Source organism: Epinephelus lanceolatus, chromosome 10 (assembly GCF_041903045.1).
Source record: "Epinephelus lanceolatus isolate andai-2023 chromosome 10, ASM4190304v1, whole genome shotgun sequence".
NCBI classification, from domain to species: Eukaryota; Metazoa; Chordata; class Actinopteri; order Perciformes; family Serranidae; genus Epinephelus; species Epinephelus lanceolatus.
Window position 1 is genome coordinate 43,337,785 of NC_135743.1, and position 106,342 is coordinate 43,444,126.

General features: G+C 41.2%; 1 protein-coding gene and 1 pseudogene across 1 annotated transcript; both read left to right on the forward strand.

Moving 5' to 3' along the window:
• The first annotated feature begins 6,591 nt into the window (after nt 1-6,591).
• Nucleotides 6,592-104,559, forward strand: snrka (SNF related kinase a). Its single transcript, XM_033638261.2, has 8 exons — nt 6,592-6,807; nt 7,737-8,450; nt 39,043-39,184; nt 58,409-58,621; nt 84,596-84,730; nt 98,567-98,768; nt 101,805-101,911; nt 102,996-104,559. Exons 2-8 carry the CDS (start codon nt 7,862-7,864, stop codon nt 104,149-104,151), a joined length of 2,544 nt encoding a protein of 847 aa, XP_033494152.1. The 5' UTR covers nt 6,592-6,807; nt 7,737-7,861; the 3' UTR covers nt 104,152-104,559.
• On the forward strand, nt 98,102-98,256 carry LOC117265128 (U1 spliceosomal RNA; annotated as a pseudogene).
• Nucleotides 104,560-106,342: the final 1,783 nt, after the last annotated feature.

Here is a 106,342-nt window from a genome sequence, read left to right on the forward strand (position 1 = left end):
GCGAGTTTATGTGAATTGGTCATGCATAGTGGGTATACTCTGAAAGCAAATTTGCATCTTCACATTGCGTAGAGTTCGACTTTTATGAATTTTGACTGGAGAGGTCGCAGCCTTTATCATTGCAAAGAAATATGTACCTGCGCTTGTATTTTTAATCTTCTGACTACTCAAAGCACTTTGACACTGCGTGTCACATTCACCCATTCACACACACACATTGATACACTGGTGACCGAGGCTACCACCTTCTCCTCATTTCAACATTCACACACACACCAATGGCACAGCTACCAGGAGCAATTTGGGTTCAGTGTTTTGCCCAAGGACGGGAGGAGCTGGGGATCAAACCACTCACCACTCAGGGAACGACTCGCTACCCCCTAAGCCACAGCTGCCCCAAGAAAGTACATGTGGAGGAGACAGAGATTGTTGCCGTGAACCAGGTCTTCAGTGAAATAATGTTGTTAACATTTCACAGTGACTTTTTGTTTTTCATTCATTCATTCATCTTCTAACCGCTTCATCCTCTTGAGGGTCGCGGGGAGGCTGGAGCTTATCCCAGCTGACATCGGGCGAGAGGCAGGGTACACCCTGGACAGGTCGCCAGACTATCGCAGGGCTGACACATAGAGACAAACAACAATTCACGTTCACATATACACCTATGGACACCTTAGAGTTATCAATTAACCTAGTCCCCAATCTGCATGTCTTTGGACTGTGGGAGGAAGCCGGAGTGCCCGGAGAGAACCCACGCTGACACGGGGAGAACATGCAAACTCCGCACAGAAGGGCTCCCACGCCCGGGATTGAACCGGCAACCCTCTTGCTGTGAGGCAACAGAGCTAACCACCACACCACCGTGCTGCCCCGACTTTTTGTTTTTGAACAAGTGAAGTCAATACAGACATGGATGATCTTCACTAATGCAATAAAGTGTGTGTGTGTGTGTGTGTGTGTGTTCACTTGCTATTTTAATAATATATTCAAAAGGTCACTACAGACAGAGCGTGTTTGCAATGTGCAAAATCAAATGAAAGGAGAAAATGACAGCACATGTATATCCATGATACAACATCATAGTTATAATCAAACATATACCATGACATACAGTACAGGCCAAAAGTTTGGACACACCTTCTCATTCAATGCGTTTTCTTTATTTTCATGACTATTAACATTGTAGATTCTCACTGAAGGCATCAAAACTATGAATGAACACATGTGGAGTTATGTACTTAACAAAAAAAGGTGAAATAACTGAAAACATGTTTTATATTCTAGTTTCTTCAAAATAGCCACCCTTTGCTCTGATTACTGCTTTGCACACTCTTGGCATTCTCTCCATGAGCTTCAAGAGGTAGTCACCTGAAATGGTTTCCACTTCACAGGTGTGCCTTATCAGGGTTAATTAGTGGAATTTCTTGCTTTATCAATGGGGTTGGGACCATCAGTTGTGTTGTGCAGAAGTCAGGTTAATACACAGCCGACAGCCCTATTGGACAACTGTTAAAATTCATATTATGGCAAAAACCAATCAGCTAACTAAAGAAAAACCAGTGGCCATCATTACTTTAAGAAATGAAGGTCAGTCAGTCCGGAAAATTGCAAAAACTTTAAATGTGTCCCCAAGTGGAGTCGCAAAAACCATCAAGCGCTACAACGAAACTGGCACACATGAGGACCGACCCAGGAAAGGAAGACCAAGAGTCACCTCTGCTTCTGAGGATAAGTTCATCCGAGTCACCAGCCTCAGAAATCGCAAGTTAACAGCAGCTCAGATCAGAGACCAGATGAATGCCACACAGAGTTCTAGCAGCAGACCCATCTCTAGAACAACTGTTAAGAGGAGACTGCGCCAATCAGGCCTTCATGGTCAAATAGCTGCTAGGAAACCACTGCTAAGGAGAGGCAACAAGCAGAAGAGATTTGTTTGGGCCAAGAAACACAAGGAATGGACATTAGATCAGTGGAAATCTGTGCTTTGGTCTGATGAGTCCAAATTTGAGATCTTTGGTTCCAACCGCCGTGTCTTTGTGAGACGCAGAAAAGGTGAACGGATGGATTCCACATGCCTGGTTCCCACTGTGAAGCATGGAGGAGGAGGTGTGATGGTGTGGGGGTGTTTTGCTGGTGACACTGTTGGGGATTTATTCAAAATTGAAGGCACACTGAACCAGCATGGCTACCACAGCATCCTGCAGCGACATGCCATCCCATCCGGTTTGCGTTTAGTTGGACGATCATTTATTTTTCAACAGGACAATGACCCCAAACACACCTCCAGGCTGTGTAAGGGCTATTTGACCAAGAAGGAGAGTGATGAAGTGCTGCGGCAGATGACCTGGCCTCCACAGTCACCGGACCTGAACCCAATCGAGATGGTTTGGGGTGAGCTGGACCGCAGAGTGAAGACAAAGGGGCCAACAAGTGCTAAACACCTCTGGGAACTCCTTCAAGACTGTTGGAAAACCATTTCAGGTGACTACCTCTTGAAGCTCATGGAGAGAATGCCAAGAGTGTGCAAAGCAGTAATCAGAGCAAAGGGTGGCTATTTTGAAGAAACTAGAATATAAAACATGTTTTCAGTTATTTCACCTTTTTTTGTTAAGTACATAACTCCACATGTGTTCATTCATAGTTTTGATGCCTTCAGTGAGAATCTACAATGTAAATAGTCATGAAAATAAAGAAAACGCATTGAATGAGAAGGTGTGTCCAAACTTTTGGCCTGTACTGTAGGTTTGTTATGATAGCTTTAAGAGTTAAGACTCTTTTTAGGGTCTGATTTGCCTGTTCAAAGTTCTTACTGCATTAATTGAAGGAAAAGATATAAAATAAGTGTATTAGGTCCAGAGTAATTGAATGGGCTGTGCTGCAATGTGATCAAGAGGTGATGAGCTCATAATTTATGGAAAAAAAATAAAATAAATCAACACACTTTAGATTTCCCTCATCAAACTCACTCCTGTGAATTACCAGAGACGCAAACTGTAATAGCAATTGTGAGAACAACAATGCAACACTCCCATCTTGAGTTGGGAGAAAGAAAAGCAACACTGCAAGCATTGTTTTTATTGCTCTAAGTATGACATCATCATTTAAAATCTCAGTTTGCATGAATATTAAAGGCATGGCCTATAGACTGAAAGCTCAGGTCACTCCATCCTTGTCTTTCACACTGCGGTTAAAAAGCCCAAATACCTACAGATGGATAACGAATTGAAGGATAACAACAATATCAAGTATGTTAACAAGGCATTAATCCTATGATTAGTCCACAACAAGCTGCCACACTGCTTGTTCTCACCTCTCCACGTCTCTGAACTCTACTGAAGGGATGAACCCTACTTCTGGGTAGTGGCATATGGAAGTTAGGATGGGCCCTAGTGCAAATTATCATGACCTGCCAGAGGCCTATACTTTGAAGAAGGATTTGGAGCGTGGTGACTTCAGGGTTAACTCTGGGTTTTCAGTACTACAGATGGTGGTTTTCTTTTTACCGGGATAAAATTACAGTGGTAACTTGCGCTGAACACCAGTCTGCTCCAGAGCAGGGTCTGTTCAGAGCATAGGATCAGTCTGTCAACACCCCAACCTCCAACCAATCAGATCACTGAAGACAAAAGTATCCATGGACAAAAGTCTGGAGTCTTGGGTAAAAAAAAAGAACCTATATATTGTTACAGGTCAGTAGAATCATTTCATTGCTCCAGGGCTGTATTTCCACTAGTTTTAAAACAGAGCTTCTAACAAGCATAGAGATTGTTTACACACTAAATGTGATTTCAGCAGCATTTTAACTTGTGCAGTGATTGCTGACAGTGTTGCTATTTTTATACTCTGATTCCATCACTGCAGCTTAGAATAACATGAGACACATGTCTGAGAAGAACTGGGGAAAAATATTGTATTTTACTATGACAATAATCCATACACTGTTAATTGGCTCCTGTTAGGATAAATGCATCATATAGGGTTTTTTTGGGGGGAGTTTTTCCTTATCCGCTGCGAAGGTCCAAAGGACAGAGGGATGTTGTAGGCTGTAAAGCCATCTGAGGCAAATTGTGATTTGTGATATTGGGCTTTATAAATAAAATTGATTGATTGATTGACTGTCTATATTTACACCCCTGCTTCTGGAAGATATTCCCAGAAGAGACCACACCATATGTTAAATTACATCTTGTATCCTTGTTGTTTTGCACCATACTTTACTGACACCCTCTTAATTATAGGTTTTAGCTCATGTTCACCATTGTAAATAGAGTAGGCTATAGAACTTTAAGGACAAAGTTCAAAGACTCAAAGGTTTTTAATCTGATCATGTGCAAAGGGAGACTGAGCACTGTTGTGAGGAAACACAGTACTTTTGTGTGAGAGTGAAACAAAAACACAAATACACTGTGGGAGAACATGTCCTATTAGTAAGGAAGCAGGGGAACAATTCTCAGTCTGACTAAGATCTGAACAGTGTTATTAGATAATTATCTTTCTTTTAAGCCACACATCAAACTACTTGTGAAAAGGCTGAAGCTGAAACTGGGCTTTTATTTTAGAAACAGGAACTGCTTCTCTTTCTTGACCAAAAAAAAAAACTGGTCCCTGCCACATTCTTGACTGTGCTTGATTTTGGGGGTGTATTATATATAAATGCGCCTTCCCAGTGTTTGCATGCTCTGGACTCTGTGTATCACGGTGCATTAAGATTCATTACCAACTGTAAGCCTCTAACTCATCACTGTATGCTGTATGCTCAGGTTAAGCATCTCTCTTTAAAATTTTGTAGATTTTTTCATTGCCATTATCTTGTTTACAAAGCTATTCTTGGCCTACTTCCAGCTTATTTATGTGTGTACATTAAGCGAAAAACTGAAAACGGCTCTGCTCTCCAGTTACATGTTTTTATTGTCTGTACTGAGGGTACGTATGGAGTTTGGCAAACAAACATTTATGTCCGCATCTCCTTATATGTGGAATCTTATGCAGAAGGACTTCAAGTTGCACTCACTGGTTCCTCTCGGCTGTCTCAAAGCACTGTTGCAGGATTTTTGTACACAGCCAATGCCACGGTGTAGCTTAGCTGGTCTATGTTATCATGTGTAGTTGACCTTGTTTTATGTTTTTATGGTTCACTTATAGCATATACTTTTTTTGATTTTCTTTTTAGTAATTTCATTTTGTTTTTTATAATGCTTGTTTTAGAGCTGCATTTGTTTTCATTTTTCGTTTTATTTTGTTCTATGTTTAGTTAAGTGTATTTATTTGCACAAACATGTATAGAAAAGATGGGGAAAAAAAGAGATTAAAAGTTAAAACATTGTGCAGGAGAGGGTTAGAAGCCAAAAATGGCTTATGAAGATACTTTGCTTGTCAGATAACAACAGTCATACATGAAAAGAAAGATAAAAGCAAAGATTGCATAATTGAACAAGAGTTCCAGATTAAGAAGTAATACAAAATTGTAGGAGATATATAGTTTACATAAAAAAGCTGAAATGCATTACAAATTAGTCAGTGAAGTTAAAGAGTCTTTGCAAATAAGACTCCTTTCAGATGTTTTTTGAATAACAATAATATAGATGATGATTTTAGAGATATTGTCTGTCTGTAACTTACATTGCTGCCTGTCTCAGCCAAGGCACTCTTGAAAAAGAGATTTTTAATCTCAAGAGTTTTTCTCTGGTTAGATAAAGCTTAGATGAGAATAAGAATAACAATAATAATAACAATAATACTAATAATAATAAACAGAGAAGGTACACAAACTCAGGAGAGTCAGGTAGGCTACGGGCCAGAACATGTCACTAGATGTCACTGCGCGCCCTTTATGGGGAAGACAAAGCAACACGGACAGGCAATGGATCTATCTCACAGAAACATGCGCTAAGTACCGCTAAACCTTTTACCATCAGACACAAACACTTAGCAGTGATTAATAAATCAGGTGTCGTGGGACGTTGTCACCTTGCATTAAATGAGATATCATTTCAAAACTCAAAACAATGTAAAACTCTCCCTCTCAGTAAGGTCATACTGACACATACCTTTATCAATTACATATCAATTAGATACCTCATATTATTTATTGTTGTGTAAACAGAATAATCTTTCAGCAGCATTTCCCCAATCAAAAGACTTTGACGTCAGAGTGGAATGCGGTTGCCGATGCTGTTATGCTGCTTTCAGTGGTCCTCGTAAGGAACTGACTGTGGCCTCCAAAATAGTAAATATAAACAGCTTGTCCCGCAGGACAATAATCCAACAATAATAAGAACATATTCAAATTAAAAAGTATCCTACCTTTTTTCCGCTGTTGTTGTTGTTGTTGTTGTTTTCTTAAAAAAGAATAGCCCACCTTATGACAGATTTCATGGTAACGTTGTGGCTTTGTATGTTATGTTTTCATTCATCTGTTAAACATTTGTGATGTAGATCCCATGAACAGAAAAAAAAATCATTTCTGAACACATTTTAGATAAACTATAACACTGACGAGAGTCTCTCGGATTAAAAATCTCGACACTTTTTTCAGCACTTGAAGGCAGCACCCAGCTCACCGCCTCACAGGGAGGAAACAACGTTCCGACCAGAGCAGCCGCTGCCAACGATGCAATGCCTCGTTTTACACATGAACCCTGGGCATAGGCACCTCCTGAGTGCCACGGTCACCTCGAAGAGACAGTGCCATCCTCGTTTACGCTGATCATTTGCGATAAGCTTCAGTAGGGAGTATACGAAAGGACCTAAGGTAGCCGGTAGAGACCGGAGTCGGGGCTTTATGTTTGCCGGAACGAAGCTGGAGAGGTGAGCTGAGCGAGCCCTGCTTACTTTAGCTTGCTACATGCTAACTACGGCTAGCTGTGTGATATGGAAAGCAGCACCTGTCTACCTGTGTGGACAGCGTTTTGTCACACAGCTAAATGTGTTTGCGTACAGATCATTATTCGGTGCATTTGTGAGTTAGCGGTCGACCCTCGGATATTAAAGAACGAAAGCAGTCAGCATCAGTCAGTCAGTAACGTTATGCTATGTTAACGCCGATCAATCAATGAACAGCAAGCTAGCTACTGGTTACATTAGGCTAATGTTAGCATCGTTGGGCCCGTAATGCAGCGGACTTCTCGGCTGGTCTGTCAAACTCCACCGTGGTAGCAAAACGCCTGCCTGAACATGCGACCGTAGGAATGCTTTCATTACAGTAGAGGGAAGTTTGACTTGGGTTAGTGAATAAACGAGCTATGGTTAGCGCAGCAGCCATCCTGTCAATAGTCAGCAAGGATCAAGTATTTATGCGCTAACGTACACACACAGAATGACATATCCAGGCTAGAGATGCAGTAATAAACCGGTTTCAAGGTATAAAAAAATGCGCTGGATGTTGAATCTCCCCTTCAGTTGAGTTATATTCTAAGCGGAGACTTTTTACGCATATTTCTATCAACACAATGGTTTCAAGTTGCAGTTGTATTAATAAAACATTAGTTCAACCAAAAATAACTCCTCTGCTTTCTTTATTTTAAGGATCATACTGACTGATAGTAATATAAATCCTGTAATGCTGTGATACCTCAATATTTTCTGAGACAGTTGTACTGTAAGAATGACATAATAATAGGGTGAACATGGGGATTTTTAGAAAATTTATTTGGTCCCTCACTCAGTTTAATGGTTGGCTTGGTAATGTAATCAGTGTTAAATGAATCTGTAGTGACTGTGTGTTTCATATCATTTAGGAAGCTGAAGCAATGGGTTTCTCCTTCAGCCTTCGATGAACTGAATTAAGCTGGACCCACACGACTCAGCTATCCTGCCCCTGCCTACAGTGGGGGCTCCCTTCTCCCTCTCGCCTTCTCCAGCTATGGCAGGCTTCAAGCGGGGCTATGATGGCAAAATTGCTGGCCTGTACGACCTGGACAAGACACTGGGCCGTGGTCACTTTGCTGTGGTCAAGCTGGCACGCCACGTCTTCACTGGGGAGAAGGTGGCGGTGAAAGTGATTGACAAGACTAAGCTAGACACCGTGGCTACAGGCCACCTTTTCCAGGAAGTCCGCTGCATGAAGCTGGTCCAGCACCCCAACATTGTGCGCCTATATGAAGTGATAGATACTCAGACCAAGCTTTACCTCATCTTGGAGCTAGGCGATGGAGGGGATATGTTTGACTACATCATGAAACATGAGGAGGGTCTGAATGAAGAGCTTGCTAAGAAATATTTTGCCCAGATTGTTCATGCTATCTCCTACTGCCATCGGCTACATGTGGTGCACAGGGACCTCAAGCCAGAGAATGTGGTGTTCTTCGAGAAACAAGGGCTGGTCAAGCTCACAGACTTTGGATTCAGTAACAAGTTTCAGCCGGGAAAAAAGCTGACCACCAGTTGTGGATCTCTGGCATACTCTGCACCGGAAATACTGCTGGGTGATGAGTATGATGCTCCAGCTGTAGGTATGCAAAACATATAGGCCTATGAATAATGTCAACATAATGAAATGAGTCACACTGTTCATTAGAAAATGGCAGAGAGCTACAGTGCAGTGCAACCAAACAAGATTTGAGCCAGATCTTTGACTCAGCCCTTTTCTGAGAGTGTGGTGCTTTTACACACACGCACACACACACACACACACACGGTTATTTTATCTTTTGTGATCCATCGATGGATGGACCAGGCTTGTTGCCTATGGCATGAACTCACTGTCCAGTCTACCTGTTAAATTCCTCACCTCCCAGAAAGCATGTACCTGTGTCAGAACACACAGGCTTTTGGCATCAAACTACACAGGACATCTTTAGCACATTGGTTTTTAAACCTAGCTTTAGCACAGTAATGTAATAAGGTTCACTATGTGGCTAGCACCTGTTTCACACATTTTTGTCACACCTTGCTGCAACACTGGCTGTTAGTTTGCTTACAGAGCCTGAACACGTGGCTGGTTTTGTGATTAGATTGCCTCAGTCCAGAACAGCCATCATTCATATGCCAGGGCCCTGTACTTATTTGAAACATCAAACTGTGGGTTCCAGGAGCACAATGCTGCTTACAGTAGCCTACTTGACACTGAACATCTTGCAGGCAGCTATGGGCAATGTGCTACAAGGTCAGCTCTACTAGCACTGATGTCAGTGGGTGTCCCATTGCACAAAATTAACTGGCTCATTGATTTTCTATGAGGGCTGACAGAGTGCAGACAAACAGATTGTGTGTCTCTCCATCACTGATATATCTAACACATCAGGTAGCTTAAATGATGGCAAAACATGGGACTAAGTCCAGCCCTTGAATTGGATGATGAGATGTTTTAAACTTGTTTTTCAGCCAGTGTAGTTGTTCATGTGGCACTAATCCTAATGAAGTCTGAAATCCATCTCATTATTGTTTATGCATGAAGGAAATGCTTTCAGAGAGGTAGTCAACTAGGTATTATTTGCAGAAAAAATAGGGAGTGTTGCACTGGGTCAAGGCACCAGGTTTTGGTGACGGTAAAATATCAGGTGCTCTTTAAGGATAGGTAAAGTAGTGACATTAGAATAAAAAAAGTGACTGTCCAGCTTAGGGCTGTGCGGTATACTGGTTTGTACTGAAAACCGGTATTTATTTTCGTTATGAATTAAATTTTTCTTATACCGCATGTTGCTGAAGAAGAACACAATGACCCAGAAGAACTCATACCAAAAAGAGCAGTGTTTACCCTATATGCAACTAGCAGCGGCGCATCGCCATTCACAATTCTCCTCTGCTCTCTGTATTGCACACGATGGAGTTTCCCCCCTGATGTGCGCGCGCACACACACACACACACACAGACAGGTGCGCACACACACACACAGACACACGCAGGTGAACACACTAGAGCCCGGCTCGGTCTGCATTTTCCTGACCGAAGCCGACCGACAAGTCCGAGACTAACCGAGCACTGCACTAATGGAGCAGAGCCTGTGTTGCATTCAGGTGTTGTCATGTAAAAAACAAATGGCAGCACTTCAATAGGCTATAGCACAACACAGCAGCATGTCAAGTAGGCGGGACCTGAGCAAAATATGGTCAAATACCGTGAAACCGATATGATTTAAAAAAATGTGATATGAAAATTTTGTCATACCGCCCAGCCCTAGTCCAGCTTACTTAATGTAGCAGTCCATGGTTGGCAATCTGAAAAGCATCCAAGGCACTCTGATTGTAAGTAAAAATTCTTAATTAACACATTTATGACCAAAGTGTTTCGATTTAACAGTCTTTATCAGGGAAGGGGTGGCTGATATATTAAATATGATGGATGTATGCAATGACAATATCTCAGACATCGAGTAAATGGTCATGTTGTTTGATTAAGCCACCAGCATGAGACTCGCTTTGGCGTTTCAGTTCTCTTGCTCTCTTCTAGGGCTGGGCGATATGGACAAAAATTCATATCCCGGTATTTTCAGGCTGAGTGTCGATACACAATATATATCCCGGTATTTTCTACGAAGTGGGCTACATGTTCTGTTGCCAGCTGATCCACGGCTGATTTTAAGGGGAGAAACGGGCAGGTTGGGTGTTGGCTGCGGTTGGTGAGACGCCACCGCTGCCCGTCTGAGTGCGGGCGGCCCGGACCTACTCCGGAGGAGGAGCAAGTACACAGCTCGGTGTGGCACCTTGTGTCTAAACTGATAACAGAAACACAATCAGCGCTTGACTGGACATGGCTAAAAGTTACAGAGGAAAAGGCCCACAGTATTGTACGTGTGCCACTGCCGTAACTTCATTCATCTCACAGACTGATTTTGCGTAGCTCGTGCAATAAATAGACCGCTGTTGCACCGTAGACTAATTAACAGATTAAACAGAGGAGCAGCTCTGTGTCTCTCTGAATGTTTATGGAGAAACTGTGAGTGAGTGGGCCAGAGCTGTGCGGAGACTGTGAGAGAGGAGAGATGCACACTATATAAATATAAACGGTATTGTCTAAAATTTTCTATATCTTACTTAAAAATATATCGATATATTGTAAAAAATCGATGTATCACCTAGCCCTACTCTCTCCTATGGCTTTCTCCCTCTCACAGACACACACACACATAAAGAAAGACTCACATACTGTCACACACACCCCTCCGCCCATCCAGACCACTTTCTCCTGAGCAACAGTAAGCAAGCAGCTCAAAGTGTCTTTCTCATCTGCAGGGCTCCAGACCTCTAACTTTGCTTTTTAATAGGGCTGTGCCCAACTTGAAGCAATCTCAACTAAGAGGTGTCCGACTGACAATTCAAATATCCGACTTTCAAGGGGCAGCCATAATATTTAGTCTGATTTTGTGACTTGCAGATATTATTAATATATTATCGACTGGAGAGCTGTGAGTTTGTTTCCAGCTTATAGTGAATAAATCATCACGTTTGATGCCACCGCGGTAACAGATTGACTTAATGGGATTAAGCGTGAGCAGAGGAAGCGTGGGTTTTTGTACCTGTAGGATATGACTGTGACTGTTAATTCACATTTTGTGAGCATGGAGCACCAGTGGGACTTGCAAATGCTTTTAATATTTACAGTGGAGAGCTGGTGTGTTTCCAGCTCACAGTGAATAATCCTCCTGCTTAAAGGCGCAGCAGCAACAGTTTAACTTAATGCTAACTGCTAACATCTGACTGCTTCAGGTTTACAGCAAAAACATCAGCACTAGTCGCCTAAGACAAGACAGTTCTTTTGTTAACTTTATTATAACAGTATTTTATTAAACTTAATTATAACATATTTTACTTATCTTTTTTTGGGCTGTTTTGCCTTTAATGGACGGGACAGAGTGAAGATTGTGAAGTGGGGAGAGATAGAGAGTGGGGGGACGACATGCAGCAAAGGGTTGCAAGCCGGAGTTGAACTCACGACCGCTGCAGCGAGGCATCACCTCTCTACATGGGGTGCCGGCACTATCCACTAAGCTACCGACGCCCCATATTTTACTTATCTTAAACTATTTTCTTTATGGCATGCACACACAGTTTTTCCTGCAAACATTCAAGGACGCCTTTATAACTTAGTAATTTATACTACTCTGACATTAACACTTAGGATGTTTGTCCACATGGAGTTTTTCTTGTGTGTAGAAGCAGTGGCTTGGCGCTGCCATTTTTTCTTCATATAATAAAGGGTCGCCGCTCTTTTTTTAATGATATGCTGTATGTGAGTTTTGTTTCTACAACAACATGTTGACATTAACACATACACGTAATTTATAGTTTTGCGTTGAATCGACGCGTAGGTTACGGCGTAGGATCCACGTCGATTTGGAGCCTACGCCGTAGCCTAACGTGCACCTCCCCAGAATTGTAACTATGCGTCGCAGTGATGCAGACCTCCGGTCTGTCGTTATATACGGACACCATTTCCCTCAGTGGAAATGGAGCTTGTATTTACTTTTAGTTCACAGATAAGAAACAATAAATTGTGAGGACAGTAAGGCCTCCATTAAAATAGCATTTTAAGTCTTGCGTGTGATATATCCTTTAGGGATTTATACTTCGAGATTTATCCAGGTTTCATATGAGAAGAGGGAAAGATCGCCGGCTGCTAGGCTAATCAATACAATGTAAAATGCCATAGGTTTGTGCTAATAACGTTAGCATATTGTATTTGTTTGAAAAACGTGTTTAGTGTGACAGTTGTTTTGTCGGTTAATCTTGGGAGTTGTAATGGAGCCAAATTGAGTGCCCTTACGTTTGCTAAATCATGCTGTTGTCCCTGGGAAAGATTGCTAGGTGCTAGGCTAATGTATACAATGTAAAATGCCATATGCTGGTGCTAATAACGTAGCATGTTGTATTTGCTTGGAAAATGTGTTTAGTACATGACAGTTGTTTTGTCAGTGAGCTTTGTGAGTTGTTATGGAGCCAAACTGTGTGCTGTTACCTTTGTTAAATGTTGCTGTTGTCCCTGGTATTATATGAGAAGAGGAAAAGATCGCTAGGCGCTAGGCTAATTTATACAGTGTAAAATGCCATAGACTTGTGGTAATAATGTTAGCATGTTGTAGTTGTGGGGAAATTTGTCCAGTCTGTCAATTCTGCGATTTATAGTGAAGCCAATTTATGTACTTTTGTTTGAAATTGTCTCCATTAAGCCATATTTAATGTGTGTTTTGAATCAACTAAACTTTACAGCACTTAACGGAGTCCTCTACCGCCGACTAGTGTTTTGGAGGTGTAACTGCATAGTGACACAGACACACCACCGCAGAAGTAAAAATAACGTGCAGATTTTTTTTCCCCACGACTAATCGATCAGTTGAAGATTATGTACGACTTTAGTCGACCAAGATTTTCTTTGGTTGACTGCAGCCCTAGAGAATAGGGGGGCGCAGGGGGTTAGAGGGTGAGGGAGATGTTAGGAGAGTAAAGGGCTATGGTGTACTTCTCTGGGTCTCAAATTCAAGGGTTTTTGGCCGCAAATTCAAGTTTTTTTTTGCCATGAGTTCCTGGAGGGACTGCCTAATCAACATCACTGCACATCATTTCTCTAAATTCAGTGTGCATAGGCTATTTATTTTCTGGGGTCTGTGTTAGCAGCATGAACCTAAAGGAGAAAGACACTAAACTGTATACTTTTAATATTGGTTTATTTATCTAGTGTCACATTGTCATCACAATATTCAACAACATTATCACATATATCACATGTTTTCTTGATATGCTGCTCTGGCAGTGAATCCCTCTGAACAGGTTTCCAGAGCATCTAATCCAAAGTGTACCCCATGGGCTGTGTTCAGCTGTTATGTCGCTGTATGATGTGCCTTTTTCACTCAATGAATTTGCAGTGTACCACCATCTGCACTGTTGTGCTAAGAGGCTATTTGCCACCCTGCATTCAGTATTATTGATAGTCAGTCTGTTTGCAGCCCACTATACGTAATTGTGCTGAGCAAGGCTGTTTAGTGGGCCTAACAACCTGCGCTCTGTGCCAGGTGTGTGTGTGTGTGTGTGTGTGTGTGTGTGTGTGTGTGTGTGTGTGTGTGTGTGTGTGTGTGATGTACTGAGGCATTAGTAGTAATTATAAAGTACTACTTTTGGCTGTGCCCTTTCAGTTGTTCGGTTGAGATTTCTTTGAGCTATTGATGGCCACTCAGATACTGTGTTGTCTCTCTTCTGAACATCACCATGCATTTTAGTGATGTGTTGCAGTGGCTGCTGTGGTCAGAGCCATTAGTCTTATGTGTTGTGTCTTGTTGCTCTAAAAATGAATGTAATGAGGTGAAAGTGCTCATTGTTTGCACATGTGCAGGCTGGGCCACAGAAAGGGTGTCTAGTGGCCATCTGTGGGGAGCGAAGCCTTTTTTTATCTGATGGGCTTACTTTGGTTTTTTAGGTATGTTTGGGAGATTTACAATGAAGATTATCTGTATGACCTAATCAAGAACCAAATTCCTTGTCTTTGAATTTCTAATTTGTATAAACATATGCATCTGTACTGAATCTTCACCTGGCTCAAGCAAACATATCTTTTAGGAGTTCTAATAGTTGAATGACAGAAAGAAAGAAAGTGATGATTATACCATTTATGCCTGGTTCAGATAACGCAACATCTTTGTTTGTTCTAACAGTCACTGTGTCAGATTAGATTATAAAATCATAAAATCTTACGGTGACTTGGCCAACAGACAACAGACTACATGTTGGTTCACAATCAATCCTCCCTGGTCATCTTTCACGCTGTGGGTGATGTCATCGGAATATTCTTGTCCTACATTTGTTATTATTGCTATTATTTCAGTCACTGTGGCTGTTCATGTCCCAGCTAAGCTGTTATTGTAGTAACATAAACCCACTGCCAAATCAAACTGGATACGATTAATCTGAGCCAAGTCTTCAACAAGGGAGCGTCTCAAGCCCGTCGTAGACAGGAGGTTCCAGATGTAAAAGCTGATTCATACTAACTCTTTTTAATAGAGAATGCACCTCACGAAACATGTTTTTGGCTGTAACTCAAGAATTCATGTGCTAATTATGACCAAACTTCATACAAATATCTAACAGGATAAAATAATGAAATTCTGGCATTTTATATCCAAAAGGTCAAAGGTCAACTTCACTGTGGCATCATTATGTTCTGCATAAAACACTTTTATTTAACGTCGTATCTCAGGAACTGAGATAGTATTTGGTGATACTGAACTGGTGACACTAATCTTGGGCGTCCACCTTGAAACTGTGCTTGTATAGATCTTCTGTGCTGCTGGGGGGAAGTTGGGTGTGAAGCATCCATGTTTTCACAGACATGAATGTAAACTGTAAGAGATACTTGATGGGTTCACAGAGGCAAATAAACGCAAGGCAGTAGTTCTTTCTTTGGTGTGTGTATGTATTTGCGTATATGTATATATGTAAGCATACTTGTCGGTGTATGTTTACATATGTTTCAATAATATTGCTTTTGTTTAGTATTTCCTTAACCTTTGAAAGCACTTTGTGCTTGTGGCTTGAAAAATGCTCCACAAATAAAGGTATTACTATTATTATTGTTTGTTCTTACTGCACTTAAGTAGCAGGTAACATGACCTAGTTAAGCTATTTCTCAGACTGAGAACAAATACTTATATGCTGAATATCTTTGATTCTGCTAGCAAAATACTACTTAAACAAATGTAGACCATTTCCCTGTTATTGTCGCATTTAAAATAGGGATGCACCGAAATGAAAATTTGTCGCCAAAGTCGAATAATATTAAACGCTTAGCCGAATACCGAGTACCGAATACCGAATATTGTTGTTTAGTTTTTCATTAGTTTTTGCAGATGAACCCCCTCCAGATTAGTGTTGTCACTGTACCAAAATTGGGACCCACTGTACGATACCAATGAAAATATCATGGTTCTGAGTAGTATCACGATATCACAGCAAAAATGAGGCAGATGTGCCTTTTGTCATTTATAAAAAGATAAATCACTTTTCTATAATACATAAATGATATTTCAATGGAATAAATTACTTAATGACTTATTCATACTTCAAAAACAGCATCAATGATTGATGAACATGGGGGGGATCAAAATAAAATAAATAAATAAAATAAGAATCAACCAGCCACCCTCCTCCCCTGAGTAAAGAACAGTCCCTTCATAAGTAAAGAACAGTCCCCAGGCCTGGACTGGCCCACGGGAGAACCGGGGAGTTCCCCAGTGGCCTGGCCTGCAAGTGGTCTGCTCTGGCCTGCCTGTCTTGTTTTTTTTTTTTTTTTTTTTTTTTAAGGCATGCTCTGCAGCGCAGGTGGCAGTGCCAGCTGGCAGAGAGCCCGCCCGCTGTCAGAAATGATAGGTCCCTGTCAGCATTTGTCACAACGATTGGTCAAAAAGTTTTTTTTTTTTTTTTTTTTTTTTTTTTTTTTGTAGATTCAAGACGTGATTAGTTTGTTTCGCTTTCCGCCGGCGCCCGCCCGCAAATCAGCGCGCCTGTAAACTGAAAGCAGCTTGGTTGTGGAGAGTCAGGTGGGGCAGAGAGCAGAGGGTGTGTACAGACTGTGCAGTAGGAGCTCTGCAGCTCAGCAGCGCCGTTACAATGGACCGCAAAAAGAGGAAAGGTGGAGCTGAACGGGAGAGAGATAAAAAAAAAAAAGGCTATTGAGGAAGAGGTGGCCAAATGTCATAAACCTACAGATATGTTCAGAGCCCCCCCAGCCCCCAGCAGCAGCGTGACGTCGTCAAATGATGATGCTGCAACAAGTAAGTTAACAGAGAAAGTAAGAAAACTGGTTATTCTCAACATGAGGTCCGGGGAGGATGGGGACCGACCCAAGGCCAGATAAATGACTGATGATAAGCTATAAGAGCCAAATTAACCCGTAAGGGTCCATTTGGTTCCATTTTGTAGAGAGCAGCGCAGGCTGAAACAGTTTGGGGACCCCTCTTAAGGATAGGCTCTTATCTGTATAAGTTCAAAAGTTTTCAATATCTATGTTACTGAAATAAGATCAGATAAGTTGAAGTTGCTGCTGACTTATATTTTTGTTTTACTGTTGCATTGAATATGGTATTATGATAAGCTGACATCAAAATGATTTGCTAACAAAATAATACAATCATGTTTAGTTCAGCATAATACCCATTCATATAGGAGTCCTGGTTTATTGAGGGGCACATTTGGTGAGGGTAGGGAAGAGAAAAGCACTGGACTGGAGGACTATGAGTAGGGTTGCTGTTAAAGTTGTGTTTAATAGAGTTGTTGTGTGACTGCTTTGGTGATTACTTAGCCCATATGTGTGTCCGTGTGCACGTGCATGTGTGTGAGCATGTAATGTGTGGATTGGGTGGCCTGGGTGGATGTAGTATGACTCCCGGCCTGAATTTTTATCTCAGTCCGGCCCTGACAGTCCCTAAAGTGTGGTGAGGTTTGTGGGCCATGAATGGCTCGTTTCTCCTCTGACACGTCACTTACGTGTTCGGCTGGCTCGGCTGTTCAAGTACTTCTGGGCAGTCCACACGCCAAGAAGAGGATATTATTGGAGCTGACTTCTCCTCGCCGGTAAGCCGATGGCTGCCGTATTTGACAGGAATACACATACATACTGTCTGTGTCTGTGACCCCCGTTCAACCCACAATCGGTGGGATTCGCCTTTCGTTTCTGCTGCTGGTTGAAATCTGTAGGCTGCTCGCACAGCGTGCTGAATGATTTGACGCCAGGGCCACACTGCCTGCGAAGCGCAGCGCACCGAAATTCTCGCGCGAGCCGGAGCACCTCCGTTCACATCAGACGCGCATTTCTCCACGCCGGTCGTCAAGGGATTCTGCTCCCAGCTGTTGTTTTTCCATCATGGGTAACTGCCCGGCTTGACACATTCGCTCGCGGCTTGCGCAGAAAATAGACCGGACGCCGAATTGATCGCTGCAGGGCCAGCGGCGGAGCTGCGCGGTGCGGCCGGTGTGGATGACACACTGTCACAACTGTTTAAGTGCACATGGCAGACAAATGTTTATGCAATTAAAGCAATAATAATGTTGAATTTTCAAAAAAGGAAACAAATTTGTTGCCCATTTCTCACATTTCAGATTTTCTCTTTTATATATTACTCTTGCCCTTAAATAAAGTATAAGTAATTTAGTGAAAACACCCAGTATTTCTTATCCAATTATTTGATTAATTGCCAGAATAAAAGATGGAATACTCGATTACTAAAAGAATCGATAGCTGAGCAACACTACCGGGTACCTCAGCGATAATGTAGCTGGTAACACTCTTGCTGTGTTGTCGTAGTGTGAATGCAGCATGGTCATTATATCCACACTACTGATGATTCTTTGCAAATCTCTTATTGTGTAAATATTTTCTGAAAGCACCAACAGTCAAGCCTACAATATTGTTGCATTATTGATATTGATCAAATAATATTGTGATATTTGACTTTTTCCATATCACCTGCCCCCAGTATGGCTGTACTACACACTACTTTTTCAGTTCAGTTCTGTATGCAATTTTTACGTTTCCACAGTGAAAAGTTGTGGATGGTACCAATGGAACAGTTCCTTACCAAATAGACATTTACAAGCAAAATTATTTAATGAATTTGTATACAAAATGTACAGAAAGGTAAAATCATCAAGTTTTGAAAAAATATTGCAATTTAATTTTGTCTTTAATGTGATCTTATATATATGTTATCTTTGCAATATGATTATCTTATAGCCTATAATGTTCAGTGTTTCCTCATCCCTCAATTGGGACCCATGGTGCAATACCAGTGAAAGTATCATGGTTCTGAGGCAGATGTGCCTTTTGTCATTTATAAAAAGATAAATCACTTTTCTATAATACATCACTGATATTTCAATGGAATAAATTACTTATTGACTTATTCATACTTCAAAAAATCAATAAGTGATTAACATGGGGGGGGGGGGGGGGGGGGGGTACAAATAAAATAAATAAATGAAATAAAAATCAACCAGCCACCCTCCTCCCCTGACAAGTCCCTTCATAAGTAAAGAACAGTCCCTAAAGTTTCTCCTCTGATACGCCATATACTGTGTGCCGCCATGGCTCAGCTGTTCAGGTACTTTTGGGCAGTCATGACAACAAGTTACTCACCTGGAGCCGGACTTCTTCGCCGGTAAGCCTATAGTGCACCGCCGTATTTGACAGGAATACGTATTCCTGTCCGTGTCTGTGACCCCCGTTCAACCCACAACCGGCGGGATTCGCCGTTATTGTTCATCGCCACACTGCCGACATTTTACTCCGTCCGTCCCCGTACGCTGTTTGATTGCGTTATCAAAACACACCGCTATTATTCGGCCTTGCTTTTCACTTATTCCACCGAATACCGAATGTGTGTTTTTTTTGCAATATTCGGCTGAATATATTCGGTGCATCCCTAAATAGGAGCCTTCCCCCACTCCCCACTCCCCTCACCGCTGCTCTCCTCACTATACTGGCTGCTGCGCTGTGCAAGTGCACAGATGTCTCAGAGTGGTGGTGCATTTGCAAAAATGTTTTGAAGGAGCAGCAGCGACGGCAATAATTTAGCAGCGGCGACACGCGAAACTCTGCAGGACTTATTTCCATCCTGCCCAGCAGCGGTACCGTGGCGAACGGTCCCTAACTGCGGGGAGAACGGAGCAGGCCTCCCCGGAGGTCTGCCGCTTTTCCTGGTCCGTCTCCTCCACACTTTGACTTATTTCCACGCTGCCGACAGTGGGACTATAGGCCTATTCACTGTGCCGACAGTGGCTTGGAAAACCGGCCATAACGCCAGGGCCTGCCCTGCCTGCGAAGCGCACCGAAATTCTCCCGCGAGCCAGAGCACTTCCGTTCACATCAGACGCGCATTTCTCCACGCTGGTCGACAAGCGGTTTTGCTCCCAGCTGTTGTCTCCATCACATTTGGGGCTGTTTTTCCATCATGGGTAACTACGCAGCTTGACACATTAGCTCGCGGCTCGCGCAGAAAATAGACCAGACACCGAAATGATCGCTGCAGGGCCGGCGGCGGAGCCGCGCGGTGCGCCGGTGTGGATGACACAATCGGTTAACATGGGCGCCGAAAGGAAACTGGCTTCACTTCTCAGCGCTTCGAGGCTATTCGCGGCACTTCCGCGGGCGGTGTGGTTCTTAACCGTGTCACACGGGGAAGAGGGAAGGCGGCTGGAGTTCCTCCAACATTTGCAGTTAGATTATCATATTTTTTTATTGACAAAAATACAGGCTGCTTCGGTTGATTTTTTTATGCGCGCACGTGCCCCTAAATATTTTTTTACAGTTCGCACACACCTATTTTTAGTCGCAAACGCGAGTGAAACGCTCGCACTGTCGAGCCCTGAGAGATATGCATATATTCAGCAGTAAACCTGATGGAGATGGAAAGCAGCACAGCAGTCTCCTACATGTGGAGCTGCAGCAGGTCTGTCTGTGACAAATGTCCCCCAGAGTGCTCTGTCTGCCTGCCAATGACGCTGTGAGGAGAGCTTGTGCGTGAGTGCTCTTCTGGTTGACAGCTCCGTATATGTCAGTGACAGCTTCCAGAGTTGCTGTTCATTAGTGTGACTACAATGTCTGTGCATATGCCTGTTTTACATGTCTTCTAATCACACAGCTCCATATTGCATATGAAGATTGCTTGACGACGGTTGTCTGATGTGAAGCTCAGGAACTTTTTGCATACTTTAACTTATTGATTTTGTGTTCCCAGTTTTGTGTGCTGTCTCTACTTTACAAAAAGTAAAATTCATCCTTTGTATTTAAACTAAATGTCAGTGAAGTTCAGAGAATATAAATAGTTGTCAGCAGAAAGTACAAATCACTTTGCTGGTTAAATTCTAGGTTCCAAAGAGAAGGCCCACTGTGGGGTGTAAAACTATGAATGTTGCTGCCTTTCTTTTGAGTTTAGCTTGGTGGGTAATAGGGTTGGGTACCGAAACTCTGTACTTTTTGTACTTGGTACCGATTCACTTCGGTACTACCGAGTACCGATTCACTTAAAATGAATTGGTGCCAAATTTCGGTACCTGAGGTGGAAGCGGAGCGAGAGCACATGACTCTCACCTCAGACTCAGCAACAATGGCGACAAAAAAAATGTGCAGACAAAAGTTAATGTGCAGCACTGTTCCTAAATGTTCTCAATAAAATGTTGAAACTGAGAAGTTTAGACTACGGGCCCGAACGACGCATAGTGCGTCCAAATTCACACCTGTTCTTCTCTTCTCTTGTAGTCCGGCTTTCAAGATGCAAATATCTCCATATTGTCCAGCTGACACTCCATCAAACTTTGTATGACAAGACAAGCGCACTTCACCTTTGTGCACCCAGACAACTGCAGCCTAATTATGCATGCTGACAGGGCCGTAGTCACCATATACATTGAGGGGAAGTGACAGAATGTCCCACCATCATGGTTCTTATATCGCCAGATTCCAGAGAGTCTCCCCTCTTCATACATGGCAGAATATGTCAACTTCCAACTTGCTATGGTGAGATACATGTAAGAATTTAGGCACACGGATTTGTTTTTTTCATTGATATAAAAATTAATATAAAATACAGGCACATAGAAGGACATGAAATGATGGCAAATCTGGTTAGCCCAGATTGTCCTGAAAAAAAAAAACAAGATATAGCATGTGTATGTAGCCTTTATAATGACTGTGATATAAGCTTAAAAGTAAAGGCAGTAAAAATACCCCAAAAACGCCTAGGGCCCATAGGGTTAAAAAGTACCGAAATAAGGTACCGCTTGGTACCGGTACCGAATTCCAGATACTGGTACTGTATCGGTTCAATTATGAACGGTACCCAACCCTAGTGGGTAACAGGGTTTCTGTTACAAAGAAAAAAATTGTGCTGGTCCAGATGTTCCTCAAGATTGTAGTGTCCTGGACAAAGGGGAGAAATTCTGGTCAAATAGTATCCAGGGTTTTCCCTGCCTATCTAAGACAAAGGCGGGCCGCCCGGGTGATTTTGGCCGCCGCCTTGGTTAAAGAGTGTGTTTGTACATGGGCGGCATTCAGATGTAGCTTCTTTTGTGCACACAAACCCATTACTTTCAATGTGTGCGCTCACAACCCAAAGCAATGCCGTAACAACGCGCATTCGGTGCGATGCACTTCTTTTTCTGTCCGGCACACAGCTCCACGGACCTGCTTCTCCCTCCAGTGTTGTGTCAATTCCTGGTGCCCCCTTGGGCTGTGTCTCTCCTATTGTTTCCTCATGGAGCTCTGCCCCGTTTGAAAGGCGAAGGAAGCCCGTATGTGGAAAGGCGTCGTCTCCGAGATGTAGAATGTGTATGATAGAAGAGAAACACAAATTTCAGAACCGCTGACTTGTATCATCAGAACAGACATGTCCTGTGATTTTTAGTCTCCTTTCATATTTAATAGAGGGGGGACAATACCTGACAGTAATATTCTCAGCTGTTAGGATGTGCCTGCTGTAAAGGGTAAATATAATAGAAGGCTGAAAATCACAGGACATGTCTGTTCTGATTATACAAGTTAGCAGTGTAAAGCTCGAGCATGTGGGGGCCTCCTTTCATATTTAATTCGGGGGGGAGATTGTATCTAAAAGTACAGCTGTCAAGATGCCCCCCGCCACAGGCCTTTGCCACCTTGGTCTCGAAAAAACCCAGGGAAAACCCTGGTATCTGTGTTTATTGCTCCTAAAAACGATTGATAGTACTGTTATGTCATGTAAACAAAGCACGTAGCCATCAGCTGTGCGCTCGAGATCAGACTGGAGACATAGCCACTTAAAAGATGGTTTAGTAGCTATTTGCTATTTTCCTAGGTTTGTACTTTCAAAACAGAAAACATGCATTTTATTTTGTGATGTTTATGTGAAATTATATACAGTATAGCCAACAGCAGGTAGGTTGTAATTAGTGGTGGTCATTTACCAGAAACTTTCAGCTCCCTGGTGATCCTTGTCCAGCCAGCTGCCACCTTTTTTAGGTTTTTGTAGTTGAGGAGCATTTGTGTCGATAACTCCTCATTTTAACTTCATACGTCAGCCATCCTTTCAACTTGAGCAACAGTAATAAACAGAAACAGGGCATCCACAAAAGTTGCAAGTTGTGTGTCGCACTGCACAGCATATTGGACATTCCTGTAGAAAACAAAGCAATCAAACTGATTTTGCCACTGAGCTGCCAGTCACTTAGGACCTGGTGGGAATTATTTTCAAGGGACATGATGAATGGAGAGACTTAAATATGTCAAAGTGGTAATAAGCAGATAACAGAAATCCTGTTTATTAAAACTAGGAAGTCTATGCAGTAGAAAGACGCAAATACTTTTGAAATAGGTGCTAAAGAAAAAAAGACACTTTTGCTCAAGAGGGAGAAACCTACAACTACCAGAATGCACTGTGCTGCATCAGACCAAGAGACGCTCCAGCTGATGGGTGATGTAATGTGAACTCGTCTGTTTAAAACAACGGCGGCCAGCTGGTTGGTAATAAACAATCTTGTATTACAGTTAAACATGTACATGTGTGTACAACATGTTCCTGAAAATATCTGAGGTGAGAAATAGGCAACTCAGTAACATAATCTTGGTTTATATTTGGTCAGCGCTTATTAGTTTTACAGTTTGGTCTCACTTTATTCGAACTTGTTTTCACTGTGCAGGACACAGTTTTGCGCCCACTTCCTGTTTACAAACTCTTGCTATTACTGTTCGTCATAGCACTGAAATATTTTTATGAAAACATTTTACATAAGAAATAGGCAATACAGTAACATAATCTTGCTAGCCGATCAACACTGCCTAGTTTTACCATACCATAATGGGATTTTGGTCTGCTCTTTGTGTCCATGGTGGTTGCATGGGTGGCTAGCAATGCAAAAATGCACAAATACAGCCTGTAGTTGGAGCAACAGCTCAAAACTCTGCCAAATGACGTGTATTGCATCAATTTGCGTCATTCCGTGGAGTTTCGCTGGGAGGGGAGGAGGGATATATATCGATATCTAGGCACTGGTAAGATGGAGGGAAGGTAACCACAGTTCATTTACAGATACTACCCACATTGTTTTGGCTTATCGGCTAAGTATTGCTTAAATACGGAGGTATCCACTTCTCAGATTAAAAGTTGTTTCTCAACAGTGTGATTCAACAATAGGTGCGGGAGATGGGGAAATCCTCATGCAAAATCTTTATAGACAAAATAAAGTTAAGTTAAATAAAGTTACTTTGGGGCGGCAGTAGCTCAGTCCATAGGGACTTGGGTTGGGACCCCATCTGGACCAAATATGGAGCGTGGACTGGTGGCTGGAGAGGTGCTAGTTCACCTCCTGGGCACTGCCGAGTAGTGCTGCACGATTAATCTAATCCATTTTCCATTTCCAATCTATTTTATTTATAAAGCCCAATATCACAAATCACAATTTGCCTCACAGGGCTTTACAGCATACGACATCCCTCTGTCCTTTGGACCCTCACAGCGGATAAGGAAAAACTCCCCAAAAAAAACCCTTTAACGGGGAAAAAAAACGGTAGAAACCTCAGGAAGAGCAACTGAGGAGGGATCCCTCTTCCAGGACGGACAGACGTGCAATAGATGTCGTACAGAACAGATCAACATGATAAATTAACAGTAATCCGTATGACACAATGAGACAGAAAGAGAGACAGAGACGGAGAGAAATGCAGGACAGACAGTAGACAGTAGCTTACAACAACATTAATTAAAGTAATGATATTGTAATTCTGATTACGGCTGTTGTGGTACAATATGTTGAAAGTATATATTAATATCTGATAGTATACATATGTAACAATCATATGTGTATAATAACAGTAGAAGTATGACTAATGATAACAGCAGCAGGAGGCGTCAGGCAGGACCACGGCAGCAGCACAACCACACGTCACACTATCCAGGCACCACTGCGATATAAGTTAACCTGCGAGACAGTGGAGATCAAAGGCTCCAGAGAAGAAGCCGAGTGTTAGCAAAGGAGAGAGTGAGATCGAGGGGGAGAGAGCGAGATCGAGAGATCGAGAGAGAGAGAGAGAGAGAGAGCGCTCGGGCTATAATAGGAGGTCCCCCGGCAGACTAGGCCTAAGTCAGCCTAACTAGGGGCTGTACAAGGCAAGCCTGAGCCAGCCCTAACTATAAGCTTTATCAAAAAGGAAAGTCTTAAGTCTAGTCTTAAATGTGGAGACGGTGTCTGCCTCCTGGACCGCAACAGGAAGATGATTCCACAGGAGAGGAGCCTGATAGCTGAAGGCTCTGGCTCCTGATCTACTTTTGGAGACTTTAGGGACCACGAGTAACCCTGCGTTCTCAGAGCGCAGTGTTCTGGTGGGATAATATGGCACTATGAGCTCTCTAAGATATGACAGAGCCTGACCATTTAAAGCTTTGTAAGTTCAGTGTAGGATTTTAAATTCAATTCTGGATTTTACAGGGAGCCAGTGCAGAGAAGCTAAAACAGGAGAAATATGATCTTGTTTCTTAGTTCCTGTTAGTACATGTGCTGCTGCATTCTGAATTAGCTGGAGAGTTTTTAAAGACTTAGTAGAGCGACCTGATAATAGGGAATTACAGTAATCCACCCTAGAGACAACAAAAGCGTGGACCAATTTTTCTGCATCTTTTCGGGTCAGGATAGACCTAATTTTCGCAATATTACGTAGATGAAAAGTCAGTCCGTGAAATTTGTTTTAAATGCGAATTAAAAGACAAATCTTGGTCAAATATTACTCCTAGGTTTCTTACGGCAGTGCTAGAGACCAGTGCAATGGCATCTAGAGAAACTATATCATCAGATAAAGAGTCTCTGAGTTGTTTGGGGCCAAGGACAATAACAGTTTTGTCTGAATTTAACACCAGGAAATCGGTGCTCATCCAGGTTTTTATGTCTTTAAGGCATTTTTGAAGTTTAGATAATTGATCGGTTTATTCTGGCTTTATTGATAAATACAACTGTGTATCATCCACATAACAATGGAAGTTTACAGAGTGATTTCTAATGATGTTACCTAAGGGAATATAGAGTGAATAGGATTGGTCCGAGCACAGAACCTTGCGGAAATCCAAAACAAACTTTAGTACGTAGAGATGATTCATCATTAACATGAACAAACTGAAAACGATCAGATAAATAAGATTTAAACCAGCTTAGTGCAGAACTTTTAAGGCCAATTAAATGTGGCAGTCTCTGTAGCAGAATTTGATGGTCAATTGTGTCAAATGCGGCACTAAGATCTAATAAAACAAGTACAGAGACGAGTCCTTTGTCTGAAGCAATCAGAAGGTCATTTGTAATTTTAACTAGTGCTGTCTCAGTGCTATGATGCACTCTAAATCCTGACTGAAATTCCTCAAATAAATTATTATCATGGAGAAAATCACATAGCTGGTCTGCGACTACTTTCTCAAGGATCTTTGAAAAAAAGGGAAGATTAGATATTGGTCTATAGTTGATCATGTCTAATATGTGAGTGTTAACTAACTTCCTTAAGTAGCCTAGTTGGGATGGGGTCTAAGAGACACGTTGATGATTTAGATGAAAGAAAACATTGCGGCCAAATGTTGAAGAGAAATTGGGGAGAAGCAATCTAAATATATATTAAGTCTTACAGCTGTGTTTGAGGGCAGATTGGTTCCGCTTGAGGACAGGAGGTCATGAATTTTCCCTCTAATAGTTAGAATTTTGTCATTAAAGAAGCTCATAAAATCATTACTGCCAAGGGCTAAAGGAATACAAGGCTCAATAGAGCTGTGACTCTCAGTCAGCCTGGCTACAGTGCTGAAAAGAAACCTGGGGTTGTTCTTGTTTTCTTCTATTAATGCTGAGTAATAGTTTGCTCTGGCATTGCGCAGGCCCCTCTTATACGTTTTGAAAGTTTCTTCCCAGACTAAACGAGATTCTTCCAGTTTGGTTAAGCGCCAATTCCTTTCAAATTTTCACAATATTTGTGTTAATTTTTGGGTTTGAGAGTTATACCAAGGAGCGAACTTTCTTTACTTTGTTAACTTCTTTTTAAGAGGAGCTACGGAGTCGAGTGTTGTTTGCAGCGAGCCTGCAACGCTATCAACAAGATGATCAATTCGGGAGAGTTTAAAGTCGGTATGGGAAACCTCTGTTACAGAAGGACATGGTATTAAATTCAATGTCGATGGAATCTTTGCCTTAAATTTTGCAACAGCACTATCTGATAAACATCTAGTATAGTAACTGTTGCTGAGTGGCGTGTAATCGGGTAAAAATAAATCAAAAGTTATTAAATAATGATCTGATAGAGAGGGATTCTGTGGAAAGACTGTTAGGTTATCAATTTCAATTCCATACGTCAGAACTAGATCGAGGGTATGGTTAAAACAGTGAGTGGGTTCATGTACACCCTGACTGAAGCCAATGGAGTCTAATAATGAGATAAACGCGGTAGCCAGGGAGTCATTATCAACGTCAACATGAATGTTAAAATTGCCTACAATAATAACTTTATCTGATTTAAAAACTAAACTGGATAAAACCTCTGAGAATTCAGATACAAATTCAGAATACGGACCAGTAGCATGGTACACTATAACAAATAAAAGTGGCTGCGATATTTTCCAGGTTGGATGTAAAAGACTAAGAAGTTCATCAAAACAAAGATGGAGGCACCGGAAAAGGAAATCCGAAATGCGCCGTCTGCATTTCAGTCAAACGTCTGGACTTATGTGGGATTTTTTAACATGGATGGAAAGAAGGACTTTGATATGACACATATGATTTTCAAGCGGTGTCTTATGAGAATAAAATATTCTGGGAATACTACGAACATGAGGGCTCACCTCACACTTGACCATCCAGAGATAGGGTTAGCCACTGATGGCCAAGCTATTGATAAACCAGCTCCGCCGAAAAATCAGTGGACACACTTAGCTTGACAAAACTACCATCTAACGCTGGGAGAGCTAAGAAAATAACACAGTTCATCACCTACTTAATGTGCAAATATGTGCGTCCATGCAGCATTGTTTTTTTTTTTGTTTTTTTTAAAGATAATCTTTTTGGGCATTTTTTGCCTTTAATGGACAGGACAGCTTTTGTGTGAAGGGGGGGTATGACTTGCAGCAAAGGGCTGCAGGCTGGAATCGAACCCAAGCCGCTGCAGCAAGGACAGAGCCTTTGTATGTAGGGTGCATGCTCTATCCACTGAGCCACCGATGCCCCCCACAGCATTGTTGAAAACGAAAGCTTTTGTTAAATGCTTAAAACACTGGAACCCAGGTATGTTGGTCAGTCTGTCTGCTTTGCATCACATTTTGCTGCAATAAAAATGATTAAAGTCAGATGAACAGACTGAAAACTTCATCTTATGAGGTAAAACTGATGTTGACAAAGTTTTCCTTTGGGGAAATAATTTGCAGTTGGAAAAAAGGTAGTAAATCGCAAATCGCAAAATGTTGCAAAATATTTTATCACAATACTCAGCATATCGCAATGTCCCAATAATATTGTATTGTGGGTCCTCTGGCGATTCCCACGCCTACAGACAGACAGACAGACAGACAGACAGACAGAGACATAGCATGGTGGTGGTATTAGTCTATTGCTGCAGGTGCTCCTGTACATGACAGTGCTCCAGACTAACTTTTTCCACTAGGAGCACCAGTGCTCCTTACTGAAAATTTTAGGAGCACCAGCACAAAATTTAGGAGCACTATCTATATCGACACAACATATTCATAATTTTGTCTATATTAACTGCATTACTGATAATTTAGCAATAAACACAGACTATTTACAGTAATAGCAATATACTGCTTTATTTCAAATGAAACAGTAATAAAGTGCAGTAGGCTAGTGCTTAAGAAAACACCATTACGGTAAATTAAAGGGCTTCCTTCAACAGAGGCACCAAATAATAAATTAATAAATGTAAACATTAAGTATGTGGTCAGTAACTTGTAACTTACTGTCAATACAGCACAACCACAACAAAACAAGTAAACAAATATTTCATTTGAATTGAATGAATTTCATTGTCATTTCAGCCTCTTCTGCAGACCTATTTTTATTTGCGTGCCTCTTAAATGATGTGTGCAGCGGCGCTTTTGCTCCATCATTGCATCGGTCCCTGCATAATTTATTCCTGATGCTGTTGTTGTGCTTAACCAGCGTTTCATGTTTGAAGTGTGTGGTGGAGTCAGCGAATTTAGTTTTCCCCGCAAATTTCGGACCGCACTGAGAGCAGTACATGCAGGACATCACTTTCTTTTCTTTACAATATCTCAACCACGTAAATTCAGTGAGCCATTCTTGTCGGAAATGATAGGGCTTTGGCTTTTTCGGTGCTGCGACATCACCTGCTGACTCATCCCCTGAACTGTCGTCGTCGGAAGTTTGGGAAACTGGCACAGGACCGACAGGAGTTTCTAGATTATTTTTTCTTGTGAAAAACGAATCTATAGTTCGTTTCATAGCGTCACTTTATGGTCAAACGACACAGCACTTTCTACTCGACACCGGCTCTGTGACCCCTCTCTGTCTAACCCCGCGCACAGTGCACACATACTAAAACTGCTGCACGTTGCTATGGTTACTGGCGCCGCCCCCCGCCTCCCGCCTCGCAGTGCGCATCCAGACACACATGACAGGCGCGCACACACACACACACACACACACACACAGACACTCGCTTCCGCTCCTCCATGAAATGCAATTCTAAAAAAAAAAAAAGAAAGAAAAAGGGGGAGAGGGGTGGATTTGTAAGTCGCGCTGGTGCTCCTAGTTAAAAAACTATGTTGCACAGCCTCCAAAAAAGGTCGCAAAATGCGACCAATTAGGCGCAGTCTGGAGCCCTGCATGACCAGTACATGGTGGAGAGGGTCAGAGAGAGAGAGAGAGATGAACATGTGAAACTAAACAGTGGAACTGTATACTGTGTATACAGCATGCAGGGCTGAGCAAGGCTCTCCCTGTAAGCAGATTCAACAGATAAAGCCCACATTCAAACCTGCAGTCAGTACATAGCTGTCCAGCCAGAACCTCAAGTCCATCATGTTTGAGAAAGCGAGTAAAATGTATGAGTGGTCATGTGTGGTGCACATACACTTTGCCACAGCCTTTCTCAGTGTGAGCTGACACTTTGCAGAGACCTAATAGGTCTATTGAGCAGCAGGATGATTATGTTTGTTCATATTTCAGTAGGAGAAGAGACATTGCAGTGCACGCAGCTGTAGGTATTCACAATATTGCAGATGTGGTAATGTTGAGCACAGTGAGCACGTGGAACTGTATGCCAGCTGTTCTGTGGAAATGCCTTATACCAGTTGTTCCATCATCTCGTATTCAGGCAGCTTTTTGGTCCATTAACAGGCCTAAAATGAAAGGCTTGGTCTGGTTGACTAATAGCCATTACACAAAGCAGTGCAGGCGCTTTGTAAATGGGCTCACAAACACAGTGACTATACTGATGTATTTTTCATTTGAGATCAAATCAGTGACTGCTAACTATCCCTGTAACACACCATTTGTCAAGCTTTAGCAGTGGTTCAGTTATAATCATGGCTTTTACTTTTGTCTTCTCTCAGAACAAATGCCATCTGGAGTCAGACACAAAACAGGAATTATCCTCCAAATGTTTTCATTGCCTGTTTTTTGCTTGTGAGGACTCTGCTCTCATAAGACAAGCCAAACCTGAGGACCTCTGTCTGCCACAGATGCTTCCTTATGTGTGCTGTGTTTATATTGCCTTGTTATTTCACTACAGCTGAGTGAACATAGGTAAGTGGGATTGATATAAAACATGCCTCAGAGACTCTCCTTTCCTGTACTGTGCAATGCTCCAAGCAGCAGAGACCTTGACCCTGATGGCTGTGACAGACAGAGCTAAGGATAGCTCCATAGACATGAGCTAGAACCATAGTGTTAGTCAACCATGTTAGTGAAGCATGTATGGCTTTTTTTTTTTTTTTTTTTTTGCTGGCAATAGTTGTAGCTGGAGGCATTATGTTTTTGGGTTGTCCATCCATCCCATTTTTATGAACACAATATCTCTATAATACTTTGAGGGAATTTCTTCAAATTTGGCACAAATGTCCCATTGGACTCAACATTGACCTGATTAGATTTTGGTGGTCAAAGGTCACTGTGATCTTGGCTGTCCCATTTTTGTGAATGCAGTGTTTCAGGAACACCTTTAGGGGTTTCTGAAATTTGAATTTCCAAGTGGACTGAGGAATAAACTATTTAGAATTTAGTGGTCAAAGGTCAAGGCCAGTGTGACCTTGAAAAGTATGTTTTTGGTCATAACTTTAAGATTTTTTTTTACTAATTATTACAAAAATTTCACATAAATGTCTAATAGGATAAAATAATGAACTGATGACATTTTATATGCAAAAGGTCAAAGGTCACTGTGACATCATAATGTTTTTCATAAAACTTTTTCCTAGCCATTAGTCGTATAGAAAAGAGTATCTGCACACTTGGATCAATGCAAGTATCTGTAATGAACCAAGCTTTCAGTCAGAGGACCCTCATCAGGGTAACAATCAGCACATGAGCACAATGAACAGTCTTTATGTGATTCATCAAAGCAATCAGTAACAGCTGTGCTGCATCACTCTTGCCATTATTCAACATCATATATCAAGAACAGAAGGGGAGATACTGAATTGGTGACTCAAATCTTGGGTGTCCACCTTGAAACTGTGCCGATTATATAGATCTTCTGAGCTGTTGGGGAAAGATGGGTGTGAACTAGGGCTGCACGATATTGGAAAAAACTGACATTGCGATTTTTTTTTGTTTTGTTTTTGTTGTTTTTTTTCAATATATATTGCGATATTAAAATATACAAGAATTTTCACCAGATGATTTAAACTAAGAAAATTAGAAAATAGTGGCGGGGCTTTTACTCACCACAACTGCAGAGGCTACTGGCTTCATTTGAAACAGACTACATTATAAGCAGGCCGATATTTATTAATCCCTCTGTATCTTTATATTTTTACTTTTCATCCGCTCCCGTTGCCTTGATAAAATTAATGCATTGCGCCTTTGTATCAAACTCAACACTTCCTGAATGTGTTTCAGATTAAAAGCCCCTTATAACCTCGGCTGAGAGAATCCCTCCATTTTCTAAATAGGCTTTTATTGTGAAACATTTGTAGGAACTTGTTGTGGAGGATTCAGTGGCTTGTATGTTTGCGTATGGTACTTCAAATGTAGCTTCTGCCATCTGGTGGCACTTTTTTATGTTACTACAACAACATTTCAGCTGGCACATGAACAGACACAGTGACTGAAATAATAGTAAAAGTAATAAAAATAGGACAAGAATAACCCGATGACATCACACATGTCGTGAAAGACAACCGGGGATAATTGGTGTGTACCATCGTGTAGTGTGTCATGTCTGTCGGCCAAGTCACGGCACGACTCCATAATCTTGTAATGTGACATAGTGACTTTCAGAACGGGCAGAAAAGTTGTGTAGTGTGTACCAGGCATAAATCCTCCTTTACCGTTTCTCTCTCTTGCATTTCGCTCATTTTCAGTTTCAGTGTGTGATTGCAGCGCGTGCATGAGAGGGGGAGGGGCTGCTTAGTGCTCAGAGAGGTGAGCAGAGCAAAGAACGTTCTTCAGAGCTGCTTTTCTGAAGCAAAACAAAAGTTTACATGTTCTAAAAAAGAGAAAACATTGCATGTCCTGCGATTTGACTATCACACATGCGCCCATGTTCAAACGATATATTGTGCAGCCCTAGTGTGAAGCAACCATGTTTTCACAGACATGGATGTAAACTGTAAGAGAAACTTGACTGGCAGGTGGAGGCATACAATGGCAACATGGTAACTCGTTTTTTTTTTCCATAAGATATTTTTTGCGTGATAATACCCACACATCATTGGTATTGGACAATATCACCTTTAAAATGAAGACTCGGCCAACATGCTTTTTTCTTATTTTTCACAATGAATGAATATTTCATACACTGGAAAGGATTCTATTTCATGTCTTCATCTGCTGGTGGGCCAATACAATAAGAGTATGCATGTATAATATGATGTTATTTCCACAACAGAAGAGACTTGATGATCAATAAAATTAAGATGGGAAAAAAAGTGTATATCAATATCTGTATTGGTTATTTGCCAAATGAGTTGTTACATATTGGCATGTCAGATATCGGCAAAAAATCTTATATAATGCATTCCAGTATTTTTTTGGACAACTTTTACATTTTATTCATAGTTAGTAAAGATATGAAAGGGGAGAGAGGAGGCTGTGGTAAGGACTCAGCCTTAATGGTACCTACATGGTGAGCTACAGTGGTGGCCCACACAGGTGTGTCTGGAGACTGTATTACATAGATGGTTTTAAAATCCAAACCAAACAAATTACATTTATGTCAGTCGAGTAAGCCTTTACCTCAAGTGAGTGCTCTTAAAAGCACTTTGAGCTCCAGCCCAACTCACTTTGCTCTTTGAATGATCAGTCACTCAGCACTGCTTAGCCTAAGGCTAAGGCCTGCAGTGCTGATCCTAACCCAGCAAAGCTACATCTAAGCTCAGACACGTCCAATTTTGAATGCATCAGATCACTAACTCAGGGCTAAGCTTGTGGCTAAAAGCATTTCATAATCTGTGTGAAAAGTCTTTATCATGCTGTTTGGCCACAAAAAAAGTCATTTTCAGAGTTGAATTTTTTAGTATCTGGCATTTTTTTTCTTGCTCATCATCAGGGCTCCATTCTGCCAACCCATTAAGTATTGAGGGCATCTGAGCATTTCAGCTTAATTAGAAAGTTACTTAAAAATCCTAATCATAGTAATTACTTCAGAGCTGCCAACATTTGACTGGAGCTGCTGTGATGTGTTTTTTTTTTTTTTTTTGCACCAGCCTGAGTGAGTTTGCCCTGCTTCGTTGCTTAACAAAGGATTAGAGGAGGAAACGTTGTTCAAATGTGTTCACAAATATTTGTATGTGATTATGTTAGAACATATACGTGCTCTGTTTGTTTAGAAATAGTAGCAGTAGAGACTGTGCTGATTGTATAGCTCTAATGTGCTGCTGGGTTTGTGTGTGAAGCATTCATGTTTTAGAGTTTGTAGCTTTTTTGCAGCAACATCCATATTTGAAGTATTATCTGCTGTCATGGCAACATAGGAGTCTGGACAGACAAAGATATAAACTGTAACTGCAACTTGATTGGTTTGCTGAGGCATACAACCATGAGGTGATAATTCTAGTTTTTACTTTCCACAACATGTAATCATGGTGAAGAGAAAGGGGAATGATGTTGGTGTTGCAGGTGGAATTGTTAAACAGAGGAAGGGTCAGAGTTAGGGTTGGGACTTGTTAGGATTTTAACGATTCTGATTCCTTACCGATTCCTCTTACCGATTCCTACATTATATTCATTATACTTGCTATACTTAAACAAGTATATAATAAACACTAGGGCTGTCAAAAGCACCATGAAATTGAGTTTGAATATTTTCGAATTAATTTAGTAGAGTTCGAATAATATTCAAATTTATTAATTTTTATGTTTTTTTTTATTATTATTTTATTATTACTATTATTATTAAAATATATATGTATGTATATATATAAAATACATATATATATATATATATATATATATAAAAGATGCTTATTGCTGGCGCAATATGAACGTGACACTCGGATGAAAACACTCATTCTGACCGTAATGTTTGGATACTTCAGTGCGTAGTTTTCCACCACAAGAGTGGATCTTGGTCGGCTCGTAGTGGTGTCTCATTCTGGTAACGTTTCATCTCTTCTTCAAAAAGGGTAGGCAGGGAGGCAGCAGGTGCAACACTCTCCCTGTATGTCTCCCTGAACAGGTCACACATCGCGGACAGCGCAGTGGGTGCTGTTGGCGCAGCAGGCTCCTCCGTCCGTGCCTATCCCTCCATCTCTTGCAGGAATTCCACTGGATGCGGGTCCGTTGCGGAACGGCTGCGCTAGTTATCCGCTGCGTGCACAGACGCAACCAACACGCATCTGGTGGAATTTGGGGGTCTGCGTCCCTCTCTGGCCCGGCTTGTGCGTGAGCCATTTCCGCCCGAACGGCATTCGCTGTGATATATGATGTTATTAATAGTATTAATGATATTTGAATTATCAAATTTAGGTTTGAACTTATAAAAAATATATATATTCGAATGTATTTCGAACTTCGAATTTTTTTGACAGCCCTAATAAACACAAATGCAATCATACAAATACAAAAACTTTATTCTAACTGTTGCACAGTAGCCTACAATTAGATGAAAATACACATTTGTGTGTGGTGTGTATTTCATATTTAGAGCTTGTATCATCTCCCTGAGAATATATAACAACAAAAGGTGATTCTCTGATTTCTACAGTAACACTGTTACCTCAAATTAACCACAACAATGTAATAAAAAATACTTATATGCGTTCATGCTTGGGCGCTGTTATTTACGTGACAACACCTGAACAGAACACACACGCACATTGGCTGTTTGTTTCTACCGCTCCCCTTGCTGGAAGCGGACCTCCCGCCGCCTGCTCCCGCCTCAAACACGGAGGTCTCCCTCTCCGGGGCACCCACGGTGCACGCCTGGCCTGTTAAATAGCCTGTAACCATAACAACTGTGTGACACAAACTCAGTGCTTGGGTTCATACAGAAATCTTTTTTTTTTTTACAATCTAGGAACCGTTTGCAGGAACCGTTACTCCAAATGTGATGGACCCGGTTCCAAAAAAGAACCGGATCCGGATCCCAACCCTAGTCAGAGTTGTTTTTTCTCTTTTTTTTCTCCAAGATAAACCAGTATCATACACACTGCTTCAGAAGTGTGACATTTTGGCTGGTCTTCACTTCTTCAAAGGCCTGATGAGGGTTAATGCTAGCTTATAAGGTTTAGGTTAGGGTAAGGGTTGGGTGTAGCTTAACTTTGATGGTTAAGGTGAGGGCAAGGGGCCATGGAATGCATAATGACAAAGATAGATGTACAGGGTTTGTGTGTGTGTGTGTGTGTGTGTGTGTGTGTGTGTGTTTCCGTTGCATAAAGTCTGTATGGCCCATTGCTTCTGCCAGGGTTTATGGCAAGCCTTTTTTTTTTCCCCCCCAGAATTCAGGCCATATTGAACAACTACTGGATGTATAGCCATATAACAGTCTGGTGTGATGTGATGTGTCAGGGACGCACTCTGTACAGCCTCAGTGGATAAATAGATCTGTCCATAATTAAAATCCTAAAATCTGGTCTGCATATTTTAAGTTTATATTTAAGTTGTCTTGGCAACGACTCTCATTGGTCACACAATACTAGGCTATTTAATATGCTATTAATGAATTTATTTATTCATTTGGGATATTTCCAGTTGGAATTTTGAATGTTGATATTTTCATCTGCCAGACTTTCTCAAGGTGCAACTAGCAAGTGCATTTATGCGCACTTGCTAGTTGCACATTTATTATATCCACTTTATTCCCAGTCCCCGTGATACCTTGTGTGAATTATAGGCATGGCTTCTGGTGCTGAACCGAAATCGCCTTTCTCCAGTGGTAACGATATGTTAACAGTACGCTAATCCTTTTTACTAGAGCGATTGGGAGATAAAACCATAGACATATATACAGTACATATACCGCATTGACTGTGGAGGGGCATGCCTAAAGCGCCGCCATTTTGGTACAGGGCTAGCAGAGGCGGTAGTGCACTTACATCTACGTAGGTAAGAGGTACTCCACAATCTCAAAGTAGAATTATTCACTGAGTTTTCAACCGATTTCCAAACGGTTTGATTTGTTAAAAACGTCACACATGTAGCTATGACACAGGATGCTTGGATATTTTAAAAATGCCAGTTTTACTACCCAAATACAAATTCTACTTAATGTTTTCAGCAGACAATCCCACGTATTACACAGCTGCTTACTAGTGAAATAACTAATTTGAGACATGATTTTGGTTAAAATGCAATGTTATTTCATCTATAAGCTGCCTCTGGTCTGAAAAAAAACAGACCTTAGACTGCAGTGATTGACCAGTTAGAAGATTAATGATAGATATTGGATGTATTTAATATGTACACACAAACAAATAACAGCATGTGGTGGATCCTGTAAGATCCTGCAGACTGACAGTCTGCTGTTCACAAAGGGTAGAGACAGCTGATTTTATACCTACAATAATAATAATAATAATAATAATCATAATAATAATGAGTGATAGTAAAAATAATAATAATGATAATAATAATAAAATGATAATGATAACAGCAATATAATTGTAATGATAGTGCCAATAATAATGATAATAAATTGATAATGATAATAGCAATATAGTTATAATGATAACATGTGCTTACAGGAACAATCCCCTTTTTTCATGGTGCATGTTCAACATTGTTGTTGAAGCTACAAATTTATAGTTGCTTAGTCTGGGTGGTAGTAATGTTACATACATGGACAGTGCAAAATGTACCAGAGCTTAGCAAAAACATTTTAGAAAATACTAATTTTAGAGTTATTTAAATATCCGTTAAAAACAAAGCTGTATTTGCTAAAAGGCGAATTACTTTGGAAAATGGAATGTTGTTGGAGGTTAGCAAGACTAGTGTTGTTTCCTGTTTTGTTGATCATCTCAATAAGTAAAAGGAAAACATAAATACGCTTCAGAATGACAGAGAATGAGCATATTTCTCAGAATGTTGAACTATTACATTTCTATAGTAACTTTTAAAAAAGAAATTTGATTACCTTAAAATTTCAATTAATAGCCTGGGCTATTTTCTTAAATCACTGAAATCAACAGGCCTATATTTGACAGGCCTTTACTTCCTTTCACACAAAACTGCTCAGCTGTTTATTTTTATAAAAAAAACAACTTTTGATTCTTTTGATCTGAGGACACTTAATTTACAGGGTAATCAAGGAATGGACACATAATTTGATGTGGCTAACAACCGGGTTTTATACATCTGAAAAACTTCTATTAAAAAAAATGATCTGCCTGGCAACCAGACCAGGCATCTAATTGAAACAGACATTTGTTTGTCAAAATGTTTAGCCACACTGGGCTAGTAAAAGGGACTAGGTATTTAATTGGGACTAGGCTTTTAATTGAAGTCTTACAGTATCCATAGAAATTCTGTTTCTATGGGATTATCACAAATCAGTATTGTACATCGCATCTGATTGACCTTGTACTGGGTCGCTCAACTCAACATGTGACATTTGCATTGTGTTTTGTACAGAGACTATGTAAAGATACATATACAGTCTGTAGTTTTGTAAATAAAGTTTTCAGATTTGGGTTTTTATTTAACTTTCAGATACATTTTCAACATACATGAATATAACCATAATTAGAACCACATACCATCAAACACTAGTTTACCGCTACAATTAGTCAAAAAACACATTTTATTGGGGACCCACTTAAACTAGCTCCAGTGGGTCCAGAGGAATCACTAGACTGTAAACCTGTCAATATCATTGCATTTCATTTCTTTAAATTCAGCGTGCACAGGCTGTTTGTTGTCTGGGGCCTATGTTAGCAGTGTGAACCTAAAAACTGTATACTTAAGTATTTGTTTATCTATTGCAAGTCATATTGTCATAACAGTATTTTACAACATTATCACAGATATCGCATGTTTTCCAGGTGTCATATAGCTCTAATCCATATTATGATGATATTGTTTCATATTGTAAGATAAGATAAGATAAACTATTGATCCCCAGAGGGGAAATTCAGGTATCACAGCAGCACAAGACAAAAAGACAGTAAAAAGAATAAGATGAAAGAGAAAAAAATAAAAAAATAATGATCAATAAATAAAAAATAAACAAAATAAAACTGCTACATCAAGATGAATAATTATAGTAATAATAATAGTGATAGTAATAATTATGTATTATGATAATTGTGTAGAGAGAACTTGGAGAAAGTGAAATTATATCTAGTCCACATCACAACTAGTGTTTGTATCTAGCATAGTTTTATTTCTCCATTCTCACTCAAAATAAATGTTTGTAATATTTGTGTATGGTTTGATCATGCACGCTGTAGCAAAAGAAAACACATGGATTCAGATTATGTTTCTGTTTGATTTCCTCTGCCTCAGATATCTGGAGTCTGGGTGTGATCCTGTTCATGTTGGTATGTGGCCAGCCACCGTTCCAGGAAGCTAACGACAGTGAGACGCTCACCATGATCATGGACTGTAAATACACTGTACCGGCCCACGTCTCCTGTGCCTGCAAAGAGTGAGTGATACATACACAGTAGGCTTGGGAGATATGATGGGATTATTGCTCAAAACAATAATGGTTGGTAATGACAATGGTCATCACTTGTTCAAGATAACACAAGGGCATTCAATTATGCAAGGCCTGTTTTGAATTTCGCACTATATTCAGTCTCTCTCCTTCTCTTTTGCTCTTGCTTTCTCTATGCTTCAGCCATACAAATAGAATGAACAGAAAAGACAGAACGATTTAATGTGGTCATTTTACTCGTACAAAAGAAAATATTCATTATTGTTTGTTGTTATGTTGACAACACACGTCAGTGGGGCCGTATAGTGTGTCACACTCACTAGTTTGAGAACTCTGATTTGGTCTGTTTTTACACCCATTTTCCCCATGAAACAGAAAAATACAAACGTACGCCAATCACGAACACTAATATTAGCTTAATTACCTTGTTGATGTAACCTAAAACACACTTTATTCAAAGTCCACAGAAACTAAATAAAACTCACTAAAACCATCTTAAGTAGTCTTTAGTTATCTAGTTAGTCCACCATTCCAACAATCACCAACTGTGGTTTGTTTACAGTAAGTCTTTAATTCATTTAGTTAAATGTGAAAACATGCTGATCTGCATGCTGTTTGTGCCTGCATCCTCATCCTCTCAGCTGTCCACTGAGCAGCGGCTCTCACTTGTTCTTCTGAGGCAGCTACAGTCAGGAATGGGTACTGAAACCGACGTTTTGATGTAATTTATTAACATGCTTTCATGTTGCTCGAGTTGACAACAATTGCTGCTTTACAATAAAAGCTTTTACATAACAAAATAATGGGGTCTTTTATTGTTAAGAATCTAAAGAAAATGAAATGTGTTTATCACTGAATTATCGGAACTTTGTTAGCATCATTTCTTTGATAAAAACAAGTCTAATACTGCAGGGAGAAAGGGTAAAAGCAGAAACAGCCACAATGAAATGTTAGATGAAGAGCTGCAGACAACCCAGCTCACTTTCAACAGGTGAACTTCTTTTACCTGCCCTGCTGTGTGATGGAAAAACACTTGCAGCAGATTTAGACGCGGATCAGTCTGCTGATTTTATTCATTTGTAATGTAGATGCAAATCCTGCCATGCTGGGCTGACGTGCCAAGTCAAACCAAACCAAACCAAGCCAAGCCAAGCCAGCATGTTAATGGGAAAACGACATACATGGTGCACTGTGCAATTCTCTCTTCAATTACCTTTTTTTGTTTGTTTGTTTTTTGGACAATAATATCATACATCGTTGTTTTTCTTAAAGATATATTGTCAGAAGGGGAATTTCAATATCGCCCAACCCTAATACACAGCTTTCACACAACAGGACCACTGACCTGCTCTTTTCTAGACATTATTGGTGTTCGCTGCTGTGTCTGCAGTCTGGCTCACCTACCACAATATCCCTCTGTGTATTAGTTGGTGTATCCTAGCTTTCTTCTGTCTGTGTCTGGCTTATAGTCAACACATTATATCTGAAGTGTGGGGACCAGCAAACCACATTAACCTGATATGGTCTGTTTCCTGTAGCCAGGGGTGTTGATCTGTAACCATACTAGAGTTATTGGTTTGCACAGGACACTTGATCACATGTAGTTAGGTGCAGGGTAAGAAAATAAAAAAAATACTTGGTGGGCACGTTTTGCCCCCACTGTCTAAAAAAACCGGGGTATTTATAAAATTCTGGGGGCACTTTAAAGAAGTAGGCTAATTACTGCATAAATTTACTGTTTTTAATGTGAAATAGATTAAAGTGATGATGATGAATTAATCGAGTAATTGGATAAGAAATACTGCATGTTTTCATTGAATTACTTTAGCTTTATATAAGGACAATAGAAATATCTATTATATTATCTATATATTGTCTCTGAAATGAGAGAAAGTAGCAACAAATTTGTTTCCTTTTTTGAAAGTCAGGCCTGTCACGCGAATGACCAATTTCACACGCACTCATGTTGCGCCGCTATTTCTCACACATTCAAAAATAATCAGTGTTGGGCAGTAGCTCACTACAAGTAGCATGTTACAAATATAACAACATTCTCAGTAGCGTGGTGGTAATGTCACTATTTTCTGAGTCTAATAGATTTTATAGTTAATTAATTGACTGGTCTGAATAAAAGTAAGGATAATAAAACTGAGGATAAGTAATGCGATTGACGGGGCATCGGTAGATAAGTGGATAGAGCAGGTGCCCCATGTACAAGGCTGTTGCCGCAGCGGCCCGGCTTCGACTCCAGCCTGTGGCCTTTGCTGCATGTCATTCCATCTCTCTCTCTCCCCTTCACTCTGAGCTTTCCTATCAATTAAAGGCAAAAATGCTCACAAGAATATCTTAAAAAAAAAAAAAAAAAAAAAAAGTAATGTGATTGACACCAGCGCCACACCAAGGCATGTAGACAACAGGGTTGCCACCCATCCCGTATATTATGGGATTGTCCCATATTGAAAAATAAAATGTACTGTCCGTTACTGATACAATATGGGACGCATTTTGTCCAGTATTTTTGTGCACACAATACAGCATAGACTATATTTTCACATGTTGGGAATGTCATGAGAAATATTTTTTAAAAAAAGAGTTTCACAAGACATAGCGGAGTAAAATTAAATCAGAATTTGCGGAGGAGAATGTCACATAATGGCAGGTCTGTCACTCAGCATCATCGTTGCCATGGTTATGGAGACTCCGCTCAGGACCACTGTTAGCCCGATCACTGACCTGTTGGCTGCTTGATAAAGTTATCTGAAGGTCCCTTTACAGCTGGATGTTAAACTTACGGAGCTTATGGATTTATAAAGCCTCATGTGTGTCATTGTAGAGCTAGGCGCACAAGCACAAGCTTTGTTTACTCTCCCACAGTAAGACATAACTGGATGCAGTAACACCCATAAATCAGTTTGTATATTGATATCTGTGCCTGATCCCTCACTCATTAGAGCTGTCAATTAAAAATACGGCAGAGAAGAAATGCAGTTTTACAGACTGCCTTGCACCAGCGTGGTTCTCCGACATAACAGCTGTCATTACACGCAACCATTATGTGCGGCTGTGGCTATTAATAGCGCCTGTGCCACTAATTCATCATACGTAGGCCTACCTGCAAACCATTATCATGGTGATATTTCAATCATCATTATAAAACGTCAGACAGATTATTGACGATTAATTTAAAGCTTTACAGCGTAAGTAATATAAGCGGGTTGTGTAACAGCAATAAACATCCCCATAAAACACAGTGGCTGTATAGTTGTACTGGATTTAACAAAGCATTGAGGCAAATAATTTGCCCTGCCCTGTTTTTTACAAATTGCATTTACAGTTTGTGTAGGAACATTGAAGGATATTTCTATTTCTCCTAGTATGTAGGTAGTTGTGTATGTATTTTTAGACTACAACATTTTGACCACAGGATGGTACCTAGTCTATGAGGTGACACTGGTCAGTTGATGCTAGTGAGGTGTTTTCAGGTTAGAGGTGAACAGGAAGTTTTGTAGGTGGCGGGAGCACGTGGCTCTTACCATGAGCATAATCAGACAGCAAACACAATGGAATCACAATCAAGTAAGTCAGTTAAACAGTATCCCTTAGGATCACTTCACATTTAGGTTCATCTCATCATGGTAATCCTTTGCTGTCTATAATCATTATTCCAATAAGTGGGAACATCACCCAGGGATACATTACTATTTGGACATGCATTCACTGGATATGGGTCAAGAACATTTTTTTTTACGTATGCAAGTGACTAGGGATTGGTCACGATTTTCGAATTTTCAAATAGTCGTTTTATTTTGAAAAATCGATTTTTCAACGCAACTATTACTATTCGCCATCTTATTTACCCCCTTTATTTGACATGCAATTCAGCTCCTAACCGCACGAGGGCAGTATAGGATTGCTACAGCGGTGTGAGATGGGCTACCAGCTAGTTTGATGCTCTTCTACAAACAGGAGAAACATGCAGAGACTACTACAGTCATCAAAAAGTTCCGTGTGTTGGGATTCTAACAATCATTTTAGCATTATTATCTCTTTTCTTTTTGCTTGAATATGCAATAATTTTACCTCTAATAAAGGCTTTAGATGCATCCCAAACAGTGCTGAGTTTCTCAGTAGAACCAGTATTTATCTGAAAGAAGGATCTAATATTTTCATCTAGCATTTCCTTAAAGACTGGATCTTGAAATAAAGAAGTGTTACATCTCCATCTGCTGCTCTTAATTGACTCCTCACCAACTACTAAATCAAGCATCACCATTGCATGATCAGTAAGCGCAATAGCCCCAATTTTCAAGCAATGCATGCATCACTCATAGATTTTAAAATTAAAAAATAATCAATCCTTGAGGTTGATTTGTGTTTATGAGAGAAAAAAGTAAATTCTCTTTCTCTAGGATTAATCAATCTCCATATATCCACTAGGCCATGATCTTCCACCAATTGGTGTATTGTCTGTCAGTCCTTTGGGGTTCTTTTGCTGTAGGTTGATCTATCTAGTATGCCATCTTGAACCTGATTAAAATCCCCCCCAGCACTGTTTGTCCATTACCAATATCACCTAGCAGTTTATTGATTTTATAGAAGAAATTGGCATCTTCTGTATTTGGGGCATATATATTGCACAGATTTACCTTGCTTCCATTTATCTTAACTTCTACACATGTAAATCTCCCTTCCTCATCCTTATATTGGTTCGACAGTACACAATTAAGCCTCTTATGAATTAAAATTGCAACTCCACGTTTCTGACTAGAAAAACAACTGAAAAAAAGACTGACCTATCCAATTTTGTTTAAGTTTAGTAGCTTCCATATCTGTCAAATGAGTTTCCTGCAGAAACACCACGTCTGCCTTTTGAGATTTAAGATAACATAAACATTTCTTTCTTTTAACAGGGTTTGACAAACCATTCACGTTCCAAGTAATTATCTTTATATTATTAGACATCATCATTAATTGATTTATCAACTAACAGAAATTTGCTTTCCATAACAGAATAAATTGAGCATGCCCATCCAGAAATACATTAAGTCTTGTCCTGTCAGAGAAAACTAAAACACAGTATCTGTGTGCTGCTATAAAACTCAAGTCTGTGCAAAACGCCAAATCAAAACTTACACACACAGGCACACGCACACACACACACACACACACACACAAAAGAAAAAACGATAAACATTCCCCTCCCCGCTTCCCCCCCATGCCCATTACAGGCAATCCCTGTCATTACTGGTCCTCAATATGTTAAGGATTAAAACTAAAAACAATTTTATATCATATTTAAATCAGAGAGACTCAAAAGAGCTATATATGCCTGCAGCCTGTTTCATAGGTTCATCTATTCGGTTCCCGTGGCTAAATAATTCAAAATATTAAGCAAACAAACAGACAAAAAAAAAAAAAAAAAAAAAGGCACAGCTCCGATTGTTCACGCGCATCCGCGCAGGGTTAGTAGTCCTCCGAATGGCATATCTAGATGACGTTCATCTTCTCTCATGCATAGCCATTAATGATGATGGATACAGTCAACATACATGTTCAATGCATAATGTGCCCACGTTCAAAGTTATTCACTCTTGCGGCGTGTGTGTAATAAACTCCTTTGCTTTACAGGGGTCCTCAAAACTTTTCCTTTCTCCCCTCCACGTAAAACGAGTAGCAGGTTGAGCCAGTGTAAATCTGATATCCAGGTCATGAAGTTTCTTCCTCACTTCGGCAAACCTCTTCCTCTTCTCAACCACTTCTTTTGTCATGTCAGGAAAGAAGGAGATCTTACAGTCATTCCAAACGATTCCCCTCTTGTCTCTGTATCGTTGCTTTGCAGCCGCGAGCACCCTCTCCCTCTCCAGAAAGTTATGATGAATGGCCTCGGTGGTCGACCCTCGTCTGGTAACGGCCCCCCGGTGCGGTGCACCCATTGTAACTCCGTTTCCAAAAGTTTTACGCCCAGTGCATCAGATATGATTCTTCTCACAAGATCTCTTGCGTTACCAGTTTCAGAGCGCTCTTTTACACCAACAAGGCGAAAGTTGAGACACCTGTCTCTATTCTCAATGTCCTGCACCGCTCTTTGAAGTTCCTCATATTGCTGGTTTCTCCTTTTCGACTCTTTTTCAAGCCGTGCGTTCTCCATTTCCAACTCCGTAATTCGCGCATCTGCTTGCTCAAGCTTGTCATTGATATCAGCAACCTCCGTCTCCATTTTGGCCTGCGATGATTTCACCTGTGAGACATCCACTTGTAAATCATGCAGAATACTGCTGACTTGAGCCATTTCACACATAGCTTTCTCCAGAGTAGCTTGCAGATCGGTCAGTGCGGTCAATGCCACTAGCGGCGGAGACGGCGTGTCCTCTTCAGAAATGGTATCCACTCGCATGCTTGCGGCGCTAGCCATGCTAGCACCGGCATTATGCCTTGCACTCCCCTTTCTCGTAGACGCTGCCATTTCTCGGCCTTCTTCTTGTTGGGTGTCGTTGCACAGTTGGTACAGGCCTTCGTTCGAAACTGATATGTAGTAGAAATAAAGGTCTTATTTGTACATAGACCAGGGAAAGTGAGCGATCTGTCGGGACGATCGCTCTAGGCAGCCATCTTGGTCAGCGGTCCCACGTGACTCCCTACTACTACACTTGATATGGTTAAATCAGAATAGCAGTATACCTGTTTCTGCCTTCTCACTAGATGCTGAGAAGGCATTTGATCGGGTCAAGTGGGGGATTTTTAGTTCATGTGTTAGAAAAGTTTGGATTTGGAAGTTTTTTTTTTACTGGATTAAGGTAATTTATGCAAAACCTAGTGCAGCCGTTGTCACAAATGGCTTCATATCTCCATTTTTTAGACTGTCTAAAGGAACAAAACAGGGGGGGTACCCTTTCTCCTCTTCTTTTTATTTTATTTATCGAACCTTTAGCAATAGCTATAAGAAAAGAACAGAGAATTAAAGGTGTACAGGCCAGTGGAAGAGAGCATAAGCTCTTCTTATATGCGGATGACATTCTTTGTCTGATTTCAGACCCAGCTTCTTCTACCCCAGCCCTTCTTGATATAATGGAATTATTTTCTCAGATTTCTGGTTATAAAGTCAACTGGCATAAGTCAGAGGCCATGCCCATATCCAAGGTATGCCATCCAGCTATGGTTGGGGCTGGTCAATTTAAGCGGATTTCCTCTGGTCTGAAATATTTAGGGATCAAACTGTGTGCAGATATTGCAAATATAGTACAAATCAATGTCACTCCCCTCCTCACAAAAATAAAGTGCAGTTTAGAAAAATGGAAGGTGCTGAATTTAAGTCTGTGGGGCAAGATCAACACCATTAAAATGGTGATTACCCCTCAATTTAATTATCTATTAATGATGCTGCCAATGACAATACCTGGAGAACTTTTCAAACAATACAATCAAATTATAAAAGATTATTTATGGATGGGAAAGAAACCAAGGATTAATTTAGGAAAACTTTTCACAACGAGAAGTAATGGTGGGCTTTCCCTACCTAATGTAGAGTTGTATAGTATTGCCTTTGAGCTGGCTAAATTGGCGAGACATTGGACAAATGAGAGTAACTATTTAGGATGGACAGGAATAGAGCAAGAACTCACTGTCCCTTTTAGTCCAGTCGAGGTCTTGTCACAAAAAAACCTAATATTTAATAATCCCGGGAGCAAAGAGGCTAATCCAATCCTACAACACTCAAAGAATGTCTGGGCTAAGCTTCACAAATTATTAAAGATCTCACAGTATAAACAGGGATATTCTTCACCTTGGAATAACCCAGCAATAACAGTGGAGAAAAAAACTATTTACTGGCACTCATGGTTATTGAGGGGTATACGAAATCTATCATCTCTGGCTATTGACAAAATATTTAAATCTTTTGAAGAACTCTGCACACAGTTTGACCTAAAAGACAAAGCTGACTTTTGGAGATACTTGCAAATAAGAAGTAGTTTAGTGAGTCTGGTAAAACAGATGACTGGTGAAGACAATATAATTCAGGCTTATTTTAAATTACCTAAAAATAATCATTCAGCTGCCACTTTTTATAAGATGACAGCTAATGCCATATATGGCGATACTGAGAGCCTTAGGCTTATTTGGCAGAAGGATCTAAATTTGAATATTGACAAGGATTCTTGGAAAAAGATCATCTCTAATGCAGGCTGGTTCACAAGAGAAGCTCAGGGAAAGTTTATACACTATAAAATACTTCATTGATATTATTTTACACCTGTCCGTCTCCACAAAATGGGCCTACTCGAAAATAACATGCTGGAAATGTAAGATGCATGAAGGCACTTTTATCCATACAGTGTGGGCCTGCCCTTTAGTTCGGCCTTTCTGGAGAGAGGTAATCAAAACAATTCAGGAATGGCTTGGTTTACCCATACCTGAATCAGTCCAGCTGTGCCTCTTGGGAGACAGGTCATGTCTACCTAAAATTTCAAAATCTGCATTTGCTCTTGCCATGACAGGCTTTATTTCAGCTGCAAGAGTTATTCTTCGTGACTGGAAAGGCCAAGCTAGACCTGAATATAGAGATTAGGTTAAATTAATGACAGAGAATGCATCATTTGAACTAATGATAGCCAAATTGCATTATTACAAAGAATCATATCTGCTGGTGTGGAATCAATTTTTGTCTTTTGTAAAAGGAGTAAATATGGGATAGTCAAACATTATACTTTTGAGGAATCTATTTGCCTTGCGGATGTATATTCTGTTTTGCTTGTTTGTTTTTTTTGTTTGTTTGTTTTTTTGTGCTTGTTCTTTTTTTTTTTTTCTTTTTCAGGCCTGACCCACGGAATGGGTCAACTTATGAACTTTTCAATAAACGTTGCTGAGCTGTTGGACTTTTGAAACATATACTGTGAGCTCTGCTGTTTATGTTGTGGGAATGACGCTGTCTTTGTTAAGTCTGTGTTCATTTTTGTGTTTGTGGGTGTGTGTGTGTGTACAGTACAGGCCAAAAGTTTGGACACACCTTCTCATTCAATGCGTTTTCTTTATTTTCATGACTATTTACATTGTAGATTCTCACTGAAGGCATCAAAACTATGAATGAACACGTGGAGTTATGTACTTAACAAAAAAAGGTGAAATAACTGAAAACATGTTTTATATTCTAGTTTCTTCAAAATAGCCACCCTTTGCTCTGATTACTGCTTTGCACACTCTTGGCATTCTCTCCATGAGCTTCAAGAGGTAGTCACCTGAAATGGTTTTCCAACAGTCTTGAAGGAGTTCCCAGAGGTGTTTAGCACTTGTTGGCCCCTTTGCCTTCACTCTGCGGTCCAGCTCACCCCAAACCATCTCGATTGGGTTCAGGTCCGGTGACTGTGGAGGCCAGGTCATCTGCCGCAGCACTCCATCACTCTCCTTCTTGGTCAAATAGCCCTTACACAGCCTGGAGGTGTGTTTGGGGTCATTGTCCTGTTGAAAAATAAATGATCGTCCAACTAAACGCAAACCGGATGGGATGGCATGTCGCTGCAGGATGCTGTGGTAGCCATGCTGGTTCAGTGTGCCTTCAATTTTGAATAAATCCCCAACAGTGTCACCAGCAAAACACCCCCACACCATCACACCTCCTCCTCCATGCTTCACAGTGGGAACCAGGCATGTGGAATCCATCCGTTCACCTTTTCTGCGTCTCACAAAGACACAGCGGTTGGAACCAAAGATCTCAAATTTGGACTCATCAGACCAAAGCACAGATTTCCACTGGTCTAATGTCCATTCCTTGTGTTTCTTGGCCCAAACAAATCTCTTCTGCTTGTTGCCTCTCCTTAGCAGTGGTTTCCTAGTAGCTATTTGACCATGAAGGCCTGATTGGCGCAGTCTCCTCTTAACAGTTGTTCTAGAGATGAGTCTGCTGCTAGAACTCTGTGTGGCATTCATCTGGTCTCTGATCTGAGCTGCTGTTAACTTGCGATTTCTGAGGCTGGTGACTCGGATGAACTTATCCTCAGAAGCAGAGGTGACTCTTGGTCTTCCTTTCCTGGGTCGGTCCTCATGTGTGCCAGTTTTGCTGTAGCGCTTGATGGTTTTTGCGACTCCACTTGGGGACACATTTAAAGTTTTTGCAATTTTCCGGACTGACTGACCTTCATTTCTTAAAGTAATGATGGCCACTGGTTTTTCTTTAGTTAGCTGATTGGTTCTTGCCATAATATGAATTTTAACAGTTGTCCAATAGGGCTGTCGGCTGTGTATTAACCTGACTTCTGCACAACACAACTGATAGTCCCAACCCCATTGATAAAGCAAGAAATTCCACTAATTAACCCTGATAAGGCACACCTGTGAAGTGGAAACCATTTCAGGTGACTACCTCTTGAAGCTCATGGAGAGAATGCCAAGAGTGTGCAAAGCAGTAATCAGAGCAAAGGGTGGCTATTTTGAAGAAACTAGAATATAAAACATGTTTTCAGTTATTTCACCTTTTTTTGTTAAGTACATAACTCCACATGTGTTCATTCATAGTTTTGATGCCTTCAGTGAGAATCTACAATGTAAATAGTCATGAAAATAAAGAAAACGCATTGAATGAGAAGGTGTGTCCAAACTTTTGGCCTGTACTGTAAGTTTAAAAGTATTTTACAGTAAGTGTCAAACTAAGTTAGTCTACATTAGGGCTGTGCGATTGCCTCTAAATTTCATATTGTGGTTTGTCATTGCTCTAGATTGCCAATACACGATTAAATCGCCAAGAGGGGGGTTATGGCCTTGGCACGTGTCTTACGTCGATCACTACCAAGTTATTTTAATATTTTGCATCACATGCAAAAGTGAGCGTCTCCGGTTTGTCTGCACTGACAAGCGGGAGACGTGTTGCTCCTCCTCACTTCAAGTCGCTGCCATTAACTTTTAACCTGCAAAGACGGCAGTGCCGCAACATTATAGGAATTTATGAAAGCCCTTGTGAACATTTCAGTAGTTACACATGAAAACAATATTTATTTGCAATTACTCTATTGAACGACCCCGAAACATGAGCAAACGGGCTGTGTCACTTCAGATCAAAGAGATGTGCCCTGTCACTGTCAGCGCAGGGCTGACAGGGCACCCTCCGCTGAGAAGAGAGAGAGAAGAGAGGAGATGGATTGTAGGTCTGTTTGTAAACGGGGCTTCTCTGACAGTCGTGTATTTCCCCAAAAAACATCTCTTAATGCACGGTAGAGCGCTGTTTTTTTTTTCTTTTTCTTTTTCAAAATCGAATCATTGATATCCAGCAAATCGCCTGTTTGATTGCGTCATCAAAACATGCTGCTATTATTCCGCCTTGCTTTTCACTTCCACCGAATACCAAATGTATGGGTTTTTTTTTGCAATTTTCGGCCGAATATATTCGGTTACCGAATATTCAGTGCATCCCCAAGATCAATGGATCATTACACCCCTATTAATGAATCAACTCATCTGAGATAAGCAGATTCTTTTCCCAGAAGGTTTGTACAATAAAAACAGATGCATACAAAATACATAAAAACAGATTCTTAGGATTTCAGAATTGGAAGTCTTCAACACAATTACAGCCAGGTCCATAATTATTTGGACAATGATACAGTTGTCCTCATTTTGGCTCTGTACACCACCACAATGGGTTTTAAATAAAACAATGAATACGTGCTTAAAGTGCAGACTCTCAGCTTTCATTTAAGGCTTTTTTCAAAAATGTAGTATGAACCGTGTAGGAATGACAACCATTTCTTCACACAGTCCCTCAACTTTAAGGGCTCATAAGTATTTGGACAAACTAACATAATCATCAATTAAACAGTCAGTTTTAATACTTGGTTGCAAATCCTTTACAGTCAATGACTGCCTGAAGTGTTGGACACATAGGCATCATCAGATGCTGGGTTTCTTCCCTGGTGATGCTCTGCCAGCCCTTTACTGCAGCCGTCTGCACTTCCTGCTTGTGTTTTGGGTGTTTTGCCCTCAGTTTTGGCTTCAGCAAGAGAAACGCATGCTCAGTTGGATTCAGGTCAGATGATATGACTTGGCCATTGCAGAACATTCCACTTCTTTGCCTTAAAAATGTCTTTGGTTGCTTTTGCAGTATGCTTCAGGTCAATGTCCAACTGCACTGTGAAGCATCGTCCAATGAGTTTTGAAGCATTTGGTTGAATCTGAGCAGATAATGTAGCCCCAAACACTTCAGCTTTCATCCTGCTGCTCTTGTCAGCAGTCACATCATCAATAAATACAAGAGAACCAGTTCCACTGGCAGCCATACATGGCCATGACATAACAGTACCTCCACCATGCTTCACTGATGAGGTGGTGTGCTTTGGATCATGAGCAGTTCCTTCCCTTCTTCCTTCTCCTGTCTTCCCATCATTCTGGTAGTTGATCTTTGTTTTATCTGTCCATAGTATGCTGTTCCACAACTGTACAGGCTTTTTAGATGGTTTTTGACAAACTCTAATCTGGCCTTCCATTTTTAAGGCTAACCAATGGTTGGCATCTTGTGATAAACCCTCTGTATTTATTCTAGTGAAGTCTTGTCTTGCTTACAAGAGCAGCAGGATGAAAGCTGAAGTGTTTGGGGCACCATTATCTGCTCAGATTCAACCAAATGCTTCAAAACTCATTGGACGATGCTTCACAGTGCAGTTGGACAATGACCTGAAGCATACTGCAAAAGCAACCAAAGACATTTTTAAGGCAAAGAAGTGGAATGTTCTGCAATGGCCAAGTCATATCATCTGACCTGAATCCAATTGAGCATGCGTTTCTCTTGCTGAAGCCAAAACTGAGGGCAAAACACCCAAAACACAAGCAGGAAGTGCAGACGGCTGCAGTAAAGGGCTGGCAGAACATCACCAGGGAAGAAACCCAGCATCTGATGATGCCTATGTGTCCAACACTTCAGGCAGTCATTGACTGTAAAGGATTTGCAACCAAGTATTAAAACTGACTGTTTAATTGATGATTATGCTAGTTTGTCCAAATACTTATGAGCCCTTAAAGTCGGGGGACTGTGTGAAGAAATGGTTGTAATTCCTACACAGTTCATACTACATTTTTGAAAAAAGTCTTAAATGAAAGCTGAGAGTCTGCATTTTAAGCAGGTATTCATTGTTTCATTTAAAACCCATTGTGGTGGTGTACAGAGCCAAAATGATGACAACTGTATCATTGTCCAAATAATTATGGACCTGACTGTATTTGTAGTTTTCTGACAAAACTCTATCTCAACAGCATTTGATACTACGCAGGCCTCTGAAGCCTGACCCAGGCACTGGAACATGGCAGTAGCACACTCATTTATTCTAGCCCTTGCAGACCAATTAGCTTTAGTAGCTGGCAGAAGCTAAAATTTTCAAGCACTATTATCAGCCCAGCTGCAGAGAACCACCATTCAACTACACATGAAAACACGTTTCACACTGAAAACGAGTGAGGCAATTAGGCAAATAGATTAGCTGTTGAATAATTAATCATGCTTGTTATAACATCACACTCTTAATTTTATACTAACTAATTCTGAGCCAGGGTAATTTTTGAAGCAGTGTAGATGGACAGCAACAACTTTCCAACAACTTTCCAACAACTGTGGCCAGGAGTACTCAAGGAAATATTCCTGATAGCCAATCTGCTCCTTACACAGAAGTTAATGAGAGGACAAACCATCTTGTACTCACTATTAATCCTATTGTCTACATTTTGAGTATGATAACATTTAATTTGCTAATTCAGAAGACCTATTGCAAAAATGATTGTATATTAAAGTGGGTTAGATTAGTTTATCCATCAGAGGTGAAAACTAAATCTTTTTGGGATAAGAAGTAGGGCTAGACAATATTGCAAAAAATCAGATCACGATCATTTTTTCCATATTGATCGATTTTGAAATTTATTACAATATTTGATTTGTTAATGCTACCAGTTTGAGGAGTATCCTGAAAACTTTGTCTTCTTAGATAAAACTTTGGTAAAACTGATGTTGACAAAAGTTTTTCTTTGGGGACATAATTTACAGTTGAAAAAAGGTAATAAATCACAGTATTTTATCGCAATACTCAGCACATTGCAACATATTTAAAATCCCAATAATACTGTATCATGACTCAGTATCATGACAATATTTTATCATGGATCCTTTGATGAATCCCACCCTTAACTATGAGGTCTTTAGGATATAATGGTGCCTGACCATTTAGGGCTTTGTAGGTGAGGAGACAGATTTAAATTCCACTTCAGGTTATTTGGAGCCAGCACAGAGAAGCTGATATGTAAGAAATATGATCTCTGTTCCTAGTTCCTGTCAGTGCACATGCCACAGCATTCTGAAACAACTGGAATGTCTTCAGACACTTATTGAAGCAGTCTGATAATAAGGAATTATAGTAGCCCAGCATAGAAGTAAGAAACGTTTGGACTGGTGTTCTTTTTGAGACAGGGTGTGCCTGATTTTTGCTGTTATTCTTTAAATTGATGGGTAGTCATTGAACCATCTTGGTAGTAGATTTTTTGTCATTAGTGTGCAGATTGTCTCCTCTATCTCCCCTCCATTGTTGCTGCTGGTATTGGCTGTAGTCCTTAGGGAGCCTGGCTCGCTCTGACTAATCCCCAACATGACTGACAGACAGTAGAGCACCGCTCTACCCAGTCTGTTATCCTGTAGCCTCCATCCCATGGTCTCTCACACTTAAGCACAAATGCACTAGGGGATTGGTTAAAGTTGAAAAAAAAAAATCCAGCCAAAATGATTTGGAAAGCAACTGCGTGGTTGCACAGGTTTCTCAGCTTTACTCTATATGTGTGAATATGTAGGTGGATGTGTATATTTGTGTGCAGCTGTCATAGACCTATATCAGACCTTATAAAGACCTTATGTAGCTTTTTGTTTATTTTATTCCCCTTGTCACTAAAATCATTCAAGTATAGTGCTGCTGTAAATGTGGTCCAAATCAACCTAGTGTCATGGGTCAGCAGAGACAGCACCTACTGCACAAGGTCTTGACAGTCCAGACTATTTTAGTGAAGATAGATTTGTAGGTGTTAGATACATTCATGAAGATCTTTTTCATTAAAGCAAGTTATCTGCACTGTTTCTTTGCCACGTGTTGCTTCTGTTTTTTACCTCTTTGTCAGTTTATGTCATATGCAACATGTACAGCCTCAGTTTGCCTGTTTGTCTGCCTTATTATGCAGATGACAAAGATGGCTTCCTTGTGGGTGCATAATGCCTTTTTTCCTGTATTTTAGTCTTCTCACTAGATTCAATATCCCAACTAATCCTATTAAACTGCAATCTCAGCTTTCAACAATGTCATCTGTGTTGAATTTAAGCTCCCAGCTGTAGTTTAACATCCTCAGCTCTATCAAAGCAAATGTCTTGCACCATCTGTCATTGTGCATACACCATATATTAAATACTGGGATCTGCTGTTCTTGACACGATGTGAGTTATTCCAACAAAGCAGGTTAGGTTGTGCCTGATCATCAAGTCCTGGTTCAGCAGACTGCTGAAATATTAGCTCCACTACAGAATGTTTCCACCCAAGGAGACTGATGTCAGATTCACTGAGTCTCTTGCAAATGAATGTCTGGTCTGTAAATGTTTTCAGTTTAAGAAGGGTATATTACTACAGATGCCCTGAGCCATTCCTAAGGCTTGGTTTTCCCACCAGAGGCACAGCAGCCTTTAGTATTGATCATAACGTGTAACCAAATTGGATAATGCTGGGGGTGACGTTGAGTGACACTACAGAGTGGTAACTATAGAAAAAGAGGCAGCTGTATCAGAGCCAAAGCAGTACATTTTATTACTTAGTTTATTGGCAATCAGATTTTAAAAGATCTGTTAATCATACAACCCCAATCCTATGAGTGTTTGGATGCTGTGTTAAACGTAAATAAAAACAGAATGCAATGATTTGCATAATCTTATTGATCTATATTCAACTGTATACAGTACAAAGAGAAAATGTTTAATGTTCAAACAGATGAACTTTATTGTTTTCGTAAAATGTAAACCTGAGTTTGATGACTTCAACATGACGACAAAGTTGGGACAGGGGAAACAAAAAACTGGGAAAATTGTGTAATTCTCAAAAAACACCTGTCAGGTTAACAGGTTAATTGGTAACAGGTGACGGTATCATTAAGTGGTATGGCTCAGTTGTTCGCAAGGCTCAGTTGATTACAAACAAGGATGGTCACTTTGTGAAAAACTGCATGGGCAAACAGTCCAACAGTTTAAGAACAACCTTTCCCAAAGCACTATTGCAAGGAATTTAAAAGATTTCACCATCTACAATCCATGATATCATCGAAAGATTCAGAGAATGTGGAGAAATATCTGCATGTAAGGGACAAGGCTGAAAAACAATATTGGATGCCTGTGACCTTTGACCCCTCAAGCTGAACTGCATTAAAAATGCATCTACAAATGTATGCCCTTTATCAACAACAAGAAACGCCATCAACTTCTCTGGGCCTGAGCTCATCTTAGATGGATTGACACAAAGTAGAAAAGTGTGCTGTGGTCTGAAGAGACCACATTTCAGATTGTTTTTGGAAATAATGGACATTCAAAGCCAGCATCTGTGATGATATAGGGGCGTGTTAGTGCCCATGGCATCATGGATAACTTGCACATGTGTTGTGAAGGCTTTGTTAATGCTGAAATTATAGGTTTTGCAGCAACATATGCTGCCATCCAGACAACGTCTTTTTCAGGGACGTCCCTGCTTATTCTAGCAAGACAACAAGACGCATTCTGCATGTGTTCCAACAGAATGGCTTTGTAGTAAAAGAGTGCAGCGACTAGACTGACCTGCCTGCAGTCCAGACCTGTGTCCCACTGAAAACTAGTGGTGCATTATGAAGTGCAAAATGCAGCAATGGAGGACCCGCACTGTTGAGCAGTTGAAGTCATACAGTACAGGCCAAAAGTTTGGACACACCTTCTTATTCAATGCGTTTTCTTTATTTTCATGACTATTTACATTGTAGATTCTCACTGAAGGCATCAAAACTATGAATGAACACATGTGGAGTTATGTACTTAACAAAAAAAGGTGAAATAACTGAAAACATGTTTTATATTCTAGTTTCTTCAAAATAGCCACCCTTTGCTCTGATTACTGCTTTGCACACTCTTGGCATTCTCTCCATGAGCTTCAAGAGGTAGTCACCTGAAATGGTTTTCCAACAGTCTTGAAGGAGTTCCCAGAGGTGTTTAGCACTTGTTGGCCCCTTTGCCTTCACTCTGCGGTCCAGCTCACCCCAAACCATCTCGATTGGGTTCAGGTCCGGTGACTGTGGAGGCCAGGTCATCTGCCGCAGCACTCCATCACTCTCCTTCTTGGTCAAATAGCCCTTACACAGCCTGGAGGTGTGTTTGGGGTCATTGTCCTGTTGAAAAATAAATGATCGTCCAACTAAACGCAAACCGGATGGGATGGCATGTCGCTGCAGGATGCTGTGGTAGCCATGCTGGTTCAGTGTGCCTTCAATTTTGAATAAATCCCCAACAGTGTCACCAGCAAAACACCCCCACACCATCACACCTCCTCCTCCATGCTTCACAGTGGGAACCAGGCATGTGGAATCCATCCGTTCTACTTTTCTGCGTCTCACAAAGACACAGCGGTTGGAACCAAAGATCTCAAATTTGGACTCATCAGACCAAAGCACAGATTTCCACTGGTCTAATGTCCATTCCTTGTGTTTCTTGGCCCAAACAAATCTCTTCTGCTTGTTGCCTCTCCTTAGCAGTGGTTTCCTAGCAGCTATTTGACCATGAAGGCCTGATTGGCGCAGTCTCCTCTTAACAGTTGTTCTAGAGATGGGTCTGCTGCTAGAACTCTGTGTGGCATTCATCTGGCCTCTGATCTGAGCTGCTGTTAACTTGCGATTTCTGAGGCTGGTGACTCGAATGAACTTATCCTCAGAAGCAGAGGTGACTCTTGGTCTTCCTTTCCTGGGTTGGTCCTCATGTGTGCCAGTTTCATTGTAGCGCTTGATGGTTTTTGCGACTCCACTTGGGGACACATTTGAAGTTTTTGCAATTTTCCGGACTGACTGACCTTCATTTCTTAAAGTAATGATGGCCACTGGTTTTTCTTTAGTTAGCTGATTGGTTCTTGCCATAATATGAATTTTAACAGTTGTCCAATAGGGCTGTCGGCTGTGTATTAACCTGACTTCTGCACAACACAACTGATGGTCCCAACCCCATTGATAAAGCAAGAAATTCCACTAATTAACCCTGATAAGGCACACCTGTGAAGTGGAAACCATTTCAGGTGACTACCTCTTGAAGCTCATGGAGAGAATGCCAAGAGTGTGCAAAGCAGTAATCAGAGCAAAGGGTGGCTATTTTGAAGAAACTAGAATATAAAACATGTTTTCAGTTATTTCACCTTTTTTTGTTAAGTACATAACTCCACATGTGTTCATTCATAGTTTTGATGCCTTCAGTGAGAATCTACAATGTAAATAGTCATGAAAATAAAGAAAACGCATTGAATGAGAAGGTGTGTCCAAACTTTTGGCCTGTACTGTATATCAAGCAAGAATGGGAAAGAATTTTATTTTCAAAACTTCAAGAATTGGTATTCTCAGTTCCCAAATAGTTACTTGGTAAAAGAAAACATCATGTCCCACAGTGGTAAACATGCTCCTGTCTCAACTTTTTTGTAGAGATGTTGCAGGCATTGAGTTCAGAACAAATGCATATTTAATAAAGAATAGTAATAGTAAGTTTTATGAGTTTGAACATAAAATATCTTCTCTTTGGACTGCATTCAATTGAACATAGATCGAACATGATTTACAAATCATTGCATTCTGTTGTTATTTACATTTTACACATGTCTCAACTTTTTTGGAACTAAGGTTGTAAAAATGTTGAATATAGCAGGCGATAATCAGCCAGGCCAATAACTAGTCAACCCCCATTTTAAATATAACATGCGGGCAACAGCTCTCCTACACTCCAAAGCAAGGCAAATGCTCAAGGATCAGTAATCAAGCTGCCAGTATCAACCAAAACCAAATGTCTATTGCAGACCACATCCCTTGTCGCACTTAAATCAGTGAAACCGATAATATGTACTCATTTTACAGGAATTCTGTTTCTTGTGAATTCAGATTAATTTGAGGTTTGTGCTCTTTCTCCTTTATCTCTTCTCTCCTCCTATCCCTTTTACTGTCTTCTCGTCATGGCTTTAGTCTGATAGACCGTATGCTTCAGAGGGATCCTAAGCGACGGGCCTCCCTGGAGGAGATTGAGAGCCATGCCTGGCTGCAGGGGGTAGACCCTTCCCCAGCCACCAAGTACAATACTCCCCTGGTCTCCCACAAGAACCTATCTGAGGAGGAACACAACAGCATCATCCAGCGCATGGTGCTTGGAGACATCGCTGACCGAGAGGCCATAGTGGAGTAAGTTGTGCTGTCTGTGTTTCTCTCTGGTGTACAAAAGACATGTTCTCATTCATGTGCACAAGAATGTAATGTTGGTTGTTATTCATAGTTAGATAATAGATGTTTATTAATGAAAGTTTTAGTGATTATTGGTCTTTATCGCTGAAGTTAGATTAACTCTACTGTATTTTAAAGAGCAGTTGCCTATGATTATTTGTGTATATTTTCTTGTAATAACAGCTGGTTGTGAAGGTCAGTGCTCAAATTCAGCCCTTCACTGTTCAACTTAGAAATGTGCAATAGTTATTAAATATTGACTTTTATAACTGAGCACCTATTTTTGTGACTGCATTCACAGTTTGGATTTTGACCCTTAATTCTAGGGTGCTACCCCATTTTTATTAATGTTAATAAATAATGATATCAATATTGATACTTTTTTTTTTGTTTGTTTGTTTTTAAAGATTGTTTTTTTTTTTGGGGGGGGGGGGGCTTTTTGCCTTTAATGGACAGGACATATTGAAATGGGGTGAGAGAGAGTGGGGGTTGACATGCAGCAAAGGGTTGGAAGCCGGAGTTGAACCTGCGACCGCTGCAGCGAGGCATTGCCTCTGTACATGGGGCGCCGGTACTATCCACTACGCTACCGGCACCCCTTGATAAATATTTTTGATTTATGCTAATAAGCAACCCTATGCCTACCAGATCCCAGCAAAACAGAGAGATCAGCTGCTGATTTCAGAGTCATGATCTTAAGTTCACACTTGTCAGCCTTGTTTCACAGTTGTTTTACAGTTTACTTATATCTTATATCTTTTACCTGTGGTGTGATGGAAATAAACACACACACATGCAGTATGACTGAATGATTAATCCAGTTCAGATCATAATAAAAGAATGCAACTTTCAGATCCCAAAAGCATCAATGATGTTGCTTGGTATGCATCCTGTGTCCCTGATGCATTAAGTTCTGAAGGACGCAGTAAACTCACTATTGATCCGTCCTGAAGACGCACCCATTAAAACTCTGTGGCAATCATTGGCGTTGCGAGACTCTACTAGTTCAGAAAGTAGCCTATTTCTCATGTCACAGAAGGCACTGAGAGTGAAACTTGTGTTATAGTTGTTTTTATAATACTGTCTGATATGTGTCGGTGCTTTTGCTCCAGTGTGCTGCACAGATCCAATACCTGCCCTTCTGCCATCATCCCCGGCTCTCTGAGGCTCCATATGCTACAGCACGGAGTTCCAGTGGACCACCATTACAAAATAACCTTCAATTTTTAGACTATTACAATATACCTGAATTCACGTATAACAGCAGATGCTACTCACTCATAACGATGATGACCTGATGGTGCTTTACTGTCCAAGGGATACCCTGTGTGTTGAAAAAAAGATAATTACCGCAGACATTTTCCTGCCCTGTATATTGTATATATCGCACAAGATGACAAGATCCTGTTTGTTCATAAGGGTTAGAATTAAAATTAGAATTAAAAAGAAAAAAGGGCACATTGCATACAGTATTAAAACAATTAAGCACACTGCAAAAACCACACAGCACATGATATAAAAGAGGTAGTTTTAAAGTGCCAGAGCCAATAAATATAAAGTGCCAGAATCAGCTGCTTGCCCAGTCCACAGAAGTTATTGCACAAGTCCCAGTAGTTATTGCCTTGTAGAAATAAAATATAGTGAGAGTGTTGTTGTGAGAGTGCAGTATGACTGTTCACTTTGTATGTTGATTAAGGTGTGAGTGGCCTTAGGAAAGAAGCTGTCTCAAGTGAAAGGAAAACATAAAACTCTTTTATGAAGATTATCTTTTAAACTGTTATACCATTAAATTTATACAGTATCTTATTTTAACTGTTAGGGATTATCACATATTACAGTCCTGGCACAATTGATTTAGGCCTACATGATGATTTTGGTGCTTGCTATACTCAAGATGTGACATTTGCATGTTTTGTTTTTCAACATACATGAATATAACCATAATTAGAACCATATAACATTCAACACCAATTTAACTGTACAATTTGTCAAAAAAAAAAGAAAATAAAAATAAAAACAGAACTTTTATTGGCGACCCACTCAGATGAACACCAGTGGGTCCCGGGACTTACTGCATTGAAAACCTATCAACATCACTGACGCATTGATGTATCGCTACGCAATCAACCACAGACTCAGAAACAGCTGGCCCTGTGGGCCTCATGTGCACACACGCTACCCTTTGCTCCAAGTGGCATATAGAAATGAGAGAAGATGGAGAAAACAACTTGCACTAGCTTTGATGCTCACCGTATTAATGAGTGAAAATAGCCAAGGCTGGGTTAAAGTGCAGTCCACATTTACATATTTTATGCACATACATTGTTGTAAGATCAGGGTAGTGTGTGCATAGTGAGTATGTGGTGGAGTGAAAGACAGGAGAGTGACAGTGGATGAGCTCAGAGCACACAGGTGTTGGTGATACAAGCAGAGTAAACTCAAACAGTTAAGTTGTTAGGTGGTAGTAAATGTACATTGTAGGTTTAAGTTTGTCCATGAATAAAAACTGCAGCTCCTCAAAACCCAAGTGAAGTCCCTGTACCGTGCTTCTCAAAATTCTCTGCCAATTACACTGAAGAGGGTTTGGCTTTGAGTTTTCTAGATATAGATGGCAAATCACACAAACCTGAAGTCTGTGTTACCCAAATTCCACAAAAACATCCACATGGGAACACAGAATGGAAAAACACTGGCCCAGGTTTACAGTAACTTCACAGGTGTCTACAAAGTTCGCCCAGTCCCCCACCTCGGACAGTCAGACCACTTGGCTCTGTTCTTAACACCTACATACCAACATTGTTTTGCCTCTCTTTAGCAAAACAAAGAGCCAGGTCAGGACCCTTCAGATCTGGTCGGAGGAGACTGAGGCAGCACTACAGGACTGCTTTGAGGACACAAGGTGGGAGCTCTTTGATCATGGAGACACAGAGCAATACACCTCCACAGTACTGGATTACATCAGGTTCTGTGTTGAGAGCTCCACCAAAACCAAACACATCAGAGTGTCTCAAAACCAAAATCCCTGGTTCAGCAGCACTGTCTAAACCCTAATGAAAACCAGGAACGTAGCGCTGCGATCAGGTGGCAGGATGGCCTACAGGAGATCCATGGCGGATTTGAGAAGGGGGATTACTGCTGCCAAGAGAAAATATAAAATGCAAATTGAAAAGCATTTCAAGGACAATAACAATCGCAGTATGTGGCAGGGGAACTACAAACAAAACCCCCGCCCACCCTCTACAGTTGACCCCTCCCTCCGTGATCAGCTGAACACCTTCTTCTCCTGGGCCTGGACCATCACCTCTGCAGCTGGATTAAGGACTTCGTCTCCAACAGACCACAGCACATGAGACTTGGAGACCTCATCTCCTCTAACACCATCCTCAACACCGGCACCCCCCAAGGCTATGTTCTCAGTACACTCTTATACTCACTTTTCACACACGACTGCACTCCCATTCATAACACAAACTACACATACAAGTTCGCAGATGACATAGCCGTGGTGGGGTTAATAACCAACAATGATGAGGCAGCCTACAGAGAGAAGATCCAGGCCTTGACATCCTGGTGTCAGAACAATGACTTGCTCCTCAACTCCAACAAGACACAGGGGCTCGTCATTGACTTCTGGAGACACAAGGACACAACACATGCCAGTCTGGTGATCACTGGGGAAGAGGTGGAACAGGTGGGGAGCTTCAAGTACCTTGGTGTTCATCTCTCAGGGGACCTGACATGGGGAATGAACACCAGAGAAGTGGTGATGAAGGCCCAGCAGAGACTCTTCCTGCGGTCCCTCAGGAAAAACTGGGCTTCCACAGAAACTCCTCACCAACTTCTACCAGTGCACCATAGAAAGTCATCAAAGCTGCATTGAAGGTCATTGGTACCCCTCTTCCATCCTTGGGACAAATCCACTCTGCCCGGCTGAGAAACAGAGCCGAAAAGATCACCCATGTCTACCCTATGAAGCGGAAAATTGGGCACCTCGGATCAACTCGCCAATCCGGCTCTGTGTGTATAAACGCTTGCAGCTTGCCAGCAAAACGGCCCGACATTAGCGGAAAATCTGGCATTGTAAAAGGGGGCAATGTCTTTTTGACACCCTCCCCTCTGGCAGGCTCAGGGTCATGAGGGCACGGACAGAAAGACTTAAAAACCCCCCCAAAGCTGTACGATACAATATACTTTATTGTCCCACTAAGGGAAATTTGTCTTGGACTCAGCAACTGTGCCATAAATGCCTTGACAACCCCAAGGCCAACAAACAATACATCAATAGCCATTCCATCCCAACAGCAATTACATGACAGTATTGCACATATCCCATAACATTGCACATAACACATACATATGCCATGCATACATAACACATGCTATAAGATCACCATAATTAAAGCACTATAAAAATGATTGCGCAATCTTCCGTCTCAAGCAGAATTGTTTAAAAGTTTGATGGAGAAGCTCTGCTGAAAGCATGAGCTGGACATTTTGCACCTCAGACAGACAGACAGACAGACAGACAGACAGAGCATCAAAGGGCATGGGACTGGGTGGGGAGTTTAGAGTTGGGTTGTGCAATTTGGTGGATTGTGTGTGTGTGTGTGTGTGTGTGTGTGTGTGTGTGTGAGAGAGAGAGAGACAGAGACAGAGAGAGGCAGACAGACAGACAGACAGACATAATGATAAATAAACAAATAAAATAAAAGTAAATGAAAAAAAAAATAAAAATAAAAAAATACAGTGATATATTCTGTGAACTTTGTGTCAGGGGAGGTGAGAGAGAGGGAGAGCAGAAAAAATAGATAAACAAAACAAATTGTAATGGAAATGAGGGGAGGGTGTAATCAAGTCTAAGAATGAGCAACAGAATCATGTCTAATGTCACTGGATATGACTGTGTATTGGGGGACTACATAGAAAGAGGTATAAGGGGCGGCAATAGAATAAATGAAAAATGAATAGGTTCAATTTATGACAACAATAATAACAATCACAACAGAATAAACAGTAATAATAATAATAATAATAATAAGGGGGGAAATAGGAGAAAATTACATTCAAGAGAGTAAACAAATAAATAAATGAAAATTAAAAGTGTTTGTATGGTTGGGTTTATTGTGGTGTTTAGAAGATGGTTATCATGGTGGGGACCTGTGGTCATGTACGTGGCTTTGGTTTATTGGTTAGTATTGTTTGGGATTAAGATGAATTAGAAATGATTTCCAAGATCATTAAAGACCGATATATGGTTTGTTTTCTGAGCAGTTATTCTTTCTGTTGAAAAGTATTCAGAAAGATAGTTGAGCCAGTGATTGATGTGTGTGGACTTTTTTGATTTCCAGTTTTGCAAGATTACTTTCTTGGCCATAGTTAGAGAGATGAGTAATGAGTTTTTGTGATTAGTTTTGAGGGCTACTTGTGTGATATCTCCTAGGAGGTACAGTGATGGGGACAATGGGATTCTGCAGCCCAAAATGGTGGTGAGTTTCTCAGTGACTGCTGTCCAGAAGGAGTGAGCTGGTTGACAGACCCAAGTGGCATTGTAGCAGACAGCCTGAAAACTGCAGCAGGCTGCACCTTTTTTTCTGTGTTGAGGAGGATTTGGTTAGTGGGTGTGACAGCAGAGGAGTGGGTGTGAAGGTAAAGGTGGGGTCTGATTAAAAGATGCATACACCTTTGATGTGTGAGAGGAAGCACAAAGCCAGTGTGGAGGAGAGTGGCATGAGCAGAGGAGTTTTTGAGCCACACAAAAGCATTTTCGGCACGCAACTCATTCTCTTTTTGACAGATCATTACAAGCTCTTTGAGGTGAGTTCTCCCTTCTTAGAGGATCTTCAGAATGACAGTGTGACCATGAAGGATTGTTGATTGTTCGGATTGTGATTGTTGTTGTAGTGGAGCGGAGGATTCAGGAGCTGGAAACTGCTGAGTTTTACTCCAGTGCAGAAAATCATCAAGAGCAGGTTTAATTATTATTTTTTTTTAATCTTTTTTTTTCTCACCTGATGTCTGACCCTGGATCACTCATGGAAATGCTAAATTATGTGGTAACTCTTTGGAATGTTCATGCTAGTTAAAGGCTCTCCTCAAATCTGTCGTCACTCATTCAACTCACACTCATACAATAAATATATCCATAGATGTCATATAAGGCCTAGGCTACTCCCCTGAAACCTAATTGGCTGGCTTAATTGCTTGTGTGGCGCCCAGGTAATTTAATTAATCGCAATTAATCATTGCAATAATAAATTTTGTTCTTTTAGGCCTTAAGTTACACTACAGCATGTAGACAATCATCTGTGCTACCCAGTGTGCATTGTGAGCAGGTGTCTGTGTCAGCCAATCTCATTTTAAACATTTTCCTCTGAGTGATGTGGGTTCTGTGGATGGTTTTATATTGTATAAGTTGTAAATTTGTGTTTGTGGTCATAGAGAAGATGTTGTTATTGATTTGTATCCAGAAGTTGGGGTTGGGAGAGAGAGCCAGGTCATTTTCCCATCTTGTGGTTGGGAGTGTTATGCAGGTGTCTGAGATGGATATAAGTTTATAAAGTTTTGAGGTGATTTTTTTTTTTTTTTTTTTTTGAGTTTGGGATTTTCATAGTCTCACTGGTTAGTCTGGATGGCTGTAGTGTGTTGTTGGTGATGTTAATTTTGGATTTAATTATAGATTTTAATTGTTGGTAGTGGAGGAACTGGTCTCTCAACCCTGTACTCCTGTATTAATGTGTTGAGAGATATGAATTGATTATTTTGAAACTGGTGATGGAGATGGGTGATTCCTTTTTGATGCCATGATGGAAAGTAAATAGGGGTGTTGAGAAGCTGGAAGTCTGGGTTGTGCCAAATTGGAGTGTATCTACAAGGTGCAAGTGATGATTTGGTGATTTTGTTGGTTTCCCACTAGGCTGTCAGAGTTGTGTGAATTGTGGTATTCTTACAAGTAATTCAGTTTTTTGAATGATTATGGTAGGAAGGGGAGGTCTGCGATTGAGGTTGTTTTGCATTGATTCTGTTCCAAGTCTAGCCAGGGAATGTTGTAATTGTGCTTTTGCATCCATTTAAATACATATTGCAGTTGGTTTGACAGGAAGTAGTGGAGAAAGTTTGGTGCTTCTAAGCTGCCTTGTGATTTTCTATTTTGTAATGTTGAAAGTGAGATTCTGGGTTTTTTTATTGTTACAATAAAACTGAGTTGTTATTGAGTCTAGTGTTTTAAACCATTTGTCGGTGGGGGTGGTGGTAATCATTGAGAACAAGTAATTAATCTGAGGAAGGGTTTTCATCTTGACTGTAGCTATTCATCCTATGAGAGTGAGTGGGAGCTTGGTCCAGCGTTTGAAATGGTCTTCTATTTTTTTTGGAGCAGTGGGGTGTAATTGAGGTTGAATAACTCTGACAGCCTGGAGGAAATATTAATGCCTAAATATTTTATATTGCCAGTGTGAAGTGGAAGGGGGAGATTTTGGGCTGCAGAATCCCAGGTGTGTTCAAACAGAGGTAGTACGGTTGATTTATTCCGGTTTATTGTGTAGTGTGAGATTGTAGAGAAATTGTTAATGATATTGAAAGTTTCCTGTAGTGACGCGGATAGATTCTGTAGATATTATAATAAATCATCTGCATATAAACTAATTTTGTTTTGTAAACTGGCATCCTGTATCCCTTTTGATTTTATTGTTTTGGTGTATTGCTGCTGCGAGTGGTTTGATTAAAATGGCAATGAGGGATGGAGAGATTGGGCATCCTTGTCTGGTTCCTTGTTGAAGTGTGACGTTTAGTGAAGCGACCCCATTTGTGATTATTGTGGCCCTAGGTGAGGTGTACAGTGTTCTGATCCAGTGGATGAACGACTCTCCAAAACCGAACTTGTGTAGGGTGCTAAATAGACATTTCCAGTTTACTTTGTCAAATTCTTTTTCTGCGTCTAATGATAGAATTATGGGTTTGTTTTGTTTTTGTTGTGATATGTTGATCAAGTTAAAAAGACTACGGATGTTATCTGAAGCATGTCTGTTTTTGGTTAAGCCTGTAGGGCTGTAGTCAACCAAAGAAAATGTTGGTCAACTAAAGTCTTAAATAATCTTCAACTAATTGATTAGTCGTGGGAAAAAAAATAAAATCTGCACGCTATTTTTACTTATGCAGCAGTGTGTCTGTGTCACTCTGCAGTTACACATCCAAAACGCTAGTTGCCGGTGGAGGACTGTGTTAACTGCTGTAAAGTTTAGTTGATTCAAAACACACATTAAATATGGCTTAATAGGGACAATTTCAAACACAAGTACACAAATCAGCTTCACTATAAATCGCAGAATTGACAGACAAACACTTGTCTTTATCCGAACACTTTTCCCCACCAATACAACATGCTAACGTTATTAGCACACATCTATGACATTTTACATTGTATAAATTAGCCTAGCGTCTAGCTATCTTTCCCTCTTCTCATATGAAGCCAGGGACAACAGCAACATCTAACAAAGGTAACGGCACATAATTTGGCTCCATTACAGCTCACAAGATTCACAGACAAAACAACTGTCTTATACTAAACACGTTTTCCAAGCAAATACAACATGCTAACGTTATTAGCACCAGCCTATGGCATTTTACATTGTATAAATTAGCCTAGCAGCTAGCGATCTTCCCCTTGTCTCATATAAAGCCAGGGACAACAGCAGCATTTAACAAAGGTAAGGGCACTTTATTTGGCAGGTTGTTTAAGAAGGTACCTATTTCTGATTGAATGGGTTTGTGATCCGAGGAGTAAAGGTTACTATAAAATTTGTGAAAGGTGTCATATATTTCTCGTGGGTTCTGGGAAATATTGCCCGTGAAGTATTGATGGGATAAGTGCTTTCTCTTTTCTGTGTTGTAGCAGATTTGCCAGATATTTACTTGTTTGTTACTGTATTGAAAGCTATGATACTTTCCAGTTGAGTTTTAAGTTGTTTCAATTCATTTTGTATTTGTTCATTGGGGTTATTAGTATATTGGTTTGTTAAAAGTTTAATTTGTTCCTCTAAGGTGTTTTACAGTTCCTGTTGCTGTTTTTTTTCTTGTGTGATGAATATGATATGATTTCACCTCTTAAAACTGCTTCACCTGTTTCCCATAACAGTGACAGTGAGATTTCTGGAGAGTAGTTGATCTCCAGGAAGGATGCCCACTCTCTTTGGATCATGGAATTAAAATCAGAATCTTCTAAAAGTGATGTATTAAAATGCCATCTTGTAGGAGGTTTGATGTGTGCCTGAATGTTTATTGCTAGTGAAACTGGGGCATGATTGCTGACTATGATTGAATGGATTGTGTTTTCTTGGATATGTTGAGTGAGTTACTTACAAGGAAGAAATCAATTCTGGAATGAGACCGATGGAGTTACGAGAAATATAAATATTCTTTCAATGATGGGTTTCTCATTCTCCAACTATTGCCAAGTCCATAATCATCCATGTATTGTTTAATTATTTCAGTGGAGTGCCAGTTTCTTGAGTTGCCAGAGATACTTGAGCGGTTAATTGAGGGGTTGATAACAGTATTGAAGTCTCCAGCTAATATAATATTTGTTGAGTCACCTAGTAAAGAGAAGAAGTTATGGGTCATCATTTTTGGAGCCGCAGATATTAGCGAGTGTGAATGTTGTGTGGTTAATAGATGCCTTAAAGGAGCCATATGTAAGAAATCTAAAGCAAATAGTCGTAAAATCATCCTAATATGTCACAGAGACTAAGGAATAATGTTCATATAACATACTGATCTCACCGACGACAATAGTACAGCCAGAATATTCACATTTAATTTTTTTTTTTTTTTTTTTTTGACAGTAACCAATAAAGTTTATTACCAACTCTCCCAGAGGGTACAGTCAATGTTAAAGTGCATAGGCCAGTTTGAACATTACCTATAATTCTCATATAGTTATACATTTTGGGAAATACACTTATTTGCTTTCTGGTGGAGAGTTAGATGAGATAATCGATGCCACTCTCATATGTGTGCGTTAAATTTAAGGATACAGCCAGCAGTTGGTTAGTTTAGCTTAGCTTGAAGACTGCAAACAGCTGGTCCGTTGTGGTCCAACATAATTCCTCATCAATGTTGTCAAAAATATCGATGTAGTTAATCTGGTCTCCCATCTCGATGATGTTGAGCTCTTCCAGTTCACTCACTCTGCTTTCCAGCTCCCGTACTCTTGTGTTCATTGTCTCCATATGTTTGATTCATTATTTTCTTGATGTCACGTTCCGTATGTTCTCAGACGTCTTGATTTGGCCAGTGACAGATTCTTTCAATTCCACAGTTTTTTGTTTTATCTCCTCAGCATCTTCCATCATTGATGCCCCGGTTTCTTTCAGGTTACTTTTGTTTTCTTTACCTCATTTTTCCTGTCTTCTTGTCTTTTTTTTGTTGTTGTTGTTTTTTTTAATTTTATTTTATTTTAAAGCACCACACACATCTACATCTTGGGGGACAGATGGGGACAGGTTCCAGGGGCCTTATGGCTGCACAGGCTGCAGGACAGCAGTGTGCTGCAGCCATCAGCCTTGCCCCCACCTGTCTCCTATGTCCCTCAATTTTAATGCTCCACATCACGTTTAGGGGCACTCACATTCACACTCACAGTGTAGGGTTAATGTTTCTCCGTCAGGGATCGGAGAATCATAGTGGGGGGGGGGGGTCAACACACACACTGTAGATACGCATGGTACGGCTCGTGGGGCCCGGCCCTCCTGGGCTGTGAGTTGGAGCCAGGGAGCCCATTTACATCATGGTGGTGTCGCTAGGTTCCCGGGGTGGGGGTGGGGGGTCCCTGTGGCGGGTGGGCTGGATGGCGCCCTGGGGGCTCTGCGGGTTCCTGCCGGAGTTCCTGCCTTCCTGCCCCGCCCATCTGGGGTGTGTCTCTGGCTCTCTGGGGGTGCTGGCCATTGCGCCCCGGATCCTTGGGCCAGCGTGGTGTCCCGCAGCCTCTGCGGCTCCCTGGGCGTGGGGTCTGGGCGCTCCTGCGGCCTTGGGGTGCCTTACCGGCCACTTTCCCCCACTGGGCTGGGACATTGACCCTGGACCCTGGTGATGGTTCTCATAAACACATTGGGAGGGTTCAAATACACGCATGCATGTTCAATACTTCAGCTCCATGACGCATCGCAAAGAACCGATGGGATCACTCCAAAGGGGCTCAGTTGCTTCTCAAACCACACTGCTCTGGCAACTTTTTTTGTTTGTTTGTTTTTGTTTTGTTTTGTTTTGTTTTTTCTTTTCTTTATTATACATTTATTTGTTTATTTTTGGTAATCTCTATGGAGCACAACAACCTCAAGGCCACAATACATCAGCTACACTGCCTGTTTCTCCTCTGTTTTTTTTTTTTTGTTTGTTTGTTTGTTTTTCTTCTCCGCATGCACTGTCGCTATATAACTCAGGACTTAAGCACCTGTCCCTCAATCCCCTCTGCTTGTCCCTTACTTTCCCCTTGACACACTGTGGTGTATCACGGCCCTCTGGCTCATATTAGGAAGTTTTTCCAATAAAGGCTGATAGGCTAGTCTCCAGGGAGGGTGGGTGACGGTCACAATTACGCACAGTATGGGTATAAAATACTTGACTGCAAGACTAACAGTGCATCAATCTTCATAAAAAGCGTACACCCTTTTGTGGCGCTAAGCTATGAAGACTAATGCAGGCAGGTATAAAAAAAAGAATATTCACATTTAAAAAACATTTTTACAGTCCGCAAATCATCTTTATGTTTTGAATTTGTGTTTTGGCCTGTTGGGCCACCCACCGCCATCTACCAGTCACACAGTCAGTAGAGTCTCAGCATCAGTTACAGTTACGACTGAGTTGCAGCAGCACGGCGAGCAGCATTAGCAGTGTCCCGGTACATAGCATTAGCAGCCAGCTCCTCCTCAGCTGTATCCCGGCAGCAGCGTTAGCAGCAGAGAAGCTGGACTTGCTTGAACGGTCCGCTGGAAAACTGAAGATCAAGGCGACGCGGCCCTGCCACGGCAGCTGCCCGTGGGCAAACAAATCAGTCTACAGCGTGCTGCTGTCCAGCAACCTCGAATCTGTAGAGGAGGGGGGGGCGGACACGACTCGCGGCAGTATTTTGAATTTGAGTGCAGTAACCGTTTTGGCCACATTCTTACATACAGCGCCTTTAATGATGATACATCTTCTGTCTGGATCAGTAATAGATGTGTTATGGACAAATGAAATGATTTTATTTATCAAAATTGAAGGAGGAGGAGATGGTTCGATGGAGGAGGGAGAGAGAGGCGGTTACAGAATACACAGAACATGAAGGGCAAGAACCTCAACATAAACAAACGCATAAGATGACCAAAGGCAGGGAGGAACACTGGTTAAGTGCATTACTTGGCATTACACAGTTTCTTCATGCAAAGGAGTGATGATGGGTAAGAGGTTGAAATATTAATTATAGGAGGTTGAAATTAGGGCTGTACCAAACAATTATTTTTCTAGCGATTATTTTTTTGATTAATCGACTAATCTAATGATTAATTTTTCGATTAGTTTAATGATTATTTTTTCGATTATTGATTCTTTTTCCATTATTTGATTAATTAGGCAATTCAAACAATATGAATACCAAAACATTTCTTATTAACATTTACTGAAACATCAGTGTTTCCCCTACCATTATATTTGGGGGGCATTTAAGGTTACCTTTCCTATAGAACAGGTCTATACCTTGTCCTTTTATTAAACAAACTAAATAACCTTACATTATTAATCTTATGTCATTTCTCTACAAGGTTGCACAGTTACAATTCTCCTCTGCGCACACGCGCACGCATGCACGCACGCACGCACACATACACACACTAGAGCGTGGTTCGGTCTGCATTTTCCTGACAAACCCAACCCGAGTGAGACAATTATAACCGAGCCCGGCCCGAACCCGCAGCACGGCACTGTGCACACAGTCAATGGAGCAGAGCCTGTGTTGCGTTCAGGCGTTGTCACGTAAATAACAAATTCCAGCACTTGAGTAGGCCATAGCACAATAGCACAGCACTGCTGCATGCCACCATTTTTTTGTTTAAACCAACGCGTTGACACAAATAATTCATGTCGACATATTTACGTAGTCAATGACGTCGACGTTGACGCGCTACCCCAGCCCTAGTTGAAATACTGTATTAATTCAATTAATTGTTGGTTAATGTCAGTTCATTTATGATTCATTTCAGTTCATCTTTAGTTGATTCAGATCATTTTTGATTCATTTCAGTCTGTTCAGAAGAGCCATGGTGTGATTTTTGTGTTTCTGAATAATTGTCCATCTATGTACAGTTTGTCTACTACCAGTGATGCGCATTTGTTTTTCCTGTTTCCTTTAAGATGGGGTACAGTGTTTTGCGTTGTTCGTTGATTTCTTGTGGGTATTGATCGTTCAGTCTGAATGTGGTTCCTTTGAGTTCCTTTCCTTTGCTTTTGACCAGTTCTTTTTCCCGGAAGTGTTCGAATTTGGCAATGATGGGTCTGGGTCTGTTGTCCGATCGTTTTCCGAGGCAGTGAACTCTGTGGAATGTGATGTTTTGGACGGTGTCGGGTGGTAGTTTCAGGCGAGTTGTCATGCATTTCCATGCATATAAATGTTATTGTTGATTGCCTTTTTATGAGCTTCTGGCTCCTGATGATGAGTGTGTGAAAAGTATGCAGTCAGACCAGGTTGTACAGTTGACTTTGCCTGACTTCGATGGCAGCTAGCTGCGACTCAGTCCTCACGTGTTGGTGTTTTAGAGGAAGGTAGCTGTGTTTTACAAAGACAGCAAACAGCCTTATCTTTGTTCATTATTCTGCCAGTCAGAGAACTCAGAAATGCTTGATACCTCAATGTCCCGATTATTGTTTTTTAGGGCATACTATATGTGAAGTTAGTGGTAAATTTCAACAGTACCCTCTGCTGACCACAAAGTAAACTAATAGGTCTGTTGGGCTGATAGACCACACAATTTGAATTTGAACAAGTCAGTTTTGTTGAAATATTTATATTTTTCTCTGGTTTGAACAAAAGTCATAATTTTTTGATAAAAAGTGACCGCATTGTGTGCAGTAGTGTGATGGAGTCTGATTTGTAAAACCTGACATGATTCATCCGGCATCACAACCTGCTAAACAGGGGTGTTGTTAGTTGCATTGGTACAGAGTAGGGCTGCACGGTATATGCGGTAGACGGTAGAAATGATATAAATTTGGCCCACGGTAGAGATTTGCGCTCTACCGTCCTATCATCGATGACGTCATCGCACCTGCCTCAGTGTGAAAATGGCTGCGAGCACAGAGACAGCGGAGCAAGAGGAGCTGGTTCACGTCCGTAATTTAGTGTAGCACGTGCAACATGTGTTGCTGGAGAACTTGTGAGTGAGTGAGTTAATGTCTTATGAACAGCCCCGGACTTCTCAGACTCTTTTAGTGACTTACCGCTCAGAGGGAACTCATTCAGCGTCTCCTCTGGCAGCAGCACAGCGTCTCTCCCTCTCCTGTCTCGCCGTGCGCACACGGGAGTTGGTTTTCGGCAAGAGAGCTTGTCATAAACCTTTGGTAATGTAAACCTATGTGACGCTAGGGGCTCCACAAAAAACTCCATATGTGAATGTGTGATAGTTGTGGTATCATAGCAGCCTGCCACAGGTTACAGCGTGATGATTAGAGGAGAAATGGCAGAGCATAAAGGTCCAGGTGGAAAAAACACAACTCAGTCATTTAGGATTTTGCTAAAAGAAGGAAATTACCTTTTGATATAGATCCCAGGGGACATTTTGCACCATAGAGTACTGGGTTTTAATTTTGAGTTTTGAGATCTGCATTCTGCACAATAAATGCTCTAAAAAATACATTATATCTTTGCTTTTGTTGTTGTTGTTTTTTTATCAGTTTTGCTTTGCTAAGGGACTACAAAACCCATTCAGAAACACTTCTATTATAACTTTTACACTTACATTTATACCGCGATATATACCGTTACCGTGAAGGGATTCGATTTATACCATGATATAAATTTTAGGTCATACCGCCCAGCCCTAGTACAGAGCTAGACAAATCTGCAAAGTCAACCAATCAGCCACAATTATTTTGTGCTGTGGTATTGAAGATACGAATCATTGTGATATTTGACAGTTGATGCTAAATGATGTCCTGGAAAACAAAATGGGTCTCATTTATGAAACATGAGCAGAAAGAATTTGTGTGTAAACTGTTGGCAGAAGGAATTTATGTGTATTTAGGCATTCATCAATAGTAGTTAGCTCTGATCTTTTCGTAGGTACTAACAAAATCTACACCTGCCTCTGACTGCTTGTGTAAATAAGATATTGCACATAAATCTTGCTTGTCATTAGAATTTAGTTTTCTTTCATATTGTGCTCTGCTATGTTGACAATTCACAGATGCCTTTGAAACATCTAACATGACAAATTATTAGAAATGTAACACATTTAGTTGAATTAGTTTAGCTTCAGATTAGGGTTCTTAAAAATGTGAATGAGTTATTTAAATCGACTTAATACAAAACTGGAAAACGCTGTTCTCTGAATGAATAAAATAACAAACCAACGCGTACCCCGTCTGCCCTCTGTACTGCAGCCCCAAACTGCTTGTCATTTTTGTTTAATTTAATTATCACAGATGCGACATGGGAGATGTAAACATTATTTCAAATTGAGTGTTGGTTTAATAAGATGTAAGAAAGCAATTAAGCATTTGTCTCCGTTCGCACTGGGCAGTTGGTGCATCCGAACCTGGCGGAGAGTTGGAGGTAAAGCATATGGTTTTACTCCAGACTATCTTGCTTGTTTTTAAACTTAATGTTGAGTTGTTGCCTACATTAGACTGCCTGAATTAAGATGTTTTAAGGGTGGTTTGATTTTACAACAGTAATAAACACTGCTGAGGCTTAGAGCAAACAGACAAAGAGGTCTCTCTGATGATGAAGGCAATGCGCTCGTCTGCAGCAGAGAGCTGTGACTGGGAAGCACCTCCTGTAGCTGTTGTGTTGTTTTGTGTGTACTTGTGCATTTTATTGTTGTTGTTTTTGCATATAGTTTCATGTTGAACTATTTTCGTTTTAGCTTTACATTTAGTGTCGTATTTCCTTTTCTCTCCAATAGATAGAATCTAATAGAATAGAACAGAAAGACCTATATTATCCCAAAGGGAAATTCAGTTGTCCAGCAGCTCATAAAAGGCAAAAAAATAAATAAAATACATTAAAAAACATTAAATAGAGATTGAATTGAAATAAAATCCATTACACAGTCCGGTCCAGTAGTGAAAATTTGTTACTGTGTGTAACTGGATTCAGGACGTATTAAATGCTCTCAAACCCGTAAGTTAAAACAAATATCGCAAAAATTTGAAAGGAATTGGCGATTAACCAAACTGGAAAAATCTCGTTTAATCTGGGCAGACAGTCTCAAAACGTATAAGAGGGGCCTTCGCAATCCCAGAGCAAACTATTACTCAGCATTAATAGAAGAAAACAAGAATAACCCCAGGTTTCTTTTCAGCACTGTAGCCAGGCTGACTGAGAGTCAAAGCTCTATTTAACCTTGTATTCCTTTAGCCCTTAGCAGTAATAATTTTATGAGCTTTTTAATGACAAAATTCTAACTATTAGAGGCAAAATTCATGACCTCCTGTCCTCAGTACCTATCTAACCTCAAACACAGCTGTAAGACCTAATATATATTTAGATTGCTTCACCCCAATTTCTCTTCAAGAATTGACCGCAGTGATTTCTTCATCTAAATCATCAACGTGTCTCTTAGACCCCATTCCAACTAGGCTACTTAAGGAGGTCTTACCTTTAGTTAACACTCATATATTAGATATGATCAATATATCCTTATTAACAGGCTATGTACCACAGTCTTTTAAGGTAGATGTAATTAAACCTCTCCTAAAAAAAACCCACCCTGGATCCAGGGATGCTAGCCAACTATAGACCAATATCTAATCTTCCCTTTCTTTCAGAGATCCTTGAGAAAGTAGTCGCAGACCAGCTGTGTGATTTTCTCCATGATAATAATTTATTTGAGGAATTTCAGTCAGGATTTAGAGTGCATCATAGCACTGAGACAGTACTAGTTAAAATTACAAATGACCTTCTGATTGCTTCAGACAAAGGACTCGTCTCTGCACTGGTTTTATTAGATCTTAGTGCGGCATTTGACACTATTGACCATCAAATTCTGCTACAGAGACTGGAACATTTAATTGGCCTAAAAGGTTCTGCACTAAGCTGCTTTAAATCTTATTTATCTGATCATTTTCAGTTTGTTCACATTCATAATGAATCATCTTTACATACTAAAGTTTGTTTTGGAGTTCCGCAAGGTTCTGTGCTCGGACCAATCCTATTCACTCTATATATGCTTCCTTTAGGTAATCATAAGAAATCACTCTCTAAATTTCCATTGTTATGCGGATGATACACAATTGTATTTATCTATGAAGCCAGAAGAAAGTAATCAATTAACTAAACTTCATAATTGCCTTAAAGACATAAAAACCTGGATGAGCACCAGTTTCCTGGTGTTAAATTCAGACAAAAGTTATTGTTCTTGGCCCCAAACAACTCAGAGCCTCTTTATCTGATGACATAGTTTCTCTAGATGGCATTGCTCTGGCCTCTAGCACTACCGTAAGAAACCTCGGAGTAACATTTGATCAAGATTTGTCTCTTAATTCTCATTTAAAACAAACCTCACGGACTGCGTTTTTTTCATCTGTGTAATATTGCGAAAATTAGACCTATCCTGACCCGAAAAGATGCAGAAAAATTGGTCCACGCTTTTGTTACCTCAAGGCTGGATTACTGTAACTCTCTATTATCAGGTAGCTCTAGTAAGTCCTTAAAAACTCTCCAACTAATTCAGAATGCAGCAGCACGTGTACTAACAGGAACTAAGAAACAAGATCATATTTCTCCTGTTTTAGCTTCTCTGTACTGGCTCCCTGTAAAATCCAGAATTGAATTTAAAATCCTACTGTTAACTTATAAAGCTTTAAATGTTCAGGCTCTGTCTTAGAGAGCTCATAGTGCCATATTATCCCACCAGAACTCTGCGCTCAGAGAATGCAGGGTTACTTGTGGTCCCTAAAGTCTCCAAAAGTAGATCAGGAGCCAGAGCCTTCAGCTATCAGGCTCCTCTCCTGTGAAATCATCTTCCTGTTGCGGTCCGGGAGGCAGACACCGTCTCCACATTTAAGACTAGACTTAAGACTTTTCTCTTTGATAAAGCTTATAGTTAGGGCTGGCTCAGGCTTGCCTTGTACCAGCCCCTAGTTAGGCTGACTTAGGCCTAGTCTGCCGGGGGACCTCCTATAATACACAGGGCACCTTCTCTCCTTCTCTCTCTCTCATGTCCTGTTACTGCATCTTGCTAACTCGGCCGTACTGCATGTCACTAACTCGTCTTCTTCTCCGGAGCCTTTGTGCTCCACTGTCTCTCAGGTTAACTCGTATTGCAGCGGTGCCTGGATAGTGTGACGTGTGGTTGTGCTGCTGCCTTGGTCCTGCCAGATGCCTCCTGCTGCTGCTGTTATCATTAGTCATACTTTTACTGTTATTATACACATATGCTTATTGTCACACATACTATCAGATATTAATATATTATTATTAATTATTATATTATTACTTTCATTAATGTTGTTGTAAGCTACTGTCATTACCGTCTGTCCTGCATCTCTCTCTGTCTCTGTCTCTCTCTCTTTCTGTCTCATCGTGTCATACGGATTACTGTTAATTTATTATGTTGATCTGTTCTGTACGACATCTATTGCACGTCTGTCCGTCCTGGAAGAGGGATCCCTCCTCAGTTGCTCTTCCTGAGGTTTTTACCGTTTTTTTTCCCCGTTAAAGGGGTTTTTTTGGGGAGTTTTTCCATATCCGCTGTGAGGGTCCAAAGGACAGAGGGATGTCGTATGCTGTAGAGCCCCGTGAGGCAAATTGTGTTTTGTGATATTGGGCTTTATAAATAAAATTGATTGATGATGATTGATTAAACAGTCTTATTGTCTTGGGGACAAAGGATCTTCTGAAACGCCCTGTTCTGCAATACAGTGAGATGAGCTGACTGCTGCTGCTGCTCCTCTGTCGCTCCAGGAGGCTGTGGAGAGGGTGTCTGCTATTTGCCATTATAGCTTTCAGTTTGTTCAATGTGCCCCTCTCCACCACAGTTCGTAGTGGGTCCAGTCTCCTGCTGAGCACTGAGCCAGCTTTTTTAACCAGCCTGTCCAAACGCTTGGTGTTTTTGTCTGTCAAGCTACTTCCCCAACCCACTGCAGCGTAGAAAAGTGCACTGGCCACCACTGTGTAATAGAACATCTCCACATACACATCAAAGGACCTCAGTGTCCGCAGGAAGAACAGGCGGCTCTGCCCCTTCCTGTAGAGGACATCAGTGTTAGGAGACCAGTCCAATTTATCATCCAGGAGGACCCCCAGATATTTGTAGGTGTGCACCATCTCAGTGTCCTCCCCCTGTATGGAAACTGATTGATGGGGTGATCTTTCTTCTGAAATCCACCACCATCTCCTTGATTTTGGCTATGTTCAGGTGGAGACAGCACTTACTGCACCAGTCCCTGAAGGCATCCACGAGGTCCCTGTACTCCCACTCCTGACTGCTCATGATACAAGCCACAATAGCTGTATCATCAGAGTATTTTTATATGTGGCAGGACTCTGAGTTGTATTTAAAGTCTGCTGTGTAGAGTGTGAAGAGGAATGGTGCTAAAACAGTTCCCTGTGGAGCACCAGTGCTGCTCCTGACCATCCCAGAGACACAGCTTCCAAGCCTGACATACTGAGGCCACTCTGTCAGGTAGTCTGTTATCCAGGAGGTCAGGAAGCGATCTGCTCCCATCCCCTCCAACCAGTCTCTCAGTATGGGGGTGCTGGATAGTATTAAATGCGCTTGAAAAGTCAAGGAAAAGATCCTCACACAACACCTTGGCTCCTCCAAGTAGGTGTAGGCCCAGTGCAGCACGTAAAGAACCGCATCTTCCACTCTCATGTGCTCCTGATAGGCAAACTGAAGGGAGTTCACAGCATCAATGACCTCTTACTTCAGGAAACAGAGGACCAGGCACTCCAGGGTCTTCATAATGTGTGATATTAAGGCCACTGGTCGGTAGTCATATAACTCGGCAGGGTGCCCCACTTTGGGCGCCAGTGTTTCCACTGCACCGGTACTTTGCCTGTTTAAAGATTCCTGTTGAAGATCCACAAGCTCCGCCCTCACCTTGTCTGCTGTAAAGGACAGTGGTAATTGGCCGTGGGTGGTAGATGTTGTAGCTGTAGCTGTAGCTAGACAAGTAGGGGAGGGGCTACTTCCAGGTGACAGTGGAGCAGCAGCAGGAGCAGGTGACACTGTTGAAGGGGGGATGGATACAGGGGTAGGGTTAACACTGCCCCCTCCATCAAACCTGTTAAAGAACAGGTTAAAGTTGTTGGCTTTGTCCACATCACCATCCATAACCTGGCTATTCTTCTTTGAATAGCCTGTGATGTTCTTCATTCCCTTCCACACCTCTCTGATGTTGTTCTGCTGCAGCTTACTCTCCACCTTTCTTTTGTCCACCTTTGCCTGTCTCAGTCTCCCCTTCAGCTCATGTTGAACCTCCTTGTCCCCTTGCTTGAAAGCCAGCTTTTTCTGGTTGAGGAGCTGTTTGATGTTATTGTTAACCCCCGGGTCAAAAAATAAATAAAAAATAAATTAATTAATTAAATAAATACAAAAAAAAAAATTTAAATAAAATAAAAAAATGAAAATCATAAGGAATATGTGGGTGTATGAAAATAAATTACAAGATGAAAAAGGCATCAGTCAGTCATTAAGAGCAGCAAGGCTGTTGCAGCGCTGTTCAGAATCTCAGACTAAGGATATGGGGTCAGTGCCTGTACATGTACAGTACAGTACTCCCATACCTATTTTTTCCATTTTCAAGAAATACATGATATTGCGTATCCAGGATTTACATGATGGGGGTAGAGAGGATTTCCATGACAAGAGAATCCTTCTGCGTGCAATTAAAGAGACAAAGGCAATGACATTAATTTGAGTATTTGTTATGTTATCTCCTGCTGACCTTCCAAAGATGGCTATATGAGGAGATGGCGAAATTTGAGTTTGCGTTATTTCAGAAACTACCTCAAAAAATGACTCTCAAAACCTGAATAATTTGGGACATATCCAGAACATGTGTGTTAGATCACATGGGGAAAGTGAACATCTACCACATTTATCTTCTATCGCATCTGGGTAGATTCTGGATAGCTTGGCTTTGCTGTAGTGGACTCTTTGGAGCACCTTGAATTGGATGAGGCTGAGTCGCGCACAGGAGGAGGATGAGTTAACAGCCTCTAAAGCTTGTTTCCAGAATTGATCAGAGAAGGTAGTCTGCAGTTCGTTCTCCCAATCTGTTCTAATTTTTTCTATGAGTGATTCATTGGTTGGCTGTGAAAGGTCGTAAAGGTAAGAGATATGGCCCCTGACCAACGTGTCAGCCATGACTATGTAATCTGTGCCGATGGTTGATGGAATCTGAGGAAGTGTAGAGGAGTGAGTCCTTGCAAAGTCCCGTAATTGAAAGTATCGGAAAAAGTCTGCAGTATTTAGCTGAAAAGTGGTGCGCAATTGGTGAAAGCTAGCAAACCATCCATTCACATACAAATCCTTCAAGCACCGAAGGCCTTTTCTAGCAAGGATCATAAACCTGGGATCAGTTCTAGCTGGCAAGAAAAGATGATTATTACAAATGGGAGTTTGCTCGTGGAATAGTGAACCAATTGAAATGCTTCCTTATTTGTGCCCATATCTTCAAGGTGGCAGTAACAATGGGATTGGTTGTGAATTGTGACGAGGAGAAGGGCAGAGTGCCACATGCCAGAGCCTGGGGTGAAGAGGAGACACACAAGTTTATCTCAAGTTCACACCAGCCAGTCTGCGGAGAAGTAAACCAGAACAGAAGCTTATGCATGTTTGCAGCCCAATAGTAACCCAGTAGGTTTGGCAAGCCAAGTCCGCCTGATGATCTACTCCGTTGCAGATAAGCTTTGCCAATTCTCGGGTTCTTACCTGCCCATATGAATGTGGAGATGATTGAATCTATGGATTTGAAAAAGGATCTGGGTAAGAAAAAGGGAATGCATTGAAAAAGGTATGAATACCTGGGTAGTATGTTCGGACTAAGGATATGGGGTCAGTGCCTGGGGACCACATACATTTGTACCCTCCCTGCTGGAGAGAGAGAGGCAAGTGACTCCACTTCTGTAGGTCAGATTTAATTTTGTTTGTTAGAGATGTAAAATTTTGCTCACGTAGTGAATGAATGGAACGTGTAATAGAGATACCTAAGTATTTAAACCCTGATTTGGAGAGCCGAAATGGGATTGACGATGGTGCTATTTACAGTGCTAATTGGTTAACTGGAAAGCATTTGCTTTTTTGAATATTTAATCTGTACCAAGAATGTACCAAACGAGTTTAAGATTGACAGGATGTGAGGGATGCTAGACAGTGGATTATGCACATATAAGAAGAGGTTGTCAGTGTACAACAAGGTTTTATGTTCTGTTCCCCACCGTTGGATACCTAGAAATTGTGTGTCTGTCTTCAGCGCTATTGAAAGCGGCTCGATGGCGATAGCAAATAGGAGCAGGGAAAGTGGACACCCTTGACGTGTTCCACAAGAAAGGGGAAAAGGTTTGGACGGAGGATGTTCGTGCACACTGATGCTTGAGGGGATGTATTGAGCAATCGAAACCATGAGAATAAAGTCGTCTCCAAACTTATGTAATGAAGAGAGTAGATAGGCCCACTCCACTCTATCAAAGGCCTTCTCGGCATCAAGAGATATAACTACCTCCAGTGCAGAGGGAGAAGGTGGAGTGTGGATGATGCCGAGAAGCCTTTGAATATTGGTGAATGAGTGCCGCTGTCTAATGAATCCTGTCTGATTGTGCTGAGAGTGTCTGTGTTATTATGGATCTGACTGATGTGATTTGAAGCAGTCCTAGCCTTCAATTGATATGCCAGGAGACGGCCAGCTTTATCCCCAGACTCATATGTGAGTCTGAGGTGTCTCTGGAACAAAACAGAACTTGTTCGGCCTCTCTAGTTGTCAAAAGATCAAGCTCTGTTTTAAGTTTCAGCCTGTCCTTATAAAGACCAGGTGACTGATTGGCAGAGTACTGACTGTCTAATTTGGCGATAGAGTCTTCCAATTCTTTTTGTCGTGCCTTACGACATTTGTTTGCGTGAGACATGTATGAAATACTTTTGCCTCTGATAAATCCCTTCAGAGTTTCCCACAGCAAGGAAGGAGAAGTGTCTTCTGTTCTATTTGTCTCCAAAAAGAAGTCAATGGCTTCAGAAATATATGTGCAAAACTTAGCATCCGCTAATAATAAGGGGTCCAAATGCCAGTGTCTGAAATCTTTGGGTTTGAGATCAAAGTGAAGATTGAGAATAACTGTTGAATGGTCTGACACAGCTATTGGCAAATATTGCGTGGAGACTACTGAAGAGGTAAGAGCTTTATCAATAAAAAAATAATCTATACGTGGGTAAGTCCGATGTACATGCGAGAAAAAGGAATATTGTTTTATAGAGGGGTATAGAAATCTCCAAGGATCTATATACCCATATTGCTCCATGAAGGCAGAGAGAGTCTGAGACATTTTAGAGGGTGTTGTAGCCTTAGAACTAGACCTATCAAGCAGAGGGTCAATAACGCAGTTCATGTCTCCTCCGAAGTTTAGATATTCTGTTAGAATATCCACCCTACTGCCCATGTCCATTTTGTTGTCCTGTGGCTCCAGTAGTACAGTCTAGTCTGTTCATTCAAAACAGTCCCTGAGAGACTCACTGGTCTGCGGGGGCCACTTTCTGACTGAGTGGGTGGTAACAGACAACTTTAATACACAGGGTTTGTATGTGGGCTGGAGAGAGACCAGATTATGGTCTAGTCTGCCAAGAGGTGGTAGGGCAGAGACACGGTAAGGGTCCTTGGCATTTCCATGAAAACAGTGTCTTATTCTCCCTGGTGGGACAGTCCATATACTAAACAAACCCAGAGAGATGGGAGGAGAGAGCAGTGTTATTAAAATCCCCTGTTATTGCAATGAATGCACTCGGATGCTGGGTCTGAATCCTAGCAACAGTTTCATGGATGACGTCACACGCCGCTGCCGTTGCTGCTCGCAGTGGAATGTAAACAATAATGGTGACAATGTGCGAATACTCCGAGGCACATAATATCGTCTATGACCGACTGCCAACAGTTCAGTATCCTGACAGCAGATCTTATCCTTCACCATGATATGTCCAGGATGACACCATTTATTGGTCACAAGCAGGATCAGTCCCCCACCTCTGTTTTTGCGGCTCGCCTTCGCGTCCCTGTCCGCTCACTCAGTAGAGAAGCCCATTAGGTTCACACAGCTGTACGTTGTCATTCAGCCACGTCTCCGTGAAGCACATCAGAGTACACTCCCTGTAGTATCGTCGGCTCCACACCATTGCCAGCAGTTCATCACACTTGTTGGATCCATCCATCTTCTAACCGCTTCATCCTCTTGAGGGTTGCGGGGAGGCTGGAGCCTATCCCAGCTGACATTGGGCGAAAGGCAGGGTACACCCTGGACAGGTCGCCAGACTATCGCAGGGCTGACACAAGGAGAAAGACAACCATTCATGCTCACATTCACACCTACAGACAGTTTAGAGTCACCAATTAACCTAATCCCCAAACTGCATGTCTTTGGACTGTGGGAGGAAGCCAGAGTGCCCGGAGAGAACCCATGCTGACACGGAGAGAACATGCAAACTCCGCACAGAGGGGCTCCTACACCCGAGATCGAACCGGGAGCCCTCTTGCTGTGAGGCAACAGTGCTTGTATCTCCACCTCCTAGCCTTTGGCTTCGCTCCTGCTCTGCAGCCTGGAAACGGCTTCCTCAGCTTGGCCGGTATCGGGTGTCTAACTCCGTAAGTCATTCCTCTCAGAGCCAGAAAATCACACTCAGAATGACTTAAAAAACAGGAGCGACTTAGACTTGCTGCCACTCTAACTGGCGCATCATTGATATAGTGTAGATATTATTTTTCTGTTTCTTTGATTTGTATGGTTCTAATTATTCCATTTTCATCCAAATTTACAGTATACTTTATCTCTCTGTCACAGAAGTCTCATAGTTGCAAATATCTGAAGTGGTCCTACATAATGCATAATTTTGTTTCAGTCCATCTTTTATTATTGTACATGGCACTGTTATGCCACATCGAATCCTTTGTTTGAACCTTTGGTCGAGAGTACCTGGGATAAAATGCCTGCCATAGGTTATCCATTGTAGTTTAAGTTCCTTCTTGAATCCATATTTTGTATACTAGGTTGAACCACAATTCCAACATAAATCAAGTGACAGCATCTACCTGCTGAAGTACATCCTTTACTATATCTCTGTCTCCTGTAAAGCTTTGAATTTCCCTTCTCTCTACATATTGTTCTAAATTTCACCATTTTGCTTCATAGTCCCTAGCACATCAATAAATAAAAAATACTGGTCTTACTTTTGCTGCATGAAAGTAGTAAGGTTTGGCAATGCCATACCCCTCTCTACATCTCCCAAAACTGTAATATTTCAAATTTGACCCTTGGTCTTTGTCCATTCCAGACAAGCCATGAAATAACTTTTTCCTGAGACTGAAATTGTTTCTCACAGATATCTATTAGTGGTGACTGAAATATATAAAGGTGTCTCAGAAGTGTATTCATTTTTATAGTATCTATTCTTTCCTTGACTCTGTTAGTCCTTTTCTCTATGTCTTGTTGTCTTTACACTATGCTTCCCATCTGTAATTGTTCCTAATGTGACTGTGTTGTTTCAGAGCCCTGGAGACTAACAAATACAACCACATCACAGCCACATACTACCTACTAGCGGAGAGGATCCTAAGGGAGAAGCAGGAAAAAGAGGTCCAGACTCGCTCCTCCAGCCCCAGCAACATCAAGGCTCACTTCAGGTAAAGAACAAACTCTGCTTAAGGCCATCTTTCTCATGCTGTGACCTGTGCACAACTCTGGATTATTTTTTAGAGCTAGCTACTTAAATAGTGCAACCAAGAAAAATCAGTGCTCATCATCATAATGACTATCTGAGTCATGGTTTGAGCCGAGAAGAGGGTAATTGACCTATCAAGCTCTGCTGCCTTACACTGCAGCCTGTCTGGCCCCCCTTGGCAGAGCCCAGCCATAGCTGATTAAGACTGGGTTAGATCTGAAAAGGTTTATTTTTTCATTTCTGGGTTCACTGGGCCTCCACCTGCTGCGCTCAGGGAACGTGGAACTGAGGACACGGGAAAGAAAAAAGTTCACAATATTTCAATTCTCTGTTTTGCTATCATTATTCTGTCTCACTGTATTGTTTGACATTAGTCCCATGCACTGGTTAAGTAAGTGAGGAGAGACTTCAGTCAGTCATTATAATGGTAAAATCTAAGAAAATACATCGTAGTTATCCCTTTAGCTGTCCAAGTATTTCTTTTTTGCTTCCCTGCCAACCTTGTTCATCTTTAAAGGAAGAGGAGAGTTGGATGCTGTACAGTTGTAAAAGGAAGAGCAACAGAGGAGAAGAACAAATAAGGAAGAGAGGAGTGGGGAGGCTTCAGCAGGAACTGGCACACACTGGCACAACTCTCTCCACATTCCTCTTCCTGCTCTACAGAGGGTGCCTTAAGTTGAAGAAATCCTTTTAATAAACCAATCTGAAGTATGAAGGCAACAGTTTTTCATTATCATGGTTATTTTTTTTCCCATATCTTTGTTCTTGAAATCATTCAAGAATAGAAGGGCTTGAGGGTTAAGATTTGAAGAGTAAACACAGGTAAGAGGAAATATGACTCATCACATTTTCCAGTGCTGCCTACAGAAAGTAAGTACATAGCAACAGTGACCTGCACAAACACTGTATATAACCGTGTTGAGCTGATAGTAGGAAACAAGTGTTGTGCACTCTGGCTCCATATTCATTTCTCTTTTATTCAGATAGATGACGCCTTTGAGAAGGCCATACCCGAGTCACACAGCTGATGGTGAAGAGATAAACAATTTTGAGGCCTTCTACATGCATCTCTTTAATAGATACAAAGCAAAAGTTAAGACAGCAGTTGTAGTCATAGTCTGTATTCAATCCATGGGGTGACAGGGTTGTCGGACAGTGGATCCAGTTGTGTTCCCTCCTGGAAAGTGTTGAGCTGATGACCATAGACCTCTATGGTGGGAGTCTGTGTCATTTTGTTTTTGTTCCCTCCTCCATGTCTAAACATGGAGGGGTATGATATGATGGTGCTTCTTTAAAGTCAGTTGTAGAGCCTTGTGTTGCTGAACTCTACTGACATGAATCTTGAGCCTCCTGTGCACAAAATAATGACTAATGTGTTTTAAGGGAGTACTCTGCTAATGGGCCCTGACCAACGTAGGGCCCAGGGGCTGTTCCTCTGCCAGGCCCTCTTCACATGCACACACATAGCCACAGGTGAACTAATCAATCAATCAATCAATCAATCAGTCAATCAGTCAATCAATTTTATTTATAAAGCCCAATATCATAAATCACAATTTGCCTCACAGGGCTTTACAGCATACGACATCCCTCTGTCCTTAGGACCCCCGCAACGGATAAGGAAAAACTACCCCCAAAAAAACCCTTTAACGGGGGAAAAAATGGTAGAAACCTCAGGAAGAGCAACTGAGGAGGGATCCCTCTTCCAGGACGGACAGACGTGCAATAGATGTCGTACAGAACAGATCAACATAATAAATTATCAGTAATCCGTATGACACAATGAGACAGTGAGAGAGACAGAGAGAGAGACAGAGACAGAGAGAGATGCAGGACAGACAGTAACGATAATAGCTTACAGCAACATTAATGCAAGTAATAATATTATAATTATAATTCCAGCTATTGTGGTACAATATGTTGAAAGTATATATTAATATCTGATAGTATGCATATGTGACAATAATCATATATGTATTATAACAGTAGAAGTATGACTAATGACTAATGATGATAGCAGCAGCAGGAGGCATCTGGCAGGACCACGGCAGCAGCACAACCACACATGTCACACTATCCAGACACCGCTGCAATACGAGTTAACCTGAGAGACAGTGGAGCACAAAGGCTCCGGAGAAGAAGACGAGTTAGTGACATGCAGTACGGCCGAGTTAGCAAGATGCAGTAACAGGACATGAGAGAGAGAGAAGGAGAGAAGGTGCCCTGTGTATTATAGGAGGTCCCCCGGCAGACTAGGCCTAAGTCAGCCTAACTAGGGGCTGGTACAAGGCAAGCCTGAGCCGGCCCTAACTATAAGCTTCATCAAAGAGGAAAATCTTAAGTCTAGTCTTAAATGTGGAGACGGTGTCTGCCTCCCGGACCGCAACAGGAAGATGATTCCACAGGAGAGGAGCCTGATAGCTGAAGGCTCTGGCTCCTGATCTACTTTTGGAGACTTTGGGGACCATGAGTAACCCTGCATTCTCAGAGTGCAGTGTTCTGGTGGGATAATATGGCACTATGAGCTCTCTAAGATATGACGGAGCCTGAACATTTAAAGCTTTATAAGTTAACAGTAAGATTTTAAATTCAATTCTGGATTTTACCGGGAGCCAGTGCAGAGAAGCTAAAACAGGAGAAATATGATTTTGTTCCTGTTAGTACACGTGCCGCTGCATTCTGAATTAGCTGGAGAGTTTTTAAAGACTCTCCAGCACACCACACTAAGATCTTATTAGAGCTACCTGATAATAGGGAGTTACAGTAATCCAGCCTAGAGGTAACAAAAGTGTGGACCAATTTTTTTGCATCTTTTCGGGTCAGGGTAGGCCTAATTTTCACAGTATTACGCAGATGAAAAATGCAGTCTGTAAGGTTTGTTTTAAATGAGAATTAAAAGACAAATCTTGATCAAATATTACTCCGAGGTTTCTCACGGTAGTGCTAGAGGCCAGTGCAATGCCATCTAGAGAAATTATATCATCAGATAAAGAGTCTCTGAGTTATTTGGGGCCAAGAACAATAACTATAGTTTTGTCTGAATTTAACGTAAGGAAATTGGTGCTCATCCAGGTTTTTATGTCTTTAAGCAGTTATGAAGTTTAGTTAATTAATCAGTTTCTTCTGGCTTCACGATAAATACAATTGTGTATCATCCACATAACAATGGAAATTTACAGAGTGATTTCTAATGATGTTACCTAAAGGAAGCATATATAGAGTGAATAGGATTGGTCCGAGCACAGAACCTTGTGGAACTCCAAATCAAACTTTTGTACATAAGGATGATTCATCGTGAACATGAACCGAAAACGATCAGATAAATAAGATTTAAACCAGCTTAGTGCAGAACCTTTTAGGCCAATTAAATGTTCCAGTCTCTGTAGCAAAATTTGATGGTCAGCTGTGTCAAACACCGCACTAAGATCTGTCTAATAAAATAAGTACAGAGACGAGTCCTTTGTCTGAAGCAATCAGAAGATCATTTGTAATTTTAACTAGTAACTAACAAAAAAGGCAAGATTAGATATTGGTCTATAGTTGGTCTATAGCCCACCCTGGATCTCTGGATCCAGGGTGGGCTTTTTTAGGAGAGGTTTAATTACAGCTACCTTAAAAGACTGTGGTACATCGGCTGTTAATAAAGATATATTGATCATGTCTAATAAGTGAGTGTTAACTAAAGGTGAGACTTCCTTAAGTAGCCTAGTTGGGATGGGGTCTAAGAGACACGTTGATGATTTAGATGAAGAAATCACTGTGGTCAATTGTTGAGGAGAAATCGGGGAGTAAGCAATCTAAATATATATTAGGTCTTACAGCTGTGTTTGAGGGCAGATAGGTACTATCTGAGGACAGAAGGTCATGAATTTTGCCTCTAATAGTTAGAATTTTGTCAAAAAAGCTCATAAAATCATTACTGCTAAGGGCTAAAGGAGAAAAAGAGATCATTGTGTCTCAACGGGACCGACCTGGTTAAATAAAGGCAATAAATAAATAAATAAGGAATAAGGAATCATTTCCTTAAATTTTGCAACAGCATTATCTGATAAACATTTAGTATAGTAACTGTTGCTGAGTGGCATGTAATCGAGTAAAAAGAAATCAAAAGTAATCAAATAATGATCCGATAGCGAGGGATTCTGTGGAAAGATTGTTATCAGTTTCAGTTCCATACGACAGAACTAGATCAAGGGTATGGTTAAGTTAGTGGGTTTATACACCCTGACTGAAGCCAGTGGAGTCTAATAATGAGATAAACGCGGTAGCTAAGGAGTCATTATCAGCATCAACATGAATGTTAAAATCGCCTACAATAATAACTTTATGTGATTTAAGAACTAAACTGGATAAAAACTCTGAGAATTCAGATACAAATTCAGAATACGGGCCAGGAGCACGGTACACTATAACAAATAAAAATGGCTGCGAGGTTTTCCAGGTCGGATGTAAAAGACTAAGAACAAGGCTTTCAAATGAATTATAACCTAGTTTAAGTTTAGGGCTGATTAACAGACTAGAGTTAAAAATGGCTGCAACTCCCCCTCCTCGACTGCTGCCTCGAGGAATGTGGGTATTATTATGACTGGGAGGAGTGGATTCATTTAGACTAACATATTCATCTTGACACAGCCAGATTTCAGTGAGGCTGAATAAATCAATATGATTGTCTGATATTAATTCGTTTACTAGTACTGCTTTAGATGTTAGAGACCTGATATTTACTTACTTACTTTACTTCACTAACACATCTATGTCTTCCAAAAATGATTAATCTGTTATTGCCATCTTCCCAGTTAGCATGTTGGTGATTCTTTATCAGTCTTGTTCATTCCTGTCGTAGTTTTCTTACTTTTTTGTCTCGTTTCCATCATTATTCTGCTATCTAACTGCTTTTAGTATTAAATGGTGTTTATTATTAGCGGGATATATTAGAATTCTTAAAAGTCAGAGGAGACCGTGGTCTAAGCTGCCATCGCAGGTGGTAGTGGAACACTGGAAATTTTTAGTGTCAATGATTTTTTTTTTTTTTTGTTGTTGTTGTTTTATTTTGTTTGGTTCCTGGAATCACACAAGGTGAAACACCAGTGAAATGTGATACCATCAGCTCCTTTAACTTGTGCTCTGTAATTTAGTCCTTTTTTGTGTCTTCTTATGTTGTTGTCTGCTGCTTTATAATTGTTAATGTTTCCGAATTTTAAAAAAAATCACACAAGTACATCAGCTTCATTATATATGCTAAACCATTTCAAGGGCTACATTTAGACTCAGTAGGAGATGGAGAAAGAGCTTTTGCTATAACTGAAGGTTATGGGTCAAGGTGCAGTCTGAACAGCGGTTTCCCGGCCTCCTCTTTCACCTCCTCTGCCATCTCATGTATCCCAAAGCTGCCGCCACCTCCGATCACTCCACCATATCTGAGCACTCATCCTGTCCCAAGACTCACCGCTCTATGCGTCATGGCGGGCTCCTTCCCGCCTCGCGGTCCGCTCTTCCCCGGCTGCTCAATCACCTTGAGTGAAGCGTTCTCCTTTGACTCCTCCTCCTCTATCCACACTCATTATTGGAGATTTGATTGTGAGGAATGTGAATAAAAGTCTGCGGCAACTTTTTGTTTCCCAGGCACTAAGGCGATGGATATTGTGGAAAAGATTCCCAGCATCCTGGTGGCCCATCCTCTAGCCCAGAATATCATCCTTTATGTTGGTGGTAATGACATTCAGAGTCAGACATTCAGAGTTCACCTGTGCAGCCCGCAACATAGCTTTTGTAGACAATTTCAATCTCTTTTGGAAACACCTAGCTTCCTACAGTTGTGATGGCATTCACTCTAATGACCTGGGCTCACGCGCTCTGACTGACAATTTATTTTACAAAATTTTAATCTCTCCCAAGCCCCCTTGTGGTTAGGATTGCCTACCACCAGTGAGGATAAAACAACCCTCCCAAATGCAATAACCACAGTGTCCAGACAAAGGTTTAATAAACGGGTCACAGTAAAGTCTTCCAATCCTGCAAGTCCTGCCCTTCTCAATACAAGATCCCTTTCCAACAAAAGATATATTCTGAATGATTTCATCTCTTCCAATGAGTTAGATTTTTATGTTTTTAACAGAATCCGGGTTACAACCTGGTGATCACAGCCAGCTTGTGGAACTGTGCCCTCCTCAGTGCCGCCAGAAGATGGCGGCACCGAGTGACGGCAGGTTCGCTGCTCTGAGAGAGTTAGGAGAAACCGAAGAAAATACGGACAATATCAATGAAAGTATTCAAGAATCGATAGCTGATGCAGTTACCAAGGCAGTTGCCGACGGAACGAGTGCTTTGGCTGACGGATTGAGTAAGAAGAAACCGACTACGTGCAGTGCTCAAAACACAAGGCAGTCAGCATCAAAGGAGGGTGCTGGCAAGGACCTGAGCGTGGGCGACTTAATTAAAGAAATCGTCCCGAAAGTTATAGATGCGCTGACTCCGTTAATAAGTTCCGTAGTGACGGCAGCTGAAGATGAATCTACTAAACTCTTGCTCCAAGAGTGGGGAAAACACATGGACATGAGAAGAGGACAAGAGTCAGCTGTGAAAGCAGCGACCAAAGCTGCGATGAAGATAAGTAAATTGAAGTTTGAGTGTGACAAAGTTGAGCAAACTACTTGCAAGACAAACATTATCATTAGAGGAATCCCGTTAACAAACGGTGAGAACACAAAGAAAATAGTAGTTGATCTGGCAGCCGAGATGGGAGTGGAGATGAAAGAGCAGGACATCAGCGTAAGCTACCGTCTGCCAGGGAAACGTGGAAGAGTGCACGAGGCTGAAGATCAACACCGCAGCAGAAACATTTTTGTCAAGTTTGTCAGGTATGAAACCAAACTTCAAATTATGAGAAACAAAAAACGTCTAAGGAGTATTGATGGGAAAAACAGAGTCTTTATTGAGGAAGACCTTATGCCTTTGAGAGGAAAGATCCTGAGAGATCCTTGTTGCCAAGATCCTTGTTGCCGTCTTTAAGAAACATTTCAAATGTAACCTCATAGCCTGTAAAAACACTTCTTCCTTTGAAGAGCTCACATTTAAACCTGGTGGCTCGCTGTAATTTATCACTCCCCTAAACCAGCTGGCTCCTTTCTAATGGAACTCCCTGAACTTCTATCCAGACTTGTTTTAAGCTATGATAGAATTGTTCTTTGTGGTGATTTCAACATTCATATTGATGACTCATCTAATGTCCTTGCTACTGATTTCCTAAATATTACAAATTCATTAAATTTTCAACAACATGCACCTGGCCAAACTCATAACTGTGGCCATACCCTAGACCTAGTATTTAGTCTGGGTTTAAGAATACCTTTTGTAGAAAATGTGGACATGTTTATATCTGATCACCTTTGCATTGTCTTAAATTGAATTACAGGCTGCTGATAATGTCTTTTCCGGCTCCAAGTACACTCATACCTTTAATGAGCACAGTCAAATTCTGTACACTGTTTAATTCCACGGGAAATGTGTATTCTGATCTCACCCACACCAGTGATTTGGTTAACTCCTTCAGTCCCATATGCTCCACTTCCTTAGACCTTATAGCACCACTGAAGAAAAGATCAACCTCTAACATCAGAATACAGCCATAGTTAAAGGACAGCATTCAAAGCTGTAAAAGGGAATGCAGAAAAGCTGGACGCATATAGAAGAAGTCAGGTCTCCAGATTCACTTTGCTGCTATGAAAGAGCAACTACTCCCTTACAGTAGGATGGTGAAAAATGCAAGAACTCACTACTACTCTGAACTCATTTCCGCCAATCAACACAACCCTAGATTCCTATTCAAGACTGTTGACCAGTTAGTAAACCCAACCTATCCTTCTGCTCCTGCTGACTCTGCTGCTGACTTTGAGAACTTTCTAGTGCACATTGTTGGTGAGGTGGAGTCGCTAAGACTCCCACCTTTTTGGACATTGATCAGTCGCACTATGATTCCCTGAGCTCCTTTTTCCCCCATTTCTCTGCCAGAGCTCCTAGAAACCATCTCACATATGAAAGTTTCCACCACCCCTCTTACATAATTCCTACTAAGGTTTTATTTGAAGTGACCAGAGTTGGGTAAGGGTTATTTTAAAAGTAATCAAAGTACGTTACTGCGTTACTTTCTAAAAAAGTAACCAGTTACTTTACTGCGTTACTCCTTGAGTAAAGTAACTCAGTTACTTTAAAAGTACTTCCAACATTACTCCCTGAGAAAAGTAACTCAAGCACTTTTAAATTACTTTTGAGTATTTCCTATTGGGCAATGGACCACAGGGAGCTAAGCCTACATTTTTTTGTCTCTTGCCCTTCACTAAGATCCAACTCTCCCATCACAGCCGTCACTTTGACCAGTAGAAACACAGAATGATCTGCTGCCGTAGACAGCTGTATGACAACAACACCCCAGCGTTTTTAATATTTCCTCTAGGGATGTTATCACACAGAGTAAAAGGGGAAATGATGGTGTGAAACAGCAGAGGCACTTTGTCAACCCGCTGAGTTAACGTTACTGTCATTAGCATCAAGCTAGCAAAGAATGATACATCCTCACGGTCGGACATAAAGTAATAACATTAACAAATAACGGTGGGGCTTTTACTCACCACAACTGCAGAGGCTCCCAGCTTCATTTGAAACAAACTACATTATAGACGGTCCGTTATTTATTAATCCCTCTGTGTGTTTATATATTTACTTTTTATCCGCACCGTTGTCTTTGTAAAGTTAACATATCACACTGTCATTTCAAACTCAACACTTGTTTCAAATTAAAAGCCCCTTATAACCTCGGCTGAGAAAATCCCTCCATTTTCTAAATAGACTTTTATTCTGAAACATTTGTCAGAACTTCCTGTGGAAGATACATTAGCTTGACAGTTTACGTATGGCACTTCAAATGTAGCTCCTGCCATCTGCTGGCGTTTTTAGGTGAGTACAACAACATGTCGGCTGGCACATGAACAGACACAGTGACTGAAATAATAGTAAAAGTGATAAAAATAGGACAAGAATAACCTGATGACATCACACACGCCGTGAAAGACGACTGGGGATAATTGGTGAGTACCATCATGTAGCGTGTATCAGGCATAATGCAAGTCCTGAGTCTGAAATATGTCTGTCAGCGAGTCTTACTCCACCTATTGAGACTCCACCATAGACAACGGCAGCATTTCTCCGACCACGTAGCGAGCCACAAGCTCCGTGGCTTCTTTCAGACTGATAGGTTTAACATTATCTCCGTTATTAGTACCAAAGGACAGCCGTTGCTGTTTCGGAACTGAAGGACCAGCGTTCTAAAAGTAACGGAAGTAACTGATGTCTTGTTTGAAAATGTACTTAAGTATTGATTACTCAAACAGCAAACTAACGTGTTAGGTTACTCGTTACTGCAAAAAGTAATTGAAGTACTATAACGCGTTACTTTGTAACCTAGGCTGGATCCCACCATCTTCGAAAATCTCTAAACTGCCTTTCATTTCTAATGTTCCAGAAAAAAATGTTTCAAAGCAGCTGCTTGCTGCTGTGGATAATAACAGCATGTTTGATAAGTTTCAATCTGGTTTCCACCAGTATCACAGGACTGAGACAGCCTTTCTTAAAGTCACCAATGACCTCTTAATGAATGCTGACGCAGGCATGTGCTCAATTCTTTGTGTTTTTTTTTTGAGGAGTTTTTCCTTATCCACTGTGAGGGTCCAAAGGACAGAGGGATGTCGTATGCTGTAAAGCCCTGTGAGGCAAATTGTGATTTGTGATATTGGGCTTTATAAATAAAATTGATTAATTGATTGAATTCTTGTGCTGCAAAACTTAAGTGTGGCCTTTGACACAATTAATCATGGCATTCTTTTAGATAGACTGAAGCACTGGGTGGGCGTGTCTGGTACTGATCTAAACTGGTTAGCTTCATACTTGTCAGACAGGAAGTTTTGTGTGTCCCTTAACCGTGTCATGTCATCCATTTCCCATATCAAGTACATTTTGCCTCAAGGGTCAGTCCTTGGTCCTATCTTGCTCTCATTATACATGCCTCCTTTGGGTGATGTCATCCATCGACACGGTGTCTCTTTCCACTGTTATGCAAATGACACTCAGCTGTACCTCCCTGTTAAACCCACTGACCTCAGCATGCTGAGTTCTCTACAGGACTGTCTATATGCTATCAAAATCTGGATATCGTTAAATTTTCTCCAGCTCAATTCTGATAAAAGCAAAATCCTTGTAATTGGGTCACAGCATATCATGAAACAAATACTGCCATCTATTGGTCACCTGTCTCAACACATAATGCCTGTTGCAAGAAATCTTGGTGTCAAGTTCGATTGTAATTTATGTTTTGCACATGTCACTAAACTTACCCAATCATGCTTTCAACCCCCTTAGAAATATTGCTAAAATAAGATCTATTTTAACTTTTACAGATACAGAAACTGTAATACATGCTTCTGTCTCTTCACATCTTGATTATTGCAACAGCCTCTATTCCTGTCTCAATCACAAAACCTTGCAACAACTTCAGACTTTTCAGAACTCAGCCGCAAGGCTTTTAACCAAAACCAAGAAGCACAACCACATCACACCAGTTTTGGCCTCTTTACATTGGCTCCCTGTTTGTTTTAGGATTGACTTAAAAATCATATTAATTACTTTTAAGGCTCTTCATGGCCTGGTTCCAGATTACATTTCAGACCTGTTGGTCCCTTATGAACCTTTACGTAGTTTGAGATCCTCAGGCACAGGTCTTCTGCTTGTCCCAGAGTCCAGACTGAAGACCAAAGGGGACAGAAGTTTTGCCACCAGGGCCCCGAGGCTCTGGAATGACCTGCCTGAGGATATCAGGCTGCCTGAGTCACTGGCTTCGTTTAAGCCTCTCCTAAAACATACTTCTGTCGGAAAACTTATCCTGACTTTATCTGAGCTGTCTTATTTTATTGCTGTCTTATTAATGTTATTTCCCTTTTATTATCTTGATTTTAGCTTTAGTCTTCCTTATTCTATCTTTCACTAGATGACATTTTGTGACATGCTATTTGTTTTATTGTTCTTGTGTTTTAATTATGTTTAGTTGTATTGTACAGCACTTTGTAACTGTGTTTTGAAAGGTGCAATATTAATAAAGTTTATTTTTATATATTATAACAGAAGCGTTTTCAGTCTGAAGCTGTATAGATTTTCTGTTGTCCTGGCCTAATGTTGGGATTTCGTTGAGCAGTAGCCAGACCTACCTTGTAGTGAGGGAGTAGCAAGCTGACTGGCAGTAGCAGAGCGTAGTAGGCGGGCTGGGGTTTATATTTGAACCATATCCTGAATTAAGACAAGCCTGAGATATTCATAGCATGGGCAGGTACCTATGTGCTACCACCAGGAACCAGTGCAGGGTGCAATTCCTCTCCTCTCCCCTAATTAAAAAGCTATGACAGAATCAGCAGTTACTTAGTGTTGAAAAAGACCAATATACTGGAGGTGCAAATGCAATGGTGGAAATGGTAGTGGTCATGTGCCTTCTGTTCAAGGATTCAGATCAAACACTTCTGAATCAGCTTACTGCACATGGGAATTACTACTTTTATAATGTCCTGTGTGGAGCTGAGTTTGAGAAAATGACCCTGATGATGTCATCAGGGTTATCTTGGTGCGCTCAGTCTGTTGAAATTTCAAACATGATGTCTGCTTTATAATCGGTGATGAGTTTGACAGAACTGGGCATTTTTCCCGGCTAAGAGGGTATAATGAAAGACACTTTTGAGAAATGTAGGATCCAGAGTATTGGGAGCTGGACTCATTATTAGGGAGTGAAAGCCAGATATCTCTGCTTGTGCTGCTTTAATGTTGTCCTTTGTTTTTGAGAATGTATCTTATGAGTACCCCAACTTTATCTTTATCTTTATAGTGCTACACTTAATGTCTGGAGTAGCCCTTTTAAGAGCCGAGAATTTAAATCAAGCAGAGATTCAAAGTCTTACCATGAGATGCTGTGGTTTGTGGCAATGCTCCCCCCTCTGTGTGAAGTTGATTGTACTTGGTAAAAACCAACTTTGAAGTGGACCAGACATTTACTGGACACTTGCAGTGTGTCTCAAATCACATACTTCTATACTAAATACATAATATTTTGAGTGTACAAGTGCGCTAAATGATTTCACACTGCACAGTACAGGAATAAGCAGTGTACTACTGGCAAACTCAAAACGGACCAAAAGTTGAGTGTGTAATGATGGACACTTCTCACCCTCAGTGGTCGCCATCTTCGTGACGTAGCAAACTTCTCAACTTTTGACATGGCGGCCGGGGACAAGGGAACAAGGAGCCTTAGTTAGTTCCACATGTTTTTTACACTACGTAACAATATTGTTGTCTGACAGAAGCCATCAGTAATTCTGGGTCTGTGATGATTTGGTACTGAAAACAATAATGCTAACTTGCTCCTCGCTATGGTAGCACATTTTAATCAGCATTGACGCTGTGGCGTATTTGATTTATGTGTATACCGCCGTCCATTTGCAGTTTGCCATTTAAAAAGGAGATGAAGAAAAAGAAGAGGCGGTAATAAAATTTAAAAAAAAAAAAAAAAGCCATTTTCACTTCCTTATTTAAATTATGCAAGAAGTATGTAGTGTACATAGTGTACTACATTAAAGTGTACTAATGGAAGTATGCAGTTTAAGACACACTCTTGGTTACTGAATATGGGATTGGTGTAGCTCTTGAATAATTATTTTGTTAATTTGGTAGACCTCGTGGCTTTACAGAACATCCAAAAATCCCACATCCAGTAAGCCACTATGTGAGTGGGGCTGACATCACGAAATCCAAACAATAAGCAACCGCAAATCTAAAGTCAACAAAGGAGTTTTATTTACAGAGGGTGTCAACGAAAACATTTTCAATTTTCAACAAAACTTGCTCCAGTGAATGGCTCATGACACTGAGGTATGTGTCTGTGCATCTGAGAAATGTTTTTGTTGTTGTATTAGACTGTCTTTCTGTTTTGTTTTGTTTTTGTTGTTTTTTTTCCCATTGTTTTATAAGTCATAGGTTTGGGTGTAGAATGTTTGTTCAAAAGAAAATCAATAGAAATTTAAATTACAAAAAAAACCCAAACCCTCGATTCAGCGGGATATGTATTTTGATATGTGTTTTTTGTATCAGTCTGTATCCCCATTCACAATTCAGAGGTTTGGCTGGTCCATGAATGCAGCACAGGCAGAGCTCTTCTATTTTTCCTCAGCAGCAGTTTGTGGAGTTTTGAGTTGCAGGGTGACTAATTCCATCACTCGATCAGATGCTAGGATACTGGCAAGTAATCTGGATATTTACCTGGCAGGGAAGATACCATGATTAAGAAGGTGGTTTACTCGGGGCAAGGCTCAGCCATTGCACTCCAAATGTGCTGACCCCAGTGAATTCCCCAAATGTGGGAATCTTGACTGCATAATTTCTGGTAGTGGGGAACTGCGTCCCCATATGGACCAAATATGGTGCATGGACTTCTAGCTGGAGAGGTGCCAGTTGGCCTCCTGGGCACCGCCAAGGTGCCCTTGAGCAAGGCACTGAAAAGCAAGGCATATAAAAAAAAAAATTACCGCGTATGAGCCTGAGAAAAGGTTTTGACTGGTTCATAACTTTGTAAGTCAATTTAGGAGGAAAGATGGTGACCATAAATCTGAGGAGTGTTAGCAGCATATGAGGACCTTTTAATGATCAGGCCAGAGAAAAACTTCAAAATGGATGAAATATTGGACTCAGGGTGTAATCCTCTGTCCTATCTCTGTAGGCAGTCGTGGCCCACCAGAGTGGACATGCATCAGGACATAGAGGACAGTTTGGCAGCATCCTCTATCTCCCACGCTGGAGGCCCCCAGTCCCCAGCCCGCAGTGCAGAAAACCTCCTCAATGGACATCGCTCCAAAGGCATGATGGAGCTGGGCCGACGGAATGAAACAACAGTCACCGACTCTCCAGGTCTACCAGCACCGGTATGCCCATCTTCATCACACTCTGTCTGCAGTTTCATCACTGAGAATAGAAAAGGAATGGGTCTCTGTTTGGATGCACTGAATACTTAAAGGAATACTTCACCCATAAAATGACCACATATATATCAGCTAGTCATGTCATGTTACCTTGAAGTCATGAAGATAACATTTTTCTCACACGCCTCTGCTGAATTAATAATCCAAAAATCGCAATTACTATTGATTAATTGAAGTAAATGGGGACCATGTTTAGAAACAGCTGAGCTATATCAAAATGTCAGTGCTGCTCAAACAGTTGCATTTAGGGATGTGCGATAATATCGGCACATCATCAGCATTTGCTGATTTCGGCTTAAATAAAATGAGTCGCCCAACATGTTTTTTCTTATTTTGCACAATGAACGAAAATCACAAAAATTGAAAAACATTGTATTTCATGTCTCCATCTGCTGATCACAGTATGCATAATATGATGTTAATTCCACTACAGAAGTGACTTGGATCACTAAAATGAGGTGGGGAAAAAAGAGGATATATCATTATCAGTATCGGTTATCTGTCAAATGAGTTGTTGTATATTGGCAAATCAGATATTGGCAAAAAATTCAATATCATTCATCCCTAGTTGAATCGCCTTGCCTTCAGCCCTTTCTTTTTGGAACTAAAAGTGAAACCTATCAATGCTTTCACTTCTAGTCGGCTGGGGCTCAGAGGTAGAGCGGGTCATCCACCAATCGGAAGATCAGCAGTTCGATCCCGGGCTCCTCCAGTCTGCAGTATCCCTGAGCAAGATACTGAACCCCAAATTGCTCCCGATGGCTGTTCCATCGGTGTGTGAGTGTGTTAAAAAAACATGAGTAGCAGGTGGTACCTTGTATGGCAGCCTCAGTCACCAGTGTATGAATGTGTGTGTGAATGTGACTCATAGTGTAAAAAGCACTTTGAGTGGTCGAATGACTACAAAGGCGCTATACAAATGCAGGTCCATTCTAGTGACAGTCAGAAAGGACTGAAGGCAAGGCAGTGCAACTGTTTGGGAAGAACTGAGCATATGACTGGAGAAATTAGACTTGGATTATACTGCACAAATTGTGTGAGAGTTTGTACACTGATGTTTAAATATAGCATTGCTGTTGTTACATGTGATCCCTGTTTACTTAAATTGATCAACAATATTTGGCAGTTTTGGATTCTTTGTTAACCGTGGAGCCATGCATGTAAGACAACGTTTTCTTCATGAATTCAGGGTAACATGGCATGACTAACTTATATACAGTGCCCTCCAAAAGTATTGGAACAGTGAGTCCAATTCATTTACTTTTGTTGTAGACTGAAAACATTTGGGTTTGACATCAAAAGATGAATATGAGACAAGAGATCAACATTTCAGCTTTCATTTCCAGGTATTTACATCTGGATCTGATACACAACTTAGAAGATAGCATTATTTGTAATGGAACACAAAATTTTTAGGTGAGCAAAAGTATTGGAACATATAAACTTAAAATAGATTAAAGTGAATGAGACTTAATATTTAGTTGCAAATCCTTTGCTTTCAATAACTGCATCAAGCCTGTGACCCATTGACATCACCAAACTTTTGCATTCTTCTTTTGTGATGCTTTTCCAGGCTTTCACCGCAGTCTCTTTCAGTTGTTGTTTGTTTTGGGGGGTTACTCCCTTCAGTCTCCTCTTCAGCAGGTAAAATGCATGCTCTATTGGGTTTAAGTCTGGAGACTGACTTGGCCAGTCTAAAACCTTCCACTTCTTTCCCCTGATGAACTCCTTTGTTGTTTTGGCAGTGTGTTTTGGGTCGTTATCTTGCTGCATGATGAAGGATCTCCCAATCAGTTTGGTTGTATCTTTCTTTAAATTAGCAGACAAAATGTTTCTGTAGACTTCTGAGTTCATTTTGCTGCTGCCATCATGTGTTACATCATCAATGAAGATGAAAGAGCCCGTCCCAGAAGAAGCCATGCAAGCCCAAGCCATGACATTACCTCCACCGTGTTTCACAGATGAGCTTGTATGTTTGGGATCATGAGCAGATCCTTTCTTTCTCCAAACTTTCGCCTTTCCATCACTTTGGAAAAAGTTAATCTTTGTCTCATCAGTCCATAAAACTTTTTCCCAGAATTTTTGAGGCTCATCTCTGTACCTTTTGGCAAATTCCAGCCTGGCCTTTCTATTCTTCTTGCTAATGAGTGGTTTGCATCTTCTGGTGTAGCCTCTGTACTTTTGTTCATGAAGTCTTCTGCGAACAGTAGATTGTGATACCTTCACTCCTGCCCTCTGGAGGTTGTTGCTGATGTCACTAACAGTTGTTTTAAGGTCTTTCTTTACAGCTCTCACAATGTTTCTGTCATCAACTGCTGATGTTTTCCTTGGTCTACCTGTTCGACGTCTGTTGCTTAGTACCCCAGTGTTTTTTTTCTTCTTCAGGACATTCCAAATGGTTGTACTGGCTATGGCCAATGTTTGTGCAATGGCTCTGATTGATTGTCCATCTTCTCTCAGATTCACAATTGCTTCTTTTTCACCCATAGACAGCTCTCTGGTTTTCATGTTGGTTCCACCTCTAAATGCAGTCTGCACAGGCAAAACCTATCGTACCCAATCTGAAACTGAGCTCAGACATTCAGTGCTATTTATTGTTTGAATAATCAATGTAATTGGGAAACACCTGGGCAACAAAACACACCTGTCAGTCACATGTTCCAATACTTTTGCTCTCATGAAAAATGGGTGGGTTCAAACAAAAGGTGCTATCTTCTAAGTTGTGTATCAGATCCAGATGTAAATACCTGGAAATGAAAGCTGAAATGTTGATCTCTTGTCCCATATTCATCTTTTGATGTCAAACCCAAATATTTTCAGTCTACAACAAAAATAAAGGAATTGGCCTCACTGTTCCAATACTTTTGGAGGGCACTGTATATATGTGGTCATTGTGTGGGTGAAGTATTCCTTTGAAATCCTGTTTGAATTTATTCTAATGCATGTGGCCGCTCTTTTTGTATTCCGATCTCACTCCAGGGAGCCTGTGCTGCTGCCTCGGGCCCTGCTCCTGGGTCTGCTTCTGGAACCATCAGGGCCGCACCATCCACCTCAGCAGCAGCCAAGCAGAGAACCTGCCTGTTCAGGTCTGACAAATTTGGATTCAGTTTGCAGTTTCAAGTGGAGTGATGTTATTGTGTGTTGGTTTTTACAAAACATTTACATCCATTACTACTGAATGAAAAAGAAGTTAGTATTTATAAAAAAAATGCATACCCCAGACATTCTGACCCTTTCTCAATCAGACGAAGACCTTATATTAGCAAGCCAAAAACTCTGGTCTCTAGGCCCTTTAGAGAATTTAGTGCTGTCTTTGAGGTGGACTTATGTGCCCCCCATATTACCGTGTAAGAGTACTATATTAATGTAAGTAATCCATGTAAAGAGCGTTACGGAGGTGTAGTGGTTAGCACTGTTGCTTCACAGCAAGATGGTTCAGGGTTTGAACCTGAGAGTCAGCTCAGCTGGGGCCCTCTGTATGGAGTTCGCATGTTCACCCTTAGAATACTCAGAAATTCCCTCGAGACAGCGACAAGGCCAAAAAGATTACAGAGGCCCTGTTATTTAAGGATCAGTGTCAGTGTACTTGAACACTGTGCTACACTGTGCAGTTGTGTTATTAAGGAAAATAGAAATATTGGATCGGGACTCGGTATTGGCGGGTACCTAACATTAAATGACTCGGATTTGAAGCAAAAAAAGTTGATAGAGACTTCCCTTTTAAGAAGTACTTGATCTTAGATGCAGCAGAGTTTGCTGTGCGTGGAGCACACATTTTAAATGTCAATATCTCAGTTAATCATGTTCATTTAATTGTGGGAGGCCAGCATTGTGATCCAGATTAATATATTACAGGAATGTCTCTAGAAGTATTTCACATATTTGTGCATTTCAGTGTATTGTATGAACCTTGAAACATAAGGTTATTGTGTACTGACACTACTGAAGAACCTCCATCCCATCGGCACACCTGCTTTGGCACATAGAGTTTTAGAGAGGCAGGGATTAAGCAGGCGGTGGGCCTGGTGTCAGGTCTGTGCAGAGCACTGGAACAAGAACTCACATCACAGTCTGATAACATCCAAAAACAGGAGTCACTCTCATTAGCTCCTGTGACATGAGAAATACTTTCACACCACATTTCACACCACTCGTCTCCTTTTTTCTCAGGGTGGAGGAGGACGAAGAGGAAGAGGAAGAGCAGGACCCCTCTCCCCTCCCAACCCAGGTGATCCTGAGGCGTAAGCCCCCCTCCATCACTAACCGCCTTACCTCCAGGAAAAGTGCCCCGGTGCTCAACCAGATTTTCGAGGAGGAGGGGGAGTCAGACGATGACTTCGACTTGGATGAGGGCCTGCCGCCCAAACTCAGCCGTCTCAAGATGAACATGGCCGGGAACGCTGCCAACCTGAGCTCGGGGGCAGGCTCCTCTTCATCCCCGGGGACCACGCAAAAGCGCTATCACCGACGCAAGAGCCAGGGAAGGGGGTCATCGTGTTCGAGCTCTGAGACCAGTGATGACGACTCAGAAAGCCACCGTAGGCGTCTGGATAAAGACTCAGGCTTCAGTTATGGCTGGAACAGAAGGGACAGCAGCGAGGGGCCACCTGGCAGCTCAGGGGGCAATGGAGGAGGCAGCAGCTCAGGGCAAAGTAAACCTCCAGGAGAGGGAGGCGGAACCTCTGGTCCCGACAGGGGGAGTCCTCCTGGAGGGGGTGGTAATGGAGGAGGAGGGCATGGCGGCAGTGGAGGGGGGAGTGGGGATGGAGGAGGGGGTAATAAAGGACAAGACAGCCCCTCCAGTTGTTGTAACAACAGTAGCACTACTCACCCCTCCCTCAGCTCTGTGTCACGCTCGTCCCGCACGGCGAGCCGCAGCACTGAGCTGATGGAAAGCCTGAAGCTGATGAGTCTGTGCCTCAGCTCCCAGCTGCAGCACCACCGCGGGGGTCGGGGAGGGCGAGGAGGAGGGGGTGGCAAGTTCATCATAGACCCTGGCACCCTCTCAGGAGGGAGCGTGAAAGTCCAGGAGAAATCAGCCTGGAGGATGTGCATTGGCTCCACTGGGAGCGTGGACACCGTCACCCTCCCCACCACCACTGCCCTGCCTCGCACCTACACCGCCCACCGCAAAACAGCGCCACATAGCCCCCCGGGCCTGCCAGGTGGCAGGGTTGCTCACAGCAACCTGAGCGCCTTGAAAAACGGTGTGCTTCAACTACCTCTGTGTGAGAAGACCATCTCTGTGAACATCCAGCGGGGTGGGGGCTCCAGGGACGGCCTGCTCTGTACCTCAGCTCCAGCCAGCTGCTGCCAGGTCATCTGAAGCTGTGCCTCTCAGTCCCCCTACATGTTGGGCTAGTTTAAACACAACCTATTGTGTTAAGCTGGAGCAGATAGCTGAGCTCACATCAGCTCACTATCAACACATCTGCCTTCTGCTGCTGTCGTCACTTTGTTGATTTTAACATTTAGGAGTGTTTCTTTTGATCCCTGTTTTGTGTCCCCCTAATGCCCTCCAGAGAAATGGAACTGATATGTTGTTACAATCTTAAAGGGATAGTTGGGCTTCTTTTCAAATGGGGTTGTATGAGGTACTTATCGATAGTCAGTGTATTACCTACAGTAGATGTCAGTTGGCAAGCTCCCAGTTCGCAGAAGCAGTCGGAGGCTCAGCTATGTACTGCTTTGGATGGTGGTCAGCGGCAAAACATATTTTAGTCACTTAAGAAAAGACATACCTACAAACATTATCAGTCTAACAGGATGATACATTGAGAATATTGTCACTGCTTTAACTTGCCTTTACCTCGCCGTCAGACAGCCCTTTACTTTGGCACTATTTTCTCTAAGCCGTAGAACTTCTGTATTCTTACCTAAAAGCCAAGCTGTGCCACTCTCTGTATTGCACTGCAGGTCAGTTGTTGGGGCCAGAAAGTGCTGCTGCATGATCAGACTAAAACCAAACTTTTTCTGGGCTGTTCAAATAGAAATTAAAACAGCTGTATTTAATTCCACTGAATATAGACCTTAAAACTCCACCTGCAAACTGAGACAACTGGCCATTTAGAGTTAACATTTCTCTCAAAAGGATTATGTGAAACCACCACCCAATAAGCTAGAGAGAAAGAAGAAAACTGCTGTACCCAACTATTTGGTAAAATTAGGCCTAATACCTACAAGTAATGATCCTTCCCAAAGTTCATCTACAGAAACCTTATTACTTCTTTTTCTTCCTCAAGATAGTCAAGTTTGATCGTCTTTTCAGCGCTTTGTCAGTCACTTCTTTTACTATAGTGAGGGTAAAATGGAGCATGAGATGGATAGGCTGTTTGGTGCAGAGTCTGTTGTGATGCGGGCACTGTGCCGGACTGTTGTGGTGGAGAGGGAGCTGAGCCAGAAGGCAAAGCTTCTAATTTACCGGTCCATCTACGTCCCAGTCCTCACCTATGGTCATGAGCTTTAGGTAGTGACAGAAAGAATTAGATTGCTGATATAAGCGGCTGAAGAGTTTCCTCCATACGGTAGCTGGGCTCAGCCTTAGAAATAGGGTGAGGAGCTCAGACATCTGGAGGGAGCTCGGAGTAGAGCCGCTGCTCCTTCGCATTGAAAGGGGCCAGCTAGGGTGGTACGGCCCACTGGTAGGAGGCTCAGAACACGTTGGAAGAATTATATTTCTCATCTGGCCTGGAAACAGATCCTAACCAAGTCCAGGTAGCAGTAGCCCTCTGGGTCTGTGAGCATGAGTTTACAGTTTCAAAAGTTAGTTTCTACTCTTTCTGGCCCTCCGGTTTCCATACAAGTTTCCCCCTCTCTCTTTTTCAGCCTGTACAGTTTCCTTCCACAAAATTTCTTCTTCTATATACTGTGGTTCACAAAGGTATCCTTTTGTCTCCACAGTGAACAGCATTTTATCAGCATTGTCATAATCACTCTGTTTGTTATTTTTTTGTATTTGTTGTCTCTTCCATAATCCACTAAAAGCCTGACCCAAACAGCTGACCTGCAGCACAACATGGAGAGCAGCACAGTTAGGCTTTTGGATAAGAATACAGAAGTTGTACAACTGAGAAAATGTACTGCCAGTGGAAAGGGCTTTCTGATGGCGAGGTAAAGCGGTGAAAATATTCTCAATATAGTGTTCACTTAGACTGATAATGATTTTGTTAGATTTATTTATTTATTTTGATTGAAATATGTTTTGTTGCTGCCCCCTGTCTACAGCAGTACATTGCTGAGCCTACATGGTGGTACTCTGGGAGCGTTTCAGCTAACATCAACTGTATGTAATGCACTGACTATGGATAAGTATGTCATACACCCCCCATTCCAAAAAAAATCCAAGCTATCCATTTAAGAACAGTATGCTGGTTTTAGATCACAGTAAAATGAGGAAGGTTTGATGCTAACTGGTTGTGGGATGGAAAACATAATGGCAGAAAAGCACTTTCTTTAGATTTATTGTGAAGGGAAAAATGCCAGCAAAAAAGTCAAAATATGGAGACAATTTTTTATTT

Coding starts and splice junctions, on each gene's coding strand:
- snrka (XM_033638261.2), top strand. CDS start 7,862: ATGGCAGGCTTCAAGCGGGGCTATGATGGCAAAATTGCTGGCCTGTAC. Junction 58,622..84,595: donor GACCGAGAGGCCATAGTGGA/GTAAGTTGTGCT, acceptor GTGTTGTTTCAG/AGCCCTGGAGACTAACAAAT. Junction 84,731..98,566: donor AACATCAAGGCTCACTTCAG/GTAAAGAACAAA, acceptor CTATCTCTGTAG/GCAGTCGTGGCCCACCAGAG.